Here is a 134,646-nt window from a genome sequence, read left to right as displayed (position 1 = left end):
GGGCCCGCGCACGCCGGGGGCCCACCATGCGGCGGCTGCGGCGCCTGGCGCACCTGGTGCTCTTCTGCCCCTTCTCCAAGGGCCTGCAGGTAGGCGCCCGCCTGCCCGGCTTTGGTGCAGGCCGCGGCGGCCAGCCTGGGGGCCGGCTGCGGGCCGCGGGGTTCCACGCGCTGCGTGGCCTTGGGGCGGCTGTGGGGCCGGGAGGGGTTGGGGAGGGGGCGTTGATGGGGCGGGCGGAGGGGCGGTGGATGCTGCGGGCTGGCAGACCCTGCCCCCGGGACTGAAGAAGCCCCTCCCCACGGCTGGACCCCCTCCCCTGCGCGGCCCCCACCCCGGAGGCCCAGAAACCACGCCTGATCCTTGCCTCTTTCCCCACTTAAAAGAGGTAAGGTTTGCTTTTCTGTAATGGAAGACTTGGGACACACAGAAACGCTCTCAGAAAGACAGAACCTCCCCGGGGTCATCTCCCAGCCAGCCCGAGCGTGGGGGTGTGCCTGACTCCACCATGACCTTGGACAAGTCACCGGCCCTACCGGGGCCGCTGTCTGCTGGGGAAGCCCGGGCTCCCTTGGGGACCCCTCTGAGAAGCCTGTCGCTTCTGCTCTGGGTGGTCGGAGCCAGGCCCACCCTGAGATGGCCGTGGGCGCAGTAATGTTCAAGCAGCCCACACCTCCCTAGCCTCCCCAGGCTGTCCTGGGGCCAGGGCAACAGGGTCCCTGCCAGGGTCGTGCCCTTGGCCCTGGGGCCTGGCTGTCCTCAGCTCCCACCCCAGGGGGAAAAGCCTCAGAGCCAGGAGATGTTCGGGTTTTGGGTTTGTGTGGGACACCCTCCCGGCCCGCCTGGGTGCATCCTGGTCTTGGGCCAGCAGTAGGGGAGGTGGGTGCTGAGGGGGTCTGAGGACCCCCTAGGCGAGGAAGTGGGCTGTGCACTGGCCCCCTCCCCCTCCCAAGGGAGTTGACCAGGTTGCTGCCTGGGCGGCCCAGAGCTTGCCCTAGGACCCAGGGCAGGCTGCTTCCCAGGGATCTGAGCCAGCCCCGCCCACCTGCTATTGTCAGGTCACATTCAGGGCCTCAGTTTCCCTCCTGGACTGCAGATAGGGTTGGAGCCATCGTGCATGTGGGGCGCTGGCCCGTGGGTAACGTGGCTGTTCCTGACCCCGAGTCAGTGGCTTCACCAGGAGCCAGCGGCCTGTGGCGTTGGGAGCGGTTGCATGGGATGCACTAAAAAGCAGGACCTGCCCTGTCCTGGGGGCTCACTCACGGGGGACTCATGGGGGCCTGGGACTGCTCCTAGAGGAAGTACCCATCTAAGAGCAGGCTGTCGGCACGGTCAGAGCTGGCCAGGTGGGGACAGTGTCCTGGGAGAGCCTGGCGGGGCGGGTGGGTGTCTGGCTGGGGTGTGGCTGGTGTCCCTCTGTGAGCCTGGGTCCACCCCGGGGTCAGCCCCAGGTCCAGCGCTGCTCCAACCTGCCCTCCTCCGGGCTGCCAGCCCCCCCCGACACAGGCTGCCAGGCCCCCCCAAGGCCGCACTCACCCCCACCGACAGCATTGTTCTTTGCCAGCCGGAAATCTTGGGACCTTGTCCTGGCAAAACAACACCCCGCAGTCCCCCACCCGCCGTTTCTTTGCTTTCCTGTTTTCCCTTTTGAACAAATCTGACGGAAGCAGATGTGGTGCAGGACATGGGGGCCCAAGGCCCAGCCCTCTCATTCTGCCCAGAGCGCTCCAGTCCTTGCTGCTCTCAGTGGCCACTGAGGCCCCAAGCCCATCCCTGGTGCTCTCAGGGGTCCTCCTGCTGCAGCCCCTCCCAGGAGGGCCAGCTCTGTGAATGGGTGCCCTGGAATGCAGGAGGTGAGGCCCCCATCTCTCCTGTAGGAGCCGTGAAGGGGACCACAGCTGCCCGCCCCTGCCCTGTCCTCACTGGAAAGCCAGCCCCCGCCTTTGGCTAAGCAGGCCCCAGGGCGAACAGAACTGGAGTCGCTGCCCAGTGGAGCACGGGGTGGTTGGAGTCGGAAAGGACACGTAGCACCTCCTTTGGAGGTGGGGGCGTGAAGCTCTGGGCTCCCTGGCCCCTGGGTCCCAGCCCCTTGCTCTGGGGTCCCCCCAATGGGAACACTAGTAACCAAGGCCCCTCAGCGGGCCCTCCTGGACGGCAGTGCAGGCGGCTTGTGATTGGCCAGGGCGAGGGTGGGGTGGGGTGGGGCGGGGCGCTGGATGGGAGGCCCCACCCTCGCCCACCTGCTGCAGGTGTGTCTGGGCCCCTCGCACCGTAATTCTGCTGGGGAAGCCTGGCAGAGGGGCTGAGCCCCCGAGACGCTGTTTCCACCCCACCCCACACACTGTAGGCCAGGGGCCGTCTTATTTACTCCCCATTGTGGGGACATACACAGGACATAAAAGTGATGATCTTACCCGCTTTAAAGTGCACAGTCTGGGGGCGTCAGCGCGTTCACACTATTGTGCACCATCCCTCTGTCCGTCCCCAGAATGTGGCTGTCTGCCCACGCTGGACTCTGTCCTGTTAGACATTGACCCCCGCCCCTGCCCGGTGTCTGTGGGTCCGACTCCTCTGGAGCCTCCTGGGAGTCAATCCTTCGGGATGGGTCCCTCCCCACCAGGCAGACCTCGCTGGGGACCATGTCCTCCTCGTTCATACTCAGTGTAGCCGGTGTCAGGATTCCTTCCTCTTAGAGTGAATGATTTTCCACAGTGTTGGACGGACCCTGTTTTGTGTAGCTATTCAGCCATCGGTGGATGCTTGGGCTGCGTCCCTCTTTGGCTGTGGGGACAATGCCGCCTACTCGCGGTGTCCGAGGTGTTGTCTCTTCAAGGCTCACAGGGCAGCTGGGCCACTGAGGCCTGCCCTGTTCACCTGCAGCCTCTACCTGCTGTCCCCACCGAACACCCCCCCCATCCCGGGCTGGGCCTGCTTCAGCCGCAACTGTCCACTGGTCAGAGGATGGTGTACGGGGCGGGGGGGCAAGGGATTTTCCAGCCTGACCTTGTGCAGAGGTTAAAGGTCATTATGAAATGAGCTAGGAGGGAACTTTGTAAAAAATATCCTTATTCATCAAAACAGAGTCGCCTCCTGCGTGTTCCCCTGCAGTCTGAGATCTATTCTTGCCTGCTCATGAGATGTAAAATCTGGGAGCACCAGGCCCAGGCCCTCGCCGCAGAGTGGGCGCACTGAGGATGCAGGGGGCCGGGGAGGAAGACCCGGGAACACCTGTCTGCTGGGCCGCTTCGGAAGCTGGAGCTGGGCAGGGTGCTGGCGCCAAGGGGCCGGCCGGTGGGGGCACCCACACCCCGAATGCGGCACTCCCTCACTGGCCTCTCTCCCAGCAGGGCCGGCTCCCGGGCCTCAGGGTCAAGTACGTCTTCTTGATCTGGCTGGGCGTCTTCGTGGGCAGCTGGATGGTGTACGTGCACTACTCATCCTACGCGGAGCTCTGCCGCGGGCACGTCTGCCAGGTGGTTATCGTAAGTGTCGCCTTGGGCCAGCCTTGCAGCCGGACTCCTCCCTGCCCGGTGCTGGCCCATATGCAGGGGCCACTTAGAGCTGGCCCTGGATGCTCAGAGGGACCAGCGGGGGACTTTGAGATGCAGCCGAGGGCGGTGGGTGTGGTGGGGGGGGCTGCAGGTGCAGGGAGAGTAGGGCTGGGATGGTCAGAGATGCGTGCAGGGAGGACTTTTAGCAGGGAGCCTGGGATGGACAGATGCTGGGGACCTTGAGCGCACCTCCTGGGGCCAGAGGTTCACCAAGGAGGCCATGGGTAGGGTCCTTGTGGGGAACAAGGGGTGGGGGGACGTGCTCAATGGCAGCCTGTGGCCTCAGAGTGAGTGTGACGTGTGCATCCATGGGTGTGCCCATGAGGGAGAAGGCGTCATGAGCCTGTGTGTGCCTGTACACAGGAAGGCACGTGGGCTCATGGGTGCACCCCTAGTGGACACCCCGTGACTTGGGCTGGAGCGACCAGCCACACCAGCCCCAGCGGCCCTGGTAAGGCCCAGACTCTTCTGAGCCCGCCCCGCAGCCTGGCCGGCCTTCCCAGGCAGTTTGAAGCCCCCAGCGAGCTGATGGCCGGGGTTCTGATGCCCCGGGCCGGGTCTGGAGCTGCTCCTCTTGCTGTAAGATGAAGAGGGTCCCCTCTCCTGGGGGACTCTGTGGGACTGACATTGGCCATGGAAGGGTGCAGGCAGGCCTGCTCTGGCCAAGGTCCCACAGGGCCCAATTTGGGGAAGCCCAGAGGTGGGAAAACCCCTGCGACAGGATTTGCAGGAGGCTGGGGGGGCTCCAGTCCCGACTGATGGCAGAGTACCTTCCCAGAGGGCTGGGCGGGCACAGGGCACCGAGGATGCCGTGCCCATGCTCGGGGGAAAGGCCTTCTCCTGCCTGTTCTCAGCACGCTTCAGAACAGCTCACCGGTGGCCTCCAGGGGCCAGGCCTGAGCTGGGCACTGGACTGATGGCTTTGCCCTCACAGTCCAGGGGCTTGGGAGACAGGTAAGGAGCCTGACATGGAGCCTCTGGTCGGGGGGGGGGGGTGGGGTGTGTGTGTGTGTGTGTGTGTTGGGGGGGGGGGGTGTTGGTGAGGCCCTGCTGTTGGACTGCTCAGGGTGAGGATGGGGCTGGGGAGGGCTAGGAGCCGGCGGTGTGGCCACCGGCCCTGAGAGGCAGGTGAGAGCTGGAGGGAGCTCTGGGGGTGGGAGGGACACAGGGCAGGAATGAGGGTGCGGGGGTGGGGGGGGTGGGGGGAGTCTGGCCTAGGGGTGCAGGGAGCAGCAGCCTAAAGGGTCGGCGGGTATTTCTGAGCCCGAGTAAACTGTGTCCCCGGGGCATCTCCCTGGGGTGTCCCTAGGCTGTGGGGATGCCCCCTCCTTTCCAGAGGAAACCTGCCTGCTTTGTGGGGTTTCATAGTGTGTCCAAGGGTGGACCAGGGGTCATGAGTTCCTATGGGCTCTGGGTGTTTGGCAGGTACTCCTTCCCCTGCAGGTGGGAAACGGGCTGGGAGGGCGGGCGACTTGCCCAAGCCTGATGGGCCAGGACCGCGGGGCACACTGACCCCCTCTGCCCGAGGCAGCCAGGCTCCTTCCCTGCCACAGGTGAGGAGGAGTGGTGTCGGGCAGAAGCCTGTCCTTAGCCGGTCCCCTCAAAGGCCCTGCGGTTCTGGGGGGGTGGTTCTGGGGCTCAGAGTCAACCCCCTGTGGAACCCCCTACAAGTGGGTGGAATGGGTTTCCTCACGGCTGCTTTGCCGTCCTGATGAGTGGCCGTGGCTTTCCGATGCCACACGCAGAGGCCTTCTTCGTGGGGCCTCTGGTTCTGGCCCTGGCCTGCTCTCCGTCCCCACACTCTGGTGGCACCCTGCTCTGCACACTGCCCACTCACTTCCCTCTCCTTCCTCCCAGCCCGGCTGCGGCAAGGGCCCGGGCTCCATGGCAACGCTGTGCTCTTCCAGGAAGGCACCCCCCGCCCCCCCCCCCCCCCCCCGCCAGAGCTCCGGATGGCGGCGCCTCCCTGGGGGTGGGGGGGGCGGGCCTGATTGCGTCACCTCCGGCTTCCCCACTTCCTGCCTGTCAGCTCAGACCCAGGGACCAGGGGACTGCAGGGGAGCAGCCGCTGCTGAGCTGAGCCCAGCCTGATTCTGGCCGCCAGCAGCTCCCAGGGCATCTGGCTAAGGAGGTGGCCTGGCTCAGCCCCCTCCACCACCCTCGGGGCAGGGGCAGGGCCCCATGGTGTCGCAGGCTCTGCTGCTCCTACTTCCTGCTACAGGGAAGAGCACACGTCGGGGAGACCCTGACTCGTGCACCTCGCAGGCCGCAGGGAGCAGAGGGTCTTGCCAGCGGGGCAGGGGCCCTGACCCTCCGCGTGGTCAGGTATGGCCAAAGGCTGCTGGTTCCCAGCTGTAGTGGTCTGGAGCGGCTGAAGAACCAGGGGCCTCACCTGCAACCTGTGGATGCTAGGGGAGGGGCCCCACGGCCTCAGGCCACTTCCTGGTTCTCCTTCCTGTGCCCAGTGTGACCAGTACCGCAAGGGCATCATCTCCGGCTCCATCTGCCAGGACCTGTGCAGTCTGCATGAGGTGGAGTGGAGAGCGTGTCTGTCCTCTGTCCCAGGGCGGCAGGTGAGCCCTGCAGGGTCTGGCTGGGGTCACCCTGGGGGCAGCGGGAGGGGACGTCAGCTTGAGGACTCCTGTGGCCCCTTGCAGGTGTACAGTGGGCTGTGGCAGGGCAAGGAGGTGACCATTAAGTGTGGCATTGAGGAGGGCCTGGACCCCAAGGCCAGGTCAGAGCCAGCCCCCCGGCAGGAGCTGCTGCTGTTCGACAAGCCCACCCGGGGCACGTCAATCAAGGAGTTCCGAGAGATGACCCTCAGCTTTCTCAAGGTCAGTTGGCTCCTGGGGGCCGTGGAGCCCAAGGCAGGAGACAGACTGGTGGGAGCCACAGCAGTGTCCAGGCATCTGGCTGGACCTCAGCTCCAGGCAGACCCTGGCTCAGGGTCTGTGAGCAATGACTGGGTGCAAAGGACCCCTTCTAGTCTCCCTGGCCCCAGGCCAACCCACCCAGGGTATCTGGGAGGCATGAGAACTCTCCACTTGGGAAGCAGGGTGGGAGCAGACCCAAGTGCCCAGCCCCCAGCTCCCTGAGCACCAGCGGAGACATGGGGACATGGAGCCCCAGGAGCAGCTCCTGGAGAAAGGATGATGCTCCTGTGGTCAGCGAGGGGGCTTCCCACAGCCCTGGGTAGTTCCCTCCATGCACGCTTAGACGCCGGGCTCTCCCAAGCTGGCAGAAGCGCTGGGGTCCCATGTGCAGCCCGCCCGGCGGACTCCCAGGGGTCCGAGCCAACTAGGTCAAGGTGGCAACTGCCAACGCAGACACCCACCACCAGGCCAGGCTTGCTGGCCCTGAAATGACTCGGTCTCCCTTTCTTTGGGTCCCAAATGTCAGGCGAATCTGGGAGACCTGCCCTCCCTGCCCGCGCTGGTCGGGCAGGTCCTGCTCATGGCCGACTTCAACAAGGACAGCAGGGTGTCGCTGGCCGAGGCCAAGTCGGTGTGGGCCCTGCTCCAGCGGAACGAGTTCCTGCTGCTGCTGTCCCTCCAGGAGGAGCATGCGTCCCGGCTGCTGGGATCCTGCGGGGACCTCTATGTCACCGAGGGGGTCCCCCACAGCTCCTGGCACGGAGCCGCTCTCCCGACCCTGCTGCGCCCGCTGCTGCCCCCCGCCCTGCACACGGCACTGCAGCAGTGGCTGGGGCCCGCGTGGCCCTGGAGGGCCAAGATCGCCATCGGGCTGCTGGAGTTCGTGGAGGAGCTCTTCCACGGCGCCTACGGGACCTTCTACATGTGCGAGACCACGCTGGCCAACGTGGGCTACACGGCCCAGTACGACTTCAAGATGGCGGACCTGCAGCAGGTGGCGCCCGAGGCCGCCGTGCGCCGCTTCCTGCAGGGCCGGCCGTGCCGGCACAGCGCCGACTGCACCTACGGCCGGGACTGCAGGGCGCCCTGCGACCAGCTGGCGCGCCAGTGCAAGGGCGACCTCATCCGGCCCAACCTGGCCAAGGTGTGCGAGCTGCTGCGGGACTACCTGCTGCCCGGCGCGCCCGCCGACCTGCGGGAGGAGCTGGGCCGCCAGCTGCGCACCTGCACCACGCTGAGCGGGCTGGCCAGCCAGGTGGAGGCGCACCACTCGCTGGTGCTGAGCCACCTCAAGACCCTGCTCTGGAAGGAGATCTCCAACACCAGGTACTCGTGACCGCGGCCCCGAGGACCCCGTCCACGGCCGGGCCGCGCAGCCTGGAACGGGGATGGGGGCAGGAAGGAGCGCCCGGGGCCCGACCACAAGGGCCGGCCGGAGGACCCGCTGGGACCTCAGTCGTTCCGAAGAACGTGTGATGTAAATAAACCGCTTTTCTGTGAGTGTCCCTGGGTTCCCTCCCACCATGCTGGACCTGCCTCCCATACCCGCCATCGGCCCGGTGGGCTCCGAGGTGGGGGCTGCCCTTGCCCAGGCCAGACGGAACGCAGAGTGGTCCTTTGGGTCCCAGTCCGCCAGACAGGCCTCAGTGGGCAGCACAGGTACAGCCTCTCCTAGAGCCATGTTCTGGGGCGGGGGGTGGAGGGAGCGCGAGAGGGGGTGATGGGCACGCCAGATGCGGACATGTTCTGTGCTGGCCTGTGGTATGGTTCCCAAGAAGGTAACAAGGGAGACCAGGTGTCCTGGCAACGAGCGGTTACCAGGAACGGGCTGCTCCTGTCCCAGACGCTCTCTGGCCGTGCTGGCCGCGCAGAACTTCAACAGACGTCCGGGAACCACTAGGTGGAAACCCACCACCATCTCCCTGTCCCACCCCAAGGGGCAGTGCAGGTGGCTCCCTCTGCCTCTGTTCTGGGAAGTGGACAGCAGACCCCAGGAGGCTCAGGGAGCTGGGGGAAGGGCTGCGCCCCCATCCCGGGTCGTGGTGGGCAGGAGAGTCTCCTCCTTAAGTCCTTGGGGGCCGCTGACCTTTGCAGGCTTAGCGAGTGGTTACAATGCCTGGAAAGGCGATGCGGGGACCCAGGTGACACCGTGCGCCCCCCCCCCCAATCCTCCTGCTCGGGCCTCAGCTAATCACACTGTGAGGAAAAGCCAAGTGTTAAGACGGTTTATTTAAGACCAATTTATTCTCAAATTTTGCCAAAAGAGAAACACTTTTACTGAAAAACATATTCCAAAATTTCAACCATAATACCCACATTGTTAGTAGTAATTCCTAAAACTCATCCTATGTACGTTAAAAATAACTTTCTTCCCATCTAGATTTTTCTCCCCTGCGGGGTGGGCAGTGGATAACCCAAATATGGCACAAAAGCAGTTTCCAACCGGGACGCCGGGGGTGACTCCGTCGGTCGAGGGCCCCCTAGATTTCTGCTTCAGACTCTCCCTGTCCTTCCTCCCAGCCCCGCCCCCAGGCTCGTGCTCTAAAATCAGTCAGTCTTAAAGGGAAAAAAAAACTAGCATCACGGGCTCTGGCAGTCAGAAAACTGCAAAAACTTTACGTCCCCCTGAACACGATGGCTGGGGGTTAAGAATCAGGGCACGAGGGGCACCTGGGTGGCTCAGTGGGTTAAGCCTCTGCCTTCGGCTCGGGTCATGATCTCAGGGTCCTGGGATCGAGCCCCATATAAGGCTCGCTGCTCGGCAGGGAGCCTGCTTCCTCCTCTCTCTCTGCCTGCCTCTCTGCCTGCTTGTGATCTGTCTGTCAAATAAATAAAATCTTAAAAAAAAAAAAAAAAAAAAAATCAGGGCACGAGGGTGCGGGGGACGCCCACTCACCCTTCGCCTGCTACACGAGGCACACGCAGGGCCGCGCGGACAGGCCTGGGGCCTCCAAGCTGGGGTGCGCCCTGTCCTTGCCCAGGCCACAGCGGCGACTGGGGGCGCCCCTGCAAACCACCCCTGGGCCCCACCTCTCCGCCTTCGCCCGCCTGCATTTTCTGGAATCCGGAACAGCCCCCGCGGCCCCGCCCGGCAGCTCCACCTGCTGCGCAAACGTGACCGCTTCCCAACACCCCGACGTTCTGCAAACGTTTTAGAAAATAAATGCTGAGTATCTTTTTTTTTTTTTTACCTTGAAATCCGTGAGCCTCTCCCCAAGCAGCCTGCCCCGCCTGCGTGTACCGTGCTGAGCTCCCCCCTGCAAGAAGGCAGGAATGCCGAGTCACACCCGTCCCCCCACAGGCGTTCCCAAGGCCACCCCCCCACTGCCCTGCTTCACAGGGCTCAGTTGGGTCCCTCCCCCGCCCCCGCCTGACCAGACCTGCCTCCTGCACTGCCTGTCTCAAGGGTCCTCAAAGCAGGGGTGTCCGTGGGCACAGGGCCCAGAGCCCACGCAGGGAGCGATGGCAGACCCCAGGCCACTGGGAGCAGCTCTCAGCCAGGGACGCACGACTTCTGGAAAGCGCCCCAGAGGGACCATCTCAAGAAAGGAGACCCTCTCCTGGCCCATGCCGCTGTGTCCGCAGCCGGCCGCCCGCTCGTACCCGGCACGGCTCACAGACGGACGCGTCAGAAAACCCAGGCATTTGGGAGAAGCCCGAAGCCAGGGGCGCCTGGCACGCGCCCGTGGAACCCGCCACCCCCGCGGCGGCTCTGGGGCATGTCCGGCTACAAACCATTCTTAGCGCTCACTGTTCTGAGCACTGAGCGTAGAAATAGCCGCTTGCTCTTCGCCCCGACGTCCCAGGTGCAGCAGAGCAGCTGGACCCGGGTGCCGGCAGGTCCAGCACCTGTGGGGCCGCTGACCCCGCGCTCCAGCCACCCACCCGGAGGCCGGCCCCTTCGCCCACCTGGTTCGGGATGCCGGCGGGCAGCTCCTCTGGCTCCGTCCGTGGGCCGGGCATCGCCCTCCTTCCTGCATTAAGGGACAAAAGTGTAACAAAAGCCAGCTGTCACCGTCACCGTCCACCGGGCCAGGCCGCAGCGGGAACGAACCGCCGCGCAGCATCCGTCCTTCTGTCCACCGCTAGGGTTCCAGGGCGGAGAAGGCTGCCAGGGACAAGGGAACCCGTCACTCCAAAGGTCGCCTGTCAGGGCCCCCGGGCAGCCGCAGTGCAGGCCGGGACAGGACAGCAGCCTGTACTGGTAGCACCGAGTCGGCGAGGCCGGGAGGCCGCCGCGTGGCCAGGGGCCTTCCGCAGCCTCGCTCGGAGCCGCCATCCACACGAGGCCAGGGGACCGGACGCACCAGGAAGTCTTCCGGCTGGAAAGCAGGGGTCCCTGGCGGACCGCCCGCGCCCCGCACCGTTGCAGGGGGGCAGGGTCACCGCCCACGTCAGGCCGCAGACCGTGACCTCTAGTGGGTGCTGGGGCCGCAGGGGGGGGGCGCTCGGACCGTGAGCGCGACCGCCCCCCAGAGCCAGGCTCCCGGCACACGCTCGGCTGTCGGGCCGCGAACCACAGCGACGCCCCAACTGGGACGCCGCGTGGACAAGCCCCGCTCCTCTCTGCCACCGGTGACACAGATGGGACACGGCGACAGCCACACCTGCAACGCCTGTGGGGGCAGCGTGCCGGTCCCTGGCCCCGCTGATCACGGCCGCCCGCCCCGACCGACGACCCCGTGGCCGCGGCACCGGGGGGCCGAGCGCTACCCGCCGCCGCCCTCCGCCCCCCGGAGACGCTGCCCCGGGCCCGCGCGTCCCCGAGCCCCTGCCCGGCCCGCCGGGGTCGCGGCGCCGCGGTCCGCCCGCAGCCAGCCGGGGGCCAGGCAGTCGGGCACCCGCGCTCCCCACACCTCCCGTCGGTCCCCGCCCCGCCCGGCCAACCCGGTTACCTGGCCGCTGCCTGACCGCCGCGGAGCCAACGGCCCCCGGAGCAGCCACCGCCCGAGGGCCGCCACCCACGGCCGCCTGAACAGGCCTGCAGCCGCCGTGGGGAAAGGACGGCGGAGCGCGCGCCGCGCCTTTTATAGGCCGTACGGCGCCCTGCGAGGGTCACACCGCGCCGCCGCTCGCCGCTCGCCGTCCGCCGCCCTCCGCCGCGCCGTCTAGCGGTCCCTCCCGGTCTTGCCGGCGCCAGGACTCGCGGGTCGCGTGGAGGGAGGAGTGCGGGGGCGGGGCCGGGGTGGGCGTTGGGGGCGGCGGGGGCCCCCAGAGGCAGGCAGGCCCCACGGGCGGGAATTCCCGTGTCCTGCAGCTCGGTTCGGGGCGGGCGGCAGCCCCTGCTCCTCCGGGACAGTGGGACCCCGACGACGGCGGAGGCCCGCGGGCCGGGTCCCGGGGGTGGCGGGACAGCTGGAGGTGTGCAGAGTCTGGGCGCCACGCACGTCCGCGCGCGACGGGGCCCCAGACGTGCCCGTCCACACCCGCGAGCGGCACCGCGGCTGCTGCCACCCCTGTTCCCTGTAGAAGGGCGTGGGGCTCTCGGGGCCTTGCCCGCACCCCTCCCCGCGAGCCCCCGCGAGCCCCCCGCGAGTCCCCGCGAGCCCCTGCGGGACCGCTGCGTCACCCGCTCGGACGCTTCTCCCACTGGCGGGGGAGGGCAGCGGGGGCAGCTGCGGTGCTGTCCCCTTGCAAGTGCAGGGTGGACAGAAGGAGCAGCAGGGCCCCGGCTTCTAGGGGCCAGGCTGGGCTGGTGTCACCCTGGCCACGTGCTGGACGTCTACCCCGGTGATGATGGCTGGACTGAGGGAGCCAGGTGCTCCCGGCCCTTCTTGTCCCGCTGGGACCAGCTGGAGCCAGGCAGTGGTAGGGCACCGCCTTCGTGAACAGTTTCTGGGGGTCAACGGGTGCGTCCCTCAGCTCAGCCACACCCTGGCCCAGGATCCCAGGTCCCCTAGTCCCAGGCAGGGTCCCCAGTCACAGCTGAGCTCAGGACCTGAGGATGTGGCCTGAGCTGATGAGGACCCCGGGGTGCACTCTTGCCCACAGAGAACGCTCAGCACAGGACAGCCAGGGCCCCACAATGGAGGTAGCGGAAAGAGCGTCTCAATCCAAGAAGGCATCTTCCCCCCACCCTCCCCAGCGCTCTCTCCATGCCCTGCGCATGTCCCATTGCCACATACCAGGAGCTCCGAATTGGTCTCCCAGGGATTCGGGTGCCCATTAGCGGCCTAATGAGGTGGCAGAAGGCCCTCCTGGGCAGATGGGGGAGGCCAACCTTGGAGCCAGGCCCCATCCAGCTGCATATCTGTCCAGCTTCCTGGAATGCACCCATCCACATTCTGCAGAGAGGCCTGTCCTCTCTCCACAGTCCCCACGGTAATCTAGGCCCCAGGGAGAAGACCCTCCCCCAGGTCCCCCGGTTTGTAATGGCGGAGCTGGGGTTTGGGACAGGGATGGCAGGGCTGTGCAGCAAAGGCCAGAGGGAGGCTCCCCTGCTGTGCATGCCAAGCCAAGCCACACACGGCCTCCGGGGGGGTCCACAGGTCTGCCGCAGGCTGGGAGGGAGCCCCAGGCCGTGGGGCTTGTCCTCCTCATTCTGCTCACTGCAGCCACAGGCAAACAGGCCTGACCATTGTGGGACCTGCTCTCAGAAGGTCCCCTGGATGCAGAAGGCGGGTCCCGAGCATTACAGCAGATGACCCCAGGGTCTGCCTCTCGGCACAGAGAGACCCGCACCCACCTCCCTGCTCCAGACCATTCTCTCCACCCTGTGCATCGGTACCCTGGACGCCATCCTCCATGGGCATTAGTACTGGCCCCCTACTCTGCCCACTGTCACTGTGCTGAGTACTCCTGACACTACAACTGTGAGAAACCTGTGCCAAAGTTTCCGGGGTGAGTCCCAGGCTGAGCACTGCTAGATGATGGGTGCCCCTGTGGCCGGGGAAGGGTGAGGCTCCCTGTTCTCCCAGACAGGGGTGCCCATCACCCTTCTCTCCAAGGGGACCCCCATGTCCTCAGGCACCTGAGGGCCACCCCACCCGGCCCAGGAGTTCACCTGCTCTAGCAGAGGACAGATGGGACTTCTTTCTCTGGCCAGAAATACGAACCCTGATCCGAGGAAAGGAGAGCTCTCCTGGGACTCCTGGCCCAGCCAGGCAGCCGTGGCCACCATGTATGTAACAGAGCAGAGCGGCTGGGCCTTGGAGGGAATGAGTGCCTCGAACCAACCTTGCTTCTTGGGGAGCAAGTGATGTGTGCAGAAGGCGGGAGGCCAGGGTGGAGCCTTCTAAGCCATACCACAGGGTCTCCCTCGGTCCTGAAACCAGCAGAAAGAGAGCGCTGAAGACAGAGACTCCAGGGGGATTCTCATCCAGGGAGAGGGGGCCCACTGGAGGGCACTGAAGCCGCCAGCCCCGCCGACCACAAGCCATTGGCACAGGAACACCTGTGGCGCTTCCTTAGCACGTTACCGTGTCCCTGTGTGGACAGTGATTGGCCCACTCAGTGCTGGTGCACTTCCAGAGTCAGACTAGAAACCTTCCAGGGGCTGCTTGTGGGTCAGAGGACCCCATGCCTAGAGAAGCAGAGGATGTCCCTCTTCCTCCAGAGCCCGAGAAGGCTCTGGTATAAAGAGGAAGTCAGGGAAGGGGTCTCCAGGAAGTGGTGACCTCACTTCCCTGGCCACAGAGCCCAACAGAATTGGAACCCACGTCACCAGGCACCCACATTCCAGGGACGCCCCCCTGCGCAGCTCATTGCCTTGGACGTTGTCCAACCAACAACACGTTCTCGTGCTGCATCCCCGACGCGGAACGCTGGAGGCAGAGGACTGCGCGCCCGCAAACACTTCCCCTCGCTGGGGAGTCGTGTCAGGGCTGCCCAACGCCTCTGGCCATTCGGCCGAAAGCAGAGAGAGGTGACACCGGGAGGCCAGAGCCGGCCACCCAGCCCTACACGCTCTCATCGACGGGCACAGCCCCGGGTCCCCTAACCCCCTGTGTGTGTGTGTGTGTGTGTGTGTGTGTGTGTGTGTGTGCGCGCGTGCGAGTGTGTGTGTGTGTGCGCGCGTGTGTGTGTGTGTGTGCGCGTGTGTGAGTGTGGGTGTGCATACATGTGGATGGAAGGAGGACTCACGTGGGGTGGGGTCTTCCTGAGCAGGAGCAGGTGGATGAGGGGTCAGATGCCCGGTGGGCAGGTCTCCTTCAAGGTCAAGGCTGGCTGGGTGGGACGGGGTGTGTGGGATATGAGCTCCTGGCCAGGGTTGATCCTGAGAGCCCTGCAGGTGTGGGTCCCGGTCCCGGGTGCAGGGCTGTGCACACCCAGGTCTGTGTCTGATGTGGGAGCAGCAGGGGAACTGGGCAAGAGGACAGTGGGGTCGGCTGGGCGGGGCTGTGATGCGTCCGGGCCGGCGACCGGTCCCTGTCTTTGCAGAAGGCCACGGATGAGGAGAAGAGGCAGGCGGACATGACCTCCTCTCTGACCCAGGAGTCCGCAGTTCCAGGAAAGGCTTCCAAAGCTCCCAGGCCACCTGCGGAAGCCCAGCGCGAGGGTGAGAAGGCCGGGGCTGGGTGCCCGGGGGTGTGTGGGGATGGGTCGGTGCTGGGCCGCACAGGGACGAGCCCCACAGGCTGGTGTGGGGCCAGGAGCAGGCACTGGGCTCAGAGCACCCAGCACTCGGGGCGCATCCCGCTGAGGCTTCCTTCCCAGCTGCGGCTTCTCTGGGAGGCCCCGGGCTGGGTCCCGTCTGCGCCAAGGCACACGCAGAGGCAGGCACGCGGGTGACCTTCTCTCCTCTCACAGCTTCTCCATCCAAGGAGCTCGGGCCGGCCCTGGCATCAGCAGGAGCTGGGCATTGGGGGACGGTGCCTGCCGCCACCTCAGCCGGGGACCAGCAGCCGGCAGGGGACCAGGAACCGGGCCCGGAGAGCCTGACGCTGCCCGGGAAGAGCTGGTGCCTGCTCCCGCCCCAGGCCCTGCCCTTGCTCCAGCTCCTCTCCAGATCCTGCCCCTGCCCCTGCACCTGCCTGGGCCCCTCCTCCTGCCACAGGCCCAGCTCCTGCCCTGGATCCTGCACCAGCCATCGCCAGGGCACCTGACCCAGCTCCAAACCCTGCCGCTGCCCCTGCCCCTTCTGCTGCCCCTGCCTGGGCCCCCATTCCTGATCCAGACCCAGTCCCTGCCCCTGCTCTTGCCCTTTCCCCTGTCCCTGCCCTTTCCCCTGAGTCTGCCAGGGCCCTTGCCGCTTGCCCTGCCCCTGCCCCTGCCCCTGTTCCTACCCCAGACTCAGCCCCTGCTCCTGCCCCTGCCCCAGCTTCTGCCCCTTCCCTTGCTCCTGCTAGGACCTCTGCCTCTTGCCCTGCCCCTGCCTGTGCCCCTGCCAGTACCCCTACCCCTTCCCCTGCCTGTGCCCGTGTTCCTGCCCCAGACCCAGCTCCTGCCCCTTCCCCAACCCCTGCCAGGACCACTGCCCCTTCCCCTGCCCCTGCCTCCGCCCTTGTTTCTGCCCCACACCCAGTTCCTACCCTGGATCCTGCCTCTGCCCCTGCCCCTGCCCCTTCCCCTGCTGTTGCCTTTGTCCCTATTCCTGCCCCACACCCATGTCCTGCCCCCTTCCTGCCCCTGCCCCTTCCCCTGCCAGGACCACTGCCCCTTCCCATGTCCCTCCCTGCGCCCCTGTTCCTGCCCCACACCCAGCTCCTGCCCCTTGCTCCTGCCCTTTCCCTTGCCCCTGCCTGCACTCCTCTTCTTGTCCCTGACCCAGCTCCAGCCCTGCATCCTGCACCGGCCGCTCCTGCTGACCCTGTCCCTCCCCTGGCTCCCGCTCCTGCCCCTGTCCCCGCTCTTGCATCTGGCGCGCTCCTGGCCTGGCCCCTGGCCCAACCCCTGCCCCTACACCTGCTCCTGCGGGGCTCCCAGAGCCCCCTCCGCAGCCCCCCCGCTCTGTGGGGAGAGCTCCCTGGACGGTTCCCCTCAGTCCCATGCCCCGACCCCGACGCCCGGCCACCAGTTTCATCCCCTCCCCTGTGTTCTTTCCCTCCAGTACAGTGTCACTGCCGTCGCTTTCCACGTCCTCTACGCTCTCTATTATCTCCTTTAAGTAAAATGCATCCTTTTCCGTGCATCTCCTGCTGAGCACTCAGTCCATCCCCGGCGCCCTCCCCCCGCAGCCCAGAACATCTCTGGGGAACATCTCCTTCCCCAAAGGGGATCCTGAGCCCAAGCCCTCCCTGCCCATGACTCCCCCAGCCCGGCCCCTCGCCACGCCTCAGCTGCTTTCTCTCCCGCTTCCTTCACCTGTTCTGGTCGTTTCTGGGAGGGGAATCACCCAGGAGGTGCCCTGGTGTCTGCCCACCTCTTTCCAAAGGGGACTGGGTTTTCTCCTGGGTGTCTTGGACATAAAACTTCCCTTCTGACATACCAAAACTCTGGATGGATTCCAGAGGAGACGGGATCATGGAGGCCCCTTGAGTGGATAGGGGCCCAATGTCAGGGCCGAGACCCGTGTTCCAGCGTGGGTCCCCCTCAGACCGACAGGTGTCTGACCTGGGGACCAACAGCCCTGGGGAGAACGGGAGGACACGTAGGTCCAGTGCAGGTCCCCTGGAGAGAAGGGGGATGGGCACTCCTGTCTGGGACAACAGTGGGCAGCGCCCATCCCAGGCCGCAGGGGCACCCAGCACCTAGCAGTGCTCGACCTGGGACTCAACCCGGAATCTCTGGCACTGTTTTTCATGCCAGAAGGGAGAGAGCAGGGAGAGACAGTGGGGACAGCTGGGAATGGGACAGCTGGGAATGGAACAGCACTCATGCCCAAGGAGATGGATGCCATCCTCGGTCCCAGTCCTCAGGAGAACATGTCCTGGAGCTCCTATCCCAGGGTCGTCCAGGGCACGGGATGCAAGAAGCCCCTCCTGAGATGCCCTCCTGCCCCCCTGCTCCTGGCAACATTCAGAATGGTTGGAGGAGGAAGTGGACAGGATCCAGGATGACAGACGGCCCAGGAGAAGGGCAGGACGGGGAGGACAGATGCATGTGCCCTGAGCCACCATCCAGGGTCTGGGCTGGGACGCCTTCGGACCTCCCTCCAACCAAGGACTCCTGATGGTTGGGCCGCACTTCTGTGTTTTCACAGCCTCCCTCCCAAATTCCTTCCCTCCCTCCCTCCTTCCCTCCCTCCCTCTAGACCTTCCTCTTCTTTCCCTCCCGCCTTTCCTCCCTCTCCCCTAGCCTGACTCCCTCCCCTCCTCCCTCATCCAGCAGAGGATCTGGGCTCCCAGCTGGAAACTGAGCACTGAGGCTTAAACCATGTTGTCCCTGTCCCCATGGCACTCACGGTCACTGTGGGAGCCGACGGGGGACAGTCCTCAGGATGAGCAGCGAGATGGGCACCAGGAATCTGCTCTGGAACACGGGGGCTGGCTGCACCAAGAATGGAGAGAACGATGCTTCGCACTGCCTCGAGACACATCGAGTCCTGCAAAGGGAGGCAAAGTCAGGATAGCCTCGACCCGATGCCCTGGGAGTCCTCCTGGCCCACCAGCCCTGATTCCTCGATGCAACAAAGAGTGCCTCAGGCAGTGTTGACTGGGGGTTTGGGACACAACTGTTTGGCCCCAGGGACAGCATCACAGCCAACATCCCCAGGGCCTCCGAGTTTTCCTAAGGACGTTGGAGGTCCTCTGAGCCTTACATCGTCCTCCTTGGGAAGCTCTGTCCTGTCATCTTCCTCGTCTCCTACCTCTTCTGGGATCCTTCAGGGGCCTCCCCCACCACGGCCACCCACGCCAGGACTCCCCGTGCCCCGTGGCGGGATGCCCGCCTCCGGCGCTGGGCCCCTCAAAAGCCTGGTGTGTTGTGCAAGGCCTGTGCGCTCGCTTGGGGGTTCCTAGGCATCTCCCGTGCAGGGCCCTGCACCTCCCTATGCTGGGTGTCCTCGGACCGGCCTGGGAGGCCAGTCGGTGCCCATAGCACAGGCAGGGAAGCGCGAGGCCAGAAGGTCCAGATGACCTGCTCCCAGTCCCAGCGTGTACAGCCTGGGCCGAGGGTGCCCCCCACCAGCAGAGAAGGAGCTGGGCCCAGGGAGCCTGAGGGAGGACGTGGCACAATGAGCCCAAAGGAGGGGAGGGAGTGCAGTGGGGGCCTTGACCTCAGGCCCAATGGGAGAGCACGTCCCACGTGCACCGCTCTGTCCCCAGGGCAGGGGGTCATCAGGATGTCCAGGCTCTCAGGCTGGCAGCCTCTGGCTGGCATGGGAGGAGGCACGGCCAGTGCAGGAGAGAGCCTTCCGCAGAGAGGAAGGGGCAGGTGCTCCCCCAGCGGCAGGTGCACGAGGGCGGGCGGTGCACGGATGGGTCATCCCCAGCAGCGCTCCTGTGAGCCGGGGAGCCCGAGGGCACAACACCTTCCTCTGACCAAGAAGCTCTCACGTGGGGGCCATGGGTCCTCCAGGCTCTGAGCAGGAAACTGACCTTTCCAGATCCGTCCTGGGATGGACGTACCAGCCCAGGATCACCGGCCTAGTGGGCACAAGGCTCCTCCTTCCCAGAGGCCCTCCATTTGGGCCGGTTCACCTTCCCCTGAGCAGGGATGGCCAGGCCCTGGCGTATCTCGGTCCCCTCCCCCAACGCACACCAGACACACCCTGGCCTGTGCCAGGTCCGGAACCCCGTTCCCATCCGACCCCGTGCATGCATGCACCCACGCACAGACACACCCACGCGCACGCAGTCCACGAGACCCTTGACCCTTCCTGGGAAGCGTGCTCTCTTATGTTCTCTATTTTGATTCAAAACCGTAGCCTCTCCTCCAAGTGAGCTCACGGACCACTAAGCGGTGGGATCTGTAGGGACCCCAGGCCCCCTCACCCCACCGCCACTGCACCCTCGTGCTATCTCCTGCAGGGCTCTCAGACACAGACGTACAAGGCCCGGTGTGCACCAGCCTGGCACTACATGTGTCTAGGTCTTTCCTCCGGTTTTTTGAAGGAGACAAGCTGGGTAAAAGGGGAGGGCATCTCACACCAGGAGGAGAGCAGACCCCTCCCTGTGCTGTGGAGGGGGTGTCCACTCTGCCAGCCACCTGAAGGGCTTCAGGTGTCAGGGTTTGGGGAGGACACTGTGTGGGTGTGGGCTCCCTGCCCAGCCAAATAGCTCCTCTCCTGGATGTAGGGTGTGGGGGGCTCAGATCCATTCCTTTGGGGTATTCTCCTCTCCCTGGGTCTGCTCCAGGGGTCCAGGCATGGTGACCTCAGAAGGGCTTGGCATATCTGCTCCCCATGACCAGGCTAGTGCCAGAAACAGGCGCTCAGTGGGCTCTGCCCCTGGGCAGGCCTGGCTCAGCCAGTGCGGGATAATGGGACTCCGACTGAAGAGTGGCCCTCAGACTCGGCGGGCTCCCAGGTGGACCGAACAGCCAGCTTGCTCCCCTACTTGTTCTCCCGAACACACAGGACAACAAGGATCACAGGAGCAGGGTCCCCGAGGGTCAGGGCTGGCCCAGTGCTCATCAGCCCTGACATTTTTTAAGCCCCACTTTTTAGGAGGGTTGGTGTATATTGTTCTGATGATACTGAATGCAGAAGCCCAGTTTCGCAAACGGGGTGAAGCTGGGATGAGACTTGGACTCCCCCTAACTCCGATACACTCCCCAGGGACCCAGCCCCCTGCCCGCCACCCTCGGGGTTCCAAGAGGCCCAGCTTGACAAGCACAGAAGGAACTCATTGCCTCCTTTTATACCAGGAAAAACAGGTTTTGTGAGACTGGACGTCTGTCCTCAGGGACACATCTCCTGTTGTTGCCCTTCCCGGGACCCGGGACCAGGGCCCAGCAGATAGGCTGAGATGGATGTCTCAGTCTAACCTGGGTTTCCGCAGCCTTCGCTGGGTTCCCATGAAAATGCTGGCCCTTGCTCCAGACAGAAGTTTCTTCCTCACGGTAAGAAAAGGGAGGCCCTGGGCTGGAAGCCCTGTCTCCACCCAGCTCTGCAGACCCTCCACCTGCCCTGGGAGATTAAGGTCTAGGGAATCCTGCTACTCCTGATCATTCCAGGGTTCTAAGACATGCCCCTTCTTCCTGAGAGACACTCTGGGGCACTTTCGAGGATCCTGGGGGTAGGTCAGAGCAGGGGACCAATTGTGAAAATCTGTGGGTGGTGGGGGATCTGAGGACAATCTTTGAAGACCAGAGCCTCCAGCCCAGCTTGGCCACTAACCAGAAGAAGAACCCTAACCATCCCCCTGGGACATTGCCCAATCCCCTTGGTGACCTCAAACCCAGTGACCCCCTCCCCTGGAGTTACCAGTGGGGAGACAGACCACGGGGAAGTTCTTCCTTATCAGTCTGGGAGGGTCAAGTTCAACTTTACGGAAAAACCTAGGGATGGATTTCCTTACACGCCCATTTTACAGATGAGTAATCAGAGAACAGGTGATGGGGGGGATAGACACGTGATTATTGAGGGTAGCATGGACATAACCCCTCCACTGCAGGCCTCCCTTGGATTGGTCCTAAGCTGCTGGACAAGGTGGCTGATCCCAGCAGCAAGATCACACATCTGGGACCCGAATTCCCCATTTAACCCCTGCTCTGGTTAGCTCCATGAGAGCAGGAAAGATGTCACGTCATTGCTGTAAGCCCAAACCCCCAGAACAGTGCCTGACCTCTAGCAGACCCTTACGTTTTCTTGACTCAATAGACAAATGAATCCACATAAGGGGCCGCTATGTTACAGAGGAGAAACCACTGTGTCTCTGTCCATGTGTGGATGCATTCATGCATGGACTCGGGGCCCCCTATGCTCCCTGCCATCTGCAGGCACCTGGCGTCTGCCAGCGAACCCAGAGCCTCCTGACAGTCCCACCCACCGTCAGCAAGGGCGACTGCAGTCCTCATGGCCCTCCTCATCCTAAAAAGATATTTAAGGAATACTTAATAAAAGCTTTTTCTGATTACATATATAGGGGCAGAGCAAGTTGGGAGGAAGCAGCTGACTGCAAACCAGGGCACCAATTCCGCCCACCGCTCCCTCTGCCCCTACACTTTTCTCCGTTTGGCTCTTGTTCTTTTGGGTTCTCCTCGGGGCTCCCTTGAGCACTTCAGGTCTCCGCCTGGATTCCTAGCTTAGCCACCTACACTCTCCGAGTAGGACGCCGTCCAAATGCATGCCCTGTGCTGGGGCCATCTTCCTCTCCCCTCCCAGTTCTTAGTCGCCATAGTTTAAGGTCACAAACACCGAACATCCCTTCAGTCTTCCTTCACCTTTCCTTCCACCCAGCTCCTCTCAGGCCAGCCCTGAGGCTGTCCTAGGTTGGATTTGTCTCCTCCTGGGAGATGGGGGGCGGGGGGTAGGGACATCGGACAGAGCTGGTTGGGTCAGGAAAGGGCCGTGGCCGGCTGGCAGAGGGCTGGCCGTCTGCCAGGGCCACAGGGCTGGGTGAGCCCTGGGTCACCTCTTTATTCCCAGGGAGAAATCATTGTTTGCAAGCCAGCTTGCGCCTCGCTTCCCAGTGGCGTAGACCCTTCCAGTCCTGACAGGTCCCTGTGGTTGCGATAACAGTGATTCCTGAGCCTCAGCCCGGAGGCCGCTGGAAAATCTACAGGCCTCGTGCCCTGGCTATACAATTGTAACCAGAGTCAGCAAAAAACAGTCAAGAGTGGATAAACCATGTGGTTCTTGATCTCAGGGTCTTGAGTTCAAGCCCCACATTCAGGGTAGAGCTTGCTTAAGAAAAAAATAGATTCAGTCCCAGACTGGGTCCCAGGGAACCAGTGTTTGCTGCTAAAAATGGAAGCAGGACCTTTCAGCCAGCACTCACCAGCGCCCCCAGCGTGTGCCAGGCCCCTGCATCCTCTGGGGGACACAAGCCCTGCCTTACAGGACCCTGTGGTCCTCAAGGGAAACCCCGAGGACACAGTGACACCCCTGCAGGACGTGAGAGGCTGTGCCCAGGAGCCAAGAAGACCTGGATCTACGATTTCAAGCTGCATCACTGTGACCTTGAACAAGCCTGTAACCTCTCTGAGCCTGATTGTCCTTATTTCTTTCCCATGCGATTTCTCTGTACCCAAACCGTTTGGGCGCCTCCCTTTTTGTCCCTCTGTATGCCCTCTCCCTCAACAGCACCCAGCAAAGGCCTCTGCCTCCCAGGCTCTCTGGCTCTTGGAGAGATGTAAGAGGGTCCCCCCGGCCCCAGGAATCGGGAATCGCCGGTGTGAACTAGGGTGTCAATGCTACCTGGCAACCCGTTTTGGGGGAGGAGGGAAGGCTCAGGGAGATTTGGGAGGCCCTGAGCTAAACGGCGTTCTGCTGGGTTTTCCTTCCTGGGATTGTTACGACATTCTTCTAAAAACAAGGAAGTTTTTCTGATTTCTCAGGTCCCCACCCTCGCCCTGAGTTCCCGGACCGACTCTTATCGCTGCGGGGCTGGGCCGCCTGCGTGAGAGGACCTGCGCTAGGACCCCGGGGACGGGTACCGTGGCCGGCGGGCGGGGCGCGAGCGGCAGGTGGGCAGGGGCTGGGACCCGCGGCCGGGTACGCGGGTGGGCGGGGCGGGGGCGGGGCGCTCAGGGTGATGGGCGGGGCATACATGTCCTTTCCTCTCGCGGGTCCCGCCCTCCATTCTCGGGCGGGAGACCGCGCGCTCAGCCGCCGGCTCTGCCCCAGGGTCAGCCCCGGGCGCGGCTGCAGGCGCGGCGCGGCCGCCGGGTATCGCCGGGGCCCTGGCAAGCTGAGTTCCTGGTTTCCGGGCCGGGGTGCGCCCCTCCATCCGTCCTAAACCCCGTCCGGTCGCAAGGGGTAAGTCTCCAGCCGGCGGGGACAGTCGCGCTCCCCACCGTCCCGCGTCGCGGGGCAGTCGTGGGCGAAGTGCGCTGCGCGTCTGGGCCCCAGGCCACCGGCTGCGGACACGTTTGGCCGAGGAGGACACCGAGGCTGGCGTGGAGGGAGAGGAGAGTGACTTGCCCGAGGTTACCGAGCCCGGGAGAGTGGAAGCGCGCTCCCGCCGTCCCCTGGAGAGCCCAGGCACTGCCCTTCCGGAGGAAGACACCGCTGCCCCCACTCCCCCGCACCCCATCCCTACTCCACCGCAACGGCAGCACGGCCGCCCCTCTCGGCGCAGCCCCCGCTCGGGCCTGGTGTGTCCCCACTGGGCCGGCTCAGGGCTCGATTTCCGGTGTCCCCGCTGTTACCCGCTGGAGTCCTCCAAGCCCCGCCCGGGCGCCCCGCCCTGCGCTGCTGCCCGAGTCCGAGGGCAGGCAGGCCGCCCTCTGCTCCCCGCGGAGGGCAGGGGTTGAGGGGGAGGACCTGAGAGCCCAGACAGGGGGGACGCTTGGCCTCTCCAAGGTAGAGCTGCAGGATTCGGCTGAGCACGGAGCCACTGTCCCTCTGTCCGCCTACCGGAGCTGTCATAGCTCGGGCCACCCAGGGGAAGGCAGGGAGCAAGGAGGGAGCCCCTATCCCCTATCAGAGCGTTCCTTTGCAGGTGTTCCTTGGATCCCCGAGATACAGGCACAGAGCCCGACAGCCCTGGGAGAGGTGGACTGACTCCAAGCCCCCTCAGTCTCTCCTAGTGCCCAGGTTCAAAAGCTTGACCCAGCAATGCGCTGCCGCAGACTGGCCCTGGGCCTAGGATTCTGCCTGCTGTTGGGCACTGCCCTCTGCTTTCTGTGGTGAGCATGTCCCCATGGAGCCCTCCCTTCACCCCAAACTCCTCCATTTCTTGGCATCTCAACACCCAAATCGTGACCCCTTTATGGATTCCTAGGTCCCCCCCCAACCTCTCTTGGAACTCCAGTCCCCCAACTGCAATCCCAGTAAGACCAAACTAGTTTTGCTTTCTGGATTTTGATTAGCAATGGCCTCAGGGCCTCTGCACTCGCTCTTTCCTCAGCTTGGACCATTCTTCTAAGAACTCCTGTGCATGCACCACAATTCACCCCATGTGTTCCCTCTGTGAAGCCCTCCCAACACGGCCACCATCACTCCCTTCACTCCCTCGTGCCTAGGGCCTGGCATCAAGAACATTCCCGTCCCTGGAACGAAGACCGCACGGGTGGATAATGGCCACATTGCAGGAGACCAGGAGGCTTTGACCTCTGAGGTCAACCAGACTCAAGGAGTGGTGGGGGATCCCATCAACGTGCACCAAGTGGGTTTTCAGCCTCATGACAGTCAACAGGTGTTTTTCCTTCCCAGGGTGTATGTGGAGAATTGGCTGCCCTTTTCCTATGTCCCCTATTACCTCCCCTGCCCAGAGATCTTGTAAGTACGGGGCGGGGAGAATTGGGGCCCTGTGGGTTGCCTGGAGTGGGGCCACTGGGAAAGTTTTTGGGTCCCTTTGCAGGTTATGAGGTCCTAAGCTCATGATTCTGAACAGTTTGATAAGTGCTGGGTAATGTTCCCAGGCCAGTCGTCCCGTGTCCCTGCAGCGCCCCCTCTGTGCTTTGACCTTGAGCATGCCACAGTGCTCTGAGCCTCACTTGCCTCCTCTGAAGAATGGGATGCTGGCGGTCCCCTTTCGGGGCCACCTGGAGCACGGAGCACGATGACAGCCGTAAGCCATCTGCTGTAGCACGCGCCACATAGCAGGTGATCAGGAAACAGTGCTCTTAGGACATGACCTTTTTGCTAAATGTTGTGTTCGGTGTGGATCCAAGGAACAAATGAGCTTGGGACCAGGCTTCCGCCACACACCGAAGCTGACTTTTTGACGGTTAAGAGTGACAAAATGCGCTCAAGGGGGATCTCCACGATAGCAAAAGGCAGGTTTCAAATCTGGATCATAGACTGCTCAGGAGCCACGAGGCATGGGTCGCTGTTGTAAACACAGAGTATAGTCAGTTAAGAAGCTGACCCGGAGGAAGCAGTGGGTGTTCCGAAAAGCAAAAACCAGAACACTTTGCTCATTCAAGACACGGCGTGGGAGGACGCTATCTCCTGAGTTTCAATTTTCATTTCCTTGATTTCCGCGGAGGATCTCATTTCCCCCAGCCCTCCCCACGAACTGAGTTCCCTCTTTCCTGACGCCCCTGCCATATGCCTTCTCTCCCTCCCCCCCCCCCCCCGCCTGCTTGTAGGGGGCTCTAGCACTACCTTGGGCCCAAAGTATTCGCTACATTCTTTTTCTTCCCAGTTTGTCTCTTGTTTGGGTCCAGTTAGCTCTTTTTTTTTTTAACAGATCAAAGTTGGAGAATTTTTGCAAGTGTAAATGGTCACCTTTCTGTCTTTTCATGTGCATTTCTTCACGTTTAGTTTTCCTGCCTACGGTGCGGGTACGAACATGTGAAGTTGGCTTTTGTTTTGTTTTGCTTTGGGGTTTTGTTTTTTGGGTTTTGTTCTTGTTTTTTGGCTCCAGCTCATCTGTGGCCTCAGCTGATGACTGTTGAGCTCTCCAGTGAGGCTGGAGCGTAGCTGGGCTTGGGGGGAGGCTTGGGGGGAGGTGGGATCCCACTGCCTTCTCCCTCCTCACTTCCTGCCTTGGCCTCTGCCCTCACTTTCTGAGCCGGGACCTGAGCGCTTGTTGGGGTGGAAACCAGGGCAGACAACCAAGGGGACGGACTGACTCTTAAAAACTGTTGATTCAAGAGTTTAAACTGATCACGGGAGGACAAGCACATATTGCAGGATCCCACTTATATGAGATCTCTAGAATAATCAAATTCGTAGAAGCAGAAGTAGAATAATGGTTACCAGGAGAGGCCGAGGGGAGCCAGTGTTTCATGAGGACAGAGTTTCAGTTTGGGAAGATGAGAATGTTCTGGAGAGGAATGGTGGGGACAGTGGCACAACAGTGTCCGTGTGCTTCAGGACCCTCAACTGTGTACTTCAAACTGGTTAAAATGGGGACACCTGGATGGCTCAATGGGTCAGATCGTCCGACTCTTGGTTCCAGCTCAAGTCACGATCTCAGGGTCATGAGATCGAGCCTCACGTCAGGCCCCAAGTTCAGCAGGGAATCTGCTTGAGATTCTCTCTCTCTCCCTCTACCCCAACTCTCTCTTTCCGTCCTGTGGACAAAAAATTGGTAGGAAAACTTAAGGAGGCTTAAGCTATCCCATTAAAGATGCCACATTGAAAATTCCTCAGGGAGGGGCAGGCACGGTATGCTCAGGTGGTCTGGCCTGACAGCTGACCTCAGGCCTCTTCCGTAGCTGCTGCCCTCCCCGGGTGGCCTCGCGCAGGCCTCCGCCTTCTCTGGGCCTCACTTCTACCCTCTGGGGAAGGACATTATTGGGAGGACTTTCAAGCCCGAGGAGTCCAAAGTCTGGCCCCGGGTCCTTCCAGCCGGCTGGTGGAAGGACCAGGGGCTCTGTGCAACCCGCAGGACCTTCCTCCTTACTTCTTCCCTGAGGCTGCCCTCCGCTGCAGCTAGTGGAGGCTGGCCACACAGCCTGCCTGCCAAGAAGGGGACAAGCTGCCTTCACAAGCATTCACTCAGTGCTGGGCCTGGGCGCGTCCCTTGGTCCTCGGGCCAGCTCGGAGGGTGCAGGATGGTTACCCATTTTACAGATGAGGAAGAGTGGGGGCCTGAGCCAGGGTTCCATGACAGACACAGAATGGAGGAGGGAAGGAGAAAGGGAGATCGACTGATGGAGCTGAGCCAGCCTGGAATCCGGGGAGCAGGCACCGGGAAGGGCAGGCTGGGGCTCGGGCAGGTGCCGAGGCTGTCGGAATGTCTCCACAGAAACCTCAGCTCTGCTCTTTGGGCCTTTCCACCGGGGTCAAGCCCACCCAGGCCCTGCAGGATCCTCTCTACCCAAGGCCGGCTGGTGTAGATGGTAATCACGCCCACCAAATACTGTCGAAGCAGCGCCTTGATTGGTGTCTGTGTAACTGGGTCCTGCAAGTGATCATCCCATGGGCTCCGTTGACTCAGCCCAGGTCCCCAGGCAAGAAAGGGGCAGAAACTCAGATCACCGGCTCTTTGCAGCTTCTCAGAACCTCTACCCACTGCCAGGCCCCTACAGAGGGATATGTTTGAAAGAGCCTCAGCTTTGCAGACAGAGGACACAGGGTATCAAGCACTGCCCTGCCCCTTAGCGACCCCAGAGGGACTGCTTCTGTAGGAGCCCAGCCCCAGCAGCGGGGGGGGGTGGGGGGGCTTGGAGGAGTGGGGAAGGTTCCAGGAAGTCTGCCTGGGAGCTGGAAGGAAGCCTGCCCCATGAGAGGGGGAGTGGGGTGGGGGGGGATGGTTTGCTGCTTCTCCACTCTGTCCTTCCCTGAGTTGCTCTGTCCCCAGCCCTGGCACTAATAGTTCTCTGTCACCTCTGCCCCCAGCAACATGCAACTGCAGTATAAGGGGGAGAAGCCGTTCCAGCCCGTGACCTGGTAAGTGACTGCCATTTCCCCCTTTGTGGCCCAAGGGACCTGGGGGCCACCTCCCCTCACCACTGGCCCTTCTCGGTTACAGGTCACTGTACCCTCAGCCCAAGTTGCTGGAGCAGAGGTGGGTGTTGGGTGGGGCCTGGGTGCAGAATGGAGAGATTGGGGGGAGGATGGGGGGCCTAGAGGGGGTGGGGAGTGCAGGTATAGAGCTCTGACTTATAAGCTGGGGTGGTAGGGGTGTCAGGTGGCCTTGGGGCCCAGGTAGTCTGGGACCTGGGTTCTGGTCCTGTCGGTCACTAGCTCTTCACCTTGGGCAGACTGCCCGGAGCCTTTTGTGTACAAGTGGGTAAGAATACCGGCTTCGTGGCCGATTGGATGGAGAACTAGATGAGATGGTGTTTGCAAAAGGCGTAGCTCCAGGTGCCCGAGTGGCTCAGTTCATTTGAGTGTCCAACTCTTGATCTCAGGGTGGTGAGTTCAAGCCCCATGTGGGGCTCCACGCTGGGCATGAGACTACTTAAAAAAAAAAAAAAAAAAAAAGGCGGCACTGCATAGTAGGTGCTCAATCTGGGGTCCCTTGCTACCCTGTGTGGATTAGGCACTTAGCAGGTGCCTGAAGTGCCAGGGTCCCTTACACAGTGGATGTGCGTTCACTCCTGGTCCTCTTGACCATGCTGGAGAGGAGCCATTATCCCCACTTCCCATAGGAGGGTCTGGGGCCCAGAGACAGGGATGAAGCGTGGGAGGCAGGACCAGGATGAGGCTGCGGCTCTCCCAAGGGAAGGGCCTCAGCCCCCCGGCCCCCCCTGCTGCCAGGCCTTCGGAGCTGCTGACGCTTACGCCCTGGTTGGCACCCATCGTGTCCGAGGGAACCTTCAACCCCGAGCTGCTGCGCCACATCTACCAGCCTCTGAACCTGACCATCGGGGTCACGGTGTTTGCCGTAGGGAAGTGAGTAGTCGGCCGCGTTGGGGGTTGTCCCTGAGCCCTCGGAGCTTACAGCCTGGGAAGGAACAGGACCGGGACACGGGTCCCCGCCTGGACACCAGGGAAGCACTGAGCCAGGCACTATGCACGTGGGAAGGTAGGGAATAGAGGGTGATGAGGGGAGGGCTTCCCGGAGGAGGGGGTCTGGCCCTGGCATGGAAGCAAGGAGACGGCCCAGGTGAGGGAGCAGCGGGAGCCTTTGTGAGGACACCCCGTGGGCCTCCTCACCCCTCTCTGCCTCCCCAGAACTGTCGAGGCAGGCATGAAGGACTGGAAACACTTAAGACCGCCTCACATAACTGGGGTCCCTGGTCAGGCCGCAGGCAGGTCAAGCCCCGCCCCTCAGGTCCCTCCCCTCTGCCTACTCTGGGCCCGCCACTCTCTGGGTACCTCCTGGTTTCCTCTCCTCCCCCTCACCCTGCCCGGCCTTGCCTTTAGCCACCACCAGGCAGCCTCCTCCTGCGTCTCATTTTCCAGTTTCCCGAGGGAGAAACCACGACGGGGCCCCAATACCTCAAGTGCTGGCCAGGTGACAGGTGGCCCGCCTGGGGTCAGGTTCTATCAGCTTCGACCTGGGGGGGGCGCAGCCCCAAGCCCCCAGCACCACTCACCCCGTCCTGACGCAGCCACTTAACCCACCAAGTGGTCACCTTCCTCTCTCTGAGCCTCGGTGTCTCTGCCTCTAAAATGCAGATTATTGGGGGGCCCTGGGCTGGCTCAGTCAGTGGAACGAACGACTGTCGATCTTGGGGTTGTGAGTTCAAGCCCCGCATTGAGTGTAGAGATTACTTAAAAAAAAAAAAAAACAACCAATAAACTTTGAAATGGGGATTGTGGTGCCTGCCTTAAGGGAGTTTGTGAGGCTCGAAGGAGCTAAGAATCGCTTCAAACACTGCCCCGCACCTAGTTAAGTGCTCACGGAAAGTCAGCTGGGTGTGCGAATCACAGTATCCTTCCTACGAAGGAAGAGGTCCGTACTGTGACTATGGGGGTGGGACAGAGGACCCCAAGGTTTCAGACCAGAGTGGCATCTCCAGGGGTAGAGCTGGGAGGTGGACCCCAGCCTGGGGTGAGCCCAGCCCCACTCCCCTGCCCCATGCAGGACAGGGCCAGCATGTGGTGGGGCAGGGCCAGCAGGGCCAATGACGTCATTCCCACAAGGTACACGGGCTTCGTGCAGCACTTCCTGGAGTCCGCCGAGCGCTTCTTCATGCAGGGTTATCGGGTGCGGTACTACCTCTTCACCGACGACTCCGCAGCCATCCCTCGGGTCCCGCTGGGCCCCGGCCGCCTCCTCAGCACCATCCCCATCCAGAGGCACGCCCACTGGGAGGAGATCTCCACGCGCCGGATGGAGCAAATCAGCCGGCACATCGCCAAGAGGGCACACCGGGAGGTGGAGTACATCTTCTGCCTCAATGTGGACATGGTGTTCCGGAACCCATGGGGCCCCGAGACCCTGGGGGACCTGGTGGCCGCCATTCACCCCGGCTACTATGCTGTGCCCCGCCAGCAGTTCCCCTACGAGCGCAGGCATATTTCCACCGCCTTCGTGGCAGACGGCGAAGGGGACTTCTATTATGGTGGGGCGGTCTTCGGGGGGCGGGTGGCCAGTGTGTACGAGTTTACCAGGGGCTGCCACATGGCCATCCTGGCGGACAAGGCCAATGGCATCATGGCCGCCTGGCAGGAGGAGAGCCACCTGAACCGCCGCTTCCTGTCGCACAAGCCCTCCAAAGTGCTGTCACCTGAGTACCTCTGGGACGGCAGGAAGCCCCAGCCGCCCAGCCTGAAGCTGATCCGCTTTTCCACACCGGACAAGGCCACCAGCCGGCTAAGGAGCTGATGGCAGAGCCAGGGCTGCCGTGGAGGGGTCCCCATGCCCCACAGCCGGTGCGCCCCAATGCCTCCCTTCTCGGGCTCCAGGTGAGACCAGTCCAGCCCTGCCTACCTCTGTCTCAGCAGAAAATGGAGGCAGAAAGGCCTTTGTAAACTGTAAAGGGCTGCACCCACATGAGAACACAAAGCTCACACGGCCAGGAAGAAGGGAGGAAGAGGTGAAGCGGACAGGGCCTGGTGGGCCCTACCCAGCGGACGTGCCTTTTGGGGCAGGCTCTGGAGTCAGCCCTCCTCCGTGCCTGAGAGTAAAAACTCCGTGCCCACCTCTGCCCCCGCCCGTTCCGCTGCCTATTGCCCTTAAAGTTGCACTTCTAGGCGTGCCTGGGGGGCTTAGTCAGTTAAATGGCTGCCTTCAGCTCAGGTCATGATCCCAGGGTCCTGGGATCGAGCCCCACATCAGGCTCCCCGCCCAGTGGAGAACCTGCTTCTCCCTCTCTCTGCCTGCTGCTCTGCCTACTTGTGCTCTCTCTATCTCTCTGTCAAATAAATAAATAAAACCTTAAAAAAAAAATTTTGCACTTCTGAGCCCCTGGTGTGGAAGGCAGCCCAGATCCCTCTTCTCTGGCTGCTGGGGTTCCTGGGTCCTGTGCTGTCCTCCACCCACAGGGGCCCAAGCCTGCGCTGGGCTGTGGAGGGCGCCTTGGCAGTGGGATAGGCCTGGCTCTCCGGTGTCAAACCTAGCCCGTACCGCACGGTGGGCCACACTCCCTGGCACCAGCCACATCCTTTGTAAGAGGGCTTGGGCAGCTTTTAACAAAGGTGGCATGGAGGGCGCCTGGGTGGCTCAGTCGGTTGGGCTGCGGACGCCCGGTTTTGGCTCAGGTCATGATCTCAGGTCCTGGGATGGAGCCCCGCCCCCACTACCTGGGGCTCTACGCTCAGGAGGGAGTCTGCGTGAGACTCTTTCTCTCCCTCTGCCCCTCCCCCCAGTCATGTGCACATGCACACACATGCACGCTCCCTCCCTAAAATGAATAAATCTTAAAAAAAAAAAAAAAAAAAGCTGGTGTGTGCTAAGCCCTACACAGGGTGTTTTCACCTGCACATCCTTGGGTAGGTGTGGCTGGCCACCAGGGATCCGGGAGGCCTGGGTTTCAAACACAGTCAGCTTGTGGGGGTGCAGAGAGGGTCCAGTTGTGCAGAAAATCTGGACTAAAGCTGACCGCTGCCACAGACGGGATTCCGTTCCTGTGAGCCCATCAGCTGGCTTCTGGTGGCCTCTTGGACCCCGAGCCCGGAACGCAGGTGTCCGCAGCTCCCAAGGCGAGGGTCAGCCTTGGCCCCATGAGGCTGCCGATGGGGCTCCGAAGCTGTGGTGCAGGCCCAGGATTAGAGGGCCCGGGTGGGTAGCCTCGCCAGGGCAGCAGCCCCAGAGGGACTTGCGAGCACAACCCCCCATGGGTGTGTCTGCCTGGCAGGACAGAGATGGGGTGGGCGTGGGTTCAGGCTGCAGTAGCCCAGTGTTCACTCCTCTGGGGGCAGCTGCTCCTTTGCCACGGAGGGTGCGGGGGGTACGCTCTGGCCACATTGGGAAGAAGAGGCACCCCCCCGACTTGGCCACCCCTGGCAAACCTGGGGTTCTGCCCAAAGCCTCCTCCTGTAGCCTGTGGTCTGGCTGGTGAGCAAGGACAGACTGCCAGAGTGTGAGCAGACCAAGCAGACCACGTGAGCAGAGGAGACGGCTTGGGCTGGGGAGGATGAGTCAGGGAGAGGCTCTGGGGGCACTTCCAGGGGAAGCAGGGCAAGAGCGGGCCCACAGCCTGTGTGTCCCAGTGGCGAGCCCCTTCCCAGAGCATCAGGACCTGCCCTGTGAGGTGAGTTGTTGAAAAAGCAGGACTTGCCTTCAAGGGACTTCCACCTTGGGCCAGGAAGAGGCCCCTTGGCGTGGAGACCACAGAAGGCCTCTGGGTTGGGGGTGGGGAGGTGGCCCTGAGGCCCGGGTGGCAGCAGCAGACTTGCAGGGGAGAAGGGAGCCCCTGCCTCACTCCCAGCCCAGCCTCTCCTGGACCCCGCTGATTTCCCACCTCAGCCTTGGCCCAAACCCCCAAGGAGAAGGTTGACACTTATCCCCGCCACAGGGCACAGCCCTCAGACCTGAGTTGAGGGAGTGACAGGACCCAACTCTTGGAATCAAACCAGGGTCCAAACTACTTTCCAAAACAGAGCTGAGGGCTTGGAGCCAGAACTGCTGCATGGGTGGGAAGAGGTAAGGAGTCTGGTGGGGGTTGGGAGGGGTGCAGGGGGACGGGGCCTTAGCCTGCAGACGGGGGCGTGGCGGGGGCGGCACAGAGACAGTCCCAGCAGTCTGACAGAATCTGATCTGAGCCCCAGGCACCACTGTTGACAGGACCCATCCGTTTTGGGGGCTTCGAAGTTTTCTAAATTGCAAAGGTACTTCTTTAAGGAAGACACAAAATCACAAATACAAAATGTGTGCAGCGCAGGCCCCTGACACTCAAGCTCCCTGTCCCTTATGGCCAACTGCCTCCTCCCCACATGTGACAGTCCCACACCATCGCTCAGCCACAGGGCCTGGTCCGTACACCTCTACTCACACTGCCCACCAGTCAGGTCTGCTTGTCTCGTTACCCCGCTGACTTCTGGGGACTCACGCCTGACGTCCCCTCCAGGAAGCCTGCCTTGATTTGTGCCCCACTCCAGAGTGGATGCCCTTCAGCTTTCCCAAGAACCCTCCTCACCCCTGTGCCATTTACAAGGTCTGCCCATCTCCGCCCCTTGCCCAGTTGGTAAACTCCAAGACGGGACAGACTGAGGCTGGCCTGGTTCCCCTGGTACCTGAAACCCAGGAGGTACTCTGTACCTATTGAATGACTGTGTACGGGGTGACAGCTGAGAGAACACGGGAGTAAGAGTGTGTCCTAGCACCTGTGGGCTGTCGGACAGTTCATGTGAGGCCCTGGGGTAAGGATTAGATGAGATTATGGCTGGAGCTCCACCTGGGCAGCTACTTCAGGATGCGGCTAGGTCTGGGCCCTCCAAGCAGCCTGCCCCACCCCGGAAGGAGGCAGATGACCGCCATAGCCTCCATTACACAGCTCATTCCTACTTGGTTTTGGGGTTCCATGCTTGAGCGGGGGCAATGACATGTCCACCAAGCTCCTTCCCAACCTAGAACTCAATACCTCTGATAAGACTGCCCTGCTGGTATCCCGTGTCCCCTTCCTGCAGTGACCCCAGACTCCTTGCCCAACATCCAGAGCCTGCATGATCTGGTCCAGATGCCCTCTCCAGTGGTCACCCCTTGCCCCACTCCAGCCTCTGTAGGACCTTCCTCCCCCAGGGAGCCCACCAAGCCTTTGCCCCTCAGAGCCCCCTGCAGCCACTAGCTCTCACATGGCCCCCATCCATGCCAGCCTCACCTCCAAGCCTGGGCTCAGAGGCCACCTCCCCATGCCCCTGTGCAAGCACAGCCTTTGGGTCAGATCGAGCTGGGTTCAAACCCACAGCAGGGCCAGGTCCCAGCCCTGTGCCAGGGAAGCTGGTGACTGCTCAGAGTCTCATTGAAAATGGGGTCTCTGACCCTGAGCTCAGGAGGTGAGCTGACGGAGCCCCAACCCAGGATAAGGCCAGTGATGGTCAGTGCGGGGGCTCAGTGAGGGTGAAGAACAATGATCTTGAGTCCCACGTTCACGTCCACATCCGGACTTGAACTCAGAGCTGAGTGACCTTGATCTCTGGGATCACTGCTCATGTATCAAAAGGGGTGGAATCACGGAGCACCCAGGGAGTTCCTGGGCAACACTAAATATACCCAACGCTCCCGCACCCCTGAGGTGGGCTCCTTCCTTTCTGGGCTCCTTTCCAGCCCTCTGACTCCAACCAGGGCTGCAGCCAGGGACAGGCCAGACCTCATGTCCAGGGTCCTGCCAGGAGAACAAGAAGAGATGCAGGGGAGGAGTAAGGGACAGACTGACCTTCTTGCCTGTACTCGGGGTCCTTGGCCGCCTCCAGGTCCTCTGGCCCAGCCGCGCACCCTGCAGGCCCCTGCAGGTTACATGTGGGGAGCAAGACGAAGGATAGCGCTCTTTCTTCGGCGACTCCCGCGTAGATCTCCACGCCAACCTGGCCCAGCGCCCCATGGCCCTCCCTCGCCCGCTTGGGTTTGGGGCAGCACGAGGTCCCGGCGGGCGCGGAGGCAGAGTGCAAGCAGCTGGGAGGGAGACGCGGGGTACCCGCCGCGCGCTGGACCCTCGGTATGCGGCGGCAAGGCGCGGCTCCCGCGTACGCGCTGTCCGCGGGCCCCCACAGGCCCCGCGTGCACGCGTCCGTGGACACGAGGCCCGGCGGCCCCGGCAGGGCCCACCCACCGCCGCCCGCGGGAGAAGACGCGCGCCCCCCGAGCGCGCCCCCCCCCGAGCGCGCCCCCCCCCCGAGCGCGCCCCCCCCCGAGCGCGCCCCCGAGCTCGCGCGGCGGCGCCCGCCCCTCACACCTGCGGCGGGCGGGGCGGGGCGGGGCGGGGCGGGGCGGGGCGGGGCCGCGGCTGTCCCCGCCCACCGGCCGGAGCCCGGGAGTCCGGGCGGAACCAGGCAGCGGGGCCCGAGCGGCCGGCGGCGCAGACAATGGGAGCGGTGCGGGCGGCGGCGGCGGCGGCAGCGCGGGCGGCGGCGGTTGCAGAGCTCCGGGCCCGGCGGGGACGGGAGGCCGCGCCATGAGCCCGGCAGCCGGGCGCCCCCCTGCGCCGCGCGCGGGCCGAGGCGAGCGGCTTCTGCGAGCCCCGGGCCCCGCCCTGGGGCTGGCGATGCGCTGCCAGGGCTGAGGATGATGGTAGATTGCCAGGTGAGTGCCCCGGCTCGGCCCCGGCCGCCCTCCGAGCCGGCGGGGGTGGAGGGAGGACCGCATGTCCCTGGCCCACACCCCATCCGGCGAGGAGGGAGCACGGCGCCCAGTCCACGCTGAGCGCGCGCTTACGCAGTTCCGCGTCCAACCCCTCCTGGTACAACTGGTAAACTGAGACCAGGAGAGGCGGGGACTGGCCTGAGCGCGTGAGGTGAGGGGAGTCCGGAGAAGAAGGGAAGGTTCTGGCCTCCCAGGCCGGTGCTCAACACTACCATGGGGTTTCCAATGGGAATGAGAGCCCCTAAGATCCTGGGGGACTCCGTTCACCCCCTCGCATCTGCAGCCCTTTCCTCTGAGCATCCCCATGAGCCCCCAGGTACATACACACATGGACTTCACAGATGGGGGCCATGGTGGGGTCAGAGAAGGAGTGGACACTGGAGAGGTGACAAGGGGCGAAAGAAGAAAGGGATTGGAGGCAGCCATGGGGCAGGGACATCCAGTCTCCTGGCAGCATGCCCAGGACTCATACATGGGGAGGAGAGCCATGTCAGACTGGTGGCCAGGGGGTCTGAAAGGTGCTCAGGGGGCTACCCGGGCTGGGCACTTCCCCCAGGACACCTGGAGAGGACAGGCTCTGGGGTGCTGGGTATACCACTTTGGGCACCTGGACTATGAAGAGACACCCTTCCCCCAGTTGGAGGGGCTACAGCACAAAAGTTCTCAGCTTACTCTTCTGTCCTTTGGGCTGTAGAGACAGGGTGTCCCTAGGGTCCCACAGGCTTGTGGAAGGGTCTACTGGCTTTGGATCTCCATCCCGGACACACTGTGCTCACAATCCTGGGAAAATGCTTTGTACTTCCTTGAGGTCCTTCAGAGGAGAGGACAGGGGGAGCTTGGGCGGCTTATGGGGCTGAAGACCTGGGGAGGCAGAACGTGGCAGAGCACTGACCACTGGTCTGAGTACCAAGGTCAAGACCCTCCTTGCTGCAGGTGCCCCATTTGGAAGGGGTCCAGAGTCAGTGCCCTGGCCAGGGTGAGGAGGCCTTAGGAATGCACCGATCTCGAGGACTGGAGAGAGAAATGAGGGACAGGGGAGGCTTTTGAAGCTCCTCACATCACCCCCAGAGCCCCCGGGTCCTGCTCCTTTACCCTCTAGGGGCAGGGAGAGCCGCTGCCTTGACTACACCCAAACAAAGGTGTGTGTGTTGTTTTCTGGTTTTCCTGCTGGGGCTGCCATGCTGGTGCTGACCACCAGGGGTCAGGCTGTGCCCACTGTGCTCAGGGAAGCCACCAGAGCAGGGAGGGGACACCCAGTGGTCATGCTGGGTGTCCCCTGCATCTCTCTCAACAGGCTCCTCGGGTTAGGAGCCTCCACGTCCACCACGTGAGCTGCTCAGAGGCAGGAGGGGCTCTGACACCCTCTCATGGACGCATTCAGCTACCGTGCCCCTCATACTCACACTAGCAGGGGCTGTGCGAGGCCTGGGGGCGAGGCTGGAAGGTCCCCAGGAGGGTCCCTGTGCTCCAGGAGGTCCCAGCCCAGAGGAGGGGATGGACCAAAGCGCCAGAGCAAATCCAGGTGAAAGGGAGGGGCAGGGCCTGCAGGGACGTGAGGCAGGGTGGAGCGGGGCCGGCAGGAGCCCCTGGCGGGGGTCTTACAGCCTCCAGGGTGAGCGTGATGCTGGGAGCAGGGTGGGAGGACCGGTCCTGCCCCTGTCTTCGAGCAGTGTACTGTGGGGGAGGGCCAAGCTGCAGAGCCTCGGGGGCACAGAGGATTTGGCCAAGAGGAGCTGGGAGAGAGCTGGACAGTGCTCTGGACGGAGAGGCCGGGGCCAGACCCCAGCCTGCAAGGAGGGACTCCTGGCTGTCTGTGCCGTGGGACACACGGGCCTCCAGGGACCAGCTCACCATCCGAGAGCCAGAATCCCGACTCAGCTTGGCGGAGAGACCCTGCCTTCTGGTCCCCCAGAGGCCAGGGCTGCAGTCCCCGCTCAGGCCCGACTAGGGCGGCTCCGTCTCCAGGACCGTTCTCGGGGTGTTGGCGGGAATTATCTGGGCAGTGTGTGGTGCAGAGACATATTCCAGGGGGAAGTCCTGTGGTCAGGCTGGATTCAAGGCGGGGAGCCTGAGATGAGGATGTAATCGGGGCCTGACTCTATCAGGCCCTCGCACACGCTCTGTCCTCACTGCCCTAGGTGACCTGCTGAGTCGCCGTCAGTTTCCTGGGGCCGGGGACCCTGGCTTGGTGCACTTGGCCAGGGTGGCCGAGGTCGGGTGGTCCTGGGGGAGAGGGTGTGATCCGTTTTTGTTGCTGCCATAACAAGGCACTACAAATTGGTACTACTTTGGCTCAAAAGAAATTTATTCTCCGTCGGTTCTGAAGGCAGAAAGTCCCAAATCAGGTGTTGGGAGATCCATGCTCTCTCTAGAAGCTCTGGGAGAGCTTCTAGAGCTACATCTTCCAACTTCTGGTGGTGCCAACAGCCCACAGCATTTCTGGACTCACAGGTGTGTTGCTCCAAACCATGCCTCGGTCTTCACATAGCCTCCTCTGCGTGTGTATGTCCAGTTTTCCCCTTTTTGTAGGGACACCTGTCACTGGGTGAGGGCCCATTCTAACCTGGTGACTTGCACGAAGACACCGTTTCCAAGTAAGGCTTATTCACAGGTGCTGGGTTCGCTTTCTGGGGACACAATTCAACCCACAGTAGGAGCACTGGAATGATTGTCACCCTGAAGACTAGGCACCCAGGTGCGCAGTGGGCTGGGGAGAGCAGTTGGGGTCTGGGGAACTCTCTGGTACCCCTCCAGGGCAGAGGCCCCCGGCGCCGGGCTGTGGTGTGCCATCAGGAACAGCAGGTGTCGCTGTGACCACCTCTTTGCCGCTTCCCCAGCCCAGCTCTGTGCACCACCCGGGTAGACAAAGGTCTCACCTTCCAGTTGCGAGGAGACAACACTCAGCTGTAAACACAACAGCAGCATCGTCATTTCAGGGGTGACACACACCGCAGAGGAAGTCAAATAAGGTGGGGCCACACGGTAGTGACTCGGTGATGCCCCGGAGGGGAGACCCGGGAACCTAGCAGGGCCAGGCCCCCGCGGGTGGGGAGTCGGCGTTTCCTTCTTCACCTGCAAGCCAAGCTGTCCCTTCTCAGCTGTTTTCAGGGGCTCCTCGCAGGGCAGCTCTGGTTACCCTCTATCGTTTCCTGGCAGCTCACCGGTTCCTGCCGGCCAGGGCGGCTGTGTCTGATGGCGGCACTTGGAAGCCAGCCATCCAGGTGGGTGGGCTTTTGAGACGTGAGGGCTCCCTGTCCCCAGAGACCTTGCCCAAGGGGCGGCAGTGCTGCCTGAGCTCCCCCACCGCTCACCTGGTGGGGTTCTGCCCCATCCTCCTACAAACTGGAGAGGGCCGCCTTGGGCTGAGGAAGAGGGGCCCCGGGCTCCCCACGGGACAGTAGGGGCTTCTAGGGCATTAGGGAAATGAAGCAATGTGCCCAGGGTGTTACTGGCCCCAGAAGTGAGGCAGTTTCTTACTGCGGCCCCTGGGCACTCCCGGGTCCCACGAGGCCGAGGCCGCTAGCCCTTGACAGTGGGTCACTGACTGATTCTCACAACGGATACTAACCAAGAGCCTCTGCAGGGATCGCCTTGGCCAAGAAGACGAGACCATGGTGACGAAATACAGGATTGGGGGGTGTAGGACAGAGAGTAAGTCCTAGGAGAACGCATCAGGCTGGGAGGCTGGGGACCTGGGGTCGGTCGCCACTTGGCCATCAGCAGCATGCCAGCCACGGGGCTGTGCCCTGCAGAGTAACTCCCAGACCCTCCCCCACGTCCGCGGGTACTGTGGGCAGCCGGCCTGTAGCACCTTCTCTGAGCCTGGCCTTGGGCTGCAGTGTCGCATTGTATCCGCAACGTGGGTACCACCGCCGTCTGCATATACAGAAGGGGAGAAACTAAGGCACTGGATGGTGAACGGTCTCGGCAGGGCCGGCAGAAACATGTCCTAGTGTGCAGACAGGCCGGGTGAGGGGGCCGAGGGGCTGGCACTACATTGCTTGCGATTGCAAAGAACTTCCCATGTCAGGGCTGGACAGGCCCTGAGGTGATGGTTAACAGTGGGCGTGGAGACCTAAACAGAGTTAATGAGCCCCTTTAGCCTCCCGGCCCCCGCTGTAATGAAGGCCTTGGGCTCTGCGTTTTCTCAGTTCTGAGGTTTTGATCCTCCAAATCTTCGCTTAGGGTCGCTGCTGGGTGCGTCTCCGTGGGGTTGGGGAATGAGCTTCTGGAACCTAGACGTCTCCTCCCAGAGCAGCCGAGCCAGCATGAGGAGGTGGAGAAGAGAGGGCATCCCCCGAAAAATGACAGGCCCCAGAAGGAGGGAGAGTTCCCATGGCAACCTGGAGCCGTTGCCTGGCAACCGCGGGCCCCCCAAACACTTGTGGGCAGGAAGGCTCAGGGCTGGAGCTTTCCAGTGGCCTCAGTAGAGACCCTAGCTGTAGGGTCTGATCCACGGTCACCCACAGCCCCTGCCCTAGATCCTTCCTGAGGGAAACCCCAGTCTGCTTCTCCCTCCCCCTGACTCCACCCTGCCAGCCAGCCACCTTCTGTCATGCCGTCCCCCTAACAACAGAAGCTACTTCCTGGATACCTGAGCCCAGTCAGTGGTGGCGTGATGTCAGAAAATGTAGGGTCAGAGGACACCGTAGATGGGTGGGCTGCCAGCCGGGGGAAGAAGCCGGGCTTGGGGTCCAGGGAGGGTGGAGCGGTTAGAGCCCCACAGTAGGGGACTCCGGTTCTGTCCGGGCCAGCTGAGGCTGACTAGCTCTGTCGACCTTGGCATGTCGCCAGCCTCAGTTTCCCCATCTGTGGCCCCATCTTCCCCCGTGCCTGTGTGTTTACCATTCGGTGCATGAACACTGGGCTGTAAATCATGTCACCTACTGGAGCTTTGGGGTGGTCTGGACCAGACCAGCCTCTGTGCTTGCTTCTTCACTGGCCTGCTTCACACCTGGGTGCTGGGGGGAGGCAGGTGGCCTCACGGTTAAGGCCATTGGCTCGGAGGTGGACACCTGTGTCTGTATCCCAGTGCAATGCTTATTACCAAGTGTCCTTGGATGGGCGCTGAACCCCCCTGAGCCTTGCTTTTCCTCCCACTGTGAGCAAACTGGAGAAGAAGGAACCCCAGCCTTGCGGGCTCTGTTAGGGCCCACTCTCACTTATGGGCGCTGACCCCGTCCCTAGCAGTGAGCACGCAGACCGAATTGTGTCCACAGGGAGGGAGCAAGGCCCTGGAACACCCTGCCTTGTCTTGGAATGGAGGAGAGAGGGGCTTTGAGGTTTAGACTGCCCTAGGGGGGTGGATTTTGGAGCTGGGAAGGGTGTGAGGCCCAGGTACCCTCAGGTGTTCTCTCTGGGAAGGGCAGTGATGCGTGGTGTCGTTGGTGACCTCAGGGGTTCCCCAGCACCCTCAGGGAACCAGGATTCTAGTCTGACCTTGACCATTCCCTCACTCTGTGGTCTGGGGCCATCACCCCGCCCTCTGAGCCTCCAAGGCCCCCTCTGTCCAAAGGGTAGGGGACGTGCCCACCTCAGGCCTTGGGAGGAGGCCTGGGTGGCATCCTCTGCCCTGTGCCGGGCTCGCATGTTGGATCTGGGCGGCGAGGCTGGCTTCCGTTGCTCCCGTGGCGCGCCTCTGCCCATTCTGGCCAGCCACCCCTCACTCGTGCGCGGCGGGAGGGGGGTGCGAGGGTGGTGCGGACAATGGCCCCGGCCGGGTGGCGACGGCAGTGCCTGGAGCGGGGTCAGGGCTCTGCAGGCCAGGCACAGGGCGACAGCAGGCGGCGCGCTCCTGCCTTCCGCGGGCAGGGTGCAGCCCTTGCCTGCGCTCATGCTGGTGGTCCCGCCGAGCCTGCGGCAGATGAGGTGAGCTCAGCCCGGCTTGTGGCTGGGGAGGGGGGACGGGGAAGGGCCACACGGTGGCGGAAGATAGGATGTGGGAGCGCTATCCCCCACCTGCCAGACCTGAGAGGGGTGGGGATCCCCTTGGGGCTGGAGAGCACCCGGGTTCTTCCCTCTTTCTGGGTTGGGATCAGGAATGCATTCCCTTGGGGAGGGCGGGTGGTATCTTCTCTGCATGCTGCCTGGGGTTCCGGGTGTGCCCACCTGACCTGTGTGTACGCTGCTGGGCTGGGGAGGCCGTGGTCGTGGCTTCTGAGATCTGAGTCCAGAAACCTACCCACCACGCTGGGGATCCTGTGGAGTGCAGGCCTTCCTTTGTCCCCTGCGGTCCTCTGCCTGTAACTGCGGGTCAAAGCTGGGAGGACAGGACCAGGATGTTTAAGCCCTGGGAACCGCCACCACCTGAACTGCCGCCCACTGCACCTGGCTGGGCTGAGGAGGGCGCGGAGCCCGGCCTTGAAGGTCTCTGTCCACAGCTCTCAGCATGCAGGAGGTCTAGGGGGAGAGAGAGGTCTGGGAAGGCTGAGTGGGAGTGCAGGCTTGGACTCTCAGGATCCCAGACTGGTGGTTCTCTCAACTCTCCTGTGGACTCAGGGACGCCCGGGTGTGTGAAATGCTCCGGAAGCCCCCAGTACTATCCACAGCGCAAGCCCTCCGGCAGGTGGCAAAAAATGTCTCTTCCCCTCGAGGAAGGCAGATGCTGGTGCGGCCCACCAGCTGTGAACACAGGTGGTGTTGACTGCCCCTGGGGAGCAGGGGGCTGGCCTTGAGTCGAATCCACATGGTTTTCTAGGTGGGGAAACAGCCCCCCAGAGAAGCTGAGTAGATGGCCAGGCGCTACCTGAAGGCGATCTCCACCCGGATCACCTTCCCCCCTGGGGCCAGAGTTCTAGGGTTTGCTGCCCAGGAAGGTGCCCCGGGGTGCCCTTTGGCCCTCTAGGAGATCCTTGCATAAAACACATGTGTCCTCCTTCCCTTCTTGCCAGCCCTGCCAGAAGCAGGCGTGGGGCAGGCCCTGAGGGAGCATGCTCCCCGGTCTGGGGACCCAGGGTGGCCACTGTGTTCAGGCAGACGTGCAGGGTGTGGGGGCACATCCGAGGCTCCGGGGTACCGTGCGTGGTCCTGCGCCTGCACGTGGGCGCCTCTCCACGCCTCCAGGTGACGCGCGCACTGGAGTGAACCTGTGGCCACGTGTGTCCTCCTGTGTGCCAACGGTGGGCGTGACAAACCTAGCGGCAGTGGAGTGCGCCTGTGTGTGAAGGGACTCGTGTGGGGCAAGTGGAAACACATGACTGATTACGGGGTGGGGGAGAGGCAGCACGTGTACGTGGGGTGCGCCAGCGCATGCCTGTGCGTGTTTGTGCCTTGCTTTTCCAAAGAACGGGGCCTGGGTTGTGACCACGAGGAGGCCTGCATGTTCCTGCCCCCGTCCACTTGCCTGTTATCGGGTTTCTTGGCTGGGAAAGGGGTTAATAAGTGTACGCAGCTCGCAGGGTTGGGTTGCCTGATGGTGGCCTGGAGACCTGTATCGCCCTTGGAGGGTCCCCAGCACAAGGGGCGTCTCGTGGGTGCCTCCCACATAGGAGCATGTGGAGGCAGACAGGAGAGGCCCAGGGACCTTGCCAAGGAGGAGAAATCAAGGAAGGGGCAAAGTCGTGGTCTTGACCGAGGGTCAGTGGGTGGCAGGAGGGGGACAAAGGCTGTGTCTCTGAAACTGTCACTCAGCCCCAAGGCCCTGACCACCCCCCTCGCCGCTCCCACCCCGCTCCTTGGGGAAACTTCCTTGCCGGAAGACTGTGGGAAAGAGGGAAGCAGGGCACCTCCTGGCAGCCAGCTGGAGCCCCAGATCCCTCCCAGAGCCTCAGGCAGCTCCGGAGGTCCCCCTCTGAAAGCAGAGCCCTGCTTCCCAGGCCCTGGGCCCCCACGTGCAGGCAGCGGGTGGGTGACGGCACCGGGCACACGGTGTCCCTAGCACAGCAGGCAGCCTCCTCACCACAAGGGCCCATTTGTCCCAACTCCCCAGCCTTGAAGCCCCAAGTGACCAGGCCCTGCTGGGCACAGGGGCCTGACTGTGGGCTCAGCTCCCCCCACCACCCTCCCCTCCTCAGCCCACCCTGCCCATGCTGCATGGACCGGCTGCTTAGTCTGGGCCAGACCCCATGGCAGTGCCACCTCTACTTACCCAATGAGCGGAGACCCATTCCCCAAGCGCTCCTATTGTGCCAGGAATTTCCAAAGAAGCAAAAACCCCAGGCTGAACCAGAGCTGAGCCGCCTGCCTCCCCACCCTGCCATCATCCCACGGCAGGCTTGCTTCTGGGAACCTCCTGGCTCCTGCTTCCCAGAAAGCCTGGCTCGCCTCCAGCCTCTGCTCCCAGCCTCGCTCTCTGGAAAGCACTTGAATGGCAGGTTGGCAGAGAGGCATGCCCTTCCCATGCCCTTCCTCCTTGCCATCCCTCGGGCTCCTCTCCAGCCTTGCTGCCTCCTCCAGGAAGCTTCTCTGAGGATCTCCCCATGAGCAACGCACGTGAGCCCCAAACTCTGAGTATTTTCCAATCTAGGGACTTTGAAACTGGAGGAACTGTCCGTACCGTCGAGCTTGCTGGTGCGTCCCGGGGATTTATTGAGGGCCCGCTGTGTGCCTGGCACTGTTGTGGGTCCCTGCCTGCTCTCAAAGAGGTCACACCCCTTCCAGTTCTTAAAAAGAGGGAAGAACCGAAAACACACTTAGAACCCAGTGCTCTTTCCACTCCTGTGACGGCAGCACGTGCGGGAGCAGCAAAGTCACCCGCTTACCCGTGAGCAGCTGCGGGAATGCGTCTCGGGCACGGTGTCATTCTGGCCCTGGGCTGTGAGGGGGGAGCAGGACAGATGCTGCCCCCAGGAAGCTTACAGCCCACTTTGAGGGATGCTAGTCTGTGAACTGTTTTTTTTTTTTTTTAAGATTTTATTTATTTATTTGACAGAGAGAGATCACAAGTAGGCAGAGAGACAGGCAGAGAGAGAGGGGGAAGCAGGCTCCCCGTCGAGCAGAGAGCCCGATGTGGGGCTCGATCCCAGGATCCCGGGATCATGACCTGAGCCGAAGGCAGAGGCTTTAACCCACTGAGCCACCCAGACACCCCTGTGAACTGTTTTTTTAATCCCCTTCTGGAGCCTTCCTCCACGTGGCACTTTCTAGCTCCCCCACCCACGTCCATCAAAGGACACAGCAGGCTCAAGCCCTCTCACCCTATTCTGTGTTTTTTGCTCCAGAATATTCACCTTCTGACGCACATTTTGCTTCTTATGCCCCCAGACCAGAAGGTGAATTTGACCCGTTTTGTTCCCTGGGATATCACTGGCACCTGCCCCCGGCCTGACACCTAGCAGGGGCTCAGGGTGCCCGTGTGGGCTGAGTGCTGGAGTTGTAGCCTAGGGCTGCTCTGGTCTGCGATGGGGAGGACACACACCATTGCTGGTCCTCAGGGACATGGGGTGAACTGAAGTTGTTCAGAGACTTTTACAGCAGTTCGAATTTGCTGGGAGGATTTTCTAGTGCATTTTCTGAAGGATTGGTTGTCCCTGACTCATTCCCAGGCTGCTTCGGGGTAATGTGGGGCCCTATCCTAAGTGCTTCCGTCCAGTTCTTCAAGCTTTTGGGGTGGAGGCCATCCCCGTGTGGAGGCCAGGACGAGGGTCAGCCAGTGGGAGGCCTTAAAGTCAGACGATGGGCTCACTGTCAAGATGGGCATGGGGCAGGCCCCAAGGGGCTGTCCTCGGAGGCCCAGTGGTGCCCTTAGCAGTGCCGGAGCCTGCCGGGCATGGAGCCTGCAGGAACAGCTGGGGCAGGGCCTCGATTCGCGGAGCCTCAGCCTCTTGGCAACCCGTGTGACTCAGTGGGCTGGTAAAAAGGGCCGGCAGGCAGGCAGCCAGCACAGGGGAGCCCTGGGCAGCCGGTGAATGAGCCGCGGGAGCAGCCCACCTCCTACCGCTGGGTTACCGTTCCGCCTGGGGTAGGGCCAGGCCTCAGCTGCCGAAATGGCCCCTCCTTGCCTTTCTCCCTGCCAGCTCTCCTGGTGGTGTTTCTTATGACCCCACCATTCCAGGGGGTCCCTGGGTCTCCCCAGCCTGGAGCAGGGGAAGGGGACTTCCTCTGGCCCCTCTTGGCCCTTTTATAAGCAGTGCCCACAGAAGGGCACCGGGAGGCTAGAATCTCGCTCAACTCTTACTGTACAGAGCCGGGAGCGGCTGAGAGCACCAGTCTCCAAGCCAGATTGCCGTGTGACTTGGGGTGAGTTTGCTACATCTCCAGGCTCCTGTCCCTGAGCTCACCCCCTGAGCTCCGGTCCCGGCCTCTCACACAGTGACACTTAAATTACATTCACGCGGGCACATCAGTGAATGGTAGAAATATTAGGGGGAGGGGCGGTCATCGATTCCCGCTTAGACACTCTGTTGTGGGGGGGCAGGGGTTGGGCGGAGTGACAGGGGACATCGGAATCAGAATCCCAAGCTGGGTGTCATACGGGGGACAGACCTCCCCCCCGCCGCTGACAGGGACCCAGCAGCCCCAAGCCAGCCTGTGCTGCCAGGAGCAGATCCAGGTGTGACCTTGAACCCGGTCCAGAGCAGAGGAAATTGAGCTGCCTTCAGGGCCAGACAGGACAAGGTGTGCACCTGGCCTTGGAATGGACCCCCGTGCCTCCTTGGGCTAGCGGTTTGCCCTCTCTGGGCCTTGATCTTGAAGTGATTGCTGGGGCTGCATCTGTTTGACAGATGCTGCGTGGAAGAGTGCTCTGCCCCCGTCAGGGACCCCCCAGAGACAGGGCCAGGCTGGGCTCATGGGGGCCGAGGGGGCGGCAGGAGCTGCGTGTGCCTCCAAGGCGTCTTTAAGTGTGGGCAAGCCTTCGCCTTTGGCTGCAGGCGGCGGTGTTTACAGGGCCCTGGGTCTTGGGCCTCTCTCGAAGCTGAAGGGGGGAGAGCCAGAGTAGGTGCGCCCCAGTTCTAAGCCCTTTCCCGGCTGTAGGCTTGTCTCTCACATGCAAGGCTGCGGCATCACCTGACCCAGCAGAGCCCGACCGGCAGTGGCCGCAGGTCCCCAGAGATGAGGGGGCGGGGAGCTGGGCTGTCCCACGCCCCTGGCGGGACCCCGAGTCGGGTCAGGAGGCTGCCGGAAAGAGGAGCCGAAGCCAGGCAGGCCTCTCCTATCTGCTTCCTGGACAGGATGTTGTGCCGGGTAAACAGCTTGGAGTAGAGTCACTGCTCTGGCTCTGAGTCACAGCTCCTAGCGACAGCCACTAGTGTTTGTAAACAACGTGCTTTGTACCCACCAGGGCCTGTCCCCCGGAGCCCGCAGAGGGTTCCCCCTGATGTGGAATGCATCAGGCCCACCCAGGAATCTGTCCCCCGCCAGAGGGCTTGGGTCTGGGTGGCGAGGAGCGGTGGCGCGTCTGTACACGCATGCGGGTTCGGGAGTGGGGTTTCGCTACGTCTGGGCTTCTGTGTGACTGCCCAGGTGCATTTTCCTAGAGCCATCTGGTACAGCGGGCAGGGCATAGGACCGTGGGCAGGTCCCAAGACCTGGGGTCCCGGGACAAGCGTCTCAGGGATGGTGCGAGTGTTCCCCCATGTCCAGTGGCTGCACAGGAGAAGCTTGTGTGTGCTTGGGTGGGGGAGGAGGGGGGGCAGCCCCAGTAGGTGGCAATGTGGTGGGAGTACAGGGGAAGTGCCCCTGACTGTCCCCAACCCCCAGAGCCCTGGCGCTCCGTGGCTGGTCTTTGGTTCCAGGCAGTGACAGTGATGCGGGGCACCATGTGGTGACACCAGACTGGCAGGGAACAAAGGCGCCTCTGCTCTCCCCCTCTCGGCTGGGAGGAGGGGTGGACGTGCCCCGCCCCACCCCACCCCTCCCTTGCCCCGCCTCCTCAGGGCTCCTGCTCTCCTCTCCTCTAGCTGACAGTTGGTCTCCCAAAGCGGCCGCCTGGGCCTTCCCGGTCAGCCGGGCCCCAGTGAACTCTGCCCCGGCGGCCTGGCTCCTGAAGGACTAGCTCAAGACTGGGTCCTGAGGCCAGAATGATCGGTGTTGGGAGCCCGGGGTGGGAGCAGGTCAGCGTACCCGGTGTGGACGGCTGGGGGATCACAGAGAGCCTTGTTTGACACTCAGGAGCGATGGAAAGAGACATGGTCCCTCACCAGGGGCCCGGTCCCCAGGAAACGCCCATCAGATATACCTAAGGGGCAGCCCGGTTCCCTGTTGGTTCCCACCCTGGACACACGCTTCCTCTAAGGGCCTCTTGAAGCTCTCGCACACCCCCGGGCACATTCACTCAGCTAGAAGCACTTTCCCATCCACTGACCCCGTCCACAGCTCCGGGCTCAGGGGCCCACCTTACGTTGAGGAAGTCAAGCCTCAGAAAAGGCCCCCCCCCCCCCCCATTTCAACGGGAGCCCCCAGAGGCACGGGCGAGCTTGCGGGTACCCACAGGGCAGGCAGGGCTGCATCAGGCGATGCCCGAGGTCCCACAGCTAGGGGCAGCCTCTGTGAGCTTGTGGGTACCCACAGGGCAGGCAGGGCTGCATCAGGCGATGCCCGAGGTCCCACAGCTAGGGGCAGCCTCTGTGCCCCGGGGCCGGCTCCCTCCTTGGAGCCTCCAGCCCGGCTGCACGCTGGCCTCTGTTTGCTGCTGAGAGACAGTGAGCATTTCTGGTTCTCCACTGGGATCCAGTTGCAGGGCCCACGCTAGCCCTGGACGGGCCCCACACTGCCGTTTGGCGCTCGCTCTGGGAGGCAGAGCCAGCAACATCTGTTGAGTGGTCATTGCGTGCCGGCACCGGAGCGGGCTCGTGACCGTGGGAGTGATCAGAATGCACATTGCCGAATCCCCAGGCACCCTTGGGCCGATTTTACAGATGAGGAAACTGAGTCAGTACTAAATGCTAAGTCAGTGGCCCAAGGGCTCAGGGCGGGCTGATTCAGAGCCCGGTCGCCCCTGCTGTTTCTCCCAGGTCAAGTTAAGCGTCACCATGTGCAGGAGGCCACAGTGGCTGAGGAGGGGGAGGAGGAGGGACCCCCACCACCCCCTCCACCCCCACCCCCCACCGCGTAGAGGCTGGAGGCAGGGAGGACTTGGGATTCTCTTGCGGGCAGCGGGACAGAAGCTGTTGGAGGGATTTTACAGCGTGGGGAGCCGGTCTTGGGCTGTAGGCACAAGGGTGGCATGGGGGCGGTGGTGGGCATGTTCCACCAGGAACCGTCAGCTCAGTTTCTCTGATGCCCACCCAGCCCCCCCATCCCTGGATGCCCATGTCCCCAGGGATTCCTAACTTGTGCTCACAGAGATTCTTTCTTCTCTATAAGAAATGTCCTCTGGAGCCCAGTGATGAGAATTCCAGGTCAAGAGAGGCCGTGAAGCCGGGCTGGGGAAGAGTTTGTGTTTGAAAAACCTGCGTATCTCTCCCGCCCACCCCCACATCCATAACAGTTCAGGAAACTGAGGCTCGGACAGAAGAGGAACCTGCAGGTCCCACGGGAAGGCAGGGCTGGGCGGGGACAGGAACCAGGTGGGGCTCGGAGCGGCCCTCTCCACCGGGTCCCCTGCACCCCACAAAGCCACCGGAAGAGGATGTGAAACTCAGAGAGGCAGAGCGAGTGCTGGCAGGGCTCCGTGTCGGGGTGGCATGCTGGGCCCCAGCACCCCCGCAGTAGGCAGGGGACCTGATGTGCCTCCAGGCCGGCTCCGGAGCCCCTGCACCGCCCTCTTTGCTCCCAGCCCCTGTGGCACCCTGGCAGCCAGGAGCAGGACATCCACCCGGCCAGGGTCCCAGCAGGGTAAGGAAGCCACCGGGCCTCTCAGCCTCTGTCTTTGCCCTGGGACCTCTGGGTCTGGGGATTCAGGCTCTGAACACTGGTGGAAGGAGCGTCTGGGGACTCTGCGGGGCTACAGACAGGTGCAAGTCCTGGATTCCCGCTGTGAGATCTCAGGCAAGTCGCTGCTTCCCCGGGGCCTCAGTTTTTCCATCTGTCAAGTGGGTGTATTGGACTCGATCCGTGGTTTCCAATGGCTGGTTTGCAGCCAAATGGGGAAAATGGGCACAAGATCATGAGCTTTTCTTAAACCAAATGCCTCCTTTTAACTGCTGCTAAATGAATGGTGTTTCTGACACTGTGTCCTCCTAGTTACCTTTTGGTGGTGTCTTTTCTGGAATAACGGTAATGATGTTTGGTTTCTGGCTTTTTTACTACCCTGCTTGGCAGGATAGGCAGTTGGCAACCCTCGGTTAGTCCTTACAGTTTAAAATGAGATCTTATGCCCGGGTGCCAAGGCAGAGACGCTCGAAGGGAGAGTGCCGGGAAGGCTTCAGGAATGAAGCGGTAGCTTGGCATGGGCGGGGTCCTCCTGCGCTCCCGCTGACGGCACCGCGCCCGGCTCACAGCTGCCTGGTAGCCTCATGGGCTGAGCCCTGTTTTGATCTCGGTGACTTGTACCTGCCGCCTTTCTAGCTCTGGGAGAGGTTTTCCCTGCAGGCAGCAGGAATGGGGATGGGGCCTTGGGGTCTTGGGGGAGACAACGGGGCCCACCCCAAGAGGACCCGGTCTGAGCTGGAGCTGCTGGGCCAGCTCAGGACAGAGCCCCGTCCCCCCGGCCGTGGCAGGCCTATGGCCTGGTCCCAGTGGGAATTCCTGGCCCTGCCCGTCACGGGAGCAGGTCTGACAGCCGCATTGATGACACCGGGCCTAGGCACTCGGGCGCTTGATCCATCGGGGCAGGCAGGCACGCTGACGGGCAGACTGGCAGAGGGCCTCCTCCAGAGCTCACCCCTGCCTGGCTCCCGTGCCACCATGGCCCGGGAAGCCGGGCCCACTGCCCCCAGGGCCAGGAAGGGCTGGGTGTTCTTTGCCTGTGTCTCTGTGGTGACGGCCAGGCGCAGGGCCACCGCCCACCGCGCCACTCTCCAAAGCCCCACACGTTGGCCGGCACCTGTGCCAGCAGCAGCCACCGAGGTGAGTTTCTGGGGCAGCTTGCGCTTCTGCCCAGAGGCCGGGTGGGTCCCAGCCAGGTCCAAGGCCCGGGAAGTGGTTCCCGACCGCCACCCTTCCCTCCCTCAGAACTTGTTTAAGGAGCCTGGTGGGAAGCCAGCAGGTGTCCCCAGCCCCCATCCGGGTGTGAGAGGAGTAGGCACCGTGGACCCCCGCCCAGGCCAGCCTGTTGACCTGCCCCCCGCCTGGGCGGCCGCTGCTGGGTGACCGTGGGTTGTCCTAGCGGTTCCTGGTCCTTTGGTGCTTCTCAGATTTCCAAGGGCTCTGTGCGTTGTTCTGTCGTCTGCTCTCCTGAGAGCCAGGCGATGACAGTATTAGTATCTCCCCATCTTCCTGATGGAGAAACTGAGGCAGGAAGGTGCTGAGCGGAGACTTGAGCACAAATCCAGGCTCCAGATCTTAAGCGAGAACTTTACAAACCTACAGGCCCCCTCCTCGGTGTATGCGCCGTGCTCCTCGGACGCAGGCTCTGCAAGGGACGGGACCCCCACCTCCAACTCTGCTTGCCTCGCCCACTGTCCCCTCTCCACTACGCTCAGGCTCTTGCATTTCCATCTGTCTGTGTCCCCTTCTGCTTCTTTCTCCTTTCCTCCCGTCACCTCCGGCCGTCACACGGCAGATGGGCGGCTCGCAGAAGTGTCGGGTGTCCATGATCCCTGGGGCGTCGGGCACTGAGCAGTCCAGGAGTGGCAGCAGCATTGTCAGAGTGGCCCCCGTCCCCCCTCCGTGGATGGCGTTTATCATGGTGAACGGGCTGCACTGTGTTCCTCTGAGTAACCCCACACACACCCTGGGAGTTGGTGTCGGGGCAGGGGGGTGAGCACCCACTTCCACAGGTGGCCAGTGAGGCCCCAGAGCAAGCTCAAGGCTGATCCGGGGCCCATGGGATGCCAGTCCTGGGCCGTTTCCATGGCTCCAGGCATTGATGTATTTTGTTCTCGTTGCCCCCGGGACAGTAACGCCCTATGAGATCAGAGATTGGGGGTGATAATTATGTCACATCTCTCCACCCAGGATGGTCTCCTGGGGGTTTGGACGCCTCATTTTCTGCCTCCTGACCAACTCTGAGCTCACCCTCCCGCCTGTGGGAAAGCCCCCTCCCCCCAAGGAGGAGGAGGAGGAAGAGAAGGAGGCCCCTGGGAAGTTCCCAGGAACCCGGAGACGGAGGGGGTGGGGCTCAGCCTACGCTCTTGGCCCAGGTGTCCCACCCCCTGCCAAGGTGTGTGCTCACCCGCCCACAGCAGGCCAGCCCAGGAGCCAGGCAGGCCAGGAATGGTGACGCTGACATAAGGAAGTGACCCAGGAGCCCGGCCAGGCTACACCCTCTTCGTGCCCTCCTCGGGATCTAAATATAGCACAAAGGACAGACAGGGGCCCTCCACCTGCCCAGACGGAGGTGAAAGGTCTTCCCCCGAGGCCTGACCCAAGTCTGGGTGGCCACCAGCGCCCTCTGTGGCCTTGGCCAAGCCCAGGTGGGAGGAGGTGATGAGCATGGCCTGTGGCCCCGTTGCGGCTCCAACACCTCCCCAGCACTGCGGCCGGGCCCAAACCCCATTCCCCGGGACCCCGTGCCAAGGCGGAGCGGGTCTAGATTGGAAGGACGGCTGCAGCAGCACGCGGGGATCACCCGTCACGTACTGCGGGTGGGCGGCAGGTGGGAAGCACGGGCCGGCAGGAGACGGGGGCTGGCTTGAGGCTCCAGGGACCGAAGCAGTTCTGTGGGAGGCTGGCGGGGCCCTGTGAGGGGCCCCAGATGGAAGCCAGAGCCACTCCAAGCAGTCGGTCTTTTGCCCTGAAGGTTTTAGGGGCACTTTTGAAGGGTCAAGACCCCTCTGGCTGCCATGCGTCTGGGGAACCAATGGTGGGTTGGAAGCAGGAAGGAGACGGGGCCCCAGAGGTTTGGCCTCCGTACCCCTCTCCCTTCAACTGGAGGCGGCTGCTCGGGGAGCCTCCCAGCCAGAGAGTGACGGAAGGCCCGATGGGGCCCGAGCCTTGCCCAAAGGAGACCGATGCCGGTCAGCTCCCACCCAGCCTCCCGTGGCTCGGGAACACAGAGCCCAGGTGACCGGATGGTCTGAAGTTACAGGAGAAGCAAGAAATGTGGATTTTTATATGAAATCACCTGACCTTTACTGTTGGCTCAAAAATTTAAAAATACTTTGCGAGCCAAACAAAACACACCGTGGGCTGGCTATGGCCTGCTTCCAGCCCCTGACTTGTCAGTTCTCAGCCCGTCTTGGAAGCTTCCCCTGCAGGGAGCATCCTGGCCACAGAACGGTCTGTACAGCATAGCGCTGTTCTCGGGGCACTTTGTGACCCCCGAGGAAGAGCAGGTGCACTCCCCGGGGAAAGGCTGGGAACCTGGGACCGCTGAGGGTGGGGCGAGCTGTGAGCAGGATGAGGGACGAACAGAGGGCCCCAAGTCCAATAACCCCACACCTTCTACAGTACTTTGTGGCGTTTCTCCCAGCAGACCCTCCGAGGGCAGGGGCAGTCACCTCGGTTTTCACTCACCCAAGGTCACCAGGCTGCCTCCAGCCCCAGGTGAGCTGTATGGCTCAGTTTCCCAGCACCCCACTGCCATGGCCTCCAAAGTGAAGCCCAGGCCTTATTTGTTGTGAGCATGCTCAGGGGGCCCCTAGGCGAGGGGCAAGCCAGGCACATGGACAGCGGGGAGCTGGCCAGGTGTGCACTGCCGTGACCTGGGGTCTGGGGATTGTTGCCCTCCCTTGGTGGCTGCTGGGAGCCTCAGGGACCTCGACGGTGAGGCTCAAACTCTGTCCTTTTTCCTTTTTTAATTTCTATCATGGCAACTTCCAACTAGACAGAAGAGTGGGGAAGTACATAAACGCATCCCAGCCGTAACGCTCCCCAGTGTTCCAGGACACTCTGGGGTCCGCTCACCACTCACGACCCCCATGTCCCGCGTCCCCTACGGCAGATGCTGTTTGCACAGATCCCAGGCACACAAATTCCAGTATGTCCCTCTAATCATCACTGCATTGCCATGATCATGCCCAGACGGCGGTACTGAATATCACCCAACATCCAGCAATGTTCAAATAATCTCGATCGTCCCTTGGGTTTTGGTGGTATTTTTTTTTTATAGTTGCCCTGTTCAAATCACCATCCAAAATCGATCAAGTGTTGCATTTGGCGACGTCTCTTACCTTTCTTCCAGTCTATGGCTTCCCCTTTATTTGTTTATTTTTTCTCCTGGAACGAATTTGTTGAAGAAACTGGGCGGTTTGTCCCATAGAGATTCCTGCCGTCTGGGATTTGTGGACTGTGTCCTCCTGGTGTGTTTAAAAGGCAGCGCAGCCTCCTCCCACCTCCCCCATAATTCCCCCAAATGGAAGTTACATGCAGAAAGCTGGTGGGGTTCGCGGTTGGCTTTTGGCAAGAACACTTCATGGGTGACTTTGTTCTTCAGGTAGCACCTACTGCCCTGGGCCCCTCTTTTGGGCTGTCCCTGCCCGTGGTAAGGGGTCTGCCCCCACAGTTTGGGGGCAGGATCATGAAGGGAAGTGCGTGACGGCTCAGGAGAGGGTCTCTTGAGCCGGCGGCGCCCCGTGAACCGCAGCCCTGGTCACTGACCGCGTGGGGCGGAGTCGTGGGGATGCCGAGCACCTGTGTGAGGGGCTTTACCGGTTACCTCCTTAGTCATGCTCCCTTTACGCAGGAGAAAGCAGCCTCGGAGGTGCGGTGATTTGCCTGGGGGAGAGGGGGTCCCACAGTGAGAAAAGGGTGTAGCTCGGCTTCAAACCCAGGCATCTTGGTGTGCAAGCCTACCCTGGGCCACACCAGCACTCTGGGAACTGAGATGTGTGCGGTGTGCACGCAGCTGGAGCCGTGAGCAGGCTTGCCAGGACCCCAGAGGCGAGCCCCCAAAGTGTGGGGGGGACGAGGCAGAAGGACTGGTTGAGTACAGGCTACGCCGTCCTGCCCCCTCCCCGTGGATAATGTGCAGGTAGCCTGGGATGGGGGGGGGCAGCCCAGCCAGTTGTGTTGGTGGGGGAGGGGGGGTGCTGGAATTCCCCACTCCTCACCACTCCAGCCCACCTGGGCCTTTCAGGCCCCGGACCTGGACCTTCAGGGTTGGAGAGGTGGGGACAGCAGGGGCATTCCTCCAGTCCTCGGGAGTCACTTGGCCTGCACCCGCTCTTTTCCAGGCAGTAAAATGGGCTTGAGCTTGCATACAAGGGCCCTCCCTGGGAGAAGGAGATAAAGAGAGCAGAGCAGAGGGAGATAAGTGAGCACTGGCAGGTGCTGAATTCCCTCCGAATTCCCAGAGGCGGAAAACTTGTCCCCAGGAGAAGGAGTGGGAAGAGGAGCTTCTAGCCAGAGGGCGGTGGCCCTTGGCCAGGTCACCTTTTTGTTGCTCCATGAGGAGCTCCTTCCTCCAACTGTGCCTCCCCAACTGGCCCTCCCTGGGGACAGAGCCCAGAAGCTTCCAAAACAGCCTCCCCAACTAAATATACTCATCTTGCTAAAAAAACAAAACAAAAACCAAATAGCATTTATTACATGTGCATGATTATTACAGTATTGTAGAAAAATTAGAAAACTCTGGAAGTGAAAAGAAAAAAATGTGCAGTGCTGTTCAGAAATAACCACCGTCACTCTTGCAAAAGAGGCCCCTCTGGTCGAATGCATGTGTGCAACGTCTGGTCTGAAAGCACACTCAGCAGCCTGGTTTCCCTACTCCCCGGTTACACACACCATGCCCTGCACCGTGGCTCTCCGGGTGCGCAGTGGCGCCGACGGTCCTGTGAGCTGGCACAGGGCAGAGCTGTAATCCTCCCTTCTGTGAATATGCTTGTACAGGGAGGGACCCGTGTCAGTGCCTCTGATTGCGTCCGCCTTAGGGGGAATTCCTGAGTGGATCATTGAGTCCAAGGGCAAGAGCATTTTTAACGCCCTTAATAGAAAGTGCCAGATTGTTTTCTACCTTTGTCAAGGCCTTGCTCGCTGGCTGGAGGGTTCTCAAGCTCCCCGCGTGGAGAGCTGAGGCTTGGCACACAGTGGGCGCACACGATATGCTTATGGAACGTGTAGTCCGGTCCTGCTCTCTCGTTTTACAAATAGAGAAACTGAGGCCCAATGGTAGGAGACCGGTTCTGCAGACATTGGTAGCATTGCCAAGGTTGCTCACAGCAATGGCTGGGGCTCTTTGAGGGCTGAGGCCAGAGGCCAGGCAAGGCCCCAGCAGCGGGTTAGGTGTGCAAGATGGTCCTACTGATTTATGCCTATAAATATCCTCTTGACCCGGCTCTTAAGTCCAGCCTCCCTCTAGACCTCACAGGCTTCTAGAAGGTGTAGCTGGGGCTCCCTAGCCCTGCAGCCTGACTCCCACCGTGACACTGCCCTGAGATCTTGACCACTCAAGGCTCCAGAGGCCCCAGCCGACCAGCCAAGTGACAGGTGCTCCAGCAGGCAGTCGTCCCTCTGGACCCCTTACCTTCTGGAATGTCTAGAAGACTCCAGCCCGGTGACATCTGTCGTGTTCTACCCCTGCCCCGCCTCCTTGACAGCTCTTCCACCTCCCTTCTGCTCCTACCTGCTCCTGGGCACGGCCGTGGGGCTAAAAGTACTGCAGACAAGGGTAGGGCTTCTCCCCAAACACACACAGCAGTGAGGGCTTTCACGAGCACGCGTGCGCCCAGCACACAGCCGGGTGCAGGCACCAGCCGGCCAGTGCCGCGCATCAGTTCCCGGGTGTGACCAGGCTCAGAGAGGTGAAGCAATTTATCCAAGGCCACCGAGCTAAACTTAACTGGGATCCCTGGGAGCCAGTTCTGACACCAGGGCCGCGCGACACAGGCACCGCACCCACGCAGGGTGTCTAACCGCAGCACCCCCGCCCCCCCGCAGCACGCACAGCACGTGCGCTCGGGGGCCAGCCGGCTGGCAGGGGCGCGCGCGCGCACACGCAGTCACAGGCCCGGGCATCTGCGGCCCCGCCCCCCCCTGCCTCGTCGGCCCCGCCCCGAGGCCCCGCCCCGAGGCCCCGCCCCCGGTCTGACCTCCGCTGGGGGCCGGGCCGCGGGCTCAGAGCTCAGGGCGACGCCGAGCCGCGCGGGCTGCCGCCGCCCCCGCCGCGCGCCGGGCGGGCCCCCGCGCCCGCGCCGCCCCGGGTCCCGCGGCCCGGCCGGCCGCCCGCGCGCCCGCGACCGTCCATGGTGCAGCGCATGTGGGCCGAGGCGGCCGGGCCTGCGGGCGCCGCCGAGCCGCTGTTTCCGGGCTCTCGGCGGAGTCGCAGCGTGTGGGACGCCGTGCGCCTGGAGGTGGGCGGCCCCGACAGCTGCCCCGTGGTGCTGCACAGCTTCACGCAGCTCGACCCCGACCTGCCGCGCCTGGAGGTGGGTGAGCCCGACGAGATCGCGCTCCTCGCGCCGAGCCCCGGGGCAGCGAGGCGGGCGTGGGGGCTGCCGCGCGAACGGTCCGGACGTTCGGGGACCAGAGCACTCTCCGGCCCCACCGAGCCGAGGTGCGCCGGCCCCGCGACCCTACCGCCGGGGTAGACTTGTTCCCGCGGCTGTCACTGGTGACGTCCCCGAACTTCTGACAGCGGGGGCTGGGCCACCGTTCTCCGTCGCCTGCCCCGGGGCCTTCGCCGGCCGTCGGGCTTCGTGGTGCAGGTGGTGAATAGTGATCAGGGCGGCGGACTCCTCGGCAGCTGGGACCACAGCGGCCTTCCACGCAGTACCCCTTGCGGGCAGACGGAGATCCGATGTTCAGGGCTGCCGCGAGAAGGGAGGTGGAGGGCACCAGGCAGGCTTCCAACCTGCGAGGTGCTGTGCTGCTAGGTGTCCAGGCAGGGAGGTGGCGGGAAGGGCCTCTCAGGCCGAGGGCGTGACTCATTTCTACTTGATTAGAAAGTATGCGGACACCCTCCTAAGAATTGGGGCGGATTCAGAGAAGGGAGGTGTACCTGTCACGATGAGGGGTGGGGATAACTAGGTGAGGGCTGGGTCTCTTGTTTCTGGTGTGCTGTGAGCAGTGGGGCCCAGAGGGTCATGGGGTCACAGTGGGTTGGGGTGGCGCCCTGCCCCTCGCATCTGACTGTGCACCTGACTGCCGCAGATGTGGCAGAATCCAGGGATGGGTCCCCTGGCCGCATTCTGTCTGGGCATGGGGCCTGGACAGAGGCCATCTCTGGGTCCAGGGGCTCGGCGCACATCTAAACCAAATCAGAGCCTTAATGGTGAGTTTGAGACCCCTGCTGGTGAGGTACTTCTCCCCCCACCCCTCCTTGGTGCCCCCCACCCTTCCATCATGTTAGGCCGTAGTACCGGGTAGTTGCTGGAGATGGTGGCCTGGATCTTGCGCCTTGTGTAGCCCCAGGGCCTTGACGGGGAGTAGATGCCTATTTGCCCAGGGATAAAGCATGTCTCCATGCCCTTGGCGGGGAAGATGAGGGGTGGGGGGAAACCTTTGGTGGGGGAACTGTGGGCCTGGGAGATTCCTCCTGAGCTGGGCGGGTGGCAGGGCCAGGCGAGTTCTCTAGCCCTCATCCAGCCACAGCTCCAGTCTTTGGCGGCTCCCGCGACCCCCAGGGACGGTGGGGGTGGGAGGCCTGACACCAGCCCAGTACTCATCTGACTTTCATTACGTCTGGCAGCGGCCTGGGCTTTGTGCGCTGGGAGGGTCTGGCCTGCGTGCTCGAAGGGGCCGGGCAGGTTCCTGGCCTGGGTGGGGCGGGCCTTTGCTGCTTCTCTTCCTCTCTCAGTCTGTCTGCGTCCCAGAGGAACCAAGCCGCGTCCCTGCCCAGGGGTCTGCCTTCCCTCCGATTTCCACCTCCCCCCTCTTCCCCTCCCCCTCTCCAGCTCCCGATCTCCCTGCTGCTCTCCCTCACCCGGCCTCAGCATCGAGATCCAGGCCATGGCTGCTGTTTAGAAATCAAAGGGGAAGCTTCTGGCTGGGGCAGGAAAACCAGGGTCCTGGCAGGAGAGGAGGCCACTGCCGGAAACCAAACACAATGACCATTTACCATGGGCCGAGGGGAGGGGGGTGGGCTGGGAAGTCCCTGTCCCTCCTGCCAACACACGCCCGCCCCCCATCCTGGAGCTGATTTCCTTGTCTCTGTAGCAGGCCAGAGCCAGAGCGACCCTGCTCAGGGTCCCTGTCCTCTCTGGAAACCACCAGGCCATTTCTGCCTGCCCTGCCCTCGGCCGCATTTCCTTACCGTGCCTCCACCCAGTCCTTCCTTCTCTCAGCTCCAGATGTCCTTGCACATCTGGGCAGCCTCCCATCATCATGATCGCGAGCCAGGTCACAGCTGACCCAGCTCGGCCAGAGGGGCTCTATGCTCTCTGGGAGTCCCCTGGCCCGTGCACTTGTCTCTGGGCAGGCCACTGCCTTGGCCAGGCAGGAGGAGATCTCGCTCTGGAGCACCTACAGGCTGCAGGCCCTGCCCCCGCACTCCAGCTGCCTTCAACCCGGCCCTGCAGAGTAGTTGTCCACCCCACGTTATAGCAGACGGCGGGCCATCGGAGCAGGGTGGCTGGTCTTAACATATGCACAGCGAAGGACGTGCTGCCAGGTCTTGAATGGGGGCCGTTCTTTATTGGGCGCCTGCTGTATGCAGGAGCCCACTGCAAGGATCCGAGAGGGCTAGGGCAGAGCTCACGGTCAAGGCAATTAAAAGTGCATGGGGCCCAGGGGTGGGGGGACGGTGGGAGCTGCGAGGGGGACAGAACCAGGCTCAGGCAGCCCAGAAGCCCCCAGTCAAGAGAAGGGTAGCAAGGCAAAAGTCCTCTGGGCCAGAGGACACCGGGAAGAGTTTCTAGGAAGGAGCAAGTGGACCGCTGGACCCCACAGATTTAAAAACGCAGCAGACAGGAGCCGGCACTCTGTGGGAGGCTCCGTGCTAAGTATTTTGCATGAATTTTTGTCTCTTTGCTGTCAGGATTGCCCATTTAACAGACGAATCACCTGAGGCACTAGAGCTAGATGGCCCAGACTTACCGAGTTAGGGAAAATGGCAGAGACGGGAGTCTGGCCCCCGTCGTGTGACCCTGAGACCGCAAGGCCTGAGCACGGTTTGGGCCGCAGGGAACACGGAGGGCTTCTCTGTTCTTCAGGAGAAGTCAGTAGGAGAGGCTGACGCCCACCACCGTCCCCAGCCTCCCGCCTCCTTCCCGGCTGGCTGGTCTCTTGATCACACGCGTGCGGCTCTGCAGTTTAAGCCCAAGGGCTCATTTGCCTTTGACCCTGAAGGCCTTAGAGGTGCAGCAGGACTGGAATCTGTGAGGAGGGCTTCTTAGCTCACTCCAGACTGTAGGGCCTTGGAGGGGACTGACTGCCACCTGCTGGGCCCCCACGGACCCTGGGGTTCCCCTCTTGCTCAACTCCTCAGGGGTCCCAGGAGAAGAGGAAGCAGGGCCAGGCTGGCTGGCACTGGGCCCTCCTTCCTTCTGTAGGTGGGAGGCATTGAAGCATGCCCAGCTGTGTCCCGGAAGCAGCGGGGACAGTGGGACTCAGCCTTGGGTGACTGCTCACAGGCTGGGCTCGGTTCGATCCTCTACTCGGAAGCCGGACTATTGTTTCCAGGCCCTGTCTTGGGGGCTGGTAGAAGGAGTTGGAGTAATTACGCACTGGCCCTGGGGAGCCTCTGAGCAAGCGAGGGGGCGATTTCGGGACACAGTGCCCAGGAGTCGAGGATGGGCTCCCAGGGGCTGCTAGCCAGCTGCCCAGATGGCTCCCAGGACACGGCCCTGCACTGTGGCCACCCTGCCCCGGGCTCGGGCTCCCAGCCTCCTGGGCTCAGAAATGCGGTGTTCCCGGACTTGCAGCTCTGGCGACGCGGCTCTCCCTGCTCCCATTCTGAGGGTGGGGGAGCCCAAACCTGCAGACTAGCGCAGGAGGGGCAGAACTTTAAGCAGTCCCGTCCCGCAGCCCTCCCGGCCGGCGCGCAGCTGGACGTGAAAAGAGGCTAGCTAGAAGATTGCTCGGCGAGCAGGGCAGGAGCGCGTGGGGAGCTCCAGGGTGCGGGTGATGCCTCTGCACTCTGGCGAACGGGGAAGGGTCAGACACACCTGGAGCCCTAGTGTCCTCAGAAGCAAGGGGCAGGTTCACATACACTAGTCAGAAGTTGGAGAGGGGAGGGAGCTGCAGGGGAAGGCCAGCTGGGCCCCTTGCAGCCCTGGACCCGCTCCCACTCCTGGAGCCTCACTTATCCTCATCTATAAAATGGACCTGATACCAGTCTCTCCCCTAGGATTGAGGTGAGGACTAAGGGAGCCCGGCGGCCTGACAAGTGGACTCCCAGCGCCTGCCTGGCACAGTGTCCGAGCCAGAGAGGCGGCAGCTGCCGTGGTTGTGTGTTCTGACAAGGTGCCAGCGCGGTGTCCACGCCCTGGGCTTTGGGGGCACAGTTGGCCTGGCGCTTCTCAGGCCCGGTTCCCTTAGTTGAACCTCAAGGCCCGCAGCTGGAACCCCAGCAAACCAGCCACTCCGTGGAAGGGTGCCGGGTACAAGGAAGCTGGGTCCCGCCATTGCCAACCAGCCGTGTCACCTGAGGAAGGTCCTCCCACCTCTGGCCTCCTCTCTGAGCCTGAGTGCGTCAGCCACAGTGGAGCATGGCAGCGGCCAGGCCTAGATGGGACGAGGTTCATGGCCATGGTTAAAATCCGGGCCGTGGCTGCCACTTCCTGGCTCCTGACCTGAGTGAGTTCCCCACCCGACTCCTCGCTCACCCCTCAAGTAAATGTGACGAGTCTGTAAAACGCCTGGCCCCCAGGAAGTACCCACAGACCTCGGACTCTGTGGTTGGTGGTGGACGCTTGGTTGTGGCTCTTGGGGCTGGACATTCAGCTGGCCCTGCCCCACACCCCCTATGGACCCAGGCCACCCTCCTCCTCAGCTGTCACCAGCTGCACTCCCTCAATGGCCTGACGTGGGGTGGCCTGCTAGCCTGACAGCCAGGAGCTGGCCTTGGACGGACAAGAGGACAGGCAGTGGGCACGGCCAGCGTGGAAGTCCCTCCCCCCGCCCCCCTGCACTTGAGGCATCCTCCCTTTCTTCTCTGTACATGCTCATGAGTAACTGAGCTCAGGCTGGTGGAGGGGAGGGTCCTTGGGGACAGCCTCTGGGAGGCTCAGTGAGGCTGGTCACCAAACTCCAGTGTCTGGGGTCACTGAGCTCCCGGGGTGCCCTGGCAAGCCAGCCCCTGCACAGTCCCCAGCCCAGGCTGCCCCTATGGGATGCAGTGCGTGGGGCCAGGAGTGTGGCTCACCCCCATCCAGGGCTGACCCGGGGTCCCCACTTGGTCCTGTCCATGTCCTCGGACTCAGGGAACAGGACACCCACCAGAGCATAGGGGTGGGGCCCTGCTGCCCACCAGGAGGCTTTTCCTTCTCCCCAACTTATTGGAGCTTAGGGTCCAAGAAATGAACCAGGACTTGGACTTGAGAAGTCCTGGGTTCTCTCCTCAGCCCAGCCCTGCTGCCCGCGGCCTTGGTCTCCATTCCACGAGTGTTTGCAGGATGCCTTGTCTGAACGGTCCGGGAGCCTGGGATCCCAGGAGGGCTGACCAGGCCCTCTGTCCATCTCCCATCGCCACTCCTGCACGTGAGCAAAAGGCCAAGTGGGAAAGCTGCAGGGCTGGCTTGGGCAGTTTAGGGCCCCTGCCCTTTCTGTGGCGGCTGTCCTGGAGGCTCCCACGGGGGCCCTCAGGGTTTCCCCGGTAGGTGTCTGTCAGCAGCTCTGTGGGGCTGTGGTCAGCAGGCGGTGCCCAGTATCCTTTGTTCCCGTTTCCAGGGTGTGTCACGTGCCACGTGCTGTGCACTGTCTCTGGACCCCACTGTTGCCCCGTAGAGAGCTGCTGCTCTTCTTCCCGTTTCCTGGATGAGCTCACTGAGGCCAGGGGCAGAGAGGCTGGGCAAAGCTGGAAGTCAGAGCCCTTCATGAAAGACGGTATCCTGGGGTCTGGTGGGCCCCACGGAGGGTCCTCATGTGCCTGGGGCTGCAGGGTGCCGACCAGTGCCCAGGAGAGGGCCTGGGGTGGCATCTGTGACTCTGTGGCCCTGGGTGGCAGCTCAGCAGGGTACGTGAAGGACCTCATCTCAGGCAGGCGCAAGCCACTGTGGTCGGAGCCACCCCTGCCCCGCCCAAGTGGGACCAGGTCTCCGCACGTGGCCTGAAGAGAAAGGAGGACCCCGTGGTGCAGGCTTGAGCCCTTCTTCTCTGAGTGTCTCAGCCCTGGACTGGGCCTCTGTAGGAGGAGCTGGTCTGCGGAGGAGGCACCTGGGGGGTCTGGAGGCCCCTTACAGCCATCACTATAAGGAAATCCACACCCAGGGGAGCAGAGGGGGGATGAGAGTGACGTTGCCATCTCCCTACACACAGGCACGAGCCGCCTTCCGGGAGAGCTGGCAGGGCTGGGGAAGAGCCAGCAGGGCCCCTCGGGTCTGTCCCAAAATGCGGGTGGGATGGGGCCTGGCCTGCAGTCACTTGGGGACAGGCATGCTGCTGGCCTGTCACCCTGAGAAGGCTGATCGGGTGACACCCAAGTAGTTTCTCCTTCTTCTTGTCCCTGGGGCTCTGGGCTGCACTCAGAGGGACAGTGGGGTGTGGGGCACATGGGTGCCTATTCTGCTGGCGTCTGCTTACCAGGGTCTGGGGGCACTGCCCCACCCACGCTCCCCTTGACCCAAGCCGTGGAAGGCTAGGCAGCATGTGCAAGGCCCAGCTGCCAGCTGGATCCCAGGGCCCTGGGGACATTGGCTCCCCAAGGACACAGCCATCCCTGTGGCGTTCTGTTCCCCTAGAAGTCAGCCGAGCATCCTGAGACCATCTGTCCGGTCAGCTGCACCCATCCTTCCCCAGGAGCCCCCGCCCCTGCCCCGCCAGAGCACCCCCTACGTGGGCCTGCGTGCGCTGCCCTCTGCCTGCAGGGTGGCCCAGGATCGCCTACAGGCACAGGGCTCTGCGCATCTTGCTGCGGGGGGCCCTGGGGGGGACGGATGCCTGGCGTTAGCCGCTTTCCCTCTCTGTCCCTGGAAGCGGGGAGGAGTAGGAAACAAATGCCCTGCTCTGCCACTTCCTGGCCCGGCCCCCCGGGCCCTTTGCTTCAGAGCCTGCCCCTCTGCCGCCTCGCGGGAGGTGGTCACGGGCTCCTGCACCCGGCTCTGGGGGTCTGCTTTCTTCCTGCGCCGCTGCGGCTGCCCGAAGGAGCCAGAGCAGCCCCCCATCTGTGTGACAGGGCAATGACTCCCGCGTCTCAGCCAGTGTGACTCCCGGCATCCCGCCCCGCCCTCCCCACCAGTCAGCAGAAGGGGGCCCCTGGGGGTGGGGGCAGGGGAGGGGCTTGGGGACCACGGACTGTGCAGGCCAGCTGCTGCCGGCGACGCCCAGGGCTCACTGCGGGGGTGGGGGGTGCTGCTCTCTGGACTTGCCGGGGATGGCCACTGCCTGCCCGCGGCACCGAGAAGCCTTGATGGAGCCCCACTGGGAGCCGGGTACCCTGTGGAGTTCAGGTGCAGGGCCCTCTGGCGGGCCCACCGGTCCTGCACGGGGCCTCCCAGCTCACTGCCCACAAGCCGGGTGTTCCTCCCACCTGGGCCACACGTGGCTAAAATAACCGTGGAGAAGGCCAGGCCTTCAGCCCAGGCTCGGCCTCCTCGGGAAGTAGGCTCAGACCCCTGAGGACATGCCAGGGTGGTGGCCCCCCGTCCAACAGGGGGACAGCTGGTCTCTGCAGCCTGCGTCCTCTGAGGGCTCTTCCAGATGGGGGGTGGAACGTGAGCATCTGTCTCAGCTTTTCTGCTCAGGAGGAGTCTCCCCTGTCCAGTGGAGGGGCTGGGTCATCGGAGGGGTGGGGGTGTGGGAGGTGGCACTCGGGAGACCTCTGCCAGTCCCCTGCTAACTCTCCACAGACAGGATGGCTCTCTCTCCAGAGAGCATGTGATGGCAGCGGCTTCCCCGTTGGTCCAGTGCCCAGCGTGGGAGGGCGGCCACAGGTCAGAGGAAGTGGCCTCCCCGAGGGCGGCTGGCCTCCTGCGGCCCACAGGGGTGGCAGGAGGCGAGAGGCCCCAGTACCCCGTCGCCGACCCCAGAGGTGCAGCAGGGGCCCTGCCAAGGTGGCGGGCTTCAGGGCAGGCTGTGGGTGGGCTGAGTCAGCACCTTCGCCCGCGCCTCCCGTGAGCTGCACACCCACCTTGGGTTAGAGCAGTGATGCGCGGTGCCAGCCGCTGGTACGGATTGTGCGATCGAGGGCCCTGTGCCAGCTGGCACGTCCCAGCTCCTCCCTCAACCCTCAGAGGCCACCCTCCCTACTGCAGCCCCCCCCACCGTGGGGGGGCAGACAGGCAACGGGGCTTGGAGATTACGGCCCCAGGCCAGCCTGCCCAGTGGGAGGGTTCGCTGACACCTAAAACAAGGGCCTTTACTTCCCGTCCCAGGCAAAGTCCCGTGGTTTAGGGTCCAGTGAAACCCCAGTCGTCTGCCCAGACACTGCACCGTCACTGTGTGCCCGCTGTCCCCGCGCACATGATGCCGGACGGGAAACCAGGATCTCCTCTGTTGCCCAAGAAGGCACAAGGGCATGAATGAGCAGAAAGGGAAGGAAGTGGCCTTGGATGTGGCCATCGGGGATGCCCTACGCCTGCCCCTGACGCGTGATGCTGACTCCAGGGCTGGGCCGGGAGGAGCTGCCCGTGCCTGCTGAGTCAGCTAGGGAGCAGGGACGAGGGCCTTGGGGGTCCTGGTCTGTCATCCACCCACAGTGATGTGTCTTTGGACACGTTGCCCCTCTCCCAGCGTCCACGTCCTCATCTGTGACACGGCTGGAAGGCAGTACCCCTCTTGGGGGCAGAGGGGGTGACCCTGGCCATGAGCATGTTGCTGGGGGTTTCCAGGGCCTGGAGGGCTGGCGGCTGATGGGGTGGGAAGGGGCGGGCTGGGGGCCGCGTTCTCCTGCCCCAGGGTGACTCCTAAGCCCTGGAGCTGCCAGGCCACTGTATCCCTGCCAGGGGCCAGGCTGGGGCAGGGCGGGGGTGGGGGGTGTGTGGATGCCGTGCATTGGCTGGGGACTGGAAGGCTCACGGGGGCAGCCCCTGACGGCCCAACCCCGTCTCTCCAGAGCTGCACGCAGGAGATCGGTGAGGAGCTGCTCAACGGTGTCATCTACTCCATCTCCCTGCGGAAGGTGCAGGCCCAGCCCGGAGCCAACAAAGGCCAGCGCTGGCTTGGGGTGAGTGCGGCCGTGGGGCTCCTACCCCCAGGAACCCACAGTCCCGCTCCCAAAGGAGCCTGGGCCTCCGCGCCCTCCCCTCTGCCCAGCTCTGGGCTTAGGCAGGAGCAGGGCCACTCTGCATGGGACACCCGGGAGGCTGAGTCACTGAGCGTCCGACTCTTGATTTCAGCTCAGGTCACGATCTCAGGGTCGTGAGATCGAGCCCGGCGTCGGCCCCGCATTGTGCGTGGAGCCTGCTTGAGGTGCGCTTGCGCTCCCTCTGCCCCTCCTGTGCACGTGCAGAGACACTCTCTCTCTACAAAGAAAAGTTCATTCACACCTGCATGAAAGACACCTTTTTACGGCTTCCCTTTGACACTGGACCCCAGGTGATTTTGTGTTTGCACCCCAGTCCGTTGGTTTTTAACTCCCGCCCCTGTCGTCCCAGCGGTCGGCAGCCCCGCCTTCCGCATCCCCACCGGGAGGGGCCGGTTTCCCCAAAGGCAGGGAGGCTTGAGCTCCTCTACGGTTTTCGGTGTTCCCCCGAGTACAGCCACGTGACCCTCCGGCTCGGAGGGCCTGACTCGGCCACATACCGTTCGGGAAGGGAGGCCCGTTGTCAGGGTGATTCAGCCCTTCAGTGCCATGGGCCCGGGCTGCACCGAACCCCGTGGATCTTCCCTCCCCAGAAGGAGCCTCTGTCTTCTCATCTCAAGGATGGGCATGTTTTGCCAGAGCTCACGGGGGTCGTGCTTTTCCTCCTCCAGCCAACAGGCTGACCCGGAAGGGTTGTGTCTGCATGCTTTGTTAGTCCCCATATTAAATTCTCTTTGTTTGTTTGTTTTAAGGTTTTATTTATTTATTTCACAGAGAGAGTGAGAGCGGGAGAGAGGGAACACAAGCAGGGGGAGTGCGAGAGGGAGAAGCAGGCTTCCCACCGAGCCGGGAGCCCGATATGGAGCTCGATCCCAGGATCTTGGGATCGTGACCTGAGCCCCCCAGGGTGCCCCTCAGATTCCGCTTCTAAAGCTGAGCTTGTTTCTCAGCTTGGGGCAACGCGTGTCTTCTCTCCGGCCTCACATCCCTGTGCCCTTGGGACGTCATCAGAGCCCCCCACCCTCCTGGCGGCCCCAGGCACTGCCGCTGACCACACCCCTCCTTCGTCCCACCCCACCCCAGTGTGAAAACGAGTCCGCCCTGAGCCTGTATGAGACCTGCAAGGTACGGACGGTGAAGGCAGGCACGCTGGAGAAGCTGGTGGAACACCTGGTGCCCGCCTTCCAGGGCAGTGACCTCTCCTACGTCACCATCTTTCTATGCACCTACCGGGCCTTCACCACCACCCAGCAGGTCCTGGACCTTCTGTTCAAACGGTGAGCGGCACCCCGACCCACCCCGCAGCTCCCCGTCCCCGTCCCTCCCCAGGGCTCCCCACCCCAGTCCAGGCAGAGTGTCTCGGCCGCAGCCCTTCCCCGCTTGGACACCAGGCCCCTGCTGGACATTTTGCATAGTTCCGCGAGTGGGGCAGACCGGCCTCCCTGCCCTCCTGGGCTTCCGCTGTGGTCGGGGGGTCAGCCGGTAACCCTAGACGTCATAGCAGGTACGGTAGACGTGACGCCCTCACGGCCTCCTCTAGATACGGATGTATCCTCCCTTACTCTGACGAGGACGGCGGCCCCCAGGACCAATTAAAAAAGTGAGTGGACTTTGGGTCTGATGGGAGGGTCCCCTGTCTCCCAGGTGGGGGACATCTGGGGCTTTGGTGGGGGCAGAGCCCTGGCCCCCACGTCTGTGACTGCTGCTGGAGGGCTGCGGTGTGGGGGCCTCTCCTGCACAAAGACAGGAGTCAGACCGTTGTGGCTGGGCTCCCGGGGCCTGGGGGGCAGAGGAGAGGCTGGGGGCTGGAGGCCAGGGTTGGGCCCTGAGGCCGTGTGTCCCCACCACTGCCCGCCCCAGCCCTGTCTGCTCTGCTGAGATCCCAGGGCCACCGGCTCACGCGGGGGCCTCACGCCTCAGTGCCCCAGGCCAGCCACCCTCCTGCAGTTCCCAAGAATAGTGTCGGTGAGAAGAGGAGACCCCACGTGCCTGGAAGGGGATCAGGCAGGCGTCGGAGCCGGGGCTGGGGGTTGTCGGGCCAAGAGAGCCCAGGCGGGCTGGGCAGAGGGACCCTGCCTGTCCCCTCCTCCCTCACAGACTGCTGCGGCGCCTACCGTGTGCCCCAGGGCTGGGACAGAGCAGACGCTGCACCCCCTCCCCACCTTCCTGGGGTTTACGGTGCAGCAGGAGGGACCCCAGACAGAGGAGTGGGTCGGGCCCCCCGGGGAAGGCAGGGGTGCTCACACCAGAGATGGAGGGCTCCCTCCTGTGGAGACTGCCGACTCGCACCTGCTGGCCAGACCTGCCCCTGCCTGGATGGCCGGTGGGGGTGAGCTGGGTGGGCCTGGCCTCTGGATGGAGCATCCCCGGGGGTGCCCCAGGGGGCCGTGTGGAAGGAAGGGCCAGACCACTGACGCTGCCGCCTGCCCGCCTACCTCCAGTGCCATCTCCTCCATTCTGGGCACCTGGCTGGACCAGTACTCGGAGGACTTCTGTCAGCCCCCAGACTTTCCCTGCCTCAAGCAGCTGGTGGCCTATGTGCAGCTCAACATGCCCGGCTCTGACCTGGAGCGCCGTGCCCACCTTCTGCTGGCCCAGCTGGAGCGCGCAGAGCCCGTGCAGGCAGAGCCCGAGGGTGAGAAGGCCGGGGCTGGGTGCCTGGGGGTGTGTGGGGATGGGTCGGTGCTGGGCCCCATAGGGACGAGCCCCACAGGCTGGTGTGGGGCCAGGAGCAGGGACTGGGCTCAGAGCACCCAGCGGGTGTACTGCACTCGGGGAGCCATCCCACTGAGGCTTCCTTCCCGGCTGTGGCTTCTCTGGGAGGCCCCGGGCTGAGCTCTGTGTCTGCAAAGGGACATGGAAACTTCTTTCCTCCTGTAGCTCTGTCCCCTGCTTCAGCTCCAGCACCAGTTCCAGAAACAGCTCCAGAACTAGAGCCAGCTTTAGCACCAACTCTCCTGCCTACTCCGGAGCCAGACGCAGCTCCAGCACGAACTCCAGAGCCAGACGCAGCTCCGGCTTCTGCTCTAGAACCAGATGTGGCTCCGGCTCCGGCTCCCACTCCAGAGCCAGATGCAGCTCCAGCTCCCGCTCTAGAACCAGACGCAGCTCCGGCTCCCACTCTAGAAGCAGACGCGGCTCTGGCTCCCGCTCCAGAACCAGACACGGCTCTGGCTCCCGCTCCAGAACCCAAGCCATCTCTGTCTCAAACTCTAGAGCCAGAGACAGCTCCAGCGCCTGAGCCTCCCTGGCCTTCAGTTGTGGCTGCAGAAAATGGGCTGAATGAGAAGCCTCACCTCTTGGCCTTCCCTCCTGACCTGGTGGCAGAGCAGTTTACCCTAATGGATGCAGTGAGTGCCTCTCCGTGGTGGGACAGGGCAGGGGCGCCCCTTTCTCTGGCCTTGGGTCCATGCCCTGCCATTCCCTGGTTCCCAGCTGATGTCCTGCTCTAGCTCCCAGTTCCAGCAGGACTCACTATAAGATCCGCAGACTGGGGACATAGAGACGGGACCCTCCCACCCCAGCCTGCGGGGACTGTGGATTACATGAGGGGGAACAGTCGAAGGCTGGGTGGGGCCTGGCCTATTTGGTGGGGGAGTGGAGTTCCCTGAGGGGCTGCCTGCTCCCTGGGTCAACCCCCCGATCTGCCAGGACGCCTCACCTGCCTCGGCACTTATTAGGCACCTGCTGTGTACTAGAGTTTCTGGCAGAAACTAGAGCCCGAAGGTATGGCACCCACAGTGGGCATGCACCTGGACGGGGTCAGGGGGGCGGACCCAAGGCATGATGGGGGAGCCGGAAGTGCCCCCTGCTGTGTGCAGCTGTGAGGCCCCTTCTGGTGCTTGGAGTCGGTAAGGGCGGGCTGCTGAAAATGCTAGACTCTTTCCTCCAGCGCGTCATCCTGGGCCACTCGTGCTGGGCGCCTGTGGTAGGCAGAGAGCAAAGCCCAGACACACACACTCACACACACACCCCAGGCCTGCAAGGCTCCAGCCACATCCTGCCCCACATCGTCCGCTCCCGAGCTCAGCTCTGACCAGGGGCTCTGCCTGGGACCAGGGGAGCGGGGATCCTGAGCCGGGGTGTGGCAGAGCTGCGTGACACACCCCCTGGTCCCCAGGAGCTGTTCAAGAAGGTGGTGCCCTACCACTGCCTGGGCTCCATCTGGTCCCAGCGAGACAAGAAGGGCAAGGAGCACCTGGCTCCCTCCGTCCGTGCCACCGTCGCCCAGTTCAACAGCGTGGCCAACTGCGTCATCACCACCTGCCTGGGGGACCGGAGTGTGACGGCCCGGGGCAGGGCCCGGGTGGTGGAGCACTGGATCGAGGTGGCCAGGGTACGCCTCCGAGGGGCCCTGGGGAGCCCCTGTCTCACTTGATCTGCCCTCAGGGTGGTGATGTGGCGTCCAGGCCCTTCCTTCCTCTGGAGTGCGCCGGCCTTGACCAGCGCATCCCGCCGCCCGGGTGCTCACTGCCCCATGACTCCCTCCTGTGGGCTGTGCCGAGATCCCCCTCCTGGGAGTACTGCCTCCCCGGGCTCCGCCGGCATCCGTCTCCCCCAGGTTGGGAGCTCCCAGCCACGGGGACCAGAGCCACGTCTCAGCCCTGCTCTTCCTCCCCCAGGAGTGCCGCGTCCTCAAGAATTTCTCGTCACTCTACGCCATCCTGTCCGCCCTGCAGAGCAACTCCATCCACCGGCTGAAGAAGACGTGGGAAGAAGTTTCCAGGTGGGCGTGCGTCTCTCAGCAGGAGCTCCAGGGGGGACCCAGGACCTGCCAGGGGTCGGCAAATCCTGAGCCAGCGAATCCTGGGTCAGCTGGCAGGGCCTCCGAGTGTCCATTGGCCTTAGGCAAGCAGTTCTGCCTCGGGACTCAGTTTCCTTATCTGTCAGCTACGAGATTGGGCCACACTGGAGATTTTCCTGGGTTTACTCAGCAGCCACACCACTCTGTCCTCCTGAAATCCAAACGGGTCGGAACAGAGCCCCACACACAGCTCTCCTCCCCGGGGCCCTCAGAGCGGGACCCTGTGTGGAAACCACCCATCCAGGCAGTTCAGGGCCTTGGGCTCTAAAATAAAATGGATTAGCACGCACCCCCTGTGTGCTGTTCCCAAGGCTGTCCTCCCTTCCCACAGGGAAAGCTTCCGAATCTTCCAGAAGCTGTCAGAAATCTTCTCCGATGAGAACAACTACTCGCTGAGCAGAGAGCTGCTCATCAAGGTGAACCCTGGGCGGAGGAGGGAGGATCTCAGCGAGCGGTTCTTTGAAAGATTCCAGTCCTGTCTTGTCTGGACTCTGCGGAGTGGGATCTTTTTGGTCCCTGGCCAGTGGGGGGCAGTTTGGGGAACAGGAGACCCTGGTAATGGGATGGTGGGGGTGCGGTCGGGGGACAGTCAGAAGGGATAGGTAAGCTGGCAGGATTAGCAGGTGTCCTGCTTCCTCCAGGCAGGTAGCTGGATGGGGTCAGGGGTGGGGGGCTCCTGTCTGCTACAGCTCAGGGGAGGGCTCCCTGCCTGCCCAGGGCCAGGATGCCACAGGGGAGGCCAGAGGCCACATCGCAAAGGGGCTGCCCACCTTGGGTCCAAAGGAGCAGACCCAGGACACAGCTGTGGGTACGGTGGGGGGCTGCAGACTTTGCCCCAGGCCGGACACCACAGATGGATCCCAGGGAGTCTTGCTAGGCTCTCCCCACAGGGCCTCCAGTTTGCCGGAAGACCAGTTAGCGGGAGTAGGTCTCCAGCTGGGAGGGAGGAGCCCACTGTCCTCCGAGTCCCTCTGAGACCTCGGGCAAGTCCCTGCTCTCAGAAAATGGAGGTGTTAAAAAAAAAAAAAAATGGAGGTGTGATGAGCCTGGGGTCCCTCTGGTGTCTTGACTCTTGGGGAGGCAGTGAGGCACAAGGAGAAAAGAAATGGGCATGAATTTTGTGCAGGGCCTCACCCCGGGGCAGGCGAGGGAGAAGAGCGACAGGAACAGGTGTAGGACGCAGAGTCCTGGGAGACCCCCAGGAGGCGGGTGTCTTGCTCATCCGCACTTTCCAGACAAGGAAACAGGCTCAGGGAGGGTGGGCTGCGGTCCCACGTTCCGGCACCACATTTGTACCAGTGACCAAGGCCCAAGGTCAGGTCTGTTGGAGGGGAAGCTGGGGAGGAGAGGAAGGTCTCGCTGACCCTGTCCTCAACCCTGGCAGGAGGGGACCTCCAAGTTTGCCACCCTGGAGATGAACCCCAAGAGAGCGCAAAAGCGGCCGAAGGAGATGGTGAGTGTGCGCGAGGCTGGGAGCAGCGAGGCTGGGAGCAGCAGGAGCTGGCCTCCCCTCGAGGAGAGGAAGGGCCACCCCCACCGCCTTCCCCCCACCAACCTCCCCCCACCCTGCTGTTGCCGTGCGTGACCTGCTGGCTAGACCAGACCCCCCTCTGGGCCCTGTGAGGGCCGCGCCCTGACCTGCTGCTGTCTTGACGGCACTGTTGACGGCCACCAGAGCAAGGGCCTGGGAGAGACGGGCTTGGGACAGGTTTAGGGGTGATGAGGGTCACCAGAACCTCGGTGACTTGCCAGACTCTGGGCCTGGAAGGTGACTAGGGGAGCTGGGGGCCCGTGGCTACTAGGAAGGAGTCTGGGGGAGACAGCTGAAAGTCCCTGGGCTGCTCCGAGTGGGAGGCCGGGGTGGAGGCTGCGGCCAAGGGGGGCCCTGGTCCTGGCTCATCAGCCCTGCGTCCCAGCCGCAGGGCGTCATCCAGGGCACCGTTCCCTACCTGGGCACGTTCCTCACAGACCTGGTGATGCTGGACACCGCAATGAAGGACTATCTGTATGTGAGTGAGCCCTGCGGGCCCGGCCGGGGTGGGAGTGGGGCGGGAGTCCTGGAACCCCGGAGGAAGGCGCCCCTCACTGAGCCCTGAGCTCTCAGTGCTGGGCACACCTCATCTGAGAGCCCCCAGCCACCCCCGTGCCCAGCTCCCCCGTGAGCGGAGGGCTAGGTGCCCAGCTGGCGGGGCCTAGAGCTGCAGACGGCTTTGGCCCTGGCAGCTCGCAGTCTGTCCTCAGGCAGTGGCCACGGACGGAGAGGCGCTGGCCGTCCAGGGTCAGGCACTGGGGTGGCCAGGCTGGGCCGTCTTGCCCCAGGCCTCAGTCTCTCCTGTCCTCAGAGGGTTGGGCAAGAAGTTCCTTAAGGCTCTGCCCGTCCCACACCCCCACCCAGCCACCCCTAGATCCTAGGACCTGCCCAGAGCCGGGGTGCGTGCACCCATCTTTCCCCTGGTGGTGCAGCTGGGAGTGCAGCCTGAGAGGGGCTGAGGGGCAGTCCTGGGCAAGGGGACACTTTCTGAGGGTCGCTGGCTGTTTGCTTTTCAGGGGAGACTGATCAACTTCGAGAAGAGGAGGAAGGTGAGCCCCTGCAGCCCCTACATGTCAGCGGGGGTGTGGAATCGAGACCCACGGGTAGAACGCTGGGCCGCACCCCGCTTCTTCTCATATTCCTGGGGCGGGTGCGATACACAGAGGCCGGGGGACCTGTCCCACTTGGAGGGCAGGTGCGGGAGGCCGGAATCAGGGATGACTTCCTGGGAGGGCTGTTTGGACCCAGCTCTGAGAACAGGGTGGGCCTGGGCAGGAGTGGGGGGGGGCACCCTGGGGCCATGCCCAGCGCCCCATCCATGCCAACACCCTCCTGCCCTGCCCTCTGGCCCCAGGAATTCGAAGTGATCGCCCAGATCAAGCTGCTCCAGTCGGCGTGTAACAGTTACAGCATCGTGCCCGAGGAGCACTTCCGGGCCTGGTTCCGGGCCATGGAGCGGCTCAGCGAGACGGAGAGGTGCGTCTGTGCAGGAATCGGGCGCACTGGGCGGCCTGTGGTGCGGGATCGTGGCCGGCGCTGGACTGACTGGGCGTCTAGACGCCCCCTGCCAGGCAGGTTCTGGGAGGGAGACCTGGGTGCGCCTCCCCGTAGCCTCACAGCCGTGCCTCTGTCCCGTAGCTACAACCTGTCGTGTGAGCTGGAGCCCCCCTCCGAGTCGGCCAGCAACACCCTCAAGGCCAAGAAGAACGCGGCCATCGTCAAGCGCTGGAGCGAGTGAGCGCCCGGGGCAGGCAGGACGGGCTCCCTCCCGGCTCCGCGCAGCCTCGGGCTGAGCGTGCTTCTGCGTAGTAGGGTGACCCTGATCCATCACTCCCAGAGCAGGGACAGACATGGGCCTGGTGACTGACCGAGCGCTTGGCACAGAGGCTGCACTGTGGAGTGGAGGGGGCAGGGGTGGGGTGTGGCCCCGGGGGAGGCCCCCCAGATGAGCTGATCCTTCCACACAGCCGCCAGGCCCCCAGCGGGGAGCTCAGTACCAGCGGCAGCTCCCACTCCAAGTCCTGCGACCAGCTCAGGTGCGGCCCCTACCTCAGCAGCGGGGACATTGCCGACGCCCTCAGCGTCCACTCGGCCGGCTCGTCCAGCTCCGACGTGGAGGAGATCAACATGAGCTTTGTCCCGGAGTCCCCCGACGGTCAGGAAAAAAAGGTGACCGCCACACCCCCTCTCCCGGGACCCAGGTCCCCAATCCTCGGCCCCCCACAAGTGGCCAGGAAGCCCCAGCTCCTACACGGAGCTCTTGGGGTCCCCGCGGTGCAGGGCACTGGCCAGGGCGCCCCTGCTGATCGTGCCGTCCCCACAGTTCTGGGAGTCGACCTCCCAGTCGTCCCCGGAGACCTCCGGCATCAGTTCGGCCTCCAGCAGCACGTCCTCCTCCTCGGCCTCCACCACACCCGTGGCCGCCACACGCACCCACAAGCGCTCCGTGTCCGGGGTGTGCGGCTGCAGCTCCTCGCTGCCTCTCTACAACCAGCAGGTGGGCGACTGCTGCATCATCCGCGTCAGCCTGGACGTGGACAACGGCAACTTGTACAAGAGCATCCTGGTGGGTGCCCGCCAAGCCCAGGCCGAGCTGCCACAGGGCTGGGAGGGGCCATCGAGAAGCTTCCCTGGAGGGCGAGTGCCCGGGAGAGCTTCACGGAGCAGGCGCCTCAGGGGGAGCGGGGTGGCCCAGGGGTTGGAAGGAGCCGCAGGAGGCCTGAGGTCAAGGGCTCAGAGCTTACGTCTGGATCTTGGAGGGAGACAGAAGCTGCCCGTGGTTGGAGCGGAGGGCGGGCCGCGGGGACTTGGGGCTTCTCTGTGGGCGTGGGCTGGGGCCAGGAGGTGCAGGGAGGCCAGTGGGGAGGCAGGGACCATGGCAGGCTGGTGGCCCTGGAGGTGGCTAGACCAAGGAGGTCCTTCAGGGCTTGAGACCAAGCCAAGGGGCTTTGTCTCCAGACACTGTGTCTGGGGAGTGGGGGCGGCAGGGGTACTCATGTTCCAGAGCTCAGGCTGCAGAGGAGTCACATGCACTCCCCAAAGACCCCACCCCCCCGATCTGCTCACACCGGGTCAGGTGCCCCGTGACACACCTGTCCTGTGCTGAGCTTGACTGTCATTAACGGTCACCCGTAGGACTCCATGTCCAAGGCCCATCAGCACTGTGGCCTTGGGGTCAAGGCAGGAGGGGTCAGCCCACGCTGACCACCCCTGAGCCTCCAGCCAACGCAGACCTGGCACAGAGGCAGCCCCTGGGCTCCTCTCTTTCCTCCAGGGCTGGGCCTAGACACTGTCTCTTCCCTGGGTTCATTGATTCCCGTTGTCCTGCAAGGACAGGCTCAAGGGGAGCAGCCCCCGGGAGCAGCCCCCGGGAGCCGGCAGGTTTCCGAGGTGGCATGGGAGGAAGGTGGTGGGCTTGTAAGAGAAGGGGGGGGGCAGAAACAATTGGGAAAAGCGCCCCATCCCTGCACAGAGGTCTCCTGGGGCAGGATGAGATGGAGGGGCCCCTGTGGACCTGGCACCCAGCCCGAAGCTGAGCCTTTGTCTGCAGTGGGAGGCATCTTCAGGGGTTCCCGGGGCTGCCCACTGCAGGGGCCTTCTCCAGGCCCTGCACCCTGACGGTCTGCCTCTTCCCCGACCCAGGTAACCAGCCAAGATAAGGCTCCAGCCGTCATCCGCAAGGCCATGGACAAACACAACCTGGACGAGGACGAGCCGGACGACTACGAGCTAGTGCAGGTTATCTCCGACGATCGGAGTAAGTCCGGGGCCGGCCGCGTGGGCCATGGGCACAGCCCCATACCCCAGCCCCAGGCCCAGGGCCCGCGTTCCCAGAACCCCGTGCAGCCACACTGGGGGTTGGGTGGCCTCGCATAGGAGCCTTCACCGGCCCCTGGCACGTGCGTGCCCTTGGCCGCACGTGGACAGGCTGCGGGAGGCCGAGCTCCAAGCGAATGGCACCGTGCGGTGAAGGGAAAGGGCTCTTCCTCCGGGGCCAGGCAGCCCAGCAACAGCGCCCAGGGGCCGCTCACGGAGCTCACTGGCTGAGATGGGGCACAAATGCTTCAGAAGGAATCGTGCCCCCCGTGCACCTGAACCTCAAATATGTTAAAATCCACACACACGTGACGTTGTCTGCGTCTGCTGGGGCTGCTGTGACGTGCCACGGCGGCTGGGGCGGCGGATGGACTGAGACGTGGGGCTCCCAGCACACAGTGTTCTGGGATTCTGGCGAGGGCCCTCGTCCACGGGGCAGACGGCCACCTTCTCCTGGTGCCCTCACGTGGCAGAAGGGGCGAGGGTCCCCTTTTATAAGGCGTCCGTCCCATTCCTGACGCTCAAGTCCCACAACTTTATCACGGCCTAAAGGCCCCATCGTCTGGGTGTGTGGATTCCCACCCAGATTTGGGGGGACACATTCAGACCACAGCAGATACTAAGCATAGGTTCTGAGGGGCCCTGCTCAGTGGGTGAGAGCTGGGAAAGTGGCAGAACCAGGGCCAGCACAGACTAGGAGGCTGACGGCGGGCCTCAGGGAGCTGGGGCATGGCCCTCATGTCGCCTGAGGTTTCCTCATCCCCACAAGGGAGATAACGAGCCAGAGGCTGATCCATGCAGACCTCTAGGATGTGGGGCTCTGTTGTCTCCCGTGAGCTGCCAGCTGTTAGCCCAGACAATTCATGGTGACCCCCAGCATCCCCAAAAGTTGTTTCCGGAACCCTCTCTCACCTTCTCGCACCATTTTGGTAGAACAGGGCTGGTGCAGCCTCCATCTTACAGGACAGGAAGACTGAGGCCCAGGACAGGGTAGGGAAGGGGAGGCAGGGGCAAGAAGCTGAGTGGTAGTGGGCTCCTGTCCACAGCAGACGGAAGAGGAGGAGCTGCCCGGGGGGGGGGCGTGGATTCTCCCGGACCCTGGCACAGAAGACCTGGGGCAGGACCTGCCCTTTGCGAGGCCCCCAACCTTGGTCCTGAGTAGGGCAGGATTTAGGGGAGGTGTTCTGGATTCTAGAAATCTTCCGGCTCGAGATCATGGTCAGCGAAGGCAGCGGGGCAGCCCACTCCAGACTGAGGTGGGGACTTGTGGAGTCAGAGTCCCTTTTCAAACACGAATCGTTGGCTTTCCCGAGTGCCCGTTGGTCTCCTCGGCAGATGTCACTCCGAGGGCTCATCGGTCTCCTGATGTTGGGTTGGGGCGTCTCAGCTCTTTGGCTCAGGCCTGCCCTGGGGGGCCCTCAAGTGGTGGCTGTTCTGTCGGGCCTTGTAAGCATCTGTGACCCTCTCCCCGCCCTTCTCCCACCAGAGCTGAAGATCCCTGACAACGCCAACGTGTTCTACGCCATGAACTCAACGGCCAACTATGACTTTGTCCTCAAGAAACGGACCTTCACAAAGGGGGCAAAGGTCAGGCACGGCACCAGCTCGACTCTGCCTCGCATGAAGCAGAAGGGACTCAAGATTGCCAAGGGCATCTTCTAGGTAGTCTCCGGCACTGGCCAGCCACAGGACCACTCTGTCAGGCGCTGGCCGGCTGGGTGACTAAGCACCTAGAGACTCCAGTGGCCCAGGCCGGGCGGACACCTTCTGCCTGACCTGCCAGCTCAGGCCACCCCCAGACTCCAGGTTCACCCTGAACCTCCCCGGCTGCCGGGATTGACGCCTGCTGTTTGCTCGGCTGACCTGGCCTCCCGTGGACCACTCGCTGCCGTAGGTGCCTTCAGCTCTCTGGAACCAGAAGACTAGCTGACTTTTGCCAAGGAGCTCTGCTGACGGCCATGGGGCCCCGCCTGCCGCCGGGCTCCGCCCTCTGTGCCCTTCCCCCGCACCTGCTCAGGTGTGGGTCACTGCCACCTGTGCCCAGGGGCACCCCAGGGCACCCACTTATCTACTGGGTCTGACCACTGCACTTCTCTCCTCATGCCCATGGGCACTGGCCCGTGCCCTTCTCGGGTCCTGGGCCCTCTTTCCACCAGGCTAGCCTTTCCCAGGCTGCACCAAAGATACCACCGTCGGGGCCAACAGAGCGAGGGAGTCTCACCCACCCCCGGCCCAGCCCTCCCCCAGGAGAGGAGGGCGGGGAGCCTTTCCACAGATCACACTCTTCACCCGGTGTGCTGGATGGTCTCCGCCGAGGCCTATTGCCATGGACTCTCACGACACTGTGAGTGCCACCCACTGCTGCGCCCTGGGCTTCATGAGACCACACGAGACGGGAGTTAGTGGGACAGGAGAATCGGGGGAACGGGGAGGGGTGTTGAATATTTGTATAAAAGGCAAAAACAAAACAAAAAAAGTTTACCAGTTGGGGAGGGGCAATATTTATTTGTTGTAAATAGCAAATGCTAGACTTGAATCTTATATTAAAATCTGGTTTCTACTATAGCTTGGGAGTTGCGGTTTGGTTCTTTCACTTCCTGCGCTCGTAGAAACGAGATACAGACTCTCGTGTTCTATGTGCAAACAGGAGATCTTGCGTGGTTACCGGTTCATCGTATGCGGGACAAGTGAGAAGAGCCAGCCACCCTTCTTCCCACTGACTTAAGGAAATGTGCAGACCTAACTTTCACGGAGCAGATGCTCAGCTCAGGGTCATTAAGCTGGGCACTGAGCTGGGTCAGCCCCCCAGCACCCTTGGGATTCGAGGTTGGAGGTGCTTTCACAGGGCTTAGCAACAAGCCCAGAAGCCTGGGTGTCTTTAAAAATAGCATTTGTGGGGCACGCAGGTGGCTCAGTCAGTTAAGCGTCTGCCTTCAGCTCAGGTCAGAATCCCAGAGTCCTAGGATCAAGCCCCGCCTAGGGCTCCCTGCTCAGCGGGGAGCCTGCTTCTCCCTCTGCCTCTGCCCCTCCCCACCACCAACTCACCAGAGCTCTCTCACTGTCTCTCAAATAAAATATTTAAAAAATAATTAAAAAAAAAAACATTTGCAAGAGAAAATTATAGAAGAAGCAGCACAGGGGTCAGTCTCTCCATGGAGACCATTTGGCTGCGGGGAGAAAAGGATCAGAATGAACTATCTGGGGACTTTGGAACACCCTCACCCAACACACAGCAGCCAGGGGAGTGCTTGATGACAAACAGCCATGGGACGTCAGTGATGAAGGAGATCGCTGCCAGTCCACGCGCTGACCACCAGGGCAGCGGGACGGAAGTTTCAGTCCCCGAACAAGGAATACATGTCACGGCGTAGTTTGGAAAAGTCACTATAGAAACGGAAGATGCAGCTCTCGGACAACAGAAGTGAGCCTGGAGGAGGGGGAGAATCTGGTTTCCAGAATTACCACATTGTCATCCTCAGTATCCAGTTCCCAGCAAATTACAAAGTGTACAGAGAAATAGGAAGATCGTGCTGCTATGTAGGAAAAAAGAATTTGGCAGACTTCCCTGATGAAGTCCATGCATCGAAGTTACTAGTCAAAGACATGAAGTTGACTGACTTAAATATGCTCGGTGAGCTAAAAGAAACCACAGACAGCTTAAAAAAAAACAAAAACAAAAGACAAAAACAAAGGAAATCTATGATGTAAGAACAAATAGGAAACTTCTATTGAGAAGTTATGAAAAGGAACCACATAGAAATTCTGGAGCTCTGAGGCACCTGGGGGGGCTCAGATGGTTGAGCATCTGCCTTCAGCTTAGGTCATTATCTCCAGGTCCTGGGATCAAGCCCCATATTGGGCTCCCAGCGCAGTGGAGAGTCTGCTTCTCTCTCTCCCTCTGCCTCTCCCCCTGCTTGTGTGCTCTCCCTGGCTCTCTAATGAATAAATAAAATCTTAAAAAAAAAAAACTCTGGACTGTACAATAATTGAAATGAAAAAACTCACCAGAAAAAATGAAAAGAACCCACCAGAGTGGTTCAATGGCAGATTTGCACAGGCAGAAGAAAGAATCAGTGAACTCGAAGATAAGGCTGGTGACATTATTCTCCCTGAAGAGCACAAAGGAAAAAGAATGAGGAAAAATGAACAGTCCCCTCCAGGAGTTGGGCGACATCAACAAATTAACAGCATCTGGATACCGAGAGACCCAGAAGAAGAGAGAAAGGAGCAGAGAGATTATTTGAAGTAAAGATGGCTGAAAACTTCTCAGATTGATGAAAGACTACCTCTACACGTGGAGACGCTCAATGGACTTCAAGGAAGAAAAACTCAAAGGGACCCACTATCTCTTCAGGGTGAAGGGAAATGAGGACATTGCCAGATAAAGGAAGTTAAGGGATTTTGTTATCAGTAGACCTGCCTACAAGAAATCCTACAAGCAAACCCTTCAGGCTGAATGAGAGAACACTAGACAGTAACTGAAAGCCATAGGGAAAGTAAAGAGCTCAAGGAGAGCTAAGTAATAGATCACTTAAAAAGCCTGTATCATTTCAATTTAGGTGTATAACTCCTTTTTTCTATATAATGTAAAAAGCAAATTTATGAAACTGTAAATCTGTGTTAATGGGAACAGGATACATAAAGGAAGTGGGGATGGGAATTTACAAGAGCTGAGTGTATACTACTGAATGAACTTGGTATTACCAAACTAGGTTGCTCTAAGTTTAAGATGTTAATTGCAATCCCAAAGGTAACCAATAAAATCTTTTTTTAGAAATACATACAAAAGGGTGGAAGGGAATCAAAAGTGTACACTATAAAATAATCAGCTAAATCCATAAAAAGCAGGAATGGAAAAATTGAACAAAAAGTATATAGGACATGCAGAAAACAAGTAGCTAATGGAAGAAGGAAGTCATCAGTAATTAAATATAAATGGGTTAAAGGTTCCACATAAAAGGCCGAGTTTGGCAAAATGGATTAAAAAAACATGTTCCACTAATATGCTGTATTCAAACAGACTCGCTTTGGTTTTGGGGAGTTTTTTCTTAAGATACTATTTATTTACTTACTTGTTTGTTTGTTTGTTTAAGAGAAAGAGCTCAAGCAGGGAGGAGAGGGAGAAGCAGGCTTCCGATGAGTAGGAAGCCTGACGTGGGGCTCCATCCCTGGACCCCTGGATCATGACCTGAGCCAAAGGCAGATGCTTAACCAACTGAGCCACCCAGGTGCCCCCAAAGAGACTCCCTTTGAGAGAAATCTGCAAAAGGGTTGAAAATAAAAGGGTAGGAAAAGATTCCACCAGAACAGTAAACAGCTGGGGCAGCTCTATTATCTGACAACATTGATTTTAAGTCAAAAAGCTAACAAGAGACAAAGAAGGTCAGTATGCCCCGATAAAAATTTCCATTCATCAAGAAAAAAATAACAGTTGTAACCCTCCATCCCTAAAGCAAAACCTGACATCTTTTTAAAGGGAGTCGGAGACCTGACTACGTGACTTGAACAATGGCTGGGAGAATCCGGGTGGACGATGGCTCGGGACAGAGGACTTAAACCACACTCTGTCAGACCCGGCGCACAGAAGCGGAGGCCTTCACAACGGCAGCCAGGCACACGGGCTTCTCAAGGGCACATGGGACATTCCCCAGGACATGCCATCTGTGAGGCCACGAAACAAGTCCTAATAAATTGTAAAGAATGAAATATGTGAGTATCTTTTCCAATCAGGTGGGATAGAAGCAGAAGGCAAAGGCGCCTGGGTGGCTCAGTTGTTAAGCGTCTGCCTTTGGCTCTGGTCGTGATCCCGCGGTCCTGGGATCGAGCCCCTCATCGGGCTCCCTGCTCAGCGGGAAGCCTGCTTCTCCCTCTCCCCTGCGCACTATCTCACTCTCTCTCTCTCTGTCAAATACAAAAAAAGAAGCAGCACAGAAGGGAAAGGTGGAAGGAACACGGGCTCCTCAAAAGAATGTGGAAATGAAGCAGCACAATAACCCGGGGGTCAAAGAAGAAATCACGAAGGATGTCAGAGAATAACTTGACACAAGTGGAAACAAAAACGCAACGTACTGTAAGTTACGGGACACAGCGGAAGCAGGGCTAACAGCAGAATTTCTAGCAGCCGATGCCTATATTACAGAAGAAGGAAGATTTCAAGTCAGTAACCGAACGATAGCACTTGAAGGAACTAGAAAAAGAACCACCAAAGCCGACAAACCTTTTAGTGAGACGGACCAAGAAGTGTGGTGCGGGAATCTGCCGTGAAAGCGGGAACATCCCTACCAGCTGCACAGGAACTAAAGGACTGTGAGGAAGTGCCGCGACAACCGTATGACAGCGACACACGCTGGGAGTGGCTCCAGCCGTCAGGAGGGCTGGCGCTGTGACGCGCCGCAACACAGACGGACCTTGGAAACACGGCGGTCCCACTTCAGGTATATCTAGAAATATCTAGAGCAGGCAAACTGAGGGGCACAGAAAATAGAAGAGACTACCAGGTGGGGGAGGGGAGAAGGGACAACAGGGTGTTATTGATCAATGGATACAAAGTTTCTGTCGGGGGTGACGAAAAAGTTCTGGAACTCGGTATGTGATGTTTGCACAACAGTACGAACGGCACTAATGTCACTGAATCGTGTCTTAGAAGTAGTTAAATTGGCATGTTTTATGTTGTATATATTTTATGCTGTTTTTTTAAAAGATTTTATTTATTTATTTGACAGGCAGAGATCACAAGTAGGCAGGCAGAGAGAGAGGAGGAAGCAGGCTCCCTACTGAGCAGAGAGCCCGAAGTGGGGCTTGATCCCAGGACCCTGGGATCATGACCTGAGCCGAAGGCAGAGGCTTTAACCCACTGAGCCACCCAGACGCCCCTTTATGCTGGTTTTTAAACAATAACGTTTGCAAGGACCATTTCCTGACCCAGTGCGGCAGCTGCCTTTCTTAGCTTTCTTAGCTTCCGAGGAAGAGGAAGCATTTTCTGCTTGTTTTATTGGGGTTTAGGACGAGGAACTTATGACCAGTTAGGAACTTAGAGGTTTCAGGGTTAGATTTGAATTCCATCAGCATTAAGTAGCGGGGGTGGGGATTAGGATTGTAAACAGATCAAAATGTGCAATGTGGGAGGGAAAAGGCCAGGGGCAGGTTATTAGCCAGTGGACTATGGTCGAGCAGGACTTGGCGTCCTAAGTTCTCTCTAGGGGCCCGTGGTCAGCCCTTTACCTGAACTGCAAACCTCCGTCCGTAGACCGTCTTCTGAGCTTGCTTTGAATCCAGGGGAAAGATTACAAACCAGACTTAAGGCTTCAGCTGAGCCTTATTCCTTAAGCACTTCTTCTACCTGTGACCTAGGATTTCCACCTTCCTGCAACTCTTCATATAATTGATTTTGCCCAGAAACACTTCAGAAGCCTCTACCCTGCCCACCTCTCTCGGCCAGGCACACGGGGGCCACTCATCCTGGCTGGGGTCTGACGAATTCCAGTTCGGTGCTGGTTTGTGAGGGTAAGGGTGCAGAGTCCTGCCCATGAAAGACCACCCAGTCCCCCCCACTGGCCAAGACGAATTCCCAGACCATGTGGTTCTGAAGTCCACCAGATCGTGCAATCACCAGCTTGTGGCCTCGGTCTTGTTGGTACCGACTTGTCCTAAAAGGGAGCTAGGCCAGAGCCCTTAGAGCTTCCAGCCCCCTGGGATAGCCGTGTTCTTTGCCCAGGTCTGTGATTTGGTTATGTCACGGAGGAAGGGGGTCGTTCGAAACTTTCCTGCAGGGAGGGTTGAAAAATGAGGCAGGGGAGAGAGGGGGAGGAATCCCGCCAAGACTGCCGACCCAAGGACACAGTGAGATGTGTCACTAGGGTGGTAAACAGGGGCTGTCCTCAGCTTCCCCAGTTGTCCTCCTTGGGCATCACCATTAAAGGTTAACATAAAGGTTAACTCCTGGCCCCCTGGAGGTGAGTGGGGGTTGGGGGGGAGGCTCCAGGACCCTGGACAGCTGCCAGCCTGCCCCTCAACTGTGCTGCGGGGGTGGGGGGGGGGTTTCACTTGGGTTTTTCTCCTTTTGGGTCCAGGATTTTAATGTTTTTTTCTGTCCTTTTTGATTTTTTTTTTTTTTTTTTTTTTTTTAAGATTTTATTCATTTATTTGACAGAGATCACAAGTAGGCAGAGAGGCAGGCAGAGAGAAGGGGAAGCAGGCTCCCTGCTGAGCAGAGAGCCCGATGCTGTGGGGCTTGATCCCAGCACCCTGGGATCATGACCTGAGCCAAAGGCAGAGGCTTTAACCCACTGAGCCACCCAGGCATCCCTGCCGTATGAGTTTCTTAACATTCTCTTTTCTCTTGCTTACTTATTGAAAGAAGATAACGTATAATACAAACACAAAGTATGCGTTAATCGTTTGTGCTACCTATGAGGCTTCTAGTCAACAGTAAGGTGTTAGATGTTACATTTTTGGGGAGTCAAACATTATATGTGGATTTCTGACGGTGGGGGGCGGTGTCGGCTGGCCTAACCCCCATGCTGTTCAGGGATCAGCTGTATTTTCAACCTCATGCTCTGGCTATGGGCTGTAAAGGTAAAAGCCCGAGGAATTGTGGGATGACCCAACAGCGGCAGGTGTCCCCCAGGCCCCCAGACATCCAGCAAGGCTGCCTTAGCCGGAGAGGCCTTTTCCGTGCAGCCCGGGGGCTGGGCACAGCCCGGATCCCAGTGCCCCCAGCCATTCTGACTCGGCCCAGCCCTCCCGGGATGCGATTTTCTGAATGACAGGCAGGCACAGCTGCGCTTTCCCCCAGTAAGGGCTGGAAGTGCCCGTCCCAGGGCCAGTCTGGGGTGCGTCGGAGGCCATGGGGTGTGAGGTTTCTCCTGCAGTGCCAGGAGGCTCCTGAGAGTAGGCAGAAACACTTAGAGAAGTCGTGTGCAAACTACTGTGGCAGAGGAGGGACCCACTGTTGGATCCTTGTGCTTCTGTTGGCCAAGAGCAGGGACGGTCACCAGAAAAGGCCCACACTGCCACAAGGGCCCATCTCCTCAGTCTGTGACAAGGAATCCCCTCTTCACCCCTGAGAGCCCTCAACTAAGCCAGGAAGCCCAGCGTAGCCACGGCGGTCCCACGCCAGCCTGACTGTACCCTCCTTCTTGGGGGGACGGGTTTGCCCCCCTGCAGCTCTGCTGCATGGCGGCCACAGGACTCAGTTCCCCAGACCTCAGTCTTCCATCTGTGGCTAGAGAGGGAAAGCGTGTTGGCTGCCTCGCGGCGGCTGCTGTCTCCAGTCCCACCCCCCACCACCAGGCAGAGCCACTCAGGACTCCAGAATCTTCTCTCCTTTGAGCCTTCAGCACGGCCTCACAGAGTCAAAAGAATGGGTGAGGGGTGGGGAAGACACCCCCCAACATCGTTTCGAGCACTAGCTTTGGAGTTTCATGATCTGAGGTGTATGACCCCCTCTTGGCGTCCCCGACCCCTCACTGTGGCCATGGTGACCTCAGGCTGCTTAAGTTCGCCGCCCAATGAAGGATGCCCAGACTCCCAGATGTGGGAATGACCCTGACCCTGACCTCCGCCTCCCGCCCCCAACTCTGCCAGAGCCACCCAATGCCCAAACCCCTTACAACTTTTGCTTCTGACCTTCCAGTGTGAAGCTCTGTTCTCTCTTCAACTCACATCCAGCTAGAAGCAGAGTCCGTTCCTCCTCCCAGGCCAGGTGCCCAGACCCCAGTTAGAACACGGAGGTCCCTGCCGAGCCCCAGAGGAGCTGGTGCTGCCAGGTTCCACCGGTCCAGGGGAGGCAACAGCCCCCAGAGCCCAGGTCCTCTCTCACCTGTGGCCACTGCCCACCGTGCCCCCTGGGAAGCAGCAGTCCAGGGTGGGGGGACCCACACCTGCAGCCCGGTCCTGCTCTGACACTTCACGTCTTCAAACCTGTCTCCTCCTCGCTAGAGGGAGGGTCGTTCTCCAGACTTCCTGGAGCTTGAAGACTGACGGACCCCAGGGGAAGGCGGTCGGCCCAGTGGCTGGGCCTGAGCCTGAGAGCCCTGCTTCCTCCAGCTAGGGCCTTGGGAGCAAAGGAAGATGCCAGACAGATGAAGCTTTTATTCGGGAGGAGCTCTGGAGGGGAAGTGGGCCCCCTGGGGTCTCACCCTATGGCTTCTTAGGGTCGAGGACATTAGAAGCTGATGACTACAGGCATCTGAGCTCCCTCAGAGTCCCCCGAGGGGGGAGCGGGGGCGGCCTCAGAATCCCCGGAGGGGGGAGCGGGGGCGGCCTCAGAGTCCCCCGAGGGGGGCGCAGGGATGGCCCCATTTCCGCTCACTGTGGGCAGGGCCTCGAAGGTCAAGGTCCAGTAGCGGAGGTAGCTGGTCCTCAGGTGCTGCTTCATGGAATTGCCGTCCATCTTCTTGGTGATCTCCAGGTAGTTGCCATTTTCTATGCTGTAGGGATCCCAGTGCGTGGGCACAGCCGAATGTCCCATATTGGGGTCCCTGCAGGCAAGAAAAAGGCTGGGCGGGGCTGGGGACTCACAGGAGGCTGGAGACCTGTGTCCCTCGCCCACCTGGGCCCTGGCTTGCCTGGACAGCCCTCCCCGCTCTGCACCGCCCTTACCGTCGGGGCCCCTCGCAGGATGGCGCCTTGGCCCTGGCTGGGCACGTGGAGCCCCAGGCAGTGCTGATCCCAGGGCCCCGGGCAGTACCCCGGCCTCACAGACAGACAGAGGTACCGAGGCTGGAGGAGCTTACGTGTAAGTGAGGGAACAGAGACTAGAACCCAGGCCCGCAGGGCCAGGTGGCAGGGGCTCTGGGCTCAGCCTCCCTGCTGCCTTACCCAGTTCTGGCAAAGTTGGTCCAGTAGGCGATCATGGTCTTGGAGACCGTCCTGTCTTGGGTCCGGTAGCCTAGGGGGGTGGCGAAGGGCTTCCCAAAGACATACTGGAGGTCATCTGCGTGGTCAGCCCCCATCCATTTTGGGTAGGTGGGCATCCGAGAGGGGTGGGAGAACACGTAGGTGTAGGTTTTGGCACTCCTGAGGAGGGAAGGGGAGAGCACCCACGCTGGCAAGGTGCTCACCTGAGGCCACCCAGCGCAGGGGTGGGCTCCGGAGGGAGCCATGGGGGGAGCAGGGAAGGGTCTGGGGAATTCCCACAAGCCTCATGAAGAAGCTGGGATGCTGACACCTGGGAAAGGGAAAGCCGTGGGCCAAAGCCACAGATTCAGGGCATCTACGATTTCAGTTGTGTTGATAATTCACCTCCACAAAACCCACTAAGGCAGCTTTCTCCTGTAATTCAGTATCAAGAAAGATCTTTTTTGTCCTGCAAGTGAATGTATATCTTAATTTAATTGAACAAGCTATATACCATCAGATGTTTCCCTTTTTGCCTTGACTGACAGGAAGCTCAGAGCTACATTTACTGCTTAGCTGCTGCGAAGCTTTCTCTAGATGCCGGGTATACTGTTTTCTTACTTTTAAACATTCTTAACTTTTGTTTAATTTCATTGGCTATTATCATATAGAGATTTTTAATGTGGTCCCAGGCCTAAGTTACTTTGGAAGTTATTTTGAAAGTAGGTCAAGCTGAACCCACAACAGAGACCATCATCACCCAGGGTTCTTTCCTTCCATGCAGCACGAGGGGAAGGTCGACCAGCTCAAGAACTTTTCAGTGGGAAGGACTGTGGAGTGAGAGAGGGCACAGGGTGCCAGGCCGGCCAGAGGATCGCAGGGGGGTTTTGCAAAGCCCCCTGAGGCTGGGAGGTAGGGAGGGGCCCTCTCAGGTCTCATCAGGCCTGGACAAAGCAGGTGGCACAGGCCCAGGTGGGGACCCAAGCCCGGCTTTCCCAGGCCTCGCAGACACCCATGAGCCAGCCTCCCAAGAGGCCTGAGGGCTCAGGTGCTCCATCCCAGGTGGGTGGGCCTCCCCAGGGGGCCTCCCTGCCCAGGTCCTCACTTGGCATTGGCTCTGTGCTGGGCCACGGCAATCTCGGTGGGCACCAGGAAGAGGATGTCAGTCTCCAAGTCCACCACGGTCTTCTTCTTGGTCTCTTGGGATGCGTCGAGGGCCCAGGGCTCAGTGTAGATGCCAAAGGTGGCATTGGCACCCCTAAGCCCCTTGGTGATGGTGAACCCGCTGACCAGCTTGTAGAAGTCCTCTCTGCAGGGATCACACCAGCACTGGACCCTCTACCCAGTGCCAGTGGGAGGGTATCTGCACCCCCACCCAGCAGAGGGCCACAGAATGCCCCCCAAACCTGGGTCTGACCTCTGTCAGCCACCCCTGGGCACCGCCCCCCAGGCCCCGCGCCCACTGCTTACTCCGTGACCTCCTGGCTGTTCTTGTTGATGGCGGGCATGTCGAAGCTGGCAAAGATGTGGCCGTCCATGTTGTTGGTGCCCGCTATGTAGTCAATGTCGGCCGTGTTGGCGTACAGGTTGACGGGGTCATCGGGAATGAAGTCTCCGTCCACGGCAGGGAGGAAGCCCAGATAGTGCAGCATGGGATCTGGGTGGGAGAGAGGCGGGCTCTGACACGTCCTGCACCCAGACTCGACTCCAGCCCGACCTCCCGCCTCCTCTGACCCAGGCCCGGCTTCTCCGGCCTCAGCACCGCCAACATTAAGGGCGGGATAATCCGAGGTCCAGCGCCCTGCAGGATGTCCAGCCGCATCCCTCAACCCGCGGGATGCCTGTGGCGCCCCTTCTGCAGTCGTGACAATCAAAACTGTCTCCCAACGTGGTCATGCGTGCTGGAGCAGAACCGCCCAGGCAGAACACCACCGGTCTGGAGCCCAAGGCTGTCCTCCCTCCAGCCCCTGGGAGGAAGATGGGGAAGGAATTGAGAGGACGGATGATGAAAGAGGCTCACCCCCTCTCGGGGCTGGGTTCCAGCGTGTTCGCCAGAAACTGCGAGGTCCTCATTGTCCTGCAGACCCCCTGAGCTGGCCCCAAAAGGACTGCAGAGCTGGCTCAGGGCACGTGGAGGCAGCGGCCTTCGGGAGGCCCAGGCCGGCTGCTTTTCCTCCCAGTGCACACCAGAGGGAACGACTGGTTGGCAGGTGGGGCCACGTGGTTGCTTTGCGTCCGCTTTGCTCAGAACACTATGGTTTAATTGGCATCAGGTCAAGACGCAAATGATGGGGTCTCTTACTTAGCATCGGAAGGGTGAGCAAGGGCTAATCCCAGCCCACTGGGCTGTCGGGCTCCCCAGCGTTCGGGCCCAGAGGAGCAGAGCTGGGAGGACCAGAGGCTCCTGTGGGTGCTTGGTGGGTGCATGCTGACTGCATGAGTAGCAGGGAGAACAAATGACCGTCTAGGACAAAGGCTCTTGGTTTTGGGTCCATGAGTCTCCCTAAAATTGTGCCCAAATGACCACGGATGTGTGCCTTGTCGGGGGGTGGAGCCCACGTGGTCATCTGCTTCTTAAAGGGGTCATGACCCACTGGGGTACAGAGAAAGAATGTCTCCGCTCCTTACAGCCGGGCGACTGAGCCTGCGAGGGTGCTGGGGGAAGCACGCTGCCGCGGGAGGCCAGCCATCCGGGGCCAGGCCAGCCTCACAGCCCGCAGCCCCTCTCTTCTCCAGGAGCATGGCTGTCGCCTGACCCCGAGCCCCCCGGGCCCTGCCCAGCAGCCTCCACTCACACTCTGTGCCGGCCAGGGGCATCTTGTAGGCCAGTGTCAGGGCGCGGGGGTCGGTAACCTTCAGACACCTGGCCATCCTGGCGGTATCGTCCAAGGGGCAGCCCACCTTCTCAGCGATCTGGAGTCGGGGGTAGGCAGGTGGGTGAGGCCAGTGTTCTGGGCAGAGGGTGCCGCAGTCCAGGACAGAGTGGAAAGGAGGGAGGCCCCTCCCCTGCCCACCACAGCTCCACCTTACCCTTTTGGCCCAGAAGAGGGGGTTCCTCTGGATGGCCCACGGGCACAGGGCCACGCCACTCTGGCTGATGGCTCGGCGGATGAGGCCCTTGTTGTAGGGAGAGAGGGTCTGCAGCACACACAGGTCCCGTCACCAAGGCCTCACGCCACCTGCCCACCCCGGGCTTAGCCAAGGACACCTCACGCATCAGTTCTAGGCCCTCTCCTCCCTGCCCCCAGTGGCTCCCTCCCACACCCTCAGGGGCAGGTCCCAACTCCGGGGCCCCCAGACCTGTAGAGAAACGCTGGCACCTCCAGCTGATTCCCCAAAGATAGTGATGTTGTCGGGGTCCCCCCCGAAGGCTGCGATGTTCCTCTTCACCCAAGCGATGGCCATGTGCTGATCCCGAAGGCCAAAGTTACCTGGGGGCAGCGTGGGAGAGGGGGCTCCGTCAGGGATCTGTGGCCCAGTCTGGGGGTGCCAGGGCCTGGCCCATATGGGGTGCACAGTGCACATGTGCGGGCTGAGAATGTCCTCGACTGCGCACAGACCCTGACTGAGCCCCCAGATGTTGAATGGTGGGTCTCCTGGAGGCTGGCTGGGTGGGCTGCTGGGGCAGGTGTGGGGCTCAGGCTGGGGACGGGGCGGGGGGAGCAAGAGGACAGGTCTGCTCCTCTCTCTCCCTCCCTCCCACAGCCACCCTTGTCTGTCTGGCTGTCCTGCAGCTCCTGTGTTGCCCTGGCAAAGTCTTATCTTCTGTCTCTTTCCCTGGGCTCCCTGCACCTGCTCCCCAGGCCTCTGGGTCCCACTCTGTCTGTCTGTCCGTCTGTCTGGCAGCCTCTGTTCTTTCGCTCCAGCAGCCAAGGAGCTTCTGCCTCTCACAGCGCCTCTCCAACTCCCTGGCTCTGCAAATGGGATTCTGGGCCTTTCTAGGAGGACTGGCGGGAGCTGCTCGAGCACGATGGGAGCTGAGGGGCACCCCCGCCCGGCTCAGAGCTCACGGGGTGGGGCGCACTTGATCCCCCGCCCCGGTGCCCAGGACAGCTGGCGGACCTGGCAGGTTGGCGTCCCCAGTGCTGAGGAAGCCCAGGGGCCCGACGCGGTAGTTGAAGGTGACCACAATGACGTTGCCCCGCGTGGCGATCTCTTCCCCGTCATATAGGTAGTTGCTGAGAAAGTTGGCCCCGTGGCCGGACCCCATGAGGAAGCCACCTCCGTAGATCCAGATCATGACGGGCAGGTTCCGAGAGACTAAGGCAGAGCAGAGCAGGTCCGGTCACCCCAGATGCCGCCCCCCACCCCCAGCTCCCTCCGCACCGTGTCGATCGCAGGGAAGTTTGGCTCTGGAGCCCCCCAGACACGAGGGCAGGGCTTGGGGGCCACCTGTGGGGTGTGGGGAGGGCGAACCCACCTTCCTTCTTGCCCTGGGGGACCCAGATGTTGAGGTAGAGGCAGTCCTCTGCCCCGTAGGTGTTGTCCTGGGTGATGGTGGCCTGCAGGCACCGCTTCTTGAAGTTCTTGGCCTTCAGGGTTCCTGCGGGCGGCCCGTGGGGCAGGTGTGAGGATGGCAGCCGCCCCACGGCCCTCCCAGGCGCGCGGCCTCACCGGCCCCTGCCCTCTCCCACCTTGCCAGCCGGGGTGCCGCTGGGGGTTCTCCAGGGCCTTTGGGGGTGCAGCGAAGGGGATGCCCTTGAAGATGTCCACATAGTCGCCAAAGAGGCCAAGCTTCTTGTTGACGCCTTCCACGAAACCTCCTTCCGTGTACACTGCGCCCAGCTGGGGGTAGAGGCCGAGGCTCAGGCAGGCCCGGGGGGTGTCCCGAATGGGGGTGGGCGGCAACCTGAACAGGCCCCAGGGCGCCCAGAGGCTCCCCAGAGACCGCTTCCAGCAGGGGCCAACGTGCCCGAGCCCTGCCACTTGCCTCATTGCTAGAGGCACAGCTTTCTGCCTTGGTCCTGGACACTGAGGGTGTCCTGCTCCCTGAATCTTGGGGGAAGTTGGGTCAACCAGTGTGTTCCCACTCCGGGTAGCCTTCCGAGTAGGCCAGGGGAAGTGGGGTAGAGGTCTGGATCTCGGAGATGGCCATCTAGCTGTGACCACGAGGCTGTTACCCCATCTGTAAGATGGGCAGCAGCAATGTCTCCTTCACGGCCCGTGTGCTTCCCTTGTGTCCCCTGCCCCCCACCGTGTCCAGCTGGTCTCGAGTCAGTGGCCTGGTGCCAACTCCTCACAGCCCTTGTGCTCAGTGCTGAGAAAGCCCCTCACCTCCCCCCAGGCCATCAGAATCCCTGCTGTGCATCCAGCCCTGGCTCCCAGCTGGCTCCATGTGGCCAATGCCGCCCATCTTCAGGAGGGTTCTGGGGGCTGGTGCTCATCTACCCTTTGTCACAGAAAGGAACTGAGGCCTGCCTGCTTGGTCACCCTGTGGGAGAGCCAGGCTCTTATCCCCTGCTAGGGCTGCCTCCCCATCTGTCTGGCCCCTTGGCGGGGGTCTGCTTCCTGGCTCTCACCGGTGCTAGCTTCAAGAGGGCCTAGGGCAGGGCAGCCCCCCACCCCTCGGCCCCACTGGAGTCTCAGCACCCTGTAAGGTCGGGGCTAACAGGGGCCGGGCGGGGGGAGGTTGGAATTGGAGAGGAGGCCGGAGCAACTCTCACCAGGTGCCTCAAGGGGGCAAGGCACATGTCTGTTCCCCCAGCTGCACCCCCTCTCCCTGCTGGGCAGCGCAGCCTGGTTTCAGGCCTCCAGGCATCTTTTCTGACAGGCTTCCCGGCTGCTGGGATGGGGCAGCAGGCCAGGTCGGTGCCTGGGGATTGGGAAGTCACCTCGCAGAACTGAGACTGGCCTGAGGGCCCTGGGTGAGGGGACACTGGCTGCTGGAACAGCGGGAAGCAATCCTGGCCCTTTCTGCCCTCAGAGAAGGCCCCCCCACCTGCCGAAGACCATGACCTCTTGGGGCCAGCACCTAAACCTCCGGGGCCAAGGGGCAGGCCCCAGGACAGCTGGAGGAGGGTGGACACCACACAGCCATGTGTCTGTGGGGTTTTGAGCCTGAAGCCCTCTCCCTGCCCTGTTCTGCAGACTGCGGCCGATGGCGTACCCGCCCTGGGCGGCCTCCTGACTCTCCAGCGAGCAGGTGGGGACCACCCTCTTGGGACCTGGAGGTTAGGTTGGGAGCCACTCTGGGGTTCCAGGTTTCTGTTCAGCCATTGGTGGCTGTGTGAGCTTGGGTGACGGCTAGTCTGCTCAGGCCCCTTCTATGAAAAGGGACATCGACCTCTCTGGAAAGAGCCAGGGGGGTGTTGGGTCCCCAGACTCAGGAAATAAAGACTGAGGACTCCCAGTTGCCTTTGAATGTCACGTAAATTGATTTTGTTTTTAGTGTAAATATACCCCAAATACTGCACAGAACATACCCACACCAAAAACTTCGTGATTTGTATGAAATCCAGATTTAATTTGGCATGCTGTACCCTGTAATGGGAACATACACAAAACATGTAGTGCCCAGGAAATGTCATTTTGACCACGGGTTCCTTTCAGGTTGGCTCTTCCTGCCCATGACCCTGCCTGTCCTCCCTCCGCGGTGCCGTCCCGTTCCCAGGTCCCACTTAGTGAGAGGCCAGTGGCCCCTCTGCTGGGCCCTCGCTTACCTTTGCCGCGCTCACAGCTGCCCAGCAGCAGGTGAGGCCCAAGACGACCAGCCCCAGGTGACCCATGGTGTGCGCCAGCCTGTGTGCAGCCCTCCCGCTGCCCCACGGATATTTATGGGGTTGGAGCCGGCCAGGACTCTGAGTTGGCAGCTGCCCGCAGAGGGCCCCTTTTCCCTCCTCCTACCTCAGCCCCTCCCTGCAGCCTGGCCACACTCCAGGCAGTGAACCTGGGCCAGGAGATAGCCGCTGTTTCCAGCTACCTCGCGCTGGGCCAAGGTCACGCAGCAGGCCATGCGCGTGCGCACACACTCGCATGCACAAACACTGTGGGAACAGGCGATCTTTCCCAGGGCTGGCTGCCCCGTGGCCCTGGCGCCACAGTGCACCTGTGCGGCTTACTGCCCACCTGGGAGCCGAGGCAGATGGCACAGGGCACAAGGTCACCAGGCTGTCGGCTGCCCGGGTGAACAGCGCCGTGAGCCGGCTCACTGACTCACAGGCACTTGGTTCTGCTCTCAGAGAAAGGGGCATGTTTGGTCTCCGCGGCCTGCCTCCACCGTCCCCAGCTCAGCAGCAGGAGCTTGGCGGGAACTGGGCGTGTGACTTCTAGGACACAGACGGCTGGGTGCCACTCGCCAGCCAGTGTGGTCGCCCCTCGCTATCAAGGGCCGCTGGGTGTGCAGTCTGAGCCAGGTGTGGGGACCCCCAGCAGCACAGGGGATCGGAGTGCTGGGATGGAAGACGAGAGGCTCAGGCGGAAAAGGCAAAGGGGGAAGTGGGGCTCCAGCCCAACCTTGAGGGCTTCCTTAAAGAAAAGGAAAAACCAGGCTTTCTGGCAACAAAAATGGGCCACAGCAAGACCCTGGGGCAAAGCCAAGTAGAGACGGAGACCGACCAACAGAGAGCAGAAGGGACGGAGATGGGGGTGGGGGAGAGTGGGAGGGAGAAAACAGAGCACAGAAGTAGGGGTGGCAGCAAAAGCAACCAGTTCCCTGTGGCTGTGCAGAACTCTGGTCACCAGGGGTTACTTATGAGAAAAGGCAGGCCAAGGACAAGGCCTGTGATGGGGCCTTTGAGTTCGGCTGCCCCCAGGGTCATAGCTCACCGAGGATGCCCAGGCCCTACTGCACGACCCACCTCCAGGGAGGGGGGCGTATTCACGAGCCAGGGGACAGAGGAGCCCCATCAGGCCGACAGCCCTGCTGCTTGGGCCCGGGCAGGCCCTCTGCTGCCCGGGAGCCTGTGCCGTGGACGCAGGCCACGGCCCCACGGCCATTGTGTCTGCTGCCGTCAAACCTGTCCTCCAGATCCGAACGGTTTGGGACAGAGCGGGCGAGAGGCTGGAGAAAGGTGGTGAGGGCGGGGACAGGTGGGCGACTGCGGGTGGGAGGTGTTAGGAAAGCTAGAAGGGGCTGTGCAGGCTGGGCTGGGGCTCGCGTGCCTACGGCTGCGTGGTGTGCGGGCAAGCGGGTAAAGAGCCTGAGGCCCCCGCCCCGCACGAGGACAGGGATTTGTTAACTCACACCTTCTGTCCAGCTTTTCCAATTTTGAGAACCTGCTCTACAGGAAGTTATTCTGAATATGGGGGAGGGGACCCCTCCTGATCCCCAGCAGCAGGAAGTGGGGCCACGGGGCGCTCTGCAAGGCAGGTGGCCAGGACCAGCCACTTCAGGCCAACTGTGAGCCACGGGGCTCCTCATCTGTCCTCTGAGAGGGCTCCCCTGGAGCCTGGGCAGCAGACGGGCTTGTCTGAGGCACTGGACTTTAGAATGTGACTTAGGGACCTGTTACAATAGGTAGCCCAGTCTGCTGGCTGAGGAAGGGGGTGATCGGGCTCATCTCTGGCCCAGGATGCTCTGCAGGGCCTTGGCACAACCGTCCCCTGGCATGGGTGGGAGTGCTCCCCGGGGAGAGCCAGCTCCGTCCCCCAAGAACCCTGCACTACCTCTGGTTTCACACCAGGGAGCGGAGACACAACACGGTCTGTGTCCCCAGGACTACTCAAGAACACATCTGGAGCAGTAAGGGCTGAGCTCGCGGCTCTAGGACCATCTGGGGCCTGGAATCTGGGGCGCTCCCAGCTGTTCCCCGCCAACCTGCAAGAGGAAACCGTCCTGTGGCTCCGACCCCCACAGCGAGACACTGCTTTCTCCTTGGAACGTGTATTTGTAAGAACAACTCCAGCTGGGTCCCAGATGAATGGGATCCAAACCCAAGGACAGCCCTGGCCCATCTGTGACCACGGAGCAGCTTCCTTGTGGGTGACCAGCCATCAACCCCGAGGCAAGGCCGTCCCCCTCCCCTGGCCACATCACCCCCTCCAGCTTCTGCTGTTCTCAGCCAGAGAGAGGTGTTGGGCACCGGCTCAGCCTGCTGGACGCTGGGCTGGCTCATGCCTACGTAAAGCCAGGTCACACCCTCTGGGGATGTCCCCAAGCACCTGGGGCCAAAGTGCAGCCCTGTGCAGCTGGTGTCACGGGCACACGGGGAGGACCAGGGTCAACTGTACCCAGCGCCGAGACCCCAGCTTTCCTCTGGAGGGGGGGCTCGCAGGGCTGCTCCGGTTACCGTGGGCAGCACTGGGGAGCCATGGCTTGTCCCGGCTCCGTCGCCAGTCTTGTGTGATCAGGACACCCAGCCTTGGGAGCAGGGCTGTGTCACACGTAGTCCAGAATCTCTGTCTCCATCTCGTTGTCACTGCCATCGGATGGCTTGAAGTCCTCCTCCTCCTCCTCCTCATCCTCCTCGTCATCCCCAGACTCGTACGTCAGGGGCTCCTTCCCCCTGTCGGCCTTGGCCGGGCTGGAGAAGAGAGCTGGGGCCAGAAGACAAGGCCATGTGTGTCTCAGCACAGGCTTCCTGGGTAGCAGACCAGCTACTGCTGGCCTCAGCCCGAGAGAGGTGCCAGACAGCCGCACGTCCGGACCGGCCATCGGGCTGCTGGAGGCCTGTTTACAATGACGGGTGTCTGGGCTCAGGCCCTGGAGCAGCTGCCTGGGGAAGTACAGAGGGCCAGGGGGCCTGGCACTCCACAGTGTAACAAGCACTTCAGGGGACCACGGAAGCCAACAGCTTTGAAAACCACGTCCCCAGAACCTGGGTAGCTTCACGGGTCCAAGGGACCCCGAGAGTGTGCAGGAGTGCTGTGAGTTTTTTTCCCGGAAAAAGGGTCGAGAGCCTCAAGCAGAGACTCTCAGACAGGGCTGCGTCCCAAACGAGGCTGGGAGTCCCTACACCCGTCAGCTCCAGGGAGTCCGGCGGGGTCTGGAATCTGGGGCTGCTCTCGCTCACACGCCCCCGCCTCATCAGACCCACAGACCAGCAAGTGTTCCCTACTCCCCACATCCCACCACCAGCAGCCAGGGCTGCCTGGTCCCCCACACCTGCTGCCCCTGCTCTCCCGGTGCAAAGAGATAGGCAGGACGCACCCCCAGATGGCTGGAAGAGGTGGGGGGTGTCAGGGCACAAAGCAGTGGTTTCAGCCCGGCTCTAGCCCTGCCCTCCGGGCCTGTCTCCTGCCTTGACCCTCCTGGGCTGAGCAGCCTGACTCCCTTCCAGGGAGAGGCGGGCAGCCTGGGGGATGTGGCTTCCAGTGGGATAATTCCACTAGGGTGTAATTTACTGGGAAACGGGGCCTGTAGGGATTCTTGCCCTGTCCCAGCGTGGGGCCCCCTGCACCCCGAGCGCTCACCAGGCCTCTTAGAGCGGATGGTCTGCCGGATCATGAGGGACATCGTGTCCCTCAAGTCATCGCTAGTCTTGGGAAGGCACCAGCCATCGCGCTCCGTGCAGCAGGTCTCGGCCCCGTCGTTGCGGTGAATAATCCTCTGTAGCCTGGGGATTGAGACTCGGTGTTTGGGGGAGCTCCGCTGACGGGGGCCCCAGGGTGCGGCAGAGGTGGGCCGGCGCTGGGAACGCCCGCACGCAGACGGCCGTGCAGAGGGCAGAGCGTGGTGCTGAGAAGCACCCACGAGGGGAGCACCCACGGGAGCCGGCCGTTCCCAGCTGAGATCCCAACCAATGTGGGCCCCGCCCCCAAGCTGCACACTTCGGGGGGAACATGTGTACTTTCCTGCGGAACCCCAGGCTCTCACCTGATTCTGCTGCATCTAACGTGCTCCCGCCTCTTCCCATCCCAGTGCCCCCCGCCACCCCTTTTAAACATGACTGAGAACAACTGGCTGGGAGGTCGCTTGGGCTCTGGGGACGGCCGGGTGGGGGGGCCACAGGAACCGTGTCCCGAGCCTTCACGTGCGTGATGGAGGAGGGGGATTGCAGCTCTCTGCCCAGGGGCGCAGCCCAGGCGGATCCCAGAAACTGCTCCTGTGGGCCACGAGGCTGACGGAGGCACCCCAGCACCTGCTGCCCAGGCAGGGCTTCCCACAGAGGCTGACGCCCAGCGGAAGAGGGGCAGGGAAGGCCTTGGTCCCAAGCGCCACCATCCCCACCCTCAGTACGTACTCGTCCACGTTCAAGTCACACAACTGGTAGAACATCTGTCGATAAGGCGGCAAGGCCCCCTCCCGGAAGATGTAGACCGAGTCCTGGGGAGAGGACAGGAGGATGGGACAGTGCGTCAGAGCTCAGAGCGCTCCCTGGCCGGTTCGCGCCTGGCAGGCCTGACTCCCCACTCCCAACCCCCCCGGATTCAGGCCGTCTGGACAGGCCGGGGACTAGGAGCTGGCATCCAGAGGCTCTGACGCCCTCGGCCCTGGGGCCATGAGCCACCTGTGTGGCCCACCATGTGCTAGGGTGCAGACTGTCATGCCAGCTTTGCGAGCCTTCTACAGTCTGCCCTCGTTCCTCATCACCTCCTACCAACTGGGCCCCACATGGAGCCCGCTGAGAAGCAGGGTTTACTGAGTGTCCATTTTCTAGAAATAGGGATGGTGGCCTGAATGACACAGCCTGAGGAGCAGGACAGCCATTGAGGCCAAGACATGGCGGCCTCATGAGAAGAGGACACGGATGGCGCCTGTCTCCTTACCTGCCCCTCCCGTGTCAGCTGCACGTGCCTCCCCGCAAACAACCCTCCCAGCATGAGGCAGCTGAGCCGGGTTAGGGACAGAGCCCAAGGGGGTGCGAAGCCCACAGACTCCAGCCGTCGAGAGTGCTGAGGACCTCAGTACCCCACTCCACCCACAGTGAGGGGCCGGGCGGTCTGCCGTGGCTCTGCACACACGCGCACACACCACGTGGCCCATCCGGGCAGGGGCCACAGGCTCACAAAAGGCAGCCACGCGCAGTTGCTGGTGTCACCCATCCCTCTCTGAGCCACGCCCAGATGGTCCTGAGTGGCCACGGGGCTGGGTGGTTCACACCAAGCCCTTGGCATGCTTCCCAAGGCTGTCCTGGAAGGCACCAGTGGGCAGAGCTGCCTGTCCAACCCCCTCCTGGTGGCCTCGACTAGGGACTCTGGGAGCAGGAGTGCGCCCGGCCTGCACGAGGGAGGTGCCTCCTCTCCACGGTCCGCTGTGCCCTTGAGCAGGTGGGCTGCTGCTCTCCTCTGGGGCTCGGGGGGCACCCACCTTGAGCTTGTACTTGTTGGAGGTCGCTTTCCGTGTGCCAGGCGTCCCCGATGGACCCAGGCCCTGCTTCAGGTCATGCATGGTGACGAGCTGGCTGGCTGTGAGGGGACAGCAGCAGTACTTGGGAATAAAAGGGACGTTTCTCCCCGCCCCTCCCTGGCATGCTGGTCAGCAGCGCCCTGGGGCAGCCCCTTGGGACCCCCTCCCCCACCGGCCCAGGGACCCATCTTCCTCAGTGTCTTTCAGTGTGAGGGCAAACCAGCCCCGAGCCAGCAGTGGGCAGAGGCACTCACGCATCTTTTTGACGGTGATGGGGAGGCTGTAGTTGTAGGTGCTGCGCTTGGCCTTGACGGGCATATCACTCGGGGCGTAGCCTGCAGACCGGGAAAGGCGTGACGGGAGCAAGTGGGCGCAGAGGCCCTTCCGGCCCCCAGAACTGGCTTTGTGCCATCGGCGCACCAGGGCTTCACTGGGGCCGGCTCCTGAGAAAGGAATGCCAGGCCCCCACGCACAGGTACCAGCAGCCACCACTCCAGCGCCAGCCTACAGGACCGCGAGCAGTGGCTCACCACAGGCCAGGGGTCCGGATGCTTACCGGGCGCCTGGCCCCCACTGTGGGAGCCAGCAGTGAGAATAACCGGGTGGATGAACAGCGGGGTCAGCAGCTCGAGGGCCAGCGATGGAGCCAGGACTCCAGCTGGGACCCCCACTTCTACGCTATTCTACAAAGATGTCACCAAGAAGCAAAGGTTTTTTTTATCTTTCCCACGTCGATCATCCCCACAAAAGAGAATACTAGCAGAAAAAAGATAGTGAGAGAGAGAGAGACAGCAAGGCAAGGTTTTAGTTATTTTTACCGTATTTCATTCCACAACGGATTCGGAAATCAAGGACTTGATAAATCTTGGCATCTGGGTTTTTTCGGGGATCATACCCGTATCGAATCCACAGGCTTCTCCAGGGGCCTGTTATCTGGAGACAGAAGGTGGAAGGGTAAAGAGGAGCGAGGCCCGTCCCTGGCTGGCTCAGGGATACAGGCCCGGGGTGGGGCAACGCTCGAGAGCTGGGGAGAGCTCTGGAGCCCCCAGCCGGCCTCTGCCGTGTGCGGCTCTGTCACTTTGGGCTGGTCACTTGGCCTTTCTGAGCCTTGGTCTTCCTGTTGGAGGTGTCAGGAGCCCCCTTTCCCATCGCTTCTCTTAGGATTACATGAGAAGATGCCCTGGGAGCCTTTCCCACGCCACCTGGCGCACAGGAAGTGCCTAGGGAGTGTTTCCGCCATGCCAACAAGCATACACCTGAGGTCCCTATGTCTGGAAAGCTGATGCTAAAAGACAGACAGCAGCTCTCTGAAGTCTGGAGGCAAGAGCCTTCCTTCTGCCCCACCTGTCATCATGTCACGGTCACGTCTCAGCCTCGCCTCCCCAGGGCTCCATGCGGGCACCCTGGGTAAGGGAGAGTGCTTTCCTCCAGCGCCTCTGGGAACCTCGGTAACAACGCCTCACTCCCTGGGCCTCCTGGACTGAGCCAAAGGCAGATCTGCCCCTCCCACCCCCACCCCCACTGAGCCCAGGCAGAATGAGCCAAGGCTGGTGGCCCTGTGGTTGGGGTACCTGGGCTCTGCAACTAGGCTGGGGGTCCCAAGTGGCTCTGTCACATGCTGGCTAGAGGACCTCGGCACAAGTCACCTCTCTGAGCCTGGCTCTGCCTCAGAGGCAAGAAGGGAATCCCACTGCCACCCCCCAGGGACGAAAAGGGATAGAATATATACCTCTAAAGCGAATATAATATATAACGATCCGGTCCTTAGAATGTTCTCAATACAAGATCACTTAAAAATGTATAATCCCTGGGGCACCTGAGTGACTCAGTGGGTTAAAGCCTCTGCTTTCAGCTCAGGTCATGATCCCAGCGTCCTGGGATCAAGCCCTGCATCGGGATCTCTGCTCAGCAGGGAGCCTGCTTCCCCCCCTCTCTCTGCCTGCCTCTCTGCCTACTGTGATCTCTGTCAAATAAATAAATAAAATCTTAAAAAAAAAAAAGTATAATCCCTTTACTTAAAAGTTATAACTACTCTTTAACCCTAAAATCATCCAGTGCGGCTAGCGTTACTGGGAGGCCATGGAGGGCCTCCCTGGGGCTCTAACAAGCCACCTGGGATGGCGGGGAGGGGTGCTGGGACAGGGCCACCTGTCCTTGTTGAAGCTCCTAGAGGTCCTATCAACGATCAGGGTGACTCTGGCGGGAAGCAAGGGGAGGTGCTCACCATGTAATAGGCCATGAAGGGCAGCAGGACCTTGAGCTTGTCGGGGTGGATGCTGATACTGGCCTTGACGGCATTTCGTGACCAGACGGGACGGATTTCAAACAGCTGGGGGTCAAGGCAGAGACTGAAATGAGCGCCAGGAGCCTCCTGCCCGCCTGGCTCAGGCTCTCCAGAGTGGTCTGGTCCCCAGCAGAGCCTTTGGGAGGCGAGCTGGTAGAGAGCAGGGGCTGACCAGGCAAGGAGCAGCCTCCAGGAGCCCCTGCGCTCACTCACGGGTCCCTGGCTTTGGAAGCGGGGACCGCACACCCAGCCTGGGTCAGGTGTGGCTGCAGGGCCTGGGCATCCTGGAACAACCACGAAGGACATGGTCTCTGTCCTCATGCAGCTCACAGGATAGTCGGGGAGGCAGATGACCGAAGGAGCCAGAGCAGGGCCAAGATGGGGACATGCCAGAGTTCTGGGACCCCGAACCCCAACCTGGAGGGTGGAGCCTCAGTTGGGACGTCGTGAAGGCTGAAGGGGACGGCCTGGCCCACGGGTGGACTGCAGAAGCCAGTGTGGCTGGGGGATGGACGGGGTGCCTGGCTGGGGACTGGGCTGTGCCTGGAGGACTAGCAGGGCCCTCGGAGAGCGGCCCCTCACGGCTCCCCATGAGGGACCAGTAAGGCTGGAAACCAGTCAGGAGTTCACACAGTCTCTTTAAGAAATAAACCTCCAAGGGAACAACCCGCTTCAGCAAGGGCTGAGGGGAGCCTCCGTCAGCAGCAATGTCGCCTCCGTGAGAACCTGCTGTTCACGCCTGGGCGGGCCTGAGCAACAGAGGCCCTGGCAGCTCCTCCCGGGGCCTGCCAGCCTGGGGGGCAGGGGGAGGCAGGTGGAAGGCCACTCAGCCCCCTCCAGCACTAACGTGGGTGAAGCCGCAGGGGGCACCCAGCAGGTGCTCCATCTGGTTTCCTGTCACCAGGGATGGGTAAACGAAAGCTTCCTGAACCCCAGAGCTGCACTGGGAAGTCACGAGCAGGCAGGGCACCGACTGCTTACACCCTTCAAGGACCTCTCCAGAATTCTGAGAAGTACTTGAAGTATTTTCAACCTTGGGAATGTAGGGCTTATGTTGGCATGGGTCAGAGATGTGACATCTGGAGACGAAATGTTCCCATGTGCTGATGACCCGGTTATATACAGTCAGCACAGCCACGGGCAACACAGGGGAAGGGTCTGGGGAGTAAAGGGAGGCGGTCCGCGGGGCTCACCCTCCGCAGCTCCTCCTCCACCTTGCGGTCCGTGGGGTTGGTGGAGATCCTCCTCCACGTCTGGACGGCAGCCTCCAGCGGCTGCGTGGGTACCTCATCCTCCTCAAAGTTGACAAAGATGGCATTGTGGGGGCGCCGGGCCCTGCTCAGGCCGATGAGGTTCTCGCCTGAGACGGGGGGGTTGTTGTAGCCTTCCCTGGGGCGGAGAGAGCTGGGGTGGGCTGGGGCACCTCCAAGGGGACCCCAGGCACAGGCCTGCTGGACCAGGCAGGGAGCCCACGTGCGGGTGCCACTCCCTGGAGTCTGGGCTACGGGCTGGGGGAGAACCCCGGCACCTGTGCCGACGGCCGGGCGGGAACGGGGCAGCGACCGTGCCCACGGCTCACAGAGGCCTTGGGCCCGCAGCTTGGAAAACGGGTGGGGGTGAGGGGCGGGTAGCCAAAAGCTGTGAGGCTGCTGGTCTCACAGCCGCACTGAGACCCGTGCGCACCAGACAGAACCGTGTGGCTCGAGCAGGGAGGGTTGGCGAGGCGCAGCCACAGAGGGCGCACTGGGTCAGTTGTCCAGCAACACGGACGACACGTACTGACTCCCCTGACTGACTCACTTAACACTCAAGACAACCTTCCGAGGAAGGAACCCATTTCCTACGAAGTAACCGACAGCAGCTAGAAACCTCCCTAGGGTCAGAGCTCGTAAAGACAAGAGCTGGGACTCCGGGCCCCGTGAACCCCATCCCGCACCCTTTGATGGTTGGCATCTAAACCACAGCTGGGTGAAGGGAGGCTGAAGGTCATTACTGAACAGCACCGTCCTACAGCACAGGGGTCAGGAGGGAGGGTTCTAGAGGCCGCTGGGCTCAGGCTGAACTGTGGGCGCCAGGCCAGGATGCCCAGGTGGTCAGCTCATTAAGGCGGATGTCGGGGGGCCTGGGTCACTCAGTCGGGTGGGCATCTGCCTATGGCTCAGGTCATGATCTCGGGGATCGAGCCCTACATCAGGCTCTCCTCTCAGGGGGGAGTCTGTTTCTCCCTCTGACCCTCCTCCAGCTCGTGCTCTCTCTCTCAAGTAAGTCAATAAAAAATCTTAAAAAAAAAAAAAAGTTTGGTTGTCAGAAACGTCAAGGCTGCACTGAAGCAGGAGGACAGTCTCAAGTCCCACAGTGTCAGCGATGCCCACACGGCCAATTTCGTTTCATCCGTACCCCCACTTCAAACCCACGAAATTATTGTGAAAAACACTTTTTCACTTTTTAAAAAAGGGTTCTTTAGAAGATGTATTTATTTCAGTGGGGGAAGCCAGCGAGAGAGGGTGAGATAGTCTTAAGCAGACTCCGTGCTAGTGAGGAGCTGGACATGGGGCTTGATCTCACAACCGGAGGTTATGACCTGAGCTGAAACCGAGCGTCAGGTGCTTACCCAACTGAGTCACCCAGCTGCCCCTGAAATACATTTTAAAACATGTCCTGGACTCCCACGTTCTCATTCAGGTGATTATCACCTTTTATTTATTTTATTCTATTTTTTTGAGTGGGGAGGGGCAGAGGGCGTGGGAGAGAGAGAATCTTAAGCTGGCTCCACACCCATCTTGAACCCAAAGTGGGGCTTGATCTCATGACCTTGAGATCATGACCGGAGCCAAAATCAAGAGTCGGATGCCCAACTGACTGAGCCACCCAAGTGCACCCAGGTGATTACTACCTTTTAAATTTGTTTCCATTCTACCTTAATTTTCTACACAAGTAAAAACCATCTGCATATTTATAAGGAACACACTGGAAAATAAAATTACAAAGACAGCAAGTCTGTGCCTTTTCTGTAAAGTGACTCTGTTAGAAACCACCCCAAAAATGTGTAATATGACCCTGACTTCAAAGACATCCCCCAAGACCCTGAACACCCCTAAGAGAGAAGGCCCCAGAGGCTCACTCCCGTTGGTGGGCTGCCTGCTGGGACCCGGTCACCACAGGGAAAGGGCTCCTTGGGCCGCCTCACCGGGTCCCCCACTGACTTTCTCGAGGAGGGACCCTGAGGGCCAGCCTCCCAGACTCTCCTCTGCCCAGGGTCCTGCAGGAAGCTCAACTTCCCTGGACCCAAGGAGGGGCCCGCAAGGCTGCAGCCCGGCCCCCGCACCAGCCCTGGTGTACCCCAGAAGGCCAGCAGAGCAGAAAAATCAATAGTGGCCCTGGGAAAAAAGGCAGGTTCTTTCCATTTGCTGGAACATCAATAAACCACATGGGGATGAAAAAAGGGCCTGTGGTTCAAGGGCAGCCGGCCTTCCTCCCTTGTGCCTTCCCCAGAGGACTGGGAGCAGCTGCCTACACGTCCCACAGGACAGAGAGGTGACTCAGCGGCTCGAGCCCATGCCAGGGCCCAGCAGCCCAGAGGGGTCTAGTTTCCCTTGTGTATTTTGTGTCTACTTCAGGCTCTGAAGGGAAATGCTTGTGGGGGAAGTAATCAAAGCATTTCAGAAATATGCAAATTGTCTATCCCATGCCTAAAACTCCTTTGTCAAGTACCACACAAACAGAAAAACCTGTCACCCCTCGTGGAGGGCTTCGGCTGGGAGAGGTGTGGCCTGACCCTTTCTACTTACACCGTTGTTATTTTCTGCCCCTGGAACCACCACTTGCTCCTGTGGTCAGAAAGGGCCAGGGATTCAAGAGACCTGAGCCTTGCGAATGGAAGCTGCTGGGAAGCCTGCCTCTGACTGGGGAAACTGAGGGACGGCTGGCACCGGGAGGCACAGGGGACGCCAGTAATCTCGCTTGTCCTGGCAACAGCGCAGCAGGTTCACGTGACAACACAAGTCCCGCCACGTGGGAGGCACCCGGACTGATTTCTCGAGGACATGCTGGGAAGCTGGGGCCTGGCAGGGGCGCAAGTGCAGGACGGGGGCCAATCGCAGAAGCTGGGGCCACAATTGGAGTGTTCGCTCTGCTTTGGGCTGTGCTTGGAACTCTCCGTGTTTTTTTTAAGGGAAGAGAACAATGCACTTTCTCCTTAGGATCAAATCTAAGGCCCTCACCATAGTCTCTGTGACCTTCACCCCACCACTCTCCCAGACTCCCTCTGCAACCACTCCTTCACAGGCACCGGTCTCCTGGTCTGGAATGTTCTCCCCAGATCTTCACCGGCCCGGATATGTCATCACTTAGGTCTGTTTCAGATGTCAGCCCCTCTGAGGGCCCTGAGCCCTCACCCACTCACTGCCCTTATGCCCTTTTATGTCCTCTAAGATGTGCATCTGGCCACGGGCCCATCACTCACTCCTGGCTCACTCGTGCTCCATCCAGCTCCCCACCCAGCCCAGCAGGGACCTCATCTGTCCTCTGCTGACCCAGGGCTCCAAGCAGTGCCCCAGGCCATGACCCTGGGTCCGCACTGTTGATGAAAACATTTAGTGAGGGAAGAGAACATTCTCATCCTCTCACCCCTCTACAGGTAACTGCTCTGGGCTCCATCTTCCAAAACCTTCTAGGTTTCTACCGTCATGCCACAATTTATTTTTGCAGCACAGGATGTGCTCCTACACCTGCCTTTTTCACAGAGCAAGGCACCCTGGCCAAATGCCACATGGGCCCACGAGCCTGCTCTCCCACACGCTGCACGGGGTTCCCTGGCCCGGAAGGGCTGAACGTTCACTGTCCGCATCCCTACTCATGGACGATCACTTGTTTACTCTACCAAACTCGGCCGGCCACTCACTGTTCCAAGTATTCCAAGGTACTGCTTTGGGGCACGAGTCTTCCAAGTCTTAAGGTGACATCCTGATTCCTTCTCCATGGCGTGGGAGCTCTGAGCAAGGTCTCTACATCACCGCTTCGGCTGCCTCTGGGACCCAGCTCCCCTGACCACAGGGCCCTTGCTCTGAAACGTGATGTTGCAGTGGCTGGGGGTAGAGTGGAGGGGCTTACCGGTGCTGCGTCTCTGGCCGATAGAAATAGTCCACTGGGGTGTCCAGCCGAGAGAAGATGGGTGGGGGGATGTAGAGTGGCAGCTCTTGGTGGAAGAAACTCTCCTTCTCGGGTTTGAGCATGAGCACCTTGTCGTACATAGACATGTGCCTGCCGCCCACATCCGTGTGCACCGCCAAGTACTGGAAGTCGGACATTCCTAGAAAGAGAGGCGGCCAGATGGCGGGCACCCCACTACACCCTCCCAGGAACTGGCGGCTGCGGCACGTCGACACCCACACGTTCTCCGAGGTGCCGAGGGAGCCTTGGAGGTGGGAGCCAGAACAGCACCCTCTGAAACACTTCTGCACACGCGACTCTGTGCACTTGGGAGTCTCCCGACAGGGCCGGGGTCGGGGAAGGCGTGGTGCGTGAGGGTCTGGTCTAGGTCAGCACTTCCTGAAATGCAGAGTGCACACGACGCACCTGGGGCCCAGCTGAAGACTCTGGGACTCTGTTCCTCAGACAAGCCCCCAGGCCGGCCGCCGCTGCGGGCCAGGATGCGGACTGAGTGGCGGGGTGCCAGCTCGAACAGACGGATGGAAAACGCATCATGGGAAGACCTCGCCCCAGGAAGGATGGCCATCGTTGGGGAGCACCACATGGCCCAGGAAGGATGGCCCTCGTTGGGGAGCACCACATGCCACCAGCACGACTGACGTTCAAAATGCCCAGTGTGGGATCCCAGGTCCCGGTTCCATCCCTTTCCACTTTCCAGCCCCTCTTCCGCATCCAGCTCTCCGCAGACCGTCTGAGAGCTGCGGCTGACGCTGCGCATCCACTAAGGCTTCCTAGTGATCTGCCAAGTGCCTCCTGTGTGCGTGAACTGGCCCTTTCACGGCATCCCCCAGACCCCGACCCTTCACGAGGGCCTCAGGAACCCAGGCTCCCACACTGTACGGAGAAGAGCCGGAGGCTGAGGGCAGCTGAGCGCCCGCCCAAACCAACTGGCTCTGTCTTACTCGCCCGCCCCGCCCCGCCCCTTACCGCCTCCTCACTGGGGCTCCCTGTGGGTAGCAAACTGACTGAGGACCCCACGGGAGACATCCAGGTGGCCAAGAGTTCAAAGGAACATGAGGTCCCAGGGGGCTGAGATGATCTGGGAAGGCTTCAGAGAAAAGGCAAGACCAGTACAGAGTCAAGACTCAGAGACGGTTCTAAAACACTGACGGTCAAAAATTGGAGACCTGCTAACCAGTTTTATTTGGCCCCATGTAACGGCCTTAAAAATTACGGGATTACCTAGAACACGAGCCTTTCTGAAGAACGCAGATGAACAGCAGTGAGCCCACAATCCGCTGAGGGCTGTGCATGGAGGGGGAAACGCGTGTCTCTCGGATGGGGCCTGGACTGTCCAGCTCTGTTCATCCCCCGCCCCTCATTCCAGGGCACAGACTGGCCCCCTTCCCAGTGTGAGCACCCACAGAGCACCTATAGGAATGTGGACACAGGTCCTAAAATAACCCAACGCAGGAAGCTGCAGTTACCTTGAAACTTGTAAATGGTGGAGATGATGCCAAGTATCTCTATGTCGAACGTGGCCCCGGGGTGGGGCTCAAGCCCCGGCAGCTCCCTCTGCCGCCTGGTCTTCCTCCTGACCCGGAGCAGCAGGCTGCTGGTACTGAAGCGGTTGGCGCACACAGGGTGGCAGTAAGGGTCCTTGGGCCGGAAGTACAGCTCCAGCCTCTTGGTGGAGTCCGCGTAGATCTGGGGCCAGGTGGAGGCAGAGCGAGGCAGTGAGCAGCTGAGCGACGGGCAGAGAGCTGCCCCTCGCTCAGCGAGAGCCCGATGGTGACCCAGACGACAAGGGGAGGGCCAGGGGGCGCAGAGTTCATTCCCAGCTCTGAATTCTCAAAAGACCCATTCTTCGAACCCAAGTATCTTCCTTTTTATCTGGTAGAGAAAATGAGGTTAATCTCCCCTCCTTCTAAGAGGCTGGAGGCTGCAGACGGGGAGAGCCAGCTAAGTAGAGCCCCCCCACTGCAAGGGCCTGTTCAGTGCAGGGAATCAAGTCTACCACGGAGGAACTGAGGCTGGCAGGGCGGGGTGGCTTGTCTTGACCTTCCTTCCCCCAGGTACTACCTGCCCCACACGGTCTTCCTATCAGTCTCACGGGCAAACGTTTCCAGGTCCAAAGGAAATGAAATCAACTAGTAGGAAGCACTTTGGCTCTGCCTAGCTGTCACCTGTCCTTTCCGAGACTTGTTCCTTCTCCTTAAAACGGAGATACGAACAGCACCTACTCACAGGACTGCGACGACTAAATGAATCGCTGAACCACGGAACAGGCGACACGCTTAGTCTGGTGTCCAGCTCATGGTGAACACTCTACGCGGGTCGCCCAACCACGAGTGCTTGCCCGGCACACGGCAGGAGGGACACAGTAAGGGTCAGCTGTGTGGCCACGAAAGCCCCAGCAATGCTCACTGGGCCAAGAGTATCCACCTCCCACCTTGCTGGTCCCCAGCACTGATAGCAGCCTGGTCCCTAGGAGGTGCTCAGGAACCACGGAGGGGGAAAGCAGGTTAGGAGCCCCGACCTTCAGGAATCCCCTCTCGCAGGACACAGATCAGTGAGACTGTGAGACTGGGGACAGCCCCCACTGCGGGCGGGCAGAAAAGCTGCACCCGCGGCACGGAAGGGGCGAATCAGCGGCGGGTCTCTTCCAAAAGGCTCACGCTGCAGTCGGCTACAGACACCCCTGGGGCTCGTGAGAGCGGGGGCCCTGTGGGTGCCACCGTGAAGTGAGTAAGCCAGGACGAAAGAACAACACGCGGCTAACCCGGCTCCTGTGGCGTTCGGTGCTGCACGCGGGCTTCCCCCATTCACTAAGCCAGAGAAAGCGCAGCCAGAGTATAGACTTCGGGGGGAGACACGCGTGAGCTCAAGCCCCCACCGCGCCCGCCGCAGTGTCTGACCCGACTCTTCCTCCCGGAGTCTTCCCCGGGAAAAGGGGCTACGGGACCTAACCCGCTGGGCTGCCCGAAGATCACGTCACGCACCGGACGACTTCAGGAAGAAGGCACGACGGCGGGAGCGACCGCGGCAGACCAGGCTCCGCCCTCCTGCAGGTCACAGCCCCGGAGCCGAGCGGCCAAGACAGACAACACGTGTGAAAACGTAATTCCACGTTGGAATTAGCCGGTCGGGGCTGCGCAGGCCACGGTCCCCGCGGTCCTGGGACAGGGCGCAGCTGGGGCTCCCTGCCTCAATGCCCCGCGCCTGGGCCTTCGCGGTGAATGAAGCGGGTCCCCGCACCCCGGGAGGAGGGGACGGAAAGGACCCCCCGCCCTCCCGCGTCTCCACCGCAGCCCGTTCCCGCGGCTCCCCAGGAAAAGCGGTCCTGCCCGGCGCGCGGGACGCCAGTCCCCGCCCACCCGCCGCCCCGGCGCCCGCCCCGACTTCCGCTGCCACGGAGCCCACCCTGCCCCGGGTGCTCCCGCCCCGCCGGCCGAGGTCCCAGACTGGGTCGCACCCGCGGTCCCGGCCACTCCCCCCCCCGTCCCGCTTCTCACCCGGGAAACGCCCTCCTCGCCGCCCAGCGTCCGCAGCATCTTGGATACGTCGCGCACCACGCCTGGGTACTCCACGCACACCATACGCCGCTCGCGCCGCAGCTCCACGGGGACCGCGATCCCCTGCCCCGCGTCGGTCGCGCCCGTCGCCGTCGCCGCCATCCCTGCCCGTCTGGCCCGGCCCGCCGCGGTCCGCCCCTGCGCGCGCTCCGAGGGGCCTCGCCGCAATGGTTCCGTGAAAGAATCGTTCCGGGTCCCCTCGCCGCTCCAGTCTCTCTACATCCCAGGGCTCCGGCAGACTCGAGGCCTCTGAAAGCAAAGGCCAAGTCCAGACCCCCAGGCTTCGGGGTGAAGGATCGCCTGGTCCTCAATTTGGGGTTTAAAAAAAAGAGGGCACCCCCCCCCCAGGGGCGGGGCAAGAGCTTGTCGCCGCTAGCAACCCGCGAGGGACCCGGAGGACTGAGAGACACCGCGCAACTCTCGGTTTCAGCCAATGAGAACCCGAGGGCCGACGAAGCGACTCGGAGAAGCCTGCTTCCGCCCCTTCTCGCCCGCTCATCGATTTCAGCCAATGAGGAAGCACAACCGGGCCGGGTTCCCACCCGTTCCTATGTCTCCTTCCAATGAAGACTCGGGGGCGGGCTCGAGGCACACTTCCGGCCCGCCTTCCGGCGTGGGACCATCCGCGGCTCTGGGTAGATTTCCGGCCGAGGTCGGCCGCGGGGTCTCCGTGGGTCTCTGACGTGCTCCGGCGGCCGCTCGGGGGAGGGGCCTCCGGCGGCGCGTGGAGGGTCGGGTGTGGGCTTGCGCGCCGCACCTGCACGCACGGAAGTCCCCGAAGCGCCTCGGCCGCGGGGCTCGGGGTGCGGGCGGTGGGGGCAGGGGCAGACCCGCCGCGAGGCCTCGAGGGCCCGGGGCCGAGAGGACGGGGAGAAGCTGCTTCGGCTGATGGAGACCGGGGGAGCGAGGGGACCAGGCTTCCCAGAGGACCTCGGAATGGAAGGAGGGGCCTAGTGGCCCCGGGCGCGTGTCGGGGTCGGCGGCCGCACGGGCCGTTGAGGGGGTTTTCCGAGGAAAGGCCGTCCCCGTGGCGGCACCGCGAGCGGTCACCGGCGGCAGCCGACGCGCGAGCCGCGAGCTCCGGGCAGCCCCGGACGGCCTCTCCGGCGGCACCTGGGGCAGCTCCCGCCCCCGGAGGAGGCTCCGTGCGTGAGGCCGCGTGGGTCTCCGGAGTGTCGCGCCCTCCATGATGGCACTTCGGATGTCGCGCGTCCGCTTGACCCCGCGCCGTGCGCAGCGAGCTCGGTCTTCGGGACGGGGACTCTCAGCTCAGGTCCGCGTGGTCAGCCGACAGACCGGCGTGTCCCGTCAGAGCCCGGGGCGTGCGGTGCGCGTGGGTCAGTCCTGTCCCGGCGGGGGCACTTGGGGGGAGGCGAGGAGGGCTCTGGAAGGTGTTTCTTGTTTGCTCCAAACATCTTACCTGTTCACTGGACGGAGACGGACGGCGCGCGAGCAGGGGGGGGGGCGGGGGGGGGTGGAGGAGCAGGTTCCCCGCTGAGCAGGGAGCCCGACCTGGTGCGTCCCAGGACCCTGGGGTCGTGACCGGAGCAGAAGGCAGAGGCTTCACCGACTGAGCCCCCCGGCGCCCCTGGGAAATGTTTTCTTTGGGCCCCAGAATCTGAACATTGCTTTCTGGGCCCCTGGGTCGGTCTGGGAAGCACGCAGTAGGTCACAGTAGGTGTTTCCAGTTCCTCAGCCAGTCGTCCCCGCACCCTTCGAAGTGGACAGTAGTGTTCACTTTGGGCCACCAGGTGGCAGCAGAGCGTTCTCTCGGGCAACACCGCCACCTGGTGGTCACTGGTGCCCGTGACAACTGGAAGAAGGGAAAGGAGCCGCCGAAGGAGGAGAGATGGGCAGGGGACGCGGGGAACGGAGCCTCCCGACAGTCCTGCGCGGGGGATGCGGGGGAGGGGTCAGCAGCCCGCTTCCGGCCTCGTCCGGCCACGCCTCTTCTCCGACCCACTTGCACGCATGCGCAGGTCCGGAAATCCTCCCGCGAGTCCAACCGCTCCCGAGTGTTGGAGCCTTGGAGCTAGCCCAGGGGCTTTCGTTTTCCTTTTAGCTGCAAGTGGGGCGAACGGTTGTCCCGAACACTGGCCTTCCTGGTCAGCTCGGCATCCCAGAGCAGAACTAGACGAAATGCACGCAGGAGGGAGCTTCGAAGTTGCTTCACGAACAGCGTTTACGTTGCCAAGTTAAATATTCTCAGATGCGCGCCAGGCGGAGGTAAATTTGCAGTGAAGCTAATAAAATTTAAACACCAGGGCCCCTCGACTGCAGGTGCCTCTGGGAGGTCCCTTACCATTGTGTTCACACCGGCATACGCTTTTATAAAATTTTTTAGAAATAAGACATTTCGACCACAATTACCTACCTGGCCTGCCCTCGATCGCACCTGCCCTCGTTTTGGGAGGCATCAAAGGGGTCACAGGCATTTAAGGGACTTGACGAAGGGGAAGTCCAGCCGGGAGTCCGTTGGGTTTGGATTACATGGAATACGTGTGTGGTCCACAGCCGGGCTGTTGCTGGCCGTCCTGCTTCGGAATGACTTCCAGGAACACACACTCCACCAGAATGGCACGCGGAGAACGTGGTTCTCGTCAACCCTTGCAATGGAAGCTCTCTGTCAAGATGTGATAACGCAGACTGAACAAGTACAAATGTGACATACATTTCTGTTTGGTTTTAATGGGAATCGCACAAAACAGAATTTCGGGAATTCTGTGTAGGGCTCGACTCTGTAGAGGTACTATGGGGAGCCAGCATGTCTGGGTACAGAGTAGCGCGTTCTACGCTCTCCAGCATATCTGACCTCTGTTTGCTACAGCGTTCTCTGTTCCAAGTTGCAAAGCTGAAAAAAAGGTGTTCTAACCAGCAGTAACAGAAGTCGGATTTTGATCAGCCAGACTTTCCATGCTCTGCAGAAAACGTTAACAGATTGTCGGGCGCCTGCTTGCTCAGTCAGAAGAGCGTGCACCTCTTGGTCTCAGGCATGGAGCTTACTTAAAATAACTACCAAAAAGAAAGTTTTTAAAGATTTTTTTATTTACTTGACACAGAGAGAGCACAAGCAGGGAGAACAGCAGTGGGAGAGGAGAAGCAGACTTCCTGCAGCACAGAGAGCCCGATGTTGGGATGCTGGGCTCGATGTCAGGACCCTGGGATCATGACCTGAGCTGAAGGTGGACATCTAACTGGCTGAGCCACCCAGGTGCCCCGAAAAATATCTTTATTTTTTTTTTAAAGATTTTATTATTTGAGAGAGAGAGAGAGAGAGCATGAGAGGGGGAAGGTCAGAGGGAGAAGCAGACTCCCCTTGGAGCTGGAGCCGGATGTGGGACTCGATCCTGGGACTCCGGGATCATGACCTGAGCTGAAGGCAGTCGCTTAACCTACTGAGCCACTCAGGTGCCCCCCAAAAAAATGTTTAATAAAAATTATTGTTGTATGAGAAGGCAAACAAGGAATATGTAGCTAAAGTATGTGGGAAAAGGTGTTCTAGGGTGATGTCCAGACTTTGATTAGTATAAATTTTTTCCTGGATACTTAGATGTCATATAGAATTGTTTATCATTTGTCATAGGTTTTTTTCCCTCATTCTAAATAGTGATTTGCTTTTCCACCTAATTTTGTGTTCTTAATGTTGTATTCTTTGGTGTAGAGAAGGACCTTACCAACGTGTATGCTTCCAGCACCCCCGCCCCATCTCAGAACTGCCCCGAACTGTTTCACTGTTACGTGGCAGCACATGGTCATTCACAGCTTTCTAAATCCTAGCTCAAAGTGGGACCTCTGGGGGCACCTGGGTGGCTCACTCAGTTAAGCGTCTCAGTGTAGGATCCTGGGATCAGCCCCGAGTTGGGCTCCCTGCTCAGGGGGGAGACTGCCTCTCCGTCTCCCTCTGCCTGCTGCTCCCCCTTCTTATGTTATCTCTGTCTCTGACAAATAAATAAAATCTTCTTTTTTTTTAAAGCGAAACTTCTCAGGGCGCCAGGGTGGCTCAGTGGGTTAAAGCCTCTGCCTTCAGCTCAGGTCATGATCTCGGGGTCCTAGGATTGAGCCCCGCATCGGGCTCTCTGCTGAGTGGGGAGCCTGCTTCCTCCTCTCTCTCTGCCTGCCTCTCTGCCTACTTGTGATCTCTGTCAAATAAACAAATATAAAGTCTTAAAAAAAAAAAAGCGAAACTTCCCTTAGGATCTTTTCCAAAGTCTGTACTGCCTGTCAGGGTGTCCTTCTGTTCCCTCCCTCCCCCTCTGCTCCGTCTCTCCCTCTCCCTGACCCCGTCCCCTCACTTGAACATGTATCCAAATAGCCATTGTGATGGTTTTCCTTGATCCATGAGTTTTTTTTTTTAAGAAATCTCTTGCTCAATATCCCAAAATTGGGAAATTTTAAAATTATCTTTTCTGTTCTTGACTTCTAGCTCAATTTCACAATAGTCAGGGAACATACTCTACATGATTTCAGCCCTCCCTTTAAAATGTTTTGGGACTTGCTGAGGCTCCTGGGTGACTCGGTCGGTTCAGCACCAGACTTTCGGTTTGGGCTCAGCTCATGATCTTGTGGCCGTGGGACAGAACCCTGAGACCAGCTCTGGGCTCAGTGCTCAGTCTGCTCGGGATTCTCTCTCCCTCTCCCTCTGCTTCTCCCCCTCCCCTGCTTGGACTTGCTCTTAAATAAACAAACTAATGAATTAATTAATCAGTTTTAAAAATTAAATTAAAATGTATTGGGACTTGCCTTATGACCCAGCACACAGCCTTGTGAAGCATTCTGGGTCCGTCTGAAAACAATGTGGCAGGTGCGATGTCTTATCTCTTGCCTGGGACGATGTCTTATCTCTTGCCTGGGGGTACGTCCGTGTGGGCGCCCACGTGTGTGTGCGTGCACGCACGCGCACGTCTGCTCAGTCTTTCAGAGATGTGTTAAAATTTCCCACGTAATCATGACTTCGCCTAGTCTCCTCTCAGGTTTGTGATTTGGCTTTGCTTCTGTCCGAGGTCCGTGTGTTTGTGTACACGTAAATTTGGAATTTGGAAGTGTTATGTGCACCTGACGAATGGGCCTTTAATGCTCATGAAATGTTCCTCTGCGTCTCTAGGAAAGTCTAAATTGTCACTACGGGAGGTTTGCTTTGGTTCATGTATATAGTTTTATATATACATAGTTTTCTGTCATTTTACTTCCAGCATTTCTGCGGGCTTTGATTTTTGTCTTTTTTAAGCAGGATGGAGTCTGGTCTTCCTCCTACTCCCCTCTGTATTTGGTCCGGAGTATTTAATTGTCTTATATTTAAAGCAAAGCTGATCTGTTCGGGTGTAAATCTTTTATAATCCTGACCTGCCTTCTGTCTTCCCCTCCCCTTTCATTTCCTCTTTTATGCTAATCATACTTTATTATTCTATTTTCCCTCTAATAAATAGCTGTACGTACTTTTACTGGTTACCCTAGAGATTATAGTATGAATCCTTGTTCTATTAAAGTCAGATATAAATTAGTGCTCTCACTGTTTCCACAACAATGCAAAGACATGTTTCGACCTCTCTTGCCTTTTGTGCCATTGTAACCGTGCATATATATGTATGTTTTAATATATCACATATAAAATATTCATCATGAGAGTATTATATATGAAAAATAAATCTACTTTTAAATCAACTTTATTGAGGTATAATTTATATGCAATGAAATAGACCCCGTTTAAGTGTGTCGTTCAGTCTGTCTACAAATATGAGTGTAATCACCACCTCGATCGTGATGGAGAATATTTCAGTCACCCAAGAAATTCCCCGGTGCCCTTTGCAGTGAATCATCCCGCCAAGTGGGCTGGTCGTGTGGAGAGTGCAGGGCTCATGTGGACACGTAAGGCGATGCTGGCGACTGCCTTCCCCGAGACCACCCACGAGGGGAAATTTCTCCACGAAGGAGGTAGAGTGGGTCCTGGATAGTCAAGGGGGAAAAAGACAAATGATGCCCAAACTGGGTTCCTCTGTCTCTCCCCAAACCTCTTCACCCCCAACTTTCCTCTTTTAGGGGTTCTTTCTCAGGAATAGAAACACCAGAAATTTGGGTGTCACCCTGGACTCCCCACACTCCCTGGTTTTCCATCCACCCACTGCTGTGTGGTCCACTTCCGTCCCCTGAATCAGGGCTCCATGTTCTCTTTCCTCCCCGTCCATCACCCCGGACAGTTCACGTCCCCTGTCAGTGTCCTCCTGCCCGCAAACAGCCCCTCACTGGTGTCTGACATGCTTCCTCCACGCATAATGATACTCCGTACCCAGGGTTCAAAATCCAAAGGACGCTAAATCTACGAAGAGAAAAGCCCCTCCCAACTCCTTTCCCCAGACATTAAGATCGACTCATCTTATCGGTTTCTTGTTTCTCTTATTTATTTCCCTGAAGATAATCTGCATGGTTCTGAGCAAAATTATATAGATATATATATATATTTTTCCCCCCTCCACCTTCTTTAAAAAGTGAACAGCTAACCCACACAGTTGTTATTCTGTTTCCCCCTCTAGTAAATATTTGCACGTGCTTTTCCTGGCTTCCTGGAGAGATAATAGGACCCTGGATCCATTCAAGCCAGCTATAAGTTAGTGACCGCAAGTGATAGCTCACGTACCCTCCCTTCGGCACCTTCCTTTCTCACCGGACAGTATACCACGGGGAAGACTCCCCGTCAATTCACACGGCGCTTCCTCATTTTTCCGAACAGACGCCCGCTGTCCCGCTGTACGGCTGGCCCTGATCTCCTTCCCCAGCCCTCTCTGAGGGATACTTCGGTTGTTTCCAACCTTTTGCAAACACGGTGGAGCAATGAATCACTGCTGTGTGTCCTTGCGGCGGGCTGGCCGTCTGGGAGAGATTGCTGCTGGCTCAAAGGGCGCGCGCACCTGTGACTCCGCGGCCGGTCACCAACTGCGCCCCTCCGGGCCTGCTCCGTCGATGATCGCTCCCTGGGTGGGGCCCGGCCGTGTCCGGGTCGCGGGGCCTCCCCACAGCCCCGGCCTGCCAGGGTTCCCGACACCCAGGAGCTCTTCGTCATCTGGAGGGGCTGCCTGACCCCCTTGGGGCAGCCTCCCCTCGGGCCGGGTTCAGGGCCTCCCCGCGTCCCCCCTGCAGAAGCCAGGGGGCGCTGCTTCCCCTCGGTCGCAAATCCACCCTGTGCTCCCCACCCCCACCCCGCGGCCTCACACTGCTGCGGTTCCCTATTGGCAGGGAGTCTGTGGGTCCAGCTGCCCCGGATTCTCCCGACTCCTTCCCACCACACAGCTTTTGCGCTCCCTCCTCCAAATTCCTGGCAACCCCTCCCCGGGACTGCTCGCCTTTGCCCTACGCTGGCCCTCAGCTCAGGGTGACCTCTAAGAAGGGGTGTCCTCGCACTTTGAGGCCCCTGCGTGGGGTACACTGGCCGCCCCCTGACCCTCCACCCCCTGTTTCCTGGCCTGACCGCGGGAGGCGGGGTCTCCTTGCCGGTTTCCCGGGGAGACAGACATGTCATCAGGAGGGCTAAGGAAAGAGCCCCTCAGCATGTGAAGCGGCACCAGCCTGAGCCTGGCTGGTCTGGGGGCTCAGGGACCCTCAGAAGCCGGGAGGAATGACCTGTGCAGTCAAGTGTGCCAGCATTTTGGGCCTCAGCCTGGAAGAAGGAAGGGAAGGAGGGAGGGAGGGAGAGGACAGGGCGAGAAAGGAGGGAGAGGGAGCAGAGGGTGCAGGGAGTGAAGACAAGATGCTGCCGTCTGGCCAGGGCTGTGGGTCAGGTCCCAGGAGAGAGGTCAAAGCCAGGACACCCCTGGCGGGGTGGGGCTTGCCTTCAAATTAGAAAGACTTTGGGCAGAAGTTCTTTAAAGTTCTACCTTGGACAAGACTGTGCCTCAGTTCTACCACTGGGAGGGACACTTGGCACCCAGTGTTTACGTGGGAAGTGCTCAGCACGGACCAAGGGTACCATCTGGGATGGGCCTTCCAGTCTGATCAGATCAGATGGTGGGCTGGGAGGGCCCTTCTGTCTTCCCCAAGGGTGGGGGAGCTGCCCTTCTGGTGCAGCTCTGGGCTGCGGCCCCTGGCATCCTCTCACTGATGTGGGGGGCAAGGGGCATAGGTTCATGGCCCATGCAGGCTCAGGTCAAGGGGTAAAAGATTAGAAAGCACCCCTCACCCCCAGCCCCACCTGTCACAACCTCTGAGCCCTCACTGTACATCAGCCCTTTTGGGATGGGGAGGACCAGGCCCATTAATTTGTCTGCCCATCCACCCACCCACCCAACCACCCATCCATCCACCCATCTAACCAACCACTGTCCGTCCATCCAAGCACCCACCCATCTAACCAACCACCATCCACCCATCCAACCACCCATTCATCTAACCAATCACCATCCACCCAACCACCCGCCATCCACCCAAACATCCATCCATCCATCCGTCCATCCTTCTAACCAACCACCGTCCACCCGTCCACCAGGCACACATCTGCCCACCCACCCATTCACCCCCTGAAAGTATCTACGTGCCGAGTGCTGGGAAGCAGTGGAGCCCCGCACGGAATGTTCTCAGTGGTGGCACGTCAGAGTTATTTACTGATGGTCATGATCAGCATCAGCTGGGATTGTCACAGGGACCCGCGAGTCGTACTGCGTGGGGGCTGAGGCTGGAATGGAGGAGTGAGTCGGGTGAGAACTTGAGGGAACTGCCTTCTGGGCAGAGGGCGCCCTGTTCCAAGAGCCCAGAGGCAGGCAAAGCCCGTCTGGGAGAAAGAAGAGAAGGACGTGGGGTTGCGCTGCTGCTGCCTCTGGGTGCCCTGTTGCTAACCCCCGGGAGAACCCCGCCCCCCAGGCTCTCCCACAGCCCCGCAGGTCCCTCAGGCTCCAGCTCAGATCAGGGCCCCCTGGCGTTGCTGGCCTCCGCGGAGGGGCCTCTCCACCTGGACTGCGAGCCATTCAGGCCTGGGCTCTTGTTCTCAAGCCTGTGTTCGGCAAATACCAAGGCCACACTGTAACCCTCAGCTTTTTACAGATCGTAAAATTTGCCATTTTAACCATTTGTATGTATACAGTTCAGTGGTGTTAAAAGTACCCACTTGTTGTGGGGGTAGGGGACAGCCACCAGCACCAAAACACTCAGATCTCTCCCATCTGGCAAAACCGAAACTCTGGTCCTATTAAACCAGCTCCCCATCCCCTCCCCCTGGCCTTTTTTGAGGCGGAGTAGTATTCCGGTGTATGGATAGACCAGGCGTGCACCACGCCGCTGGGAAGCCTCGTTCCCGGTTCAGCCCCTGGGGCCAAGCACATGGTCAACGAACAGTTGGTTTTTGGCAAAACTCTAGAGTGAAGGGAGCATAGACCTCGTCTTGACCACCTCTCTTTCTGGTGCAACTCAAGGCCCCAGAGGAAGGAAGGGTCTTTCCCCCAAAGTCCTAGGGGGTTTCCAAGGAGTTCCTACCAGGGATTTAAACAGTCCACACTAGTTGGCCTCACCGTCTCCCGACGCATGACCTCTGCAAGCTTCCCCAGATAAAGCAGGAGAGGTGGCCAAACACTAGGACAGTGGGACACTTGGCCCTGTGTGCCGTGTACCGTGTGAGCCCTTGTCTGAAAGTCACTTCCATTCCAACCAGAGCCTCGCCCCCACTCCTCTGGGCCTTGGATTGGAGACCAGAGGCTGTCTGGGGCCACTTGTGGGGGCCACGTGCACGCCGAGTCTCCGGTGAGTTTTATTACCGTTCTCATTTTACAGACAAGCAATGGGCCCAGGGCAGAGAAAGGACTTGCCTCGGGTGACAGAGCCCAGCCTAAGGCCCAAGCTCAAAGCCCATCGTCTACACTGACGGAGGAAGCCAGTCCTCACTACCCCAGCCTCCTCCCCATGTCCAGAGCTCTCGGGAGATGGAGTCAGGGCCCTAGGGCAACCCAGGTCTGGCCTATCTCCAGCCTGGAGAGTCAGGATCACCTCTGAAGACGTCCCCAGAGCTGATGTGGGGGCGTCACCTTTGGCCTATCCCTGTCCTCCCTGGGGGAGGCTCGGGGACCATCAATGGATCGCGGCTCCTCCAGGCTCCTCCCGGCCCCCATGAGGACAGGTGCCTTCTCTTCTTCCACACGGCTTGTGGGCCACACTGGCGGGGGGCACCGGGGGTGGCGGGCATCAGTGGGTACCCTCCCGGTGAACTTTCTGCGGAAGCCCCCGCCCTTCCCTTTCTGCTGTTCCGCGAGGGGCGGAGACAGGACGGCAGCACCACTGGTGGCCGCGGGTGCTTCCTCTGTGTCTGGCCGGCTGCGTGGTGGCTGGGACCGGGGCCCTCAGCCCTGGCAGGGCCACCCAACGGCCTGTCTCTCTCAGTCAGACTTCCTCGAGGCCAGGCCTCCGCACCCCACACCTGCAGCAGCCCCCCACGGCTTTAGAAGGTTTATCTGCCAGAGGGGCTTTGAGGGCGGGGAGCGGGGACCCTTATCTGCCTGCCAGGGACCTGCCCTACGGTTGGGGCTTTGTAATCTGACATTGTGATTTTTTCACCCTTGTCCCAACCCACCCCCAACCGGGAGGGAAGATTTGCTGAATCATCCCGGGGAGGTGGTTGCAGGGGGCTGGGGACGAGGCAGCTGGAGGGCAGTGATAAGTCTGAGGCCGGGCAGGGGAGCGCTGGGGGCCGGCCTGGAGGAAACCCGGGGCTGTGACGGTTTCCAGCTAAGATTGTTGGCTCCTGCAAAGCTGCCTCGGGGACGCTCCACTCTGGAAGCCCCAGTCTCCCTCCCAAAGGAGGCCAGAGGAGGACTGGGCCACAGGTGGGCCGCCTGAGAGCCACAGGGGCCTGGCTGGGGGACCCTGAGCCTGCACAGGACGGCTCCCAGGACCATCTAAAGCACTCGAGCTTTATACACTGGGCCCTTGCGGCCCCAGAGGGGCGCCAGCTGGTCCCCAGACCCCAGCAGGTTGGGAGTGGAGCCAGGGGCTGACCTGAGGCCTTTGTCTCCCCAGGGCCTTTGCACCACTGGTTCCTTGGCTTGGGGCAGTCCCCACCCCCGCCCTTTGATGTATCAAACCCTTTTTGTCTTTCAGATGTCTGCTTCCTCCAGGAAGACTCCTCTGGCCCCAGGGTCTGGGCTTGGTGGCCCCTTGGCCTCCTACCGTCCCCTAGGTGCCCCTTCTCCTAGGTCTTTCCCCACCAGGGCCCAGAGTACACACCCAGCGAATGCTGTGGAACGGAGATTGGGGTTCTCTCCTCCTGACCCCAAGAGTTTCCCTCTCTTGGGACTAAAAGTCTGAGATCTGCAAGAGGGGAGGAGAGCCCTGGAGGGTGTGGGCAGGCCCCCTGCCCTGTCTCTGCCGCAGAGCTGAACCAGGAGCAGGGAGAGGTGGTCTCAGCCCGGGCCTTCCCCGGCCCTGCACGGTGCCCTTCACTCCTCCTGCACAGCGGTCTGACTTTCAGGCGTCTGGAAGAGATAGTTATGCCCCCAGCATTGGCAGTGGGCTGTTTACAGAGACAGGGGTCCTCCTGGACACCCATAGTGGGAGGGTCTGGACCAGAGGCCAGGCGGGACGTGCTGGGACTTCCCCAGAATGCTCTCTGCTCCCTGATTTCTGATTCCCCCCAGAGTGTGGTGGGCAACCGCAGGCCGGGGCAGAGGGGTGATTGACGCCCCTGAGTCAGTGGCCACATCCCCTGCTGCTCCCAAAAGGGGCTTCTGGGGCAGGAAGAGCTGCCCGCGGTGGTCGCTTGGCTCCCTTCCTGCTGCCCAACTGAGCTCAGAGATAAGTCGTTGCTGGGCTGAGGGAGGCCCGGGGGCTTGGGCCTTCCCCAGAAATCATGTCAGGGTTCCTGGTGCGGAGGAAGGAGCCTGAGGGCCACGATAACCCCTTTATTTTTAAGAGCTCTGGGAGGAAGTCCCAAGTCACCCTTTGCAGAAATAGCTCTGAGCTACATTCTGGTGTCTGTGGCTCCAGCTGTCAGCGGGGACAGCCCAGGAGAGGAGCCTGGGTCAGTCCGCCACACGACAGCAGGGAGGACAACTGGGACCGGGGAGCCCGTGGAGCCCGGGCCTGTCCTCCGAGGTCAGAGCCACCCGCCGGTCGGGAGCTCCTGGGAACAGCCTGTGGGAAGAGCAGCGGCTCTGGGCCCAGCCGTGTGCGCAGGGGCTGGCCCTGGTGACCGGCTGGGGACCTGCAAGTCACTTCACCCCTCCACCGCCCCTGCCTCCGTGTCCTCCCCAGGAACACTGGGGTGATGGTGCCTCGCCCACGGAATCCCTTTTCGTGCCGGGCTGGCCTCGCCGCCTGCAGTATCACAGTCTAGCTCATTGTCAGGAGCACCCAGCAGGGGTGAAGCCGCGAGTAGGAGGTGGGCGCCGCGTTTCTGTCTTCATCCGCTGCAGGCTGCGCCCTGTGTGGGGACCCTTCCCGGCCCCCATGTGCCCCACGGGCCCTTGGATGGGCAAGCTGCCCAGTGCCACGCCCACCCCTCGAGCCCCTTCTTTGAGAGTTGAGGAGAGGAAATCTGGGACTCTGGGACCCTGGGGCAGACAGAGTCTAGAGACTCCCAAGGCCACGGGTGTCATTTTACAGAAGGGGGACCCTGAAGCGGGGGCCAGAGTGGTGTCCCAGCCTCCTGACACCTTGCCTGGGGCTCTCTCCGTCCCCACCTCTCTCTTACAGGAGGGAGCGACTAGGCCCTCTCAAGGAGGCCTGCCCTGGCCACCCGTGGGATGGGAGGTCCCCGTGTCACCCTCACTCCTGTTCTGTCCCTCCTCAGTGACCCCACTGAGCTCCAGGAGGACAGATGTGGTTTCAGATACCCCACGGGCCTAGCTGGTGCCTGGCAGGTGGCACGCATCCGTCTGTGCCTCTGGAAGGTCATGGGCCTGGACCGTCACAGGGCACCCCAGGGAGGATGGCCGTCCACTCTGCAAACACAGACAGGCCTGGCCCTCCGCTGGTGCCCCAGGCTGGGCAGAGGTGAGGTCCCTGCTGGCTACTCCCGCCCCCAGGAGCTCTTGCCCTCTCTCTTCTCCCTCTTAAACGAATCACCTTTCTCCCCACCCCTACCACCTCCTGCCAAAAAACCCCCACATCATGGAAAACCCAGAAGTCTTTCTAGAAAAGGGAATTTTAAAAATCTACGGTGATGCCGCCCTCACCCCCCAGTCTAGCCCCTCAGACCTTGGGGTCTGCCTGACCCCCGATAGGTGGTTTCGCTGCTGACGTCAGGCCGTCTGTGCCCCGAGCTAGGGCCCGGGAGCTGGACTCCGGCAGGAGCGGCTTCTCCTTACAGGTAGGGAGCTGGTCTTGCCGCCCCTCCCGACCTGAGGGTGTCGTTCAGCCTCTCATCCCTCCTGCCCTTCGTCTACACTCGCTGAGACTCAGTTTCCTTTCACGAGGCAGGGATGATGAGGTATTTGGCTCCAGGCTGGGCGTTCGGCGCCTGACCTGAGCCCAACTCTCACCCTGAGACTGCAGGTAGGAATAGGAAAGAAATGCCCTCCTGTTCCCTTATGTGTTCGGGGATAAAGAACCTTCCAGAAAAAGGCCTTGAAGAAGGGCTAGGCAGCATCAGCACCACTCTGTGCCCGGGGAGAAGCAGGGTGTCCACTCTGCACCCGCATGGGGCTAATTCCTAGCTGCATTTGCCGGTGTGCCTGGGAGGTCGAGGGCCCCCCTCCAAGGAAGCCCAGAGGGCCTCTTCCTCCCTGGCTCTTGTCGTTGGGGTGAAGTGGTTGCAAGTCTCTCTCTCTCTGTCCTGCTCCCCTTTTCCCGCTCTCTGGGCCACCAGGCCCTTGATAACACTTGGAAGGCGCTATCAGCCGGGAGTGCCCTCCTGCCGGAGCCCACCGGCCTGCTCCATGCTGACGGTTGGCAGCCGGCACCGCCTGATAAAGTTATCAGGCTAAGCCTGAGCTCCGCCGCTCAGTACGCGCTCCTGCCTCAGATTTCCCTCCTCCTGCTTTCCTGCCGTCGCTCCTCCTGCGTGGGAACCCCGCGTCCTGCCTGGCTCTGGGCTGGGGCCCCCTGGAAGCTGGACACCAGGGAGGTGGGTGGGAGGGGACAGCCCCCCACCAGGGCCAGGAGGAAGAGCTGCATGTCCAGGGTCTGCTTCCGTTGCTCCCAAGCCAGGGGCCTCCCCTTCGGGGTCCCACCCCACCTGTCACAGAGGAGCCAGGGGCCCTGAGGGGGTCGACCAGCCATCCTCGCCTTAACTGGACATCTGCCAGGGGCTGGGCCCCAAGCTGAGTGTTGGAACACAAAGGATTGGACCCAATGCCCTCTGCGAGGTGGCTCACAGGCTTGGGGGGCAGGGGCAAGGCCTCCAGCACTTGTCAGGAGAAAGGAACCGCCCGCGGTGCTGGGCACAGACATCTAAGGGAGCCCTAGGCGGGCAGCTGGGGGGAGGGGCGGAAAGGCAAACCTCAAAGCAGGGAAAGGATGTTTGAGCCGAGGGAGCCTTTTTTTACTGCCAGTGATAATGTTATCATGCGTGCCCACTACAGAAGAATAAAACACACACACCGAAAACTACGGGGGAAGGAGTGCACACGACTCCTTTACTCAGCAACAGCTCGCGGCGCGTCGATACGCTGCCACTTATCCTCGCAAACTTCCTTCCGTGTGCGCAAGGGACCAAGTGGAATCGGGTGGTGATTTTCAGACCACTGCTTTACTGCAGATACCGTGAACAGCTTCCTATGTTGACACATTTATTCTGCAAAATCTATTTTCTCTTCAATTTTTTCAGTCGAAAAATATAAACACACGCACACGCATGCACACACGCGCACACACACATACACGCACACACCCACACAGATCCAAGTTTCCTTTGGAAATAGCCCCAAGGGTGCAGCCCAGACATCCTTCCCAGCCCCCAAAGGCGGCTGTGATCGTTGGTTTGGTGGATTTTCCTCAGATCCGTTTCTTTAAGGGTCGACAAAGGTACGACGCTGCCTTGTTGTTAGGGAACCAACGAGCTGTGCTGAAACAGGCGTCTGACTCTGGGCAGACCCCGGGCCCCGGCAGGTCCGTCCTGCCAAGGCACCCAGGCCCGTCTCAGAGGCTGGATGCAGTCCGTCGTCCGGACACATCGCCGCTCACACAGCCCAACCTTCTCTCACAGGAGCTCAGAGTGGTTCCGGGCTTTCTTCCCCCACTGCAATGGGCTCAAGAAGACGCTCTTGCAGCTGATCCGAGCGCCCACCTGTGACTATTTCCTTAACAGGACCTCCTGGAGTGAACTGGAAGGCCATGGGCAGAGCACATGTGGCGGACAACTTTCAGGCACTGGAGCTGGGTTTGAGGCTGAGAGAGGGTTCCCGGGAGGCAAGAGGGCGCTCCTGGCAGAGGGAACCCTGTGGGCAAAGATGCGTGTCCGAGACATTGAGAGTTCTCTGAAGGCCTTCTGGGAGGAAGACATTGCTGCTTGGTTTAGAATTCCGGGAAAGTGGCTCAGAATGACCTTGCCATTATTCCGTGTGTCTCCCCTTCCTTCTTGGGGAGCCCTCCACTCCCTGACCAGCCTGGGCAGGGAACTGGGGAGGAACTCAGGCCCCCCACGCAACACTTACCAGGCCACACCACCTGCCCACACACCCGCCCACTGGGTCCTCTCTCTAAAGCTGAAATGTCTCTTGGGCTCCTCGCCTGCAGGGCTCAGGTGCCTTTACAACATTCTGGTGGGTCTTGGGTCCCTTGTGCTGTCTGGGGCTGGCACCAGGCTCTGCCCCACCATGGGTGGCCAGTGGGCTTCATAGACCTCTAGCCAGCCCAGATTTTCATCATTCTCTGGTCGCTTCCACTTCCTCCCTTGCCCCAGCAGCAGGCCCTGCCTGCTCACCTCAGTCCCTCTGCTCCTTCCAGGTCACCCCGCCTCACTCTGTGGGGGGACAGGCGGGGACAGGTGGCTGGGACAGGCCGGTGTCCACTCAGCCAACACAGAAGCCTGGGCTGACCCTGGGAGACACATTTCCATCGTTATCAGTTATTTCCATGGAGGGTTCCACTGAGCACCTCCCACTTTGTCTGTCAGGGGCCCAGGTCCCAGCTGGGGCCCCGGCGGGCTGCCATGTGGGATGTGGCCACATCCCGGGGTGATGTGGCCTGATGCTGCCACCGCTAACTGGACATATTATCTGAACATTAATTCAGTTGTTGCATTCCGTTCCCTGACGTGGCCGATTTGTTTTAGTATTAAAGCGTGCTGTTAACATCGCTAACTTTGTTACCCACTGCTGAGCAAATCGCTGTGCTGGTGCAGCTGCTGGGGACATCTGGAGGTCTCCCGAGGCCCAGCCGCAGCCCCCCAGCCCTCAGCCGGGCCGGGGAGCGGTCACCCTATCATTTCAAAGGCCACAACATGCCCTGGGTTCTATATAAACAGAGTTCCCTAGAGTTGTGCCATCTGTCCCACAGCCCTGGGGGAAAGGCCGCTAGCCTGGCTTCTGAGGCACCTTGTTGCTAACGGGCAGTGTGACTTGGGCCACGTCCTCCCCCTCTGGGTGTCTGTCCCCTTACGTGGCAGAGGGAAGCCATGGGCAGTCACCACAGGGCTTGACAGTGTCTTTCCAGTTTACACATGTTTACTCGGTGGGATTTCAGAGCAGATAGGCAGCAGAAGGGGGACAGCAGGTGGAGGATGGGACCGTGACGTTCCTGTGCACACCTGCCGAGCCGCCAGCTCCCGACAGAACCTGGACGGGGCGCTCAAGGCCTGCAAAGTGCTGGCCTATCTACGAGCCTCCTCCAGGGAACGCAGCCCTGCCCCTGACGCCTGTCCTTCCTGTGACAGCTCTGGGAGAGTTTGGGGTTGGGAAGGGGCAAGTGGCTTTACTCTCAGGCTCAGGGCACACGCAGAGGAGCCCACAATCCCCCACAGGAGCCCTGAGCCGGGGCCTTCCATACGGGGTTGAATCCTCCCGCTGGGGAGCAGGGTTCACCTGCCCCACCCTGGCCTCCTTTCTCAGCAATGTGCAAATGGGGTTCTGGCCTCCAGGGCTCCGAGACTGCTGTGGCCCCCCAACCCCTACAGCGTGTGGGCCCTCTGTGGGGGCGCTGATTGCTGGAGCCTCGTCAGACGAAGAAAGGCGCATTGTCTTGCCCAGTTTCTCTTCCTCGCCCCGCCCTGCTGCAGAAGTGGCCAAAATCCTAACATTGGTGTGGTTTTGTTTAGCAAACAAAGAGCATGCAAAGCAGTTCCCATCCATGTGTGTGCGTGTGCGCGCCCAGTACCCTCCCTTGCCCCTGACACCCAGGCCTGGCCCCCATGTGTGGCTCCCTGTCTCTGGGCTCCACTGCGTCCCTGGACAGGAAGAGAGAAGGGAGCACGTGGTCTCCAAGGCTTTGTTGGGAACCCCCACAAACGGGGAGCCTTCAGAGGGGCCAGACCACACTCCTGTGCAAATCCCAGCCCCCTACCCCTGCTTCTGCGTGCCTGATGGGGCACTCTGGCTGGAGTAACAGAAAGAGCCTCTGGAATGAAGCAGAGTAGGGGTCCTGCCTGGCCAGACCCCGAGCTGGGGGGATGGGAGGTTGCCACACCCCCCAGAAGGCCTCAGAACCCCACAGATTCACAGCAAAGGAGCGATCTGGGGGGAAGCATCTGTGGGTGCCTTTGGGAGGAAGGTCAACAGAGACTTGAAGACCATCTTGCCTTGGAATCAGATTCTATTCCCAGCTCTGCATTTGCCCGCAGCATGATCTTGGGCAAGTTGGCCAACCTTTCTGAGCCTCCACTAACCCCCTCTGAAAAATGGGATAATGATACCTTCTTTGCAGAGGGTTGTGCGGGTTCGAGTCGATGCGCCCCGGTCAGTACCTGGAAGAGACTCGTTTAGGAGTGCCTGGTGGGTGGACCGGGTGTGGGCTTCATGCTGAGGGCACCGGAGACTGCCTTCTAGCAGAGGACAAAGTGACACATGTAACTCCCATAGCAGGTTCAGTGGGTCCTGAGTTGTAAGCGGGGAGCCCGAGGAAGTCCGCTCTCAGAGCTGGGAGAGCCTCCAGGTGGAATGGCCAAGGGAGGCTTCCTGGAGGAGGCAGCATTTCAGCAAGCCTCAGAGGATGGGCAGGACTTAAATGGCGGCTACTCGTGGCCAGCCAGCACTTAGCACGTGCTCAGCCCTGCTCACTACTGTGCACGCCTGGTCTCAGGGAACCTTCCCAATGGACAAGGAAGCTCTGTCACGTCGTACAGCTAGCAGAGGGTGGCACCAAGCTTAAGCGAGTCCTATTTCAAAGTCTCTGTGGGCATATAAGTCTCTAGGGATTAGGACGAGGATGGCATCCTTGGGTGCCATCATTCAGCACAGGACGGTGATTACATCGAGAACTTTGAGATGGGAAGATGACCCTGGATCGTCCCACCGAACCCCATGGGGTCATAGGGGTCCTTCCAAGAGGAAGACAAGAAGGTCAGGCAGAAGAGTGAGGCGGGTGGTGGAAGCAGAGGTCGGAGCTACCCGTTTTCGAGAAGGATGAGGCGGCCACAGCCTCTCCCTGTAGGAATGCAGCCCTGCCCCCACCCTGGGTTTTGCTCCCAGGACTCATTTTGGGTTTCTGACCTCCAGAACTGGACGGGGATAAACCGTATGGTTTTAAGCCACTACCCCTGTGGCAATTTGTTACATCCGCTGGCGGAGACTGATACAGCCCCCGACGGAGACTGATACAGCCCCCGACGGCAGGAGCCTCGCCCCAGGGGGCTCCTTCACTTTTGTTTCCGCACTTACCAGTTTGGTCTGAGTCCACATCTCCCAACCCCTCTGCCAGCAACTCCAGAGCTTTCTCTGACCTTTTTTTTTTTAAGTTTTAAATTTTTTTAGTAATTTCCGCACCCAACGTGGGGCTCGAACTTAAAACCCTGAGATCAAGAGTCACGTGCTCAACCGACTGAGCCAGCCAGGCGCCCCAGCTTTCTCTGCCCTTCCGAGCCCCCGACCGTCCCTCCCCAAAGCCTAACTTGTGCCCAGGACACACTTAATAAATACTGGTCAAGGGTAAATAAATCTGTGTCTTTATTTTTATTTACAGCCGTTGAGAGGGACGGGCTCCTGAGAGCATGACTGCTTGTCTCTCCAGCCTCTTGGCCTGAAAGCAGAGCCGGAACCCTAGGGGCCAGCTGCGTGCCAGTCAGAAGTGGGGGGGCAGCTGGCACATCCAGCTGAAGCAGAGGGGAATGAGGCCTCCCACTGGGGCAGGAAACCGCTCTGGCTGTCCATGGCAGCCTGAAAGAGACCCACTAAAAACCAGATTCCAGTACAGTGGGCAGCAGGCAGAGGGGGAGAATTTCTGTTTGGATTCCTATTCTGGACTATTCTCGACATCCTTGTTCGCAGGGGGCTATGCTGGCTTTCTGGGCCCTGCCCGAGGGAAGTAGCCCAAGCTCTTAGACTTCTAAACAACCTCAACTCAAAGAAGACCCAGCCCAGTTCCCATATTTTGCAGCAGGAAAATATTGGTTCAGAGAGGGAAAGCAGCTTGCTGGAGGTCACACAGCAATTCTGTGAATCTCAAACCAAGCTGAATGATTCCTGCCCAGCACTGACTCCGGGAGACACAGGATCTAGGCACAGGAGCCTGGCCTCCCTCTGGGTCAGGGGACCCCAGGGCAGGCTGGCCAGGAGATGGGGGATCTCGGCGCAGGAGGGTGGCCTCCCCCTGGGTGACGGGACCCCAGGGCAGCCTGGCCAGAGCCTGGGGCAGGTGCAGCCTCACTTGAGATTGTGCTGGCTTTCCCGGTGCCGCCGCAGGTCCACCTTGCGCTGGAAACCCTTGGTGCACAGCTCGCAGCTGAAAGGCTTGAAGCCGGTGTGCTTCCGGCTGTGGGTGATGAGGTTGGAGCTCTGGCTGAAGGCCTTCCCGCACACCTGGCACTTGTGGGGCTTCTCACCTGCGGGGCAGCAGGGGCCGTGTCAGGGCTGTCGGCGCCAGGCCCGCTGTCCTGCCTTTGTTCACCGGACTAGGCTGTGTTACCTCAGGGCCCGACAGGTGCTTTAGAAAAGAACTACAAAAGGGAGCCAGGAGCACAAGGCCCCGGGTTGCACCCTGGGCGAACAGGGACCACGTCCAGGCACTCAGGTAAGAGCCGAGCAGTGAATGAGGGGAGGAGTGAGCGGACGGCGAATCTACCTGCTGGTCTCACTTCCCCCCGCAGTCACACTGGGGCTCCTTCCTTCCCGGGGTTTTTCCCACGCGAAGTGTAGTTAAGGAGCGGCGGGCCCAGCGCCCCCCCCCCCCCCCCGCGTGGAGGGGAGCACCCCTTGCTTTGTAACTTGAGCGCACCCCTGCCTGCAGCAGGGCCTTTTACGCATGGGATGGGGGGGTGCGGGGAGAGGCGGCTTGGGACATGCGGGGCGGCCGGGGAGCCCCGGGGCCGGCGAGGGGTGCGCCTCACCTGTGTGGATGTAGGTGTGTTTCTTCATGTCCGACTTCTGGTGGAAGCGCTTGCCGCAGAACTGGCAGGGGTAGGGCCTCGTGTCTGAATGGATGAGCAGGTGCGTGGACAGGGTGGACGAGCGTTTGAAGGCTTTGCCGCACATCCGGCACTCGAAGCTGCGCTCCTGCCGGAGGAAACGAGGCCCTGGGGGGTCAGGCGCGGGCGGGGCCTCAAGACCCAGGACTGCCACGCCAGGTGCAGGTCCGGGCCCTGCCGGGATCCCCTGAGGAACAGGACACTCGTTGGGGGGGCCTCGAGAACGGGTCCTGGCGGAGCAGGACCCAGAGACCCCCATTTCTGCATCCCAAGAGGGGGCCCCGAGGCCTGGGGCCTGAGAGGCCTCCTCTGGGCTTTCCCCTGCAACCTTCACAGTATCCAATGCAAAATGAGCCTCACCACGGGTTTGTTGACTGACTGATAGATCGACTGACCTGGGACATGGTCATGGGCTTTGCAGGGCTTTGGTTAAGAGTCTGTATTATTGGGGCCCGTTTCTGGCTTCTGCCACCTCGAGACTGCATGACCTTAGACAAGTCATTTAACCCCTTGAGACTCAGTTTCCCCATCTGTACATGAGAACAGCAGTAATGAGCTCAAAGGGTAGAGAGCTGAGCCAGCAACTAGCATGGGGTGTGTGCTCACAGCTGAGAGCTCTCATGGCCCTACCCCGCCTCTCCCGGTGTTAGCAGCTCGGGTCATTTCGGGCACTTTCCCTGGAATGGAATATTCGAGAACCTAAGTGGGACAAGAGGGTCATTTAAGCCTGATGCCAAGATTCTAAAAGTCGAAGCGAAGGACCCTGGCTCTGCGCACACAGCCCACGCCGATCATTTCTGAGCATCCCCCTGGGCCAGGAGCTCTCCCCGCAGCACATTTGGTCCACCGGGGAGGGAAGTCAGTTAAGAGTGGGTGTTGGGAAAACGATAACATAACTAGAACTAAAGCACCATTATTCATTATCAAGGACAAGGTAAAGTATGTATGATATAACAATTTTTAAAAGAGGGTTTTGGGGACCCAGAGGAGGGAATAAAGGACCCCTGATCTGAGTCACCCTCAGGGGCAGGGTGAGGGGTCCGGCCACAGCCCCGAGGCTTCCTGCAGAAGCTTCCCGAGGCTTCCAGAACAGGAGTGGGAGGTGGGGTGGGGTGTCCTGGGCTTGGCCTGCTGCCCACCTGGGAGTGGACGTGCGTGTGCTGCTCCAGGCTCACGGCATGGCCAAAGGTTTTGCCACAGACATCACAGGCGAAGGGCCGGGTCCCGCTGTGAGAGCGGCGGACGTGCACTTCAAGCCCGTGTGGAGTGGAGAACACCTGGGGGCGGGGGGCAGAGCATGAGGACACTGGGGGCTGAGGAGAGGGAAATGGGCCTGGGGTCCCAAGGCCACCCCCATCCCCTCTACACCCAGGCACAGATGGGCATGAAGCAGGAGAAGCACCGGAGTGCCGATTCCGCTGGAACTGCTGTGTGTCCTGGGAAGGTCCCTTTCCCTCTCTGTGGTTTGGATTCCTGTCTAGAAAATGGGGGCTGTGGGAGCATGTAAAAGGCCCCTCCTGGCCCTAGCTAGGGGCTGAATGGCTGGGAGTCTGCCACAGCCACATGTGAAGGCTGGCACTGACGTCACCTTGCTGTGTGCTCTGGGGCCAGTGATGCAGCCTCGCGGAGCCTTTTGTCCGCATCCCCGGGCTCAGCGAACCACGGTGAGGACGAGCATTCTGAACCCTCGGTCCCACTGAAGGACCCAAGATTCACAGCACAGGGAGCACCCCGCTGCCAGGGACCCGGGGAGGGGACACGGAGCAGGGCCCGCGAGCCCGCCCACACCCCAGCTGCCCACCTTGTTGCACTTGATACAGTGGTACGTATCCATGCCCGGGGAGCAGCGGAGGCTGAAGTCCAGGGGTGGCTCAGTGCTGGGCACCAGAGGGCTGCCGTACAGGCTGACGGAGTGCTCGAGGAAGGCAGACTGCATGGTGGAGGCGGCCTGCCGGTAGCTGTGGCCGTAGGACGAGGCCAGGGCATCCCAGGAGAAGCTGGGCTTGTAGAACGGGGGTGAGTCGGAGTCCCTATCCTGGGATGGAGGCATTACAGCAGGGGCCTCTGCGGAGAGTGGGACACACATATGGTGCTGATTCATTGAAACTTAGGGCACTGCTCCCCACCTCTCTCCACCTACTGACCTCATGCTGAGGGTTGTGGTGTGTAGCCCCAAACACTGACTGTGGGAGAGGGTCTGGGTCCAAGCAGAAGCTGGAGAGCCCAGATTGTATCCAGATGGCCTTGTTGGTCTATCCTGACTCTGTAACTCCTAGGATCCCTGTTTCCATGAGCCCATCCCCCCTCCATTCCACTTACACTGGCTGGTGGGGAGTGGCCGGGGGTCCCTGCCGGGGTACCTGGCACCAAGGGTGTCCTGCTCATGCTCTGGTCAAGCTCCAGCTCTGGCTCGTGCTTGAGGTCAGTCCAGGTCAAGCAGTGGTTTGGGAACAGGCTGCTGAAGACAGGATCATTGCTCAGGACTTGGTCCCTGGCTGCTGTGGGGAGACAAGACCATCAGTGATACCAGGGGACCCAGAGACGCACTTGCTGCTGTCCCCAGATGCTCGTGTGCACGGGCCCTGCCCAGGATGGTGGGAGCAGGGTGGAGGCCGAAAGGAACCCCTCGCTGGGGAGAACTCCTGGCCCAGTGTTAGCTTTCTGAGCACCCAACAGCCCTAAATGTTTTCTGAGTCTGGTTAGGACCCACATGTCCTAACCAGCTCCAATCCTGATGCTCCCACCATCTCACGGGGTCAGAAGAGAGGGATTCATTCATTCATTCATTCAACACATTTACTGAGCTTCTGCATTTGCAGAAGGGATGCCACCACCTCCCCAACACAGGGGGCAGGGAGCCCTGGGTGGGTGCCACAGGGGGAGATCTGACTCACCGGGTCTAAGGGCAGGAGGCCAGACCGGGTCATCTTCCTGGACGCGGGGCTGGTGGTAGGTGTGAGCTTTCTTGCTCTTTACCAGGAAGGAGCGTGGCATGGTAGGTGTGCGCCCACACCTGCGAGGGGAGTGGGGAGAACAGTTAGGAAGGGCGAGAGGGCAACAGCCTCTGTATTTTAGAGCCTTTTCCTGACATCGGATTCCACTGTCCTGAGTTGAATGGTGCCCCCAGAAATTCATGTCTTCCCAGAACCTGTGAATGTGCTCTTCTGCGGAAACACGGTCTTTGCAGATTTTACCTAAGATGAGGTTATCCTGAGTTAGGGCGGACCCTAAGCCCAGTATGTCCGGGGTTCTTATAAGAAGCGGGAACCTTGGGCCCAAAGACACAGACGCACAGGGAGAACACCATCTGGAGGCAGGAGCAGAGCTGGGAGGGTCGCACTTACAAGCCGAGGAGCCCAGAGGATCGCTGGTTCCACCAGAAACCACGAGAGAGGCTTGTGACAAACTCCCCCAGAGCCTCCAGAAGGAACCGACCTTGCAGACACCTTGATTTGGGATCTCTAAGACTCCAGAATCTTGGACGAACAAATTTTGTGTTGTTTGAAGCCTCCTGGTTTCTGGTAGTTTGCTGCAGTGGCTACAAACCCTAACCTCCCCCTATGCCTCCCTCGCTAGGAAATTAATACGCCCACCTTCTAGAACACCCCCACGGTCAGTCTTCTACCCACATGCCCTGAATCGCACCGAGAGCAGAGAAGGAAGGACAGGGGTGTCTTCAGATATGACACACGGTGGCCCCCCATACAGAAATCTGCATTCGCGCCCCTGTGGGAGCGGCACTCGGAGGCCATGGAAGGAGCAGCCTGAGCTAGGGTCTGGAGCCGGATGCTTAGACTCCCAGCTCACCCGCTGTGCACTTTGGGGCAGACAATTGACCTCTCTGGGCCGACTCCATTTTCTGTAAGGTGCAGAGTCCAGGCTTCTCTCTCTCTGAGTGGGGGTCGAGGAGGGGGTTGGAGTTGCATGTGGGGCTCAAGGCCTGAGAGGACTCCCCCATGTCACCCCGCTGGGAAGCCGGAGGGCATTTTGTGCCTGTGGTGAAAGAGGCCAGTGTCTGCCACCTGTGGGAACGACGCAGTGGGCAGCCCAGCTTAGCTGCGTGGTCACCGGACCCACTGCTCAGGGGGTGGGGGAAGACATGGAAATCAGGAAAGGGACGTGCTCTCGCTCTTGGGTGGGGGTTGGGCTGTGGCAGAGCCAGACCAGCCTGAACACCTTGACACTTGCCCCCCACCCCCTCTGCCAGATGTTACACGTCCTTAAGGCTCTGCTGAAGGCTCCTGGGAGACAGAGAACATCTGAGTGGTCCTCTCTCCTCCCAACCCCCAGGCCAGGCCCAGGCAAGAGTTCAGGAAATACTTTGCCAATGCCATTC

General features: G+C 61.1%; 6 protein-coding genes across 26 annotated transcripts; 3 read left to right on the top strand and 3 right to left on the bottom strand.

The window, feature by feature from the left end:
• The first annotated feature begins 26 nt into the window (after positions 1-26).
• On the top strand, positions 27-9,127 carry LOC111146426 (family with sequence similarity 69 member B). Its single transcript, XM_022501972.1, has 5 exons — positions 27-89; positions 3,345-3,479; positions 6,014-6,121; positions 6,206-6,382; positions 6,948-9,127. Exons 1-5 carry the CDS (start codon positions 27-29, stop codon positions 7,755-7,757), a joined length of 1,293 nt encoding a protein of 430 aa, XP_022357680.1. The 3' UTR covers positions 7,758-9,127.
• Positions 9,128-23,045: 13,918 nt separating this feature from the next.
• On the top strand, positions 23,046-30,929 carry LOC111146249 (globoside alpha-1,3-N-acetylgalactosaminyltransferase 1 (FORS blood group)). Of its 12 annotated transcripts, none has more exons than XM_022501713.1 (7): positions 23,046-23,162; positions 23,848-24,034; positions 24,561-24,626; positions 27,642-27,692; positions 27,775-27,810; positions 28,506-28,640; positions 29,838-30,929. In XM_022501713.1, exons 2-7 carry the CDS (start codon positions 23,964-23,966, stop codon positions 30,520-30,522), a joined length of 1,044 nt encoding a protein of 347 aa, XP_022357421.1. In that variant the 5' UTR covers positions 23,046-23,162; positions 23,848-23,963; the 3' UTR covers positions 30,523-30,929. The 12 variants fall into 12 exon arrangements, with proteins under 12 accessions (XP_022357421.1, XP_022357422.1, XP_022357431.1 ...); XM_022501714.1 differs by having other exon boundaries at positions 23,110-23,162; positions 23,926-24,034; XM_022501717.1 differs by lacking the exon at positions 23,046-23,162 and adding an exon at positions 27,049-27,378 and having other exon boundaries at positions 23,979-24,034; positions 24,256-24,626.
• A 4,367-nt stretch (positions 30,930-35,296) lies between these two features.
• Positions 35,297-78,345, top strand: LOC111145587 (ral guanine nucleotide dissociation stimulator). 9 transcript variants are annotated; one of them, XM_022500564.1, is made up of 18 exons: positions 35,297-35,373; positions 65,441-65,551; positions 66,713-66,906; positions 67,131-67,229; positions 68,071-68,264; positions 68,510-68,979; positions 69,750-69,965; positions 70,252-70,355; positions 70,765-70,849; positions 71,818-71,886; positions 72,350-72,442; positions 72,981-73,013; positions 73,319-73,440; positions 73,603-73,698; positions 73,932-74,133; positions 74,288-74,530; positions 75,607-75,721; positions 77,267-78,345. In XM_022500564.1, exons 1-18 carry the CDS (start codon positions 35,356-35,358, stop codon positions 77,440-77,442), a joined length of 2,640 nt encoding a protein of 879 aa, XP_022356272.1. In that variant the 5' UTR covers positions 35,297-35,355; the 3' UTR covers positions 77,443-78,345. The 9 variants fall into 9 exon arrangements, with proteins under 9 accessions (XP_022356272.1, XP_022356271.1, XP_022356265.1 ...); XM_022500563.1 differs by lacking the exon at positions 35,297-35,373 and adding an exon at positions 48,978-49,146; XM_022500557.1 differs by lacking the exon at positions 35,297-35,373 and adding an exon at positions 49,972-50,319 and having other exon boundaries at positions 67,134-67,229; positions 72,356-72,442.
• A 7,600-nt stretch (positions 78,346-85,945) lies between these two features.
• On the bottom strand, positions 85,946-95,348 carry LOC111145589 (carboxyl ester lipase). The gene is made up of 11 exons (XM_022500567.1): positions 93,279-95,348; positions 91,254-91,404; positions 91,040-91,162; positions 90,682-90,879; positions 89,920-90,050; positions 89,650-89,757; positions 89,415-89,532; positions 88,090-88,276; positions 87,725-87,928; positions 86,602-86,799; positions 85,946-86,261 (listed from the first exon to the last, which is right to left on the bottom strand). Exons 1-11 carry the CDS (start codon positions 93,342-93,344, stop codon positions 85,946-85,948), a joined length of 1,800 nt encoding a protein of 599 aa, XP_022356275.1. The 5' UTR covers positions 93,345-95,348.
• Positions 95,349-95,424: 76 nt separating this feature from the next.
• On the bottom strand, positions 95,425-109,960 carry LOC111145590 (general transcription factor IIIC subunit 5). Its single transcript, XM_022500568.1, has 11 exons — positions 109,793-109,960; positions 107,765-107,984; positions 106,239-106,437; positions 102,323-102,518; positions 101,070-101,174; positions 99,664-99,778; positions 99,100-99,180; positions 98,807-98,904; positions 97,740-97,822; positions 96,970-97,112; positions 95,425-96,093 (listed from the first exon to the last, which is right to left on the bottom strand). Exons 1-11 carry the CDS (start codon positions 109,952-109,954, stop codon positions 95,936-95,938), a joined length of 1,560 nt encoding a protein of 519 aa, XP_022356276.1. The 5' UTR covers positions 109,955-109,960; the 3' UTR covers positions 95,425-95,935.
• A 19,589-nt stretch (positions 109,961-129,549) lies between these two features.
• LOC111146375 (growth factor independent 1B transcriptional repressor) lies at positions 129,550-133,304 on the bottom strand. 2 transcript variants are annotated; one of them, XM_022501906.1, is made up of 6 exons: positions 133,205-133,304; positions 132,671-132,808; positions 132,112-132,374; positions 131,450-131,587; positions 130,233-130,398; positions 129,550-129,728 (listed from the first exon to the last, which is right to left on the bottom strand). In XM_022501906.1, the coding sequence occupies exons 1-6, from the start codon at positions 133,302-133,304 to the stop codon at positions 129,550-129,552; spliced, it is 984 nt and encodes a 327-aa protein (XP_022357614.1). The 2 variants fall into 2 exon arrangements, with proteins under 2 accessions (XP_022357614.1, XP_022357615.1); XM_022501907.1 differs by lacking the exon at positions 131,450-131,587.
• Between the last annotated feature and the right edge of the window lie 1,342 nt (positions 133,305-134,646).

This window comes from Enhydra lutris, unplaced genomic scaffold, assembly GCF_002288905.1.
Source record: "Enhydra lutris kenyoni isolate GAN:26980312 unplaced genomic scaffold, ASM228890v2 scaffoldscaffold13, whole genome shotgun sequence".
Classification (NCBI taxonomy): domain Eukaryota; kingdom Metazoa; phylum Chordata; class Mammalia; order Carnivora; family Mustelidae; genus Enhydra; species Enhydra lutris.
This window is presented reverse-complemented; position numbering and strand designations above follow the sequence as displayed.

Excerpts from the sequence above, each read along its gene's own strand:
- LOC111145590 (XM_022500568.1), bottom strand. The coding sequence starts at position 109,954 with ATGGCGGCGACGGCGACGGGCGCGACCGACGCGGGGCAGGGGATCGCG. Across the intron at positions 99,779-101,069 it reads CCTTCATGGCCTATTACATG|ATAACAGGCCCCTGGAGAAG; the intron begins GTGAGCACCTCC and ends TTCTGTCTCCAG. Across the intron at positions 97,113-97,739 it reads TGTGACTTGAACGTGGACGA|GCTACAGAGGATTATTCACC; the intron begins GTACGTACTGAG and ends CTCAATCCCCAG.
- LOC111146426 (XM_022501972.1), top strand. The coding sequence starts at position 27 with ATGCGGCGGCTGCGGCGCCTGGCGCACCTGGTGCTCTTCTGCCCCTTC. Across the intron at positions 90-3,344 it reads CCTTCTCCAAGGGCCTGCAG|GGCCGGCTCCCGGGCCTCAG; the intron begins GTAGGCGCCCGC and ends CTCTCCCAGCAG. Across the intron at positions 6,383-6,947 it reads TGACCCTCAGCTTTCTCAAG|GCGAATCTGGGAGACCTGCC; the intron begins GTCAGTTGGCTC and ends CCCAAATGTCAG.
- LOC111145587 (XM_022500557.1), top strand. The coding sequence starts at position 49,975 with ATGGCCTGGTCCCAGTGGGAATTCCTGGCCCTGCCCGTCACGGGAGCA. Across the intron at positions 67,230-68,070 it reads CCCCAGGACCAATTAAAAAA|TGCCATCTCCTCCATTCTGG; the intron begins GTGAGTGGACTT and ends GCCTACCTCCAG. Across the intron at positions 72,443-72,980 it reads CAATGAAGGACTATCTGTAT|GGGAGACTGATCAACTTCGA; the intron begins GTGAGTGAGCCC and ends TTTGCTTTTCAG.
- LOC111146249 (XM_022501713.1), top strand. The coding sequence starts at position 23,964 with ATGCGCTGCCGCAGACTGGCCCTGGGCCTAGGATTCTGCCTGCTGTTG. Across the intron at positions 27,693-27,774 it reads CCGTTCCAGCCCGTGACCTG|GTCACTGTACCCTCAGCCCA; the intron begins GTAAGTGACTGC and ends TCTCGGTTACAG. Across the intron at positions 27,811-28,505 it reads CCCAAGTTGCTGGAGCAGAG|GCCTTCGGAGCTGCTGACGC; the intron begins GTGGGTGTTGGG and ends CCCTGCTGCCAG.
- LOC111145589 (XM_022500567.1), bottom strand. The coding sequence starts at position 93,344 with ATGGGTCACCTGGGGCTGGTCGTCTTGGGCCTCACCTGCTGCTGGGCA. Across the intron at positions 90,880-91,039 it reads CCCCCAGGGCAAGAAGGAAG|TCTCTCGGAACCTGCCCGTC; the intron begins GTGGGTTCGCCC and ends GCTCTGCCTTAG. Across the intron at positions 87,929-88,089 it reads AACAGCCAGGAGGTCACGGA|AGAGGACTTCTACAAGCTGG; the intron begins GTAAGCAGTGGG and ends TGATCCCTGCAG.
- LOC111146375 (XM_022501906.1), bottom strand. The coding sequence starts at position 133,304 with ATGCCACGCTCCTTCCTGGTAAAGAGCAAGAAAGCTCACACCTACCAC. Across the intron at positions 132,809-133,204 it reads GCCTCCTGCCCTTAGACCCG|CAGCCAGGGACCAAGTCCTG; the intron begins GTGAGTCAGATC and ends GTCTCCCCACAG. Across the intron at positions 131,588-132,111 it reads ACTGTATCAAGTGCAACAAG|GTGTTCTCCACTCCACACGG; the intron begins GTGGGCAGCTGG and ends CCCCGCCCCCAG.